The sequence below is a fragment of the Siphateles boraxobius genome, unplaced genomic scaffold, assembly GCF_051911475.1.
Source record: "Siphateles boraxobius isolate OS27281-9 unplaced genomic scaffold, OSU_SipBor_1 86, whole genome shotgun sequence".
Taxonomy (NCBI): Eukaryota; Metazoa; Chordata; class Actinopteri; order Cypriniformes; family Leuciscidae; genus Siphateles; species Siphateles boraxobius.
This window is the reverse complement of record NW_027509215.1, coordinates 6862158-7006336: the sequence shown is the minus strand read 5'-3', so window position 1 is coordinate 7006336 and position 144179 is coordinate 6862158. Positions and strand designations below refer to the sequence as shown.

The 144179-nt window shown below is 40.2% G+C and overlaps 7 protein-coding genes, 1 long non-coding RNA gene and 2 other non-coding genes across 22 annotated transcripts; 6 read left to right on the top strand and 4 right to left on the bottom strand.

Annotated features, from left to right (window-relative positions):
* Positions 1-8322: 8322 nt before the first annotated feature.
* Positions 8323-13669, top strand: LOC143731335 (CMRF-35-like molecule 4). Of its 3 annotated transcripts, none has more exons than XM_077222192.1 (10): positions 8364-8473; positions 8650-8958; positions 9060-9368; positions 9454-9484; positions 9950-10047; positions 10184-10236; positions 12498-12560; positions 12669-12710; positions 12796-12887; positions 13595-13669. In XM_077222192.1, exons 1-9 carry the CDS (start codon positions 8437-8439, stop codon positions 12841-12843), a joined length of 990 nt encoding a protein of 329 aa, XP_077078307.1. In that variant the 5' UTR covers positions 8364-8436; the 3' UTR covers positions 12844-12887; positions 13595-13669. The 3 variants fall into 3 exon arrangements, with proteins under 3 accessions (XP_077078306.1, XP_077078307.1, XP_077078308.1); XM_077222193.1 differs by having other exon boundaries at positions 8367-8473; positions 9060-9104; positions 9198-9368; positions 12796-13669; XM_077222191.1 differs by having other exon boundaries at positions 8323-8473; positions 12796-13669.
* A 34961-nt stretch (positions 13670-48630) lies between these two features.
* LOC143731356 (CMRF35-like molecule 7) lies at positions 48631-55320 on the top strand. The gene is made up of 7 exons (XM_077222232.1): positions 48631-48819; positions 52877-53173; positions 53772-53811; positions 53919-54052; positions 54282-54316; positions 54437-54508; positions 54717-55320. Exons 2-7 carry the CDS (start codon positions 52894-52896, stop codon positions 54768-54770), a joined length of 615 nt encoding a protein of 204 aa, XP_077078347.1. The 5' UTR covers positions 48631-48819; positions 52877-52893; the 3' UTR covers positions 54771-55320.
* Positions 55321-56677: 1357 nt separating this feature from the next.
* lrrc24 (leucine rich repeat containing 24) lies at positions 56678-86510 on the bottom strand. 3 transcript variants are annotated; one of them, XM_077221836.1, is made up of 6 exons: positions 86225-86510; positions 85893-86115; positions 72769-72988; positions 69142-69420; positions 61428-61596; positions 56678-61070 (listed from the first exon to the last, which is right to left on the bottom strand). In XM_077221836.1, exons 3-6 carry the CDS (start codon positions 72928-72930, stop codon positions 59914-59916), a joined length of 1767 nt encoding a protein of 588 aa, XP_077077951.1. In that variant the 5' UTR covers positions 72931-72988; positions 85893-86115; positions 86225-86510; the 3' UTR covers positions 56678-59913. The 3 variants fall into 3 exon arrangements, with proteins under 3 accessions (XP_077077951.1, XP_077077952.1, XP_077077953.1); XM_077221837.1 differs by having other exon boundaries at positions 72769-72943; XM_077221838.1 differs by having other exon boundaries at positions 72769-72943; positions 85893-86510.
* Positions 69138-93867, top strand: LOC143731174 (uncharacterized). Its single transcript, XR_013200712.1, has 3 exons — positions 69138-69339; positions 89880-90235; positions 93708-93867. It is a non-coding gene; the product is annotated as an uncharacterized LOC143731174 (long non-coding RNA).
* A 3589-nt stretch (positions 93868-97456) lies between these two features.
* On the top strand, positions 97457-103269 carry LOC143731088 (protein THEM6). 3 transcript variants are annotated; one of them, XM_077221750.1, is made up of 3 exons: positions 97457-97577; positions 100834-101338; positions 102330-103269. In XM_077221750.1, exons 1-3 carry the CDS (start codon positions 97489-97491, stop codon positions 102435-102437), a joined length of 702 nt encoding a protein of 233 aa, XP_077077865.1. In that variant the 5' UTR covers positions 97457-97488; the 3' UTR covers positions 102438-103269. The 3 variants fall into 3 exon arrangements, with proteins under 3 accessions (XP_077077865.1, XP_077077867.1, XP_077077866.1); XM_077221752.1 differs by lacking the exon at positions 97457-97577 and adding an exon at positions 100335-100388; XM_077221751.1 differs by lacking the exon at positions 97457-97577 and adding an exon at positions 100380-100528.
* Positions 103270-104191: 922 nt separating this feature from the next.
* On the top strand, positions 104192-112250 carry ftr67 (finTRIM family, member 67). The gene is made up of 7 exons (XM_077222026.1): positions 104192-104873; positions 104954-105049; positions 107486-107719; positions 109611-109764; positions 109888-109947; positions 110894-110980; positions 111151-112250. The coding sequence occupies exons 1-7, from the start codon at positions 104277-104279 to the stop codon at positions 111204-111206; spliced, it is 1284 nt and encodes a 427-aa protein (XP_077078141.1). The 5' UTR covers positions 104192-104276; the 3' UTR covers positions 111207-112250.
* Positions 112251-113121: 871 nt separating this feature from the next.
* Positions 113122-125120, top strand: ftr87 (finTRIM family, member 87). The gene is made up of 7 exons (XM_077222018.1): positions 113122-113741; positions 113825-113911; positions 116874-117107; positions 117328-117487; positions 117605-117664; positions 117781-117834; positions 124059-125120. The coding sequence occupies exons 1-7, from the start codon at positions 113166-113168 to the stop codon at positions 124607-124609; spliced, it is 1722 nt and encodes a 573-aa protein (XP_077078133.1). The 5' UTR covers positions 113122-113165; the 3' UTR covers positions 124610-125120.
* Positions 124936-137368, bottom strand: eef1da (eukaryotic translation elongation factor 1 delta a (guanine nucleotide exchange protein)). Of its 7 annotated transcripts, none has more exons than XM_077222023.1 (9): positions 137238-137368; positions 131629-131749; positions 131234-131305; positions 127451-127516; positions 126950-127034; positions 126502-126608; positions 126205-126396; positions 125911-126105; positions 124936-125063 (listed from the first exon to the last, which is right to left on the bottom strand). In XM_077222023.1, the coding sequence occupies exons 2-9, from the start codon at positions 131740-131742 to the stop codon at positions 125025-125027; spliced, it is 870 nt and encodes a 289-aa protein (XP_077078138.1). In that variant the 5' UTR covers positions 131743-131749; positions 137238-137368; the 3' UTR covers positions 124936-125024. The 7 variants fall into 7 exon arrangements, with proteins under 7 accessions (XP_077078138.1, XP_077078134.1, XP_077078139.1 ...); XM_077222019.1 differs by lacking the exon at positions 137238-137368 and adding an exon at positions 132817-134679; XM_077222024.1 differs by lacking the exon at positions 131234-131305.
* Positions 137369-140108: 2740 nt separating this feature from the next.
* On the bottom strand, positions 140109-140191 carry trnal-uaa (transfer RNA leucine (anticodon UAA)). Its single transcript has one exon. It is a non-coding gene; the product is annotated as a tRNA-Leu (tRNA).
* Positions 140192-141974: 1783 nt separating this feature from the next.
* Positions 141975-142057, bottom strand: trnal-uaa (transfer RNA leucine (anticodon UAA)). Its single transcript has one exon. It is a non-coding gene; the product is annotated as a tRNA-Leu (tRNA).
* Positions 142058-144179: the final 2122 nt, after the last annotated feature.

The following is a 144179-nucleotide window of genomic DNA, read 5'->3' as shown; positions in this document are numbered from 1 at the left end:
TAGCTTCTATTCTATTTCTGTATAATGTGCGTTACGATTTCACACATACAGGCACTTGAGGATTATGGCGACGTGGGTATTCCGTTCCCGCAACGCTTGACGCAGCGCGAGTTCCCTTGAAAGGGAACGTCTCAGGTTACGTATGTAACCATGGTTCCCTGAGAGGGAACGAGACGCTGCGACGCTTTGCCATACTCCCGGCATGCCTGTGACCAACTTGTTCGACCTATTAGAAGCTGACATTGTTTGGTTCAGGGGTGCTTTATACCTTCCTGGTCAATGACGTCACCCGCCTATGACGTCTCGTCACGCCATTGGACTGATTTCACGAGTACTTCATGACGCGTTCACGCAGGGGCGTTCCCGCAGCGCTTGACGCAGCGTCTCGTTCCCTCTCAGGGAACCATGGTTACATACGTAACCTGAGACGTTTTACACACCACTGCTGTCCTGATGGTTATACTACAACACTTATTTTGGTATAAAAGTATTTTTGCATAGTTTTTGTGATTTTTATTCATTGTTGCCAAATTCAGTTCACACATCACTGGTGTCCTGTTAGTTATACTACAACACTTATTTTGGAAAGTTTATTTTTGTATATTTTATTTTATTTTTATTATTAAAAATATTCAATGACGTCAGGTAACGTCTACGGTTACGTATGTAACCCTCGTTCCCTGAGTAGGGAACGGAGACGTTACGTCGGATGACGACGAATGGGGTTTCGCTTAGAAAGCCTATCAACTTCGAGTATTACAAAACGAGCCAATGGCAAAGAAATGCCATGGGTCTGCGGAATTTGCATGGCGTAACTCCGCCCCACCTCGTGGGTATATAAGGAGGAAGCCGGCAGCAAGCAGATATGTTTCTTCGCTGAGGAGCCAAGACTGAGCTCAGGCGATCCCCGCGGTACAGCGGAAAGTGGCAGGCAGACGTAACGTCTCCGTTCCCTACTCAGGGAACGAGGGTTACATACGTAACCGTAGACGTTCCCTTTCGTTGTCACTCCGAGTTACGTCGGATGACGACGAATGGGGTTACCAGTCTAATCACGCCACCTTCTCAGCTGTCTTCCAGTGCCCTGCGTAAATCGAGATCCCTGTCAGCCTGGACAAAGGACTCCATTTATCACAGGAATACCATGGTACACTGGGAAGCATATCCCAAGCTTAGGGGAAGTATGCAAATAATGCCAGCCCGGAGGGGGGGGGACTTAGAGAATACACATATGACCCGAAGGAAGCATATGGAAAACACTGGGGTGTCCAGCCGCAGGTGGAATATTTCAACCCCAGGGGTGGCAAGGTGGCTTGCCAAGGGAAAGACACACGCTCAGAGAGGCTTACAGTGGAAATACACATGTGGGGGTCGCTCAGAGGAGGGACCATGCACACGGGAGGCACCTAGCCGACGCGCAGGCAATAGACACTGGCGCCGACGTCAGGAGTGCTGGAGGAGCTCAGGGCTTTCGGAAAAGCTCACCTGAGGAAAATATCGCACGTATCCAGTCCGTGGAGTGGAATGGCGAGCAAGCGAAGACACCTGAGCGGGTCCGGTACTAGCTGGTTGAAGCGAGTACACGAGAGGACACAGGCTCCACTCGGAGATTATAGAATCTGGCGAATGTGTTAGGTGTCGCCCAGCCTGCAGCTCTGCAGATGTCTGTTAGCGAGGCGCCATGCGCTAGAGCCCAAGAGGACGCCACACTCCGGGTGGAGTGGGCAGTCACACCAAGGGGGCACGGTCGACCTTGCTGCTGGTAAGCCAAAGCAATGGTGTCCACTATCCAGTGAGACAACCTTGCTTGGAGAGAGCCTTTCCCTTCAGCTTCCCACCATAACAGACAAAGAGCTGGTCTGAGGTCCTGAAACACTGCGTTCTGTCTACATAGGCGCGGAGAGCGCGTACTGGACAGAGCAGTTCCAAGGCTGGGTCTGCCTCCTCCGAGGGCAGCGCTTGCAGGTTCACCACCTGGTCCCGAAAGGGAGTGGTAGGAACCTTGGGCACGTATCCAGGCCGGGGTCTCAGGATCACGTGAGAGGAAGCCGGCCCAAATTCCAGGCACGCTTCGTCAACGGAGAATGCGTGCAGGTCCCCAACCCTCTTGATGGAGGCCAGTGCAACCAGGAGCGCTGTCTTCATAGACAGGAACTTAAGCTCGACTGATTGCAGGGGCTCAAAGGGAGCACTCTTCAGGGCAGTTAGAACCACTGAGAGGTCCCAAGAGGGAACGAGAGGAGGACGAGGAGGATTTAGTCTCCTCGCTCCTCTCAGGAACCTGATGACCAGGTCGTGCTTCCCCACCGACTTACCTTCGATGAGGTCATGATGTGCGGCAATGGCGGCAACATAGACCTTCAGGGTGGAGGGAGACAGCCTTCGCTCCAGCCCCTGTTGAAGGAAGGAAAGCACAACACTGATCGAGCATCTCCGGGGGTCTTCTCGGTGAGAAGAGCACCAGTTGACGAAGAGGTTCCACTTCAACGCATAGACGTGTCTCGTGGACGACGCTCTAGCGGAAGTGATGGTAGCCACCACCGCTGGTGGTAGGCTACTCAAACCTGCCTCGTCCCATCCAGGAGCCACACGTGGAGGTTCCAAAGATCGGGACGAGGGTGCCATAGGGTGCCCCGTCCCTGAGAAAGAAGGTACTTCCTCAGAGGGATCGGCCAGGGAGGTGCTGTCGCGAGGAGTACTAGTTCGGGGAACCAGGTCCGGTTGCTAGTAAGGGGCAACCAGAATGACCTGCTCCTCGTCCTCCCTGACCTTGCGCAAAGTGTGCGCAAGAAGGCTCACTGGGGGATACTTGCGGCCCTGCGGCCAGCTGTGCGCCAGAGCATCCGTGCCGAGCGTGCCCTCGGTCAGGGAATAGAACTGGGCGCAATGGGTCGAGTCGTGAGAGGCAAACAGATCTATCTGCGCGTCCCCGAACTGGTCCCAAATCAGCTGAACCGACTGGGGATGGAGTCGCCATTCTCCAGGGAGGGGCTGAAGCCGTGAGAGCTCGTCGGCTGCACAGTTCAGCGCTCCGGGAATGAAGATGGCTCGAAGCGACCTCAGATGCTTCTGACTCCATAGGAGGAGGTGGCGAGCGAGTTGTGACATACGGCGGGAGCGTAGACCACCTTGATGGTTGATGTACGCCACAGTGGCGGTATTGTCTGAACGGACTAGTACGTGTTGACCCCTGAGCAACGCCCGGAAGCGGTGCAGGGCAAGGCGTACTGCCAACAACTCGAGGCAATTGACATGCCACAGCCGCTGGGGTCCTGTCCAGGAGCCCGCAGCAGCATGTCCATTGCACATGGCGCCCCAGCCCGTGGTGGAGGCATCTGTTGAGACAACAACATGCCGGGAAGCTCGTGCCAGGGGGACACCGGCCCTAAGAAAACCGAGGTTCGCCCACGGGGTGAAGAACTGACGGCAGGTCGGAGTAACTGGTACTCGGAACGTGCCGTGTTGCCATGCCCACCTCGGGACTCGGTCGCGAAGCCAAAGCTGAAGCGGTCTCATATGAAGCAATCCGATTGGCGTGACCGCGGCTGCAGATGCCATATGCCCCAGGAGCCTCTGAAAAAGTTTCAGTGGAACCGCACTCTTGCCCTCGAATTGTCTTAGGCAAGTCAGCAGGTACTGCGCGCGCTCGCTCGTAAGCTGCGCGGACATGGCGACCGAGTCGATGTCCATACCGAGAAAAGAGATCCTCTGCACGGGGCAAAGTTTGCTCTTCTCCCAGTTGACCCGAAGGCCCAGACGGGCTAGGTGCCGAAGCACTAGGTCCCTGTGTTCGCAAACCTGATCTCGAGAGTGAGCTAGGATCAGCCAGTCGTCGATATAACTCAGGATGCGAACCCCTTGTTCTCGAAGGGGAACAAGGGCCGCCTCGACGACCTTCATGAAGATGCGAGGAGACAGGGCTAGCCCGAAAGGGAGAACCGCGTACTGGTATGCCTGCCCCTCGAAAGCAAACCGGAGGAACGGTCTGTGTCGAGGAAGAATGGAGACATGAAAGTAGGCGTCCTTCAGGTCGATCGCTGCAAACCAATCCTGGGGCCGTATGCATTCGAAAACGCGTTTGGCGGTGAGCATCTTGAACGGCATCCGGTGAAGGGAGCGGTACAGCACGCGCAAGTCTAGGATTGGCCGTAACCCACCGGTCTTCTTGGGGACAATGAAGTAGGGGCTGTAGAAGCCGGACCTCATCTCGGCTGGAGGGACAGTCTCGATTGCACCCTTCGCCAGCAGGGTGGCAATCTCTGCTCTCATGATAGGGGCATTGCCACCAACCAAAGTGGAGCGGACTCCCCTGAAGCGGGGAGGAGACCGTGCGAACTGAATCGCATAGCCGAGCCTGACGGTACGCACGATCCAGTGGGACAGACGGGGAGCTCTAGCCAGGCTCCCAGGAACTGAACCAACGGGATCATGCGAGCCAAAGGCGTCCCCCCGGAGGGGCAGCGAAGCGGAGTAACTGGCCCAGATGTGGACGGCATAGCGGCCCGGAGAGGGGGCACAGTTAGCAACCGCGCCCTGGCAGAGGGGGCCAGGGGAGGACCAGGCTGGTCGTCCCGCGGGGGCCTGCTCTGCCAGGGGTCTGGCGACAGAGGGGGACAGCGGCGAAGCGGTCCGTGGACGGCACGCCATGTCAACCACCTCTGGGACAGAGGGGGACGAGGAGAGCACGGCCTGTGGGCGGCGCTCTGTGACGTCCGAGAACTCTGTGCTCAGAGACGGGAGAATCAGATCTTTGGAGAATAAGGATTCTTCCCCGGCCCTCCCCGGGGAAAGGAGTGGTCCTGCTACCAACTCCTGGAAAGAACTGAGTCCCATCTCTGAGGAGCCCAACTCAAGAGCGCCGCTTAACCCGGCGTGTAGCGGGGTGCGGGGCTGGAGAGGACTGTGGCGTCCGACCGCGGCCTCCAGTGCCGACCCGGGTGAACGGGCGGGGTGGGAGCCGCGGGGGGGCGCCCTCGGCAGTGGGCAGACCGAGGGATCTGAGCGGACGGCGAGGGCCGTCGGGACAGAATCAACCTCAGTCTGCTCCATCGCCGAGGTGCCCGTCTCACGAGCGCCGCTTAACCCGGCGTGTAGCGGGGGGCGGGGCTGGAGAGGGCTGTGGCGTCCGCCCGCGGCCCCCAGAGCCGACCCGTGAACGGGCGGGGTGGGAGCCGCGGGAGGGCGCCTTCGGCGGTGGGCAGACGAGGGATCTGAGCGGACGGCGGGGCCGTCGGGACAGAATCAACCTCACTCTGCTCATGGGCGGCTGAGAGCTGTTGGGCAAGCCCTCAACCGCCCGCCGAAGAGGCCGACCTGGGATATGGGAATGTCGGACAGACGGGTCCGCGCGACATCCAGCACATCAGACAGGTTCAGCCACAGACTGGTGAGCATCACCTGACCCAGGGAGCGTACGGCCACTTTCGTCGCTCAGAGAGCAAGGTCAGTGGCGGCGCGCAGCTCAGTGAAGAGCCCTGGGTCAGTCCCGCCCTCGTGCAGGTCCATGAGCATCTGGGTCAGGTGGACCAGCAGAATGACCATGGCATGCAGTGAGGCGGCTGCCAGTCCCGTGGCGCTATAGGATCTCGCCACAAGCGTAGACGAAAAACTACAGGCCACGGGCGGGTGCTTAGGATTGCGCCGAGAAGAAGCACTCTGAGGACACATAGCATCGCAACAGAGCGTTCAGCCGGGGGAACCCCAGTGTACCCATGGGCAGCGGCCCCATCGAGAGGAGGAAAGGCGGATGAGATCAGCGAGCGGTCCCGAGAAGACAAGGGGGTCTTCTTGGACTTCGAGATCTCATCATGCACGTCCGGGAAGAGAGGTATTGGGGTTTGCCGTGGACGAGGGTCGGCGGCCTTACCCAAAACCCATCGTCCCAGGAAAGCATGGTCGTCATCTCCGGATCAGACTCAGGCACAGCCGTATGCACACCGGAAGGTGGCAGCTGTGACGAGCCCTCACTTCCAGAAGACTCAAACCCACCTAGTGATGCTGCAACAGACATGGCATCTTCCTCTGTAGCTTCAACTGAAACACGCGGGCCACCAGAGGGTAGACTCGCGGGAATCAGCAGTTCACTAGCGGGCACCGTCATTGAAGAGGGGGGCTGGGGACACGGACACATAGTCGGCGCCTAGATCCAGACCGTAACCCTCAGGTCACCCTGGCCACCAGCCGAAGATCGGGGGGTGGATGAGGGGACTCTCACTCTTGCGAGTTCACCGAGTCTCGACCTATATATGACGCGATGATCACGTTCCCAGCGAGAACATGAGTCACCCACGACCGCTGTTCAAGCATGATCAAAGCCCAAACACACTAGACAGCGCTCGTGCCCATCAGAGTCCGATACCAGTCCGCTGCAACCAGAAATGCACGGGCGAGCCGTCTTTAAAAAGACGTGCCACGTGTAAGCTCTTTTAGTGAGAGAAAACTCAAGTGTTGAAGCACCCGGGGAGAAACGCACCGACTGGCAGACCACTGCAACAGATCAGCAGGAAGCACGCTCTCGCCGTAGATCGCCGTCACACCAACACTCGAGGTACTCGTTTGTAAAGCTGACAATTCAGAGATGGCTTGTGGAGAGAAGAATACACTTGGCTCCGAAGCGAAAACATATCTGCTTGCTGCCGGCTTCCTCCTTTTATACCCACGAGGTGGGGCGGAGTTACGCCATGCAAATTCCGCAGACCCATGGCATTTCTTTGCCATTGGCTCGTTTTGTAATACTCGAAGTTGATAGGCTTTCTAAGCGAAACCCCATTCGTCGTCATCCGACGTAACTCGGAGTGACAACGAAAGGGAACTGTAATTCACTGCATTGTTACAAAATTCAGTTCACACATCACTGCTGTCATGATGGTTATACTACAACACTTATTTTGGATAAATATATTTTTGCATAACTTTTATGATTTTTATTTATAAAAATATTCAATAACTTCACTGTAATGAATGAAATTCACTGATGGACAGTAACTTGATCTTTGTTGAAAAATATATTTTTCCAAAATAAATTGTAATATAACCAGCAGGACAGCAGTGATGTGTAAACTGAATTTGGTAACAATGCAGTATTACAGTAAAGTTATTGAATATTTTTTATAATAAAAATCATAATAAGTATACAAAAAGACATTTTTCCAAAAATAAGTGTTGTAGTATAACCATCAGGACAGCAGTGATTTATGAACTGAGTTTGGCAACAATGCAGTGTATTACAGTGAAGTTATTGAATATTTTCGATAATAAAAATCATCAAAATTATACATTTACAATTGTATTTACAATTAAAAATATATTTTTCCAAAATAAGTGTTGTAGTATAACCAATTTGAAATGAATCTGGCAAGTGAATCTTGCAGTTACATCATTGAATATTTTTCATAAATAATAATCATAAAAAATATGATTTAATTATGATTAAATAAGAAAGCAAAAATATATTTATCCAAAATAAGTGTTGTATAACCAGCAGGACAGCAGTGATAAGTGAACTGAATTTGACAACAATACAGTGAATTACAGTGAAGTTATTGAATATTTTTCATAAATAATAATCTTAAAAATTATGCAAAAGATATTTATCCAAAATAAGTGTTGTAGTATAACCATCAGGGCAGCAGTGATGTGTGAACTGAATTTGGCAACAATGCAGTGAATTACAGTAAAGTTATTGAATATTTTTGATATATAAAAATTATAAACATTATACAAAGACATTTATCCAAAATAAATGTTGTAGCATAACTAGCAGGACAGCATTGGTGTGTAAACTGAATTTGGTGACAATGCAGTGAATTACAGTTACGTCATTGAATACTTTTCATAATAAAAATCATAAAAAATATACTAAAAGACTTTTTTCCAAAATGAGTGTTGTAGTAACTAACAGGACAGCATTGATGTGTGAACTAATTTTGGTAACAATTCAGTGTATTACAGTGAAGTTAATAAATATGTTTCATAATAAAAATCATCAAAATTATACATTTGCAATTGTATATAGCTATAGCTACAATTAAAAATATATTTGTTTCCCAAAATAAGTGTTGTAGTACCATCAAGACAGCAGTGATGTGTGAACTGAATTTGGCAACAATGCAGTGTACAGTTAAGTTACTGAATATTTACCATAAATACAAATCATAAAAAATCATGCAAAAATACTTGTATACCAAAATAAGTGTTGTAGTATAACCAGCAGGACAGCAGTGATGTGTAAACTGAATTTGATCACACATGGTGTGTGACTGAATTATTGACTGTTTTTGTTGTAGCGCTTTTCGGGTTTTGCACTTTGCAGACGATCCCTTCAGATCTGTCTCTCAGACTGCGCATAGAGATCAGTGTATGAAGTGCAAAAGTTACAGTTAGACAACTCAAGATACAGGAAGAGGAACTTAGAGCCACATACGCAAAGGGAAAAAAATGATCTACATTTCAGTCGGTTTTTGGCTCATTTTAGGTGAGTTTTAAATGTTGTTTTACTTTCTAATGGATCCTGTTTATCATTTTGCTATAACAGATTTTATGCTCGGCTGTTCATGTTGCTTTTAATGTGATTTATGTGAAGATAGAACAAATCAAGGAGTGGGTTATTGTTAATCCTGGACATAATAACAGTGTGTGTTGTTTGTTTAGGGGTTGAATGCTTTGGTGGGTCAAATCACATCGTAACTATTAAGACTGGAGGATCTGTCACCATCCCATGTCATTATGATGAGAAAAACCCTCCGCAGAAGAAATACTGGTTCTCTGTAACTGATAATTACAGTATATCCATAAACACAACAGAGGAGAATCTGTCAGTAATTGATCATCCTGATCAGAGTCTCTTTACTGTGACTATGAGAAACCTGCAGAACAAACATAATGGGGAGTATTATTGTTCTGTGGAAACTGAAGGAAATCTGAATTTCACATATGAGCTTTATCTCAGTGTTCAGCCTGGTATGAGATTTTGTAATTTTAATCACTGTCAAATTCTCTGACTTCACACACATGTATTTTATAATCTTTTATAATCAGATGACTTGTGTCTGTGTGTTCAGCTCCTGATGTGTCTGTGATGAACAGCAGTGTATCTGGACATGAAGGTGATAATATCAGTGTCCAGTGTTTCTACAGTTCTGGATATCAGAATAAAAGCAAACAGTGGTGCAGATATAAAGATAAGGACTGTTACACAGTGGGGAGGACTGAAACATCCCAGAATTCATCAGTCCAGATCAGTGATGATGGGAGAAGCTCCTTCACTGTGTTGATGACTGGACTGAGACTCAGTGATTCTGGATGGTATTACTGCTGTGCTGGAGAGGCACTGAATCCTGTTCAACTCACTGTAACCGAAGCAGAACCAGGTACAAGTTTTCATTAATAAATATGTTTCTACTATATTTTTTAATAAAACACAACTAAAATTGCTTTGATTTCTACGTTTGACAGTAAACGGAGCCACAGACAATCCGAAAGACTCGTTAGTATTTAAATGTTTCTCTTTAAAATCTTCATAGAATTATTCTATATTTGGCTGTTTTGTCTTCAATGCTCAATTTCCTCAATTTCTTTGTTTTTAATGCTTACGTAATCATTTCCTTATTACCCTAGCCTTTCTTTCTTTCTTTCTTTCTTTCTTTCTTTCTTTCTTTCTTTCTTTTTCTATCTTTGCAAATGGGAAACAGAAAACCAGAATAGGCCTAATAATAAAGCTGAAGACATTGAAGAACAAAAGTAATACATCTGTATTGTTTAAAAAAAAGAAGAAGCTTAAACTAATTCTAAGACTATGAGCCTGAAATGCATTAAAGTTTAATAAAGGTCTGGTGGAAATTGAGTTCAGATGCCTTGTTCTCTGGTGCTTTTATTGAGCTGAATTAGTTCCAGAACTCTTTCTGAGCTTTTTGAATGAACCGATTTAAAAGTGTTTTCTTATTTCCCACAGAAATAAAGGTCTGACTGTGTGGCTTCCAGTTTCAGCTGCACTTCTGCTGCTGTTGATTCTGGTCGGTGTTTTCACCTGGAGATTGAAACGGAGACCCAGTCAGTTTCACCTGCACTCCCTTTTAAAGTTCATTTTATGCACTGCCATTTTATCATTTATTTCAACAGCACAGATTCTATAGATATATCCTCTGTTAATGTCATGTTATTGTTTCCCCCTTTAAAAAAAATAAAGAGCAAGATAAACACCAAAACAGAGAGAGAAACGACAGCAGGACCGTTGACGCAGTAAGTCCTTTAATTTATGAGCATCTTGTTATAAAAATGTTCATAACATGACAATACAAGTGTATACAGTTCTTCATTTTTGTTCAACTTTTTATTCTGTTGACACTCAATTCTTTCTATACTATGCAAGAATGTAATTTTTGTCTAGCTGGATGCTATTGTGTGTACACACTGAGCTGGATAGATACAGATAGTAAACAGTATATAGTTAAACGTTTAAACACTTGAACAAACTTGAACACAGAAAAAATATCCCAGCTATCAAGGAAAATTCTCAGAACTTTGGCTAATGTTCAGGCAAAGTTCACTCAAAGTTATAAACAAATGTTCTGACAGTATGTTAATAGAATATTAATATTCTTTAATAATCTCAAAACTTTTGTTCAAAAAACGTTATTTATACATCATTCATTGAATTCATTCAAATGTAATGTCCCCATAATGGACCCTATTCATATATTTCCGTGTTTCTCACAAGCAGAAGTTGTCATGGGAGATGACAGCAAATATATTTTTTTCTATTCAAATTTACTCTAATAGCAAAATTAAAAAAAAAAAATCACAATAGCATTTTCACGACTTTTCAAAAGAAGAACTTGAAACTTTTTAAAACTTAATATGAAATACATGACGGAAATGTGTGTAATAGCTATATCACAACAAAACAACTTGAATAATTCTGTTTTATACGTTAACTCTAACTCCCCCGCCATTTCTGGATTGAAAATGAATTGTGCACAAGGACACAGGTCCCCCTGGGTCACATGACCACTTCCTTGAAGTGAGCATCGCAACAGTTCCCTTTGCTAAGACTTGTGGAAGGGCCCTTCGTGAAGGGATTCATTCAGTTGTTCACTTTCGTTTGGAACGCTGCTACAAATGGCGTCCCCTTCCCGAAGTGCCCTTCAAGGGTGCAAAAAAGCAGTTTGTAGTTCATACAGCATGTGGGCTAAGTTTGGAATCCACCTTAAATGAATCTGCAGTGGTTAGGTGGTACAGCGGTCACATGGTTTAAGTAGGAGCTCTCAGACAATTCACATCTTACAAGCTGCAATTACGAGCTCTACGAGGATGTGAACGCTTGTTACACGTTTAAATTATGTAATTGTGGTAATTTCGACATGGTGTGAACGCACCTATTTATTTTCGTTCATGTAAACTGAAAAGGAATTTACATGTCTTTTTTAAACAAACGAAGTTCTTATATGGTAAACAGAAAATTGCCACAAAATGACATCTAGGACAGCTCCATATACAGTATGCTTCCAATCTTCACTGTTTGATTGGTAACACCCTGTGTCTACACCACTTGAAGCTGTCCATATAGAGCGGGACATCAGTTTAATGTCAGGGATTTGTCATGTCGTGTAGCGCCACATCCAGTATAGATTATATGTGTTCTATTTAGCTTTTTTCATGTTGTCTAGTGCAGTTTCTTTCTGGTTTAGACATGGTGTAAGACTGATTCCCATTTCATGTTGTTTAGAAGCTGCGAAGAGCACAAATTCATTGAGAATCAAGCAAGCCATATGCATTTAGTTATTGTCAAGTCACCTTTGTTTATATAGCGCTTTATATAAAACAGCTTTGCAGTGATAACAGGAAAATGCTGCATTTCGACTGTTATTCAGCTTAAGTCAGTTCAGTGTTGATTCAGTTCTGTTGTAAACTTAAAGATCATCAGTTGCTTAATTAGTTGTTTTCATCTATAGCCTAAAGCAGTTCCGCAGAAATGATGTCATCGTCCAACTCAGTTCAGTTCTCATCCAACAGCGTCAAACAGACAGATCAATAATATTGTTTAATATTAAGTTTCCCCAAGTAAGCCAGAGGCGGCAGTGGCAACGAACCCAAACTCAATCAGAAAATGTTTTATTATTGTGCAAATTGTAAACAATTTTAGGCCTACTTTTTCACACATCAAAACGGTAATTGTTCGGAGATCTGAACTTATTGTTTTGAGAGAGAAAAAATCTAATTTGAGAATTGAGCCAAAGCGATTGATACGTCAATCTTTGTTTCCCTCTTCTGGTTTACACGGGTTAACAAATGAAACAATCTACATAACACATCAATCTCCAGGCCAGTCAAAAACGAGTGAAATATGAGAAAAGAAAACATATTTTTTCGTTTCTATCCCCATACACCTCATATCATTGCATTAGGTTGGCCATGGAACCTGTTGTCCCGGGTTGAGTCACGGGTCATTTTCTTGATATTTCTTTTTCCTTATTGTTTTCTGTGGTTTGTGTGAAATGCAGATCTACTCTAAACCTGAAGAAGAAACTGTGATATACAACACTATAAATGATGAATGCCCAACAGTAAGTAAACCAGACATACCTCTAACACAATGGCTCAGAAATATGACATTTTAAGAGCAAGATTTCATGAGTATATATAATATTCAATTATGATCCCTTTCTCCACAGGATCCCAAGGACGTAACCTATAGTATTATTGATGATACTCCTGTGAGTGAAGCAAGTTTTACAGAAATATATTATTTAATGTATTTATTGAACTGCTGTTAGATTGAAAATGATCTTGCACTTCCAGAAGCCTCCAGTAGGGGGAACAATATACAGCACTGTGGCTCCACACTAACAGCGACAGTGAGGAACAGAAGAGGACTATTTATTTTGTAGTTTCTTATGCTTACTTTACATGAAAATCTAACAGGTCCACAGATACAAACTCATTAAAGTTAAATTTGCATTGGCTTGATCCCCCTCCTTCCCCCATTTTTTTAAAAGGACCCATATGAGCAGATGTGAGGGTCAAGAAAAAAGCGTTATACGGACCGTAAATGAATCCATTAGGCGAGTTCATAACTAGCCTTCTTTGTCTCTTAAAATGGGATTGTCTTTTAACAGTTATATATTTTGTACTTTTTTCACACGTCAAAACATGTTCAATGCTTAAATGAATAAGAATTTAAAATCTGGCATGGACAAAAAAGTAATTGTTTCAGAGATCTGAACTTATTGTTTTGAGGGGGAAAAAATTTAATTTGAGAATTTAGCCAAAGTGATTGATACGACACTCTCTTTGTTTCCCTCTTCTGCTTTACACGGGTTAACACATGACGATCCACATAGAGAGGTGTCATTAATCACTAAATGATGTTTTACTAACAAAGTTTGGGAGGAGCACGTTTAGATAATTAACATAATTAACGAGTGGAGAGCATTCAGTTAATTAACAATAAGAGGTATATATACAGCAGACGTGCCTCTGTTCATTTACAGTTTATCAGCATCCCTCCACCAACCCTTCTCCACACTTTTAGTGAGACAAATATGCATAAAGGTTTACTCAATATAATTATATGTATATGATTTTTTTGTAGTTTTTTTTTAGGCTTGCTTTACATGAACATCTAACAGATCCACAGATACAAACACATTAAATCAATTTTACGTTTGCTTGATCCCCGTCTCTGACCCATTTTTTCAAAAGGACCCATATACACAGCGTTATACGGACCGTAAATTAATCTATTAGTTGAGTTCATAACTAGCCTTCTTTGAAATGCGATTGTCTTTTTTAATGGTATTTATTTTGTAGTTATAGATTTGTTTCTATTTGCAGTTTTACAAACATGCACATTTTAAAATTAAAAAAATGAAATAAAAGTACAGGTCCTTCTCAAAAAATTAGCACATTGTGATAAATTTCATTATTTTCCATAATGTAATGATAAAAATTAAACTTTCATATATTTTAGATGTATTGCACACCAACTGAAATATTTCAGGTCTTTTATTGTTTTAATACTGATGATTTTGGCATACAGCTCATGAAAACCCAAAATTCCTATCTCAAAAAATTAGCATATCATGAAAAGGGTCTCTAAACAAGCTATTAACCTAATCATCTGAATCAACTAATTAACTCTAAACACCTGCAAAAGATTCCTGAGGCTTTTAAAAACTCCCAGCCTGTTTCATTACTCAAAACCGCAATCATGGGTAAGACTGCCGACCTGACTGCTGTCCAGAAGGCCATCATTGACACCCTCAAGCAAGAGGGTAAGACACAGAAAGAAATTTCTGAACAAATAGGCTGTTCCCAGAGTGCTGTATCAAGGCACCTGAGTGGGAAGTCTGTGGGAAAGAAAAAGTGTGGCAAAAAACACTGCACAACGAGAAGAGGTGACCGGACCCTGAGGAAGATTGTGGAGAAGGACCGATTCCAGACCTTGGGGGACTTGCGGAAGCAGTGGACTGAGTCTGGAGTAGAAACATCCAGAGCCACCGTGCACAGGCGTGTGCAGGAAATGGGCTACAGGTGCCGCATTCCCCAGGTCAAGCCACTTTTGAACCAGAAACAGCGGCAGAAGCGCCTGACCTGGGCTACAGAGAAGGACCACCAAATGTCCCCACAAAGATAGAAAATTGTGTAAAATTTTGACATTGATGATGTAAAAATGCAGAAAGTTTTCTGATATCTGAGGAGTTTAAGGCCACTCTCTCCTTCTCTCTTCTCTCTGTCTTCTGTTTGCTGTTCGAGTGTGATCTCACGCGGCCTCAGAGCTGGCACAGCACATCAAGACATGTGTAACTTCCTCAACCATTACAGAATCAAACTAACATCGCAAATTCATCATCATTTCTTCGTTTAACGTTGAAGAAATTGATTGTAAACTTAACACCATTGACTCACGGAAGCATCAAGACTTTATCCTGAGACTGCATCCACACACTTGTTCTACGGCTAAGGCATTGCAAATATCCATTAACAATTTAATAACTAAACAGAGGTTTATTACAAGCTGCAGACCTCAAGGTGCTTTCAAATCAGAAACTGATGGTTCTGTTCAGATGCTTAAAACTCTTTTCATTCCTTCATTCCCTGTTTCTGTTCCCAGTTTCAATCACTGTCACTAGCCCCATGTATGCGGGATTGTGTGTGTGTGTTTGTGATTTAGTTTAATTCTGGTCCCTGCTTTTAAATCTCTCTCACACACACACACGCACTCACGCACGCAAGCACGCACTCACGCACACACGCACACAAAGCCTGTGTTGAATAAAAAGCTTTTTAAAATCCATTTTTTGCAAAAAATCCTTATTTCCTAATGTTACACATATATGTTAGGTATGTTTCAACTAATCCAGACTATGTGTGTATTTTACTTGCTCAGAGGCTCAGCACACTCACTACAGGAACCACTGCAGCAACAACACATTTTAAAATGATACTTAAATACATTTTTAATACATACTTGAGAATTATTTTAAGGAAATATGAGACACTGCGGATGGTTGCAATACTTTAATTGTAATAATTTATCTCAAACTTTGATATAATTTCCCATATTCTTGAATTGTGTTTTGAAATATTTTGAGTTGTAATGTTTTAAAACATGGACAGTTTAGATTTTGTTCATGCATTTATTTTGTTATTCAAATTTGCTTGTTCAAACTTAAACCAACCCCTTATGAACCCCTTCCACCAACTCAAGCCATTTAAAAAACATTTTCTTGTATAACCGCAAAGTTATTGAAAACATGATTAGAAAACAAAAAAAGTAACAATTAAACAGTTTCACTTTCACAGTTTTGTCAAAATGGTGGCTTGAACAATGTAACATTTTGTTCAGTAATTATGGGTGAAGAAAGTGTTTTATCAAATTGATCAAGAAGATCTGCTGATTTATATTATAGGCTACATTTTACATGCTTTAACCAGTTCACAAATCAAATTAACAATTAGTAAAATGTTGATTGATGTTGTGTTGTGGCTAGTTTAAGGTTGCTGCTGCAAATTAGCCAATTTGCCAAAATTAGCCAAACTTTTCTCACTTGCTGACACTTATTTCATGTGGTTTCAGGCGATATTTCTGCTGTGAAATGGAAACGGAAACAGAGACAGTTCAAGAAGTGACCAGCTCCTCTCATTTACACACACTCCGCTATAGACATGATTTACCTTCTGATTCTCTCTGGGATTTTACTTTACATCTCAGGTTGAAAAACAACAACAAATAATTATAATTCTGTTTCAAAAGCATTACTCAACCATTGTACAGTAAATTGTTAAAATGGTTTAACTTGAATTATTTAAGTTATAATTCTATATACATTTACATCATGTGGAGTTTGTGAGTGTTTTATGTTCCCTTTCAAGGGAACTCGAGCTGCGTTTGAGACGCGGTGGGAACACTCTGCGTGATTACGTCATGAAGCACGTGTAAAATCAGTCCAATGGAAGCCCGCTACGACATAGGTGACGTCATAGACCAGGAAACTATAAAGCACCCCTGAATTCAGACCGTGACAGCTTCTGTACCTTCAGCAAGCGCTCTCTGTATATCTGTCCTTGTCTATTTATTGTTGTCTGTCAAGCCCCTTATATATATATATATATATATATATATCACTATGGCGAGCAGGCAAAGTTATAAGCGTTGTGTTGTGCCCTGCCCTCGTTATATCACGGGTGGGGACACACATCGTATGTGTATTGCTTGTTTGGGAGTGGAGCATGCCCAGTTAGTCCTCGAGGGGGCTGACTGCCAGCATTGCATGAGTTTATCCATGAAAACTCTCTGCTCTCGCCGGGCGTTCTTTGAGGAGGACGGTTCGGTTCGCACTCCCCGAGGTGCGGGTTCCGCTGCTGCCGAGGCACAGCGTCGGCTTTCATCTTGGGGTTCGCAGATGGATCTAGTAGCGGGGTTTGAGACGGGCCCCGCCCTTTCTCAGCCCTTACCTGCTGAATCCGGTGTCTTTGCCAAGGAAGGAGCCCGCTCTGCGGCTTCTCCTTCCCAGGCTGAGGCACCAAAATTGCAGCTATCCAGTTCTGAGGATCTGGATGTCCCTGGTATGGGGGATATTGAGTGTTCGCCAGCTCATACCCCTGCTGATGAGGATCTTTTGGAGGTTTTATCTCGTGCTGTTACTAAATTAAATATTAAGTGGCCAGCCGATGATATTGATGTTGAATCTAGAAAAAGTCTTTTAGACGAACGTTATTTACCATCTAGATCACGAAGTCCTCGTCGGGAACTCCCGTTTTTTCCCGATCTCCACACAGAGGTTTCAAGATCGTGGATTAAACCAGCGTCTTTCAGAGTGCATAACCCACAGACTAGTAATTATAGTAAGATTCAAGGGATTGATCACTATGGTTATTTGAATATGCCCCGTGCTGAAGACACGCTAGCGAGCTATCTCTCCCCCGAGTCTTCTTCTTCTCTATTCGGCAGCAGGTCAGGCCGCGGCATGCTTACATACTATGTCGATTCTCCAAGCATACCAGGCTGACCTGCTGAGGGACATGGACGATTGTGAGGAAGTTAGTGCTGATGCAATTCGAGAATTGTGTCGCACGACATATCTATCTCTCCGGGCCACCAAGGAGACGGCCAAATCTGTGGGCCGTTCTATGGCAGCCATGGTGGCCACGGAGCGCCATTTATGGTTAAATCTATCAGATATTAAAGATAAAGATAGGTCTGTTCTTCTGGACGCACCGCTTTCATCTACAAGTCTGTTCGGCGACGCTATAAATTGTGTTGTCGATAGATTTCAAGAAAACAAGAAACAAGCGGCTGCGTTTCAGAGGTTTCTTCCTCGCCGGTCCAGTGTCCCCGAGGCTGCTCGCAACATAAAGCCGCTCGGGCTCCTCCTCAATCTGGGATTCCTGAGTGGCGGTCGCAGTCCAAGCCTGTTAGAGGTAGACAAGATCTGAGGACTGTCATCACTAAGAGAGTTTGGTCTAAGAAGAAGTCCTGACGCCAAGGCTTTCAGGCTTATCAGGGTGGTCCCCTCCAGGGAGGAACAATTCCGAGGAACCGTCCCTCCTTGGCACCCTCCGGGGGGCGATTCTCCGAGGAGAGTCGCAGCGTTGCCACTTCGGTTGTTCCCTGCCGGTTCGCCGCTTCAGGGCGCCGAGGTGTCAGCGTCCCCGTGCAATCCTCTGAGGAGGGTTGTAGAACGGTCAGTTCGGTTGTTCCCTGCCGGTTCGCCGCTTCAGGGCACCGAGATGATTGTTCAATCAAATCCAGAGTCCAGTCTCGAGGGACTGGTTCCCCTATCGGAATTTCTGGCAGCGTGGAAACTTCTGCCAAATATTTCTACATGGGTCCAGCACATAATAGAAAAGGGTTACAGAATTCAGTTCGGTTCTCGTCCGCCCAGATTTCAAGGGGTCCCCTCTACGGTAGTGGACTCACAGCAGGCTCTGGTTATGGAGCAGGAAGTTCTGACACTTCTTCAAAAAGGAGCTATAGAAAGGGTTTCTCCTCCCAGCAGAGAGTCAGGGTTTTACCGCCGTTACTTCATTGTTCCAAAGAAGGATGGAGGGTTGCGTCCTATTCTAGATCTGCGCTATCTAAACAGCAGAGTTCAGAATGCTTACACTCAAACAGATTGTATCACAGATTCAGTCCAAGGACTGGATTGTCACAATAGACTTGAAGGACGCGTACTCCCATGTATCTATCCATCCTCATCACAGGAAGTTCCTGAGGTTCGCTTTCGGGGGCGAAGCGTACCAGTATCGGGTTCTTCCATTTGGCGTAGGTTTATCACCGCGCACCTTTACAAAATGCGTGGATGCAGCTCTGGCTCCGTTGAGACTCCAGGGCATCCGCGTATTAAATTACATCGACGATTGGTTGATTTTAGCACAGTCAGAGCAGTTGGCAGTTCAACATCGAGATGTTGTTCTGTCCCACATAAGGAGTTTGGGGTTGCGGCTCAATACCAAAAAGAGTGTGCTCCTCCCGGCTCCTCCCGGCTCACCACTTTTCTAGGTGTAATTTGGGATTCGACCACAATGCAGGCACGTCTGTCTCCTGCTGGTATATCTGCGATTCTCACAGCCGCACTGTAAAACAGTTCCAGAGACTGTTGGGTCTCATGGCAGCGGCGTCCAACGTTATTACTTTTGGCCTTCTGTACATGAGACACCTGCAGTGGTGGCTCAGGACCAAGGGGTTTTCTCTGAGGGGAAATCCGTTCCGCAAGATCAAGGTCACGCGGCTATGCCTTAGTGCCTTGGTCATGTGGAAGAAACCTTGGTTCCTCACCCAGGGCCCAGTGTTGGGGGCTCCTTGACGACGCGTCACGCTTTCGACGGATGCTTCCCTCACGGGTGTGGGCGCGGTCATGAGTGGCCGCTCGGCGCAAGGTCTTTGGCAGGACCATCAATGTTCCTTGCACATAAATCGTCTGGAGTTGATGGCGGTATTTCGAGCTCTCAAATATTTCCTGCCAGACCTGAGAGGCCATCATGTGTTGGTCCGCACAGACAACACTTCGGTGGTCTCCTATATCAACCATCAGGAGGGTCTGAGGTCACGTCATCTTTGCAAATTGGCCCATCAGATCCTCCTATGGGCCCAGAGGAAGTTATTGTCGCTCAGGGCGGTATATATCCCAGGGCGTCAGAATATGGGAGCAGATTTTCTGTCAAGACAGGGGTTAAGGCCCGGGGAGTGGAGACTTCACCCCGAAGTGGTGGAGCTCCTGTAGGAAGAGTTCGGTCGTGCTCAGGTAGACCTTTTCGCATCGTCAGATTCAACCCATTGTCCCATGTGGTTCTCTCTAACTCACCCAGCTCCTCTCGGTCTGGATGCTATGGTGCAGGTGTGGCCGAGGCTGCACCTGTACGCCTTTCCCCCGATATCTATGCTTCCGGGGGTTCTGGAGAGGGTTCGCCAAGAAGGGGCTCGTCTGCTACTAGTAGCCCCTTATTGGCCGACCCGAGTATGGTTCTCGGACTTGGTGTCTCTTCTGGACGGCTCCCCCTTGGAGATCCCACTCAGGGTGGATCTCCTGTCCCAGGCCGGGGGCACGATATTTCACCCTTGGCCGGAGTTGTGGAAACTCTGGGCCTGGCCTCTGAGGGGGCCAGGCTCAGGGGAACCGGTCTTTCGACCGATGTTGTAGAAACCATTCTTCAATCCAGAGCTCCTTCCACGAGAAGGCTGTATGCGCTAAAATGGAGACTTATCACCACGTGGTGTGTTGATCGTCAGTTAGATCCTGTTAACTGCCCTGTTGGTTCAGTTCTTGATTTTCTGCAAGACCGTTTCTCTGCCAGGTTATTTCCTTCCACCCTAAAGGTTTACGTGGCGGCTATATCTGCCTACCACACCCCTCCGGGGGGTGCTTCTATCGGGAGAAACCCTTTAATTACTCGCTTTCTCCGTGGTACATTGAGGTTGAGACCTGCACTGCACTCTAGAGCACTGGCTTGGGACTTGGCCATTGTACTCGAGGGTCTGGCTTTAGCTCCTTTCGAGCCCATCGAAGAGGTTTCAGAAAATTTCCTCACTCTTAAGACTTTATTTCTCCTTGCTATCTCATCTATCAAGAGAATTGGTGATTTACATGCTCTGTCGGTTGCTCCTTCATGTCTGGAATTTGCACCTATTACGGTGAAGGCATTTCTCTACCCCAGGCCGGGGTATATTCCTAAGGTCCCACTGAATGTTGGGGGCCCAATAGTGCTGCAGGCCTTTTTTCTTCCACCCTTTAATACCCCAGACCAGGAACAGCTTAACCTGTTATGTCCAGTACGGGCTTTAGATGCCTACGTTCACAGAGCTGCCCTGTGGCGTAAATCTGAGCAACTATTTGTTTGTTTTGGGTCACTCAAGAGAGGATGCCCTGCATCTAAACAGGTTATGAGTAAATGGATAGTCGAGGCTATTTCACTGGCTTATGAAGCGGCCGGACAGCCTTCACCTATGGCTGTGCGGGCCCATTCTACTCGGAGTATGGCGGCCTCTATGGCCTTAATTTCGGGTGTTTCCCTTACATTTACATTTGTCAGGTTTTATGACCTTGACCTCTCCACTCCTGGGGCGAGGTTGCTTGCTTCTTAAGTGTGCGCAGGACTTTCACACAGAACGGGCATTTGTTACTATGGCGTAGTGGGTATGGGGTTCCCACCGCGTCTCAAACGCAGCTCGAGTTCCCTTGAAAGGGAACGTCTCGGGTTACGTATGTAACACTGGTTCCCTGATAGGGAACGAGACGCTGCGTTTATATGCCATACTTCCTGCATGCCCTGATCGACTTGCTTCAGGCCTTTCAGAAGCTGTCGCGGTCTGAATTCAGGGGTGCTTTATAGTTTCCTGGTCTATGACGTCACCTATGTCGTAGCGGGCTTCCATTGGACTGATTTTACACGTGCTTCATGACGTAATCACGCAGAGCGTTCCCACCGCATCTCAAACGCAGCGTCTCGTTCCTTATCAGGGAACCAGGGTTACATACGTAACCCGAGACGTTTTCTCCCCTACGTTTATTCTTGACTACAGGTGGTGCTGGAGTTAATGCACTGAAACTTCATATAGCAGTGAAATCTGGATCACCTGGCATTATTCCATGTGTGTATAAAATAGAACATAAAGAAAACCGCAAATATTTGTGTTGGGGGACACCTTGGAGCTCTTGCAGTATATTGGTATATGCAGGAAAGACAGGAAAATATTCCATCACTGATTATCCAGACCAGAGTATTTTTACAGTGCGATGGGACAAACTACAGAAGTCAGACTCTGGATATTACTGGTGCGCTGTGGAGATTGGTGACTATGGCACCCAAGACGCCGGTTATTTGTATCTGACGGTACAATCAGGTAAAAAAAATGATTTCCAAATTTCGTTTTTTTTCTGACACAATTTATTAAAATAGAATATAAATATGAAATAATGAAACTATAAATAAATGTAAAAGGTAAGTGTTGCTAGGTTATATATTTATTATAAATATAAAAATGAAATAATGAAGCTTAAAATAACATTGTAAATAATGTAAAAGGTACGTTTTGTTGGGTTATAATATTTATTTCTGTACACACAAGTAAAAAGGAGAACATGTTAACTGGAAGAACCCATGTGACACCAACTATTTCGAATTGCTGATATTTCAATATTGTTTTTCATTTACTGTAGAACCAATGCTAATTCTGTTTCGGTAGTTCTCAGTTCAGTAAATGAATTAGATCAGAAACCGCTGGAATGTTTTTTTGATCCACTAAAGTAAGTTAAGTCAAGTCAGCTTTACAGTGATAATCGGAAATTAATGTAACAGAGATTGTTTTGGCTTTACAGCAGCTCTAGAATAAAGTTATTGTCCAGCTAAAGTCAGTTTTGATTGATTCACTTCCGTCGCAACGATCATTAGTTATTAACTTAGGGTCCGCTTACACGACACCGTTAGAACAGAAAATTCTTTAATGCAATCCGGCCACTCATTTGCATAAAACTGCCTGGTGGCTCTGAGAATTTTTTATCGCTTCTGCGTATTATCCCGACAACGTTTTATCTGTACAGAGGTAAAGGGAAGGAGGCCTTCACAGTGGAGAGACTAGTTGACACTTCAGGACTGCGTTGTCGTCGTGTCCAGGCGCAGGTCCTTCATCAGATCCGGATACGGCCTGGATCCGGTGGACTGCGGTAAACCTCGGGATAAACAGAGAGACTAATATAAGTGTAGACGCCATCCTTCTTATGATGTACAAAGTACATCAGGATTTTTGGGAAGTGTTCCCGGTTCCGACTGATCTAAACTATGCAGCCTAACATTGAATTATAGAAGTCTATAATGTGTTATGTGCATGCTAGGTTAAAGAGATGTGTTTTTAATCTAGATTTGAACAGACAGACTGTGTCTGCTTCCCAGACAATGTTAGGAAGATTGTTCCAAAGTTTTGGTGCTAAATAGGAAAAGGATCTACCGCCAGCAGTCGATTTTGATATTCTAGGTATTGATATTCTATGGTCGCCAAAAGCAGCAAAAAGAACCATTTGGGAATCGGACAACTTTGGTTCTGCTTATGTTTTAGCCTTAGACACAGACAGTGTATGACATCAAAGTATTGCAAGAGCGATTCAAAAGCATACAGTGTCTTCTGCCCTCTAATAGCTCTCTCTGTACATTCATGTCATACACCGTCTGTGCAGCGCCGCTTCTAAACGAACAAGCCTTTTAACTTAATAAAAAGAACCGACTCGTAAAGTCATAAGGCTCGTTTGGATGCGCCTCGCCTGAAATATAGGCAAGAGTAGGCGGCTACAATGAGGGGAGGAGTGAAAAAAGTGCAGGCGAGACGGACAGTTGTGGCAAATAAAAAATAAACAATTCTGAATAAGAGACAAATAGACTAATTGTCTTTGATGAGGTTTATTTTCTCTCAAGAAAAGGCCAGTAGTCATAGAGTCACACAGATTGGCTGCAGATTATGACAGTGAGGGGAGGGCATCCTTCCTCTTTTATAGTCTTAACTCTCAGAATGTTATTTCTCTTTAGGCCAATGATGGTATTTTCCACCATATGTGGAACATTTTTAGACTTGTTCATCATATTGGCCCTCATTTATCAAAAGTGCATACACCAAATTTCCAGCGTACACCTGGCGTACACCCAAAACCACGGTGACTTTGATATTTATCAATATGGACGTTGGCGTACGGCACGCTCAAATCCTACGCCAGGTCAGGAGGTGGTGTACATGTACGCACGTTTTGAGTTAGTGTGGAAATGCGCAGAAAAACTAATCCTAACACCACAAAACGCACTGACAAACTAAAAGATATGAGGAGCTCTTTTCCAAAACGCGATAAACGCCATTTTTAAAAATAAATTTGTATTTTATTTCTACTAATAAACTAGTGTTGTGTCTGCAAAGATGAAATTGATGATCACCATCTCCGTAGTGAACGTGCCTATAGAGAGAGTAGCCTATTTCTTTTCATTTATAATTGTTTAGTTTAAAGACATTTCAAGCTTTCTTTATAGATATATTTCTCATGTCTGTGAGGCATATACTGAGTTTCGGTTAATTTGTGATGAGATTCGCTCCAGTTCACGTGCAATGCAAGGGACCGCACCCGCGCCTCCATGTCATGACTCATGATTATATTGTCTGCTATTTGCTTCTTATTTATTAAATCCAGGCAATTGGTTGATGAAAAAAATATTAAAATTAAGATACAATTTATACAAAACGAAATTCACTTTAAAGAAAGGCTTTCTACAAAACAAAACTTAATTATGTGGCCAAAATCATGTCTGAGCATGTCTCCCGATATATTGCGCATCCTATCTTAGCCTATGTTCACTTTTCATAATCAACATAGATGGGGAAAAAATAACATTATTATTTTTTAACAAATATGAAACTAAATGCACTTAATGCAGTTAATGGCTACAACACGTAGCCTAATAGTAGGCCTGAATATTGTTATCATTACTTTTTTCAAGTTCGGCACGAATGACTATTAGCCTAAATGTGTTACTAAATGATTTCAATGTATTTTTAACATTGTTGTATTTAAGGACTGTATTTGTGTGTTATTTTTAAATTATTTGTTTTATGTGGTGGACAATATTGGAACGTGTCATTGGAAATATTTATTTTATTTTTACTATTTAATTTATTTTACTATTTATTTTGTTTGGCTTTTATTTATTTCATGCAGTTGCACTTATTTAATTTATATTAATTTATAGTATGAGTCCCTGATTATATGTTGCATGTTCTCTTGTAGTTGTTTTTGTTGTTGTTTTTTTAGACAAAAAATGGATGGATTTATAGCGTTTTGAAAAAAATGTGAAAAGATGAATTTATCATCAACAATATTATTGTTTGATTTAATAATAATTTTTCATGATGGTGATGGTCTCGATCTCCAGAGAAGTGTCTCCTCTTTGCCGTCTTCCGTGTGTCCATGGCGTTAAATGAGGATGTAGGGGAAGCGGATACTTGAATATATAGGGGCATGACGATCGTTTTCAGCCGCGGCATCTATCAAGGGCAGGTATTGCGTACACCTGGATTTCAAAGGTACGCACAGCTTCATAAATCAGGCGGTGAGAGGAGTGTAAGCATAATCTTACGCCAACATATACGCCCGTTTCTACGCAAGAATGATAAATGAGGGCCAATGACAGTAAACAAATTATTCATTACACGTTACATAGGCCTATTTTCAGTTCAAAATGGCGAAAATAGACACAACGATATTAGTTTCCCTGATTATTTTTTGTCATTCGTTTAACATTTATGAGCTAAAAAAAGTCAAATACAAAATGTTAAGTTTAGCTACTTACATCTTATCTCGCACTTGACCGTAGCCTACGCATCGAGTCGCGCTCAGCAGCGTCTGTGAAAATAAAGCCCTCCTACTTCGATTTGATTGGTCATCTCAAATATTCTGACATTGACGAGTAGTGAAAGAACAATGAGGCTCAGATGAACACACACACACACACACACCCTGTCCTCTCTGTTTCTGACGTGCTCTCTGCTCGGCGCCGCTGCGGATTGAAGATGAAGAACGCGCTTAATCTGATAATAACAAGACTGAAGCGAACACGAATTTGTGTAGCCTACATTAATCAAACATTTTTTGGGGGGCCAGGCAGCAGTTTAGGGGGGCTGAAACTGTACAATTTTTAAAACATTACAACTGAAAATATCCTGATTTAAGCCTACGGTGCGCTCGGGTTCAAACTGAAAAGGCTGAACGGCAGACGTGTTCATCTCACTACTGTCAAAACTTAGCTAGCTAGCCGGTACGTTGGAAAAACAATAAACGAAGATGCTACAACCGGCTACCACCTATACACGTCACTACCCAGAATGCATTGAGACGTAAATAACTGGCAGCCTACGAGTGAACGGATTTTCGGCTTTTTTCCCTGCTGGAAAAACCAGCATAGACCAGCTACCAGCAAGACCAGCATATGTTGTGTTTTGGTGCTGGTATGCTGGTGACCAGCATGGGATGCTGGTATGCTGGTGACCAGCATGGGATGCTGGTGTGCTGGTATGCAAGCTGTATGCATTTATCAAATGCATCCCATGCTGGTCACACCAGCACCAACATTGGATGCTGGTTATAAACATTGGAAACTATGCAGGTCAACAGTAATAGATGTTAAGGATGGTAGCCTGTTAACCAGGATGGAATGCTGGACAGCTTCTTTGAATTTTGGTATGATGAAAATCATGAAAATACAAGCTTAAATTAATACATGTAACAAGTTCATTTAATAATAACAAGTAAACATTAACAATAATAACAATTATTTAACAAAAAACAACACTCAGGACGACAGAACAAATTAACATAAACAAAGAACATACACATCAACATTTAGTAATTTATCTGAAAAAGTAGGATCAATACAGTAATGATGACAGAACAGAACGATATAAACAGAGCATACACATCAACATGTACTAATCTATCTGAAAAGGTAGGCAACTGTTAGCAGGTTACTGTTGACAAGGACAAATGTGTAGTACAAAGCACAAAGCAGTCGACTCATTTTTGTCTCAAATGGAACCACATAGTCAAATTTTAAAGTTTTTTTTTTTGTCTGTTAATGTCCATTATTTTTTCTGTAATAAACCGTCCGGCCTTTTCTTCGTCTGGCCTGCGACTCTGTCTCCTCCACATTCTTTTTGTCAAGCCACTCCTTGAAGCAGACTGAAAAGAAATGAACAGATAAATAGTGATGCTTGTGTCGCTCCAGAACAAATAAAAATGTATTACTCCATAACCCAGTACTTGGCATCCCACAATGACCTTGTGGCTACTGCTACCTTTTAATGTCTGAAGTTTCTGGGGGGTTAAGGGCTGCCTGCTGGTTTTGGTTGTGGGGCATTCCTTCCCTGTGAGACTCCTTTCCGCCAGAGTCTTAGTGCCCCAGATTGCCACTGCCAACTCCTTCACAAATAAGGAATCCCGCGTGCTGTTTTGAATCCTTGACCAGGCCTCTCTGCGCACTCGAACATCTCCCCCCAAATGAATCTGACAAAATTAAAAACAAAAATAATCAAGGTACTAGATTGTACAAATGTATACAAAATGTATTTTAAGTGTACTGTAGTTGGGGGTTCTTATATTAATCCATGCACACAGATGACGACCCTTACGAAAAATAAGTTTATTCAAGTGTTCCATTAGTATACTTCTTTTAAACTAAAAATAAGAAAATATACTTTCAGTCTACATTTTATATACTTCTCAAAAAATATACTTAAGTATACTTTATAAAATGCACTTGAAGTATGCTTCTTTTTCGTAAGGGGAGATGCTGTACCTCATCTCAAACAGTTCCACCTCATTCAAACAGCCAGACTCTGCACCTATATACAAAATAATGTCAATGTATTCAATATGTATATTTACCCTCTTGCATCAGGGCCTATAGTTTGGTAAATATATCTGTGACTGTGAGTGCTATATATATATATATATATATATATATATATATATATATATATATATATATATATATATATATATATATATATATATATATATATAAATACATACACACACACACACACACACACACACACACACACACACACACACACACACACACACACACACACACACACACACACACACACACACACACGTATATCCTTACTTTGTAAGGTCTCCTTTGGGCTTGGGGCTCCAGGGTCTTTGACAGTTAGAAAGAAAACAAACATATCACAAATATGACAGATGATGGAAAACATGACAGGGGGAGGGGGGGTCTCCTCCTTACCACTGCACTTTGCTGTTGATGAGGATTTCAGTGCCTTCAGCAATTGTTGCTGCAATTGCATGTTTAGAGAACGTAGTTCTTTATTCTCTGCCTCAATTTCTGTTCTGAGTTTCTCCTGCTCCTCTAACCTATAATAGATGGACATGTATGTCATGATTAGCTGACATTATAAGAAAAAAGAAACAAAAATCTATATATATCTATATCTTTCTATATATATCTGACAAGCAGATTAAATCAAACATTGGGCTAAAGATCAATTCTCTTGTCAGAACACATTAATTCAAAAACCACTAACTTGTTTTTAGTTTCCTGCAGTTGCAGGGACATATTGTTTATTTTTTTTATGTAGAGCTGTTGCTTCTTTTTAGCCTCCTCAAAAAGTTTTTCTGGTACAACCCCACCACCATCATCATCATCATCATCCTCTTCTGACAATGAGTCAGACAGGGTATGAGCTCTCATTATCTTGCTTGGAGTTGGGCAGAGTGGAGACTGTTTTCTTCTAATTTTTCTCTCTTTTAGCAAGGTTAAGAGATTATTTTGTTTGGCCTCTTCTGCAGCTTTTTTCTGATTTGTCTACATGGATAACATGGATAAAAGCATAATTAGGAAAAAGCACCTCAGTGTATTGCAAGACTCCCATCCAAACAAAACAAACAAAGCATTGTAAAAGCAATTACCCTATATGATTATTGAATAGATTAATGATTGGAGCCTAATATTATCACTTGATAATGGTGATAATTTGATAACCTGTATGTGGGCAGAGACACAAAAATACATTGCAGTACATACATGATTTATGTAGTACATGCCCTGTAGTTACATTCAAGTGCCACAAGATGGCAATAGCTTTAATTACAGTTGGCAATAGCTGTAATTACAGTTAACAGGAAAAACGGGAGCAGATCAGCAGCAGCCAATAACATTAATTTAACCATTTTAAACAACTATTAAGTATGGAAGCTTGTTTCCGCCACTAAATAAATAAATAATAATAATAATTGCGACTTTTTATCTCACAATTCTGACTTTTTTTTCTCACAATTGCGAGTTTACATCTCGTAATTCTCACTTTATTTCTCAGAATTGCGAGATATAAAGTCAGAATTGCGTGAAATAAAGTCCCAATTGCGTGTTATAAAGTCAGAATTGTGAGATATGAAGTCAGAATTGCGTGATATAAAGTCAGAATTGCGTGATATAAAGTCGCAATTGCGTGTTATCAAGTCATAATTGCGAGATATAAAGTCGCAATTGCGTGTTATAAAGTCAGAATTGTGAGATATAAAGTCAGAATTGCGTGATATAAAGTCAGAATTGCGTGATATAAAGTCGCAATTGCGTGTTATCAAGTCATAATTGCGAGATATAAAGTCGCAATTGCGTGTTATAAAGTCAGAATTGTGAGATATAAAGTCAGAATTGCGTGATATAAAGTCAGAATTGCGTGATATAAAGTCAGAAATACGTGATATAAAGTCGCAATTGCGTGTTATGAAGTCCAATTCTATGGGGGGAAAAAGACGGACTTTTTTCCTCTCAGAATAGTTTATATCTCACAATTCTGACTTCATAACACGCAATTGCGACTTTATATCACGCATTTCTGACTTTATAACACGCAATTGCGACTTTATATCACTCAATCCTGACTTTATATCTCGCAATTCTGACTTTATAACACGCAATTGTGACTTTATATCACGCAATTCTGACTTTATATCACGCAATTCTGACTTTATATCTCGCAATTCTGACTTTATATCACGCAATTCTGACTTTATATCTCGCAATTCTGACTTTATATCACGCAATTATGACTTTATATCTCGCAATTCTGATAAAGAAAGTCAGAATTGTGAGATAAAAAGTCGCAATTACCTTTTTTATTTTTCATTCTGTGGTGGAAACAAGCTTCCATAATTAAGTTAGGTAACATCGGACATAAAAAAGCAATATCAACTTTACATGTGTTGCTTTGGCGTCCTCCGCCTCAGAGCGCGACCGTGGAGGCGTGGTCTCCTTCAGAAGTCTCACACGGACCCGCTTACCCTTGGCCAGTTCCTCCTCGATCTCTTCTCTGGACTCTGGAATGTTAATAACACTGAATGTAAGTACTTGAAAGCATCTGCTATAACGTACTCGGTTACTAACGTAACCTCGGTTCTCTCTAGAGAGGGAACGAGTACTGCGTAATATCTTACGCTATGGGGAAAACCTCTTTTCCACGAGATATTGAAGCCAAAAATTATCCTTTAATTTTGATTAATGTAAAACGCTGTGCAGCAGCGTGCAAACATAGGCAAGACTGCTCGCGCGCCTATTGGCTGCCCTGCGGCAACAGCAGCAAGCCTATCGAGAGAGGCCCTGCGTGACGTGACATCCAATGGGGGTGCTTCGCGCCCATTTCGTCGCGTCCCGCCAGAATAGGCGTGGCCTTGGCCTATAAATACGCTCGACAGGCTGATACAAACTGGTTTTCAACGCTGAAGCGAACCAGCGCTGTTGTATGCACGGCAAGATACGCAGTACTCGTTCCCTCTCTAGAGAGAACCGAGGTTACGTTAGTAACCGAGTACGTTCTCTTACAAGAGTATCTCTCGTACTGCGTAATATCTTACGCTATGGGGAACACAATGTAAGACGCCGTGCGTACTGGGATCCGACACCAAAGTCCCAAGGGCAGTAGCCCGGGGCTCATATAGTGCATAATCACCGTAGACTCACAGAGAGTCGGAGAAGAGAGGCTACCAGCATCATTCCCCACGAAATAGCATCCCATAGGAGCTAGTTATGTCAACAGTATATCCCGCAGACAGGGTGAACGCGTTCAGCCTGAACTGGGCAAAAATACGGGCTATTCAACACCCATGGAGCTGTTCCATCGATCAGTGAGCGATACTCAATCAAAACTCAGCATTCTGCGCCGGCGCAGCGGGACAGATAGTACTGAATTCTAGACCGACAGCAGCTTGGCCTGTAAGGCGGGAACTTCTAGGTTATAGAACCTTATAAATGTAGACGGCGAGGCCCAGCCCGCCGCCATACAGATATCATGCAAGGAAATCCCACTAGACCACGCCCACGAAGAGGCCACGCCTCTCGTGGAGTGCGCTCTGACACCCAAAGGACACTGCAGGCCCTTAGAAGTGTAAGCCAGCGCTATGGCATCGACTATCCATCTGGATAGGCTCTGTTTTGATGCGGCCAGTCCCTTGGAGCGTCCGCCAAACAAAACAAAGAGCTGCTCGGTCTGCCTGAAGACAGACGAGCGGGACACATAAGCCCTCAGCGGCCTGACGGGGCAAAAGAGATTAGCATCCGCTTCCTCATTGTTCACCGGGAGGGCGCACAGGGAAATAACCTGGGCCCTGAACGGTGTGTTGAGGGATTTTGGCACGTACCCGTGCCTTGGTTTGAGTATGACCTTTGAGTCATTAGGCCCAAACTCAATACAGGACGCGCTTACTGAAAGCGCTTGCAAGTCCCCCACGCGCTTCATTGAAGCAAGAGCCACAAGAAATACCGTTTTGAAAGACAGGTGCTTCATGTCTGACAAATGGATTGGCTCGAATGGGGCACCTTTCAGGGCTTCCAGAACCGTAGAAAGGTCCCACATAGGGACTGAGGGAGGTCTGGAAGGATTCAGCCTCCGAGCTCCCCTGAGGAATCGCACGACGAGGTCGTTCTTCCCCAGTGACTGGCCACACGTCGGTTTTGCAAACGCCGCTATGGCCGCCACGTATACTTTGAGCGTGGACGGGGTTCTACCCTTATCCAGCAGCTCCTGAAGGAAGGAGAGCACTTCCGTAACCCCGCAGTCTACGGGTGAAAAGCCCTGAGCTTGACACCAGGTAGAGAACACTGACCATTTCGAGGAGTAGAGCCGTCTAGTAGACGGGGCCCTAGCCTGCGTGATCGTGTTTAACACTCCCTCCGGGAGGTTAGCGGGTACCCGTTGATGGCCCACACATGTAGGGACCATAACTCCGGGCGAGGATGCCAAATCGAGCCCTTTGCCTGAGAGAGGTATCGGCCACGGGGCAGTGCTGGCCAGCTGCATCAGGACTGGGAACCAGGTTTGGTTCGTCCATAGCGGAGCCACGAGCAGCACTGGGCATCCATTTTCCCTGATTCGTTCCAGCACTTGAGGCAGGAGCGAGACGGGGGAAAAAGCATAGAGGGGGCGTCGGGGCCATACGTGGGCCAGCGCGTCCCTGCTCTTGGAGAAAAAGTTCGGACAGTGAGCGTTTTCCTGGGACGCGAACAGGTCCACCTGCACTCTGCCGAATGTCTCCCACAGCAGTTGGATCGTCTGCGGGTGCAGCGACCATTCCCCTACTGGGACATTGTTTCTGGACAGTCTGTCTGGTCCCAGATTCAGGTGACCAGGCACATGCGCTGCTTTCAGTGAAAGCAGGTTGTGCTGAGCCCAGCCCAGGGAAGCGTTTCGTCAGCCTGTAAAGGCTTCGGGACCTGACGCCGCCCTGGTGATTTATGTACGCCACCACTGACATGTTGTCCGACCGGACTAAGACGTGGCGGCCTTTTATCTGGGGACAAAAAACGCCTTAGCGCGTTGTCTACTGCCAGCATTTCTAGACAGTATATGTGTAGGAGCTTCTCCCGTTCTGACCACTGGCCAAAGAACGGTCTGCCCTCGAGCAGCGCTCCCCACCCCGAGGTGGAGGCGTCCGTGGACACCACCATCACACTCGAGGGAGTCCCCAGACTCACGCCTGACTGGTACCAGTCGGCTTTTTTCAAGGTTTCAGAGCCTGAGACGCATTTCCTGTCGACCCTGAGGCGAAACAGACCAGCGGCCCAAGCCCCGGGCGGAACTCGTGCTTTCAGCCATAACTGCAGTGGGCGCATGCGAAGCAGGCCCAGCTGAAGTACTGAAGATGCTGAGGCCATGAGGCCCAGCATTTTCTGAAACCGTTTGAGCTGGACTATAGAGCCGCGGCGGAAGGATTTCACGGCGCACTGAATGTTCAGTCCTCGCTCCGGCGACAGACGTGCTGTCATAGACAGCGAGTCCATCACTGTTCCCAGAAAGGAGATTTTCTGGCTGGGAGACAGCGAACTCTTCGCCCAATTGACTGTGAGACCCAAATTCTCGAGATGCTCGAGTAATGCGGTCTTGTGTTCTATGTTCTATGAGCTCTGATCGTGATCGAGCTAGAATCAACCAGTCGTCCAAGTAGTTCAAAATTCGCATGCCCTGAAGTCTCAGGGGTGCGAGAGCCGCGTCCATGCACTTCGTGAATATACGGGGTGCTGGAGCCAGGCCGAACGGTAGGACTGTGTATTGATATGCCTGGCCCTCGAAGGCGAATCTCAAGAATCGCCTGTGACGTGACGCAATCTGTATTTGGAAATAGGCGTCTTTCAGATCTATTGACATGACCAGTCTCCCTGGCGCACGTGTGCGAGGATTTTGCTGGTTGTCAGCATTTTGAACTTGCGTTTCAGAAGCGCTTTGTTCAATTGTCGCAGATCTAGAATGGGTCTGAGACCCCCGTCTTTTTTCGGTACCAGAAAATATCTGCTGTATACACCCCCTTCGCTCTGAGCCTGAGATAAAGGTTCTATGGCCCCTTTGCTCAGTAGTTTCGCTATTTCGGTTCGAAGTAGATGAGATACTTCATTGTCCACCGTGGTTTCGACACGCGCCGTGCAACGGCGGGGACGTCGAGCGAACTGTAGCGAATCTTTATAGTGTTCAACACCCATTCTGATACCCCGGGAAGCATTGCCCATGCATTCGCGTGGATAGCTAGAGGCAGAATGATATCCGGACTCTGGCCGCGGCACAGCGGCGGCTGCAGAGCTTCGGTGTGCTGAGACATGAACACTGTGTTTAAAGTGCGCGAGGCGGGGGGCGCGCCGATCACGGCGGGCAGCCTGTTCGCACTCGCTTTCTCTATGACAAATTGTGGAGAGAGAACGAGCGGGACAAACCCCGTAGGGTTCAGCGTGTCTGTGAGTGAATGTGGGCGCGGGACAGCGGGCACATTTACTGCACTGAAAACACCGTCGGCTTGCGCTGACTGAATATGTGTTGGTTTCGTTTTTACAGAAACCGTGGGACACGCACTGTGTAGTGTTTGTGGGCACTGTGTCGTGGGCACATTCACTACGTTTGCACAATCGACATGAGTCGATTTTATTTGTGCTAGCCCTGAACTGTGGCGGGCTGTGTCTGTGTGTGGGAATGGGCACTGTGACGTGGGCATTCTTACAACACTCATAACACCATCGGCTATGGCCGGGACACCAGAAAATACACTCTTTATTGGATTTATCTGGGTCGCCGTAAAAATGGCGTTAATGTGCAGGCAAGCGGGCTGTGGTACCGGCTTGTTTACTGCGAAATACACTGGAACAGTCACATTGTTTGGAACTGAACGAGCGAGAGGTTTCGGTGGAGTCTGGCCGCGGCGAGACTTAAACACCGTGGGTCTTAGCTGACTGTATGTGTGTTGGTTTCGTTTTACAGAAAACGTGGCACATGCAGTGTGTAGTGTTTGTGGGCACTGGGTTGTGGGCACATTCACTACATTTAATGCACAATTGACATGAGTCGATTTCATATGTGCGAGCCCTGCACTGTGGCGGGCTGTGTTTGTGTGTAGAAATGAACACTGGGCTGTGGGCATTTTTTATTACACTCAAAACACCATCGGCTGTGGCCGGAATACCAGACAATACATTGCTTATATGATTTTTCTTCAAAAAGACGCTTGCTCTTTTAGAACAGATACAAAACAGAGATAGAGTGTGAGTCGCAGCGGTGAACACACACTCAGTGAAAAGGATATGAACGCCGGAAAGCGTAGCAGGTACGGCGGCTGAAGGCGGCGAGGTGAAGGCCAGCGACTTCAGGCTCGAAGGCTCGTCCCGCAGAAGGCTTACAATCAGACGGCGCGGCTTCTCACTCCGGATCCAGCGATGCAGAAGTGCTTCGCTGAAGAGTTGAAAATCAGTTTGTATCAGCCTGTCGAGCGTATTTATAGGCCAAGGCCACGCCTATTCTGGCGGGACGCGACGAAATGGGCGCGAAGCACCCCCATTGGATGTCACGTCACGCAGGGCCTCTCTCGATAGGCTTGCTGCTGTTGCCGCAGGGCAGCCAATAGGCGCGCGAGCCGTCTTGCCTATGTCTGCACGCTGCTGCACAGCGTTTTACATTAATCAAAATTAAAGGATAATTTTTGGCTTCAATATCTCGTGGAAAAGAGGTTTTCCCCATAGCGTAAGATATTACGCAGTACGAGAGATACTCTCGTAAGAGAACGTTATATTCTGTCATGCAATACTAACACCGGTAGCATTGCGTCCTCTGTCCTAAGCGCTTACTAGCTTTGCTAGCGCAGTAGCCAATACTCGCATCCCAGTTAGCTAATACACGTTAGTAAGTATATTAAAGTTAAAGTATTTCCAAGTTGGACATTTATGTTATTGATGAACTATTGGAGATAAATTACGACTCACCCTTTAGGAACAATATTTGTCCTTTGAAAAACTTCTCTTGCCAGCGCACCCAGTAAGTTTTAGTGAGGTCACTAACGTTAAGGTCAAAGTCCTTAATGTAGGATATGGGGACGATTTCTTTACACCCGTCCTCTATATATTTCACATAGGCGAACATATTTAATTTTTTATTCTATTTTATAGTTTAAAGTAGATTTGTTGAGTGAAGTGGTCTGTAAAATGTCAAGTAACGGTTACCTCACGAGCGAATTTAACTCTAACGGCGGGAAGCGCGAGATGCACTGTTGCCTTGGTTACAGACTACCGTACAGTCTGTATAGTGTATCTTAGCTCCCACTATAGAATGATAAAGTTAAAGGGTTTATTAAACACGTCTGTATAACACAACACAGTTCCACAATGATTATAATGTTGAATCAACAACTCTCTAAAGTAGTTTCAACAATAGCAGTATAAAGCAGTCTTATAATCTTCATGGAGGAAGATTTATTACAGAACTGTTGAGTTGAGGCTGCATCAGTTGTAATAAATAATCTGGCAGAGTCACACCTTTTAGTGCAGTAATATTACTTGGATATTAATATATTAATATTACTTGAAGACACATGCACTCAGGAATGTTTTCTCTTTCAATTTTTTGTAGATGTCTTCATCTGGTCACTTTCTGCTTACATCTGAGCTGCAACCAAGTGACATGGCCCAGCAGTTTAGTTGTGATTCATCATCTGAAGGCAGTGTTTCTGAAGTTGATTCGGAAATTCCAGATATTCCAGAAGATGATCCATTCAGACAGATTGGTTTTGATACAGACATGGATTCAGTACTAATGTCAGCAGGTACAACGACAAAGGCTGAGGCACTGCTCATGGTGATGAGTCATGCAGCCAGACATAATATAACAGGGACACAACTTCATGACTTATTACAGCTCATAAATACTCTGTTTGGCAAAGAGGTGTTACCCAGATCAAAATATTTGTTCAATAAGGTCTTTAAAAACAACTCCGACATTGTGGAGTTCCACTTCTACTGCAAAACCTGTAAAGTATACATTGGCACAAAAGAAGACATACAAGACAAAAACATTGCACAGTGTGCAATCTGTAGTGCTTCAATTGAAATCAGTTCCTTGAACAGTGCAAGCTTTTTTATCAACATACCAATTGCACCTCAAATCCAGACGCTGCTTGAAAATCCTCAGATTCAAAACAGCATGAGCTACAGACACCAAAGGCCACATAATGAGCATGTTATCTCGGACATATATGATGGTGAAATGTATCGAAACTTGTCCAGACCTGGTGGAATTCTGTCAGATCCAAACAATTTGTCATATAATTTTAATTCTGATGGCTCGCCTGTGTACAAGTCTTCCAGATTTTCAATATGGCCCATACACCTGCATTTAAACGAGCTCCCTCCCAAAATGAGATTTCAGAATGTAGTGCTTGCAGGTCTTTGGTTTGGTACTCAAGAGCCAGTTATGTCTATTTTTCTCAGACCCTTTGTTGATCAGGCCAAAACACTGGCATCCAGAGGTATGTCTTGGAGAAAAAATGGAACGTGTGTGCACAGCAAAATTGTTGGGTTATGTTGTTGTGTAGACTCAAAGGCAAGACCAGCCATGCAAAACACCACACAGTTTAATGGGTACTTTGGTTGTGGCTTCTGTTTACATCCTGGTACTCTAGTAGAGAAACAGGTGAAGTACACTGTGACTGACACAGAATATCCTGACAGAGAAGCGAAGAAAATGCTGGCAGATATGGAGCAAGCAGTAGCACAAAACAGAAGTGTCAGAGGAGTGAAAGGTCCATCACCACTCATAAACATGCCCTATTTTGATATAGTGTGGGGCTTTGTTCCAGACTATATGCATGCTGTCTTACTGGGTGTCATTAGACAGCTCACAGAGCTTCTTTTGAACAACAGTGATCAACCCTATTACACTGGGAGTCCCAACACTATGAGGGTGCTAGAAAACAGGATCAAGGACATAAAGCCACCACACCTGATAACACGACTACCCAGACCCCTTGCAGAATGCAAGTACTGGAAAGCCTCAGAGTGGCGAGCATGGCTCCTGTTTTACAGCTTGCCAGTCCTGAATGGTGTACTTCAACCACGTTATGTGAAGCACCTAGGCCTTCTGGTATCAGCAGTATTTCTACTTCTGAATGAGAACATTACCTTCCAAGAAGTCAACAAAGCAGATAACATGCTTTTTGAGTTTGTGGCAAGGTTTCAGTTGCTGTATGGCGAGACATCTATGACATTTAATGTACACCTGCTAACTCACCTTGCAAAATCAGTGAAATTGTGGGGGCCACTCTGGGCACACTCAGCATTTGTGTTTGAAAATGCAAATGGTGGTCTGTTGAAACTAGTGCATGGAACAAAGTGTGTAGCTCTGCAGATTGTGAACAAATTCCTATTGCACAGAGCAATACCACTCTTTACCACAAGGTATGCAGTTAGTGAGCAAGTTAAGGAGTTCTGTTTGGAAATGACAAATGACCGAAGAGTAAAGAGTTTCACAAAATGTCAAGACACAACTGTTCTGGATAGTGGCAGAGTGACAGAGACTACTGATGCTGAAAAAAGAGCCTTCATTTCTGCACAGAAACATCCACCAGACGAAATGGTAGTGCACAGGAGAATGGTGCATAAAGGACTAGTATATACCAGCAAAAGCTATAGCCTAAGTAAGAGACGCAAAGACTTTTTTGCAAAGATGAGTGATGGTGTTTATGGAGAAATCCAGAATATTGTATCCTTTCCTTCAGAAGGGGGTACAGAAATTGCTCTCCTTTTCAAAAAGCTTTATACAAATACCTTCTTTCCTTTATCACAAGGTTATGGGTTTGTCTCACATATCCGACTTGTAAGTGGAAGCCTTTTTTCGCCAGTCTGTCTGATTTCAGTAGACCGGTTAGAGCAGAAATGCATGGTTTTAAAAATGGGTGATCAGACGTACATTTGCGACTTTCCAAATGCATATGAGAGAGACTAGTCTTAATCATAGATGGTCATTCTGTTAGTTGTTGGTGGTGATAATATAAGCCCTTTCTGTTTAATATGATTTCTTGCCTTGAGTGCGAAGACCTTTCCATGAATGGAACTGGTTAAGGTGTCATTAGACAGCCTAAATGTGAACTTGGGTCATGTGATAACAGGAAGTGGTTTTTATATGTGAGTCTGATACTGCTTCGACATTTCTGTTCGACTATTTTATATTTGAGTCTTATACTGCCTTGCTACTCCTGTTTTAATAATTCTTCTCAGCTTTGCGGTTTCTGTTGTGTGTTGCTATGTAGGTACTATTTATATACATTTATTTATTTATTTATTTATTTATTTATTTATTTATTTATTTATTTATTTATTTGTATCTGGTTGTTCAGCCAAAGCACTGTAAAGCACTTTGGTCAGCCGAGTGGCTGTTTTAAACGTGCTAAACAAATAAAGTGACCTTGACCAAGCCCTGAAAAAAACAGAAAAGAAAAAACAGACAGGGCTTATCATTACTATCAAACAGAGATTGGTGACCACTGGGCTAGTGAGTGGACCTAGGCCTATACATTTAGATTATTATGTGACAATACTGATCCCTAAGGTCTAAGGAACAGTGAACTTCCATGCTGAAACTATAATCACCATGTTTGACAGATGAGGTGGTCTTTCAAGGGTCATTATTTCTCCAACAAACTGGTTTATAAAGTTACTGCAATGTAATTTTTGATTAAACATCCTCCACAATACAGTGACACCGGATGCTTGTAGGAACATTGGTTAAAGAAACATGTATTCATCCAAACATCAAGTATTAAGGGCGATTAAAGGAGAACTTATTGAAAATTATAAGAATTTTATATAAGAATTAAAAATTCCCCGGAGTTCTCCTTTAAGCATTCTAATTTATTAATGTGAATACTGAATGCACTGTATATATTGTCATGGTAGTAATGGTATCAAATAATTCCTATAAATGTGAATGTAACGTGCAAATATTCTGTTGCAATAATAAACTTATTTCGAACAGATGTTAATGTTCAAGAATCTTTAGTTTATTTATTGTAATGAATTTGTATAAGAAAAATAGTGGTATGTGTTGGCCAAGTATTTATGTACTGCCCTTAAAGAACTTCTTGACATTGCAAGCCTAATTTCTATTTAACTTTCTTCTTTTTCAGTACTTTAAACAAGTAACTTATTAAATGGACCGTGTAAGTACTGGCTGCATAAATGTGTACAAAATAATGAGCTAAACTATATCACACAAGACCATGCTGGTAAACCAGCATCACCAACAAGACCATGCTGGTAGACCAGCATCATTAATGAGACCTTGCTGGTAGACCAGCATCACCACCAAGACCATGCTGGTAGACCAGCATCATTATAATGAGACCTTGCTGGTAGACCAGCATCACCAGCAAGACCATGCTGCTAGACCAGCATCATTAATGAGACCTTGCTGGTAGACCAGCATCACCACCAAGACCATGCTGGTAGACCAGCATCATTATAATGAGACCTTGCTGGTAGACCAGCATCACCAGCAAGACCATGCTGGTAGACCAGCATCACCAGCAAGACCATGCTGGTAGACCAGCATCATTATAATGAGACCTTGCTGGTTGACCAGCATCACCAGCAAGACCATGCTGGTAGACCAGCATCATTATAATGAGACCTTGCTGGTTGACCAGCATCACCAGCAAGACCATGCTGGTAGACCAGCATTGTCTTGCTGGTCCACCAGCATCCACCAGCATAAACCAGCATAGACCAGCATGGAAATTATGCTGGTCTATGCTGGTTTTTCCAGCAGGGTTAAATAAAAACAAAAACATTTGGAGTGTTTTTTTATCACCTTTTTATAGCTGACGCCTTCACTTAATCTTATAAGGCCAACATACCGCCCTAGTCGGGGTTCCCTTTAAACAGATACTAGTTGGTCCTGCCGAGCGGATTTATTTGTCTTTCCTAATAAGGCGTCTCCTATTATTTTGCGAATTTTTTGGTCATCCAGCTTTGATTGATCAAGTTCGCTTTGGCTCCTAATTCATTCCGTGGACGAGCCCCCATACGATGGATTATCACGGTTAATACCGTTCCCAATTATCTTATATATCCCCATCTAGAATATTTAGATAACCTCACGGTAACTAAAGAGCCTATACTTTACTCGTATCCTCAAGAGTTAGGTGATCAGTCTAAATTTGTGTTCTATTATAACGGTAATAATAGATTTCCCCCTTGTATTATAAGTCTACATTTCGTGGTACTCTTCAACCGTGTTTGCAATATAACACCCTGTCATATGCTGCCTCTTTGGCTAGGCTATTTGATCAATCAAATCTCACAGTGATTATTCTTATCTCAAAAGAGGATGCTCACCCTTCAACGTCATTTTCCCAAGAGCGGATCCTTCCTGATCCAGGTTGAAGAAGACTCGTACTCAATAACCCAAGGTCCAGTCAGATGATTATAATAAATGTATTAACAAAATGTATTAAAAAAATCAAATGAAAGAAATACTTTTTACAGGTTATATATGAGTACTAACTAACAGATGAATTCTAGCTAGGCTTTAATGCTTCTCGCGGCTAATAACTGCTGGCGTATTAGCTTGATTATTGCGAGGAAGAGCAAAGAATCTTCTCCAGCTCTATTCCTTTATAGTCTCTCCTCAGCTCATGAGCATTAGTAAGCATTTAGGGTTAGCAAGCTTCCCACAAGCATGTGGTTCTTAATGCAATAAGTCAGCACAAAATAATAGCTTTGTATATTAATATATGAGCTTCTGGTTTTCCTGTGGCGGATACCATATGAGTGTACACTTTCACATACCCTGCAACTAAGGAGCTTTTCTCTTAGCAAGAGAGTCTGTCACGCTTATATTTTTTATTAATCCAGTGAGTTCATGGACACTGGTTGTGACTTCTCGAACAGTAGGTCTTTTGTTGTGACCCTTTCTTTTTTGACTGTGAGTGAGGGAAATACCATTCTCAGATGGGTCTTTTTATATCAACTGTATAGGCTATGTGTATACTAATTTATATTTTGTGTGTGTGTGTGTGCGTGCGTGCGTGCGTGTGTGTGTGTGTGAGTGAAAAATCCCATAACATTACATTGAATGAGAGCCATAACAATATATGTGTTTCAATTAGCATTAGCTTATAGCTTAATCCCTATTTTACATGTAATCGTGTCTTATGTGTGTCTTTACAGGTATGTTTGGACTTTCTTTTAAGTCCATATATGTTTAATTGTATAAATAAAAATAAAAGAACTACACATACATTTTTTTTTTGTTCCATGGGTGTAAAGGAATAAGGATGTCACTCTTATTGTATATGTTTATTCATATTTTAGTTAATGATTTGTAAGTGCATCATTGTGTCATGACTTTACTTGAGGAGGCACATCATAATTAATTCATTATTAACTAACCGTAAACTAACATCAACTAATGGCTTGTTAATGCATCATGTCATGACTTTAATTGAGGGGGCACATCATTTTCTAACTCATCATTAATTACTTATAAAGTAACATGAATTTATGACTTGTTAATGTATCATATTTTCATGACTTTACTTGGGGGGGGGGGGGGGCACATTATTGGTAACTCATCATTAATTACTTATAAAGTAACATGAATTCATGACTTTATTTCTTTTTTTCTTATAATTTCTTGTCTTGGTACTTCAAGAGTACATCTTTAAAAAGTTATCAATTGTTCTATTCATATTCAGCTCTTCTAAATCAGATATCATTTGGTGGTTTGTAAAGAAGTGGAAGAGCCGAGGTGCTGTGCCCGAATTTGGATGGAGAAGGAACTGAACGGTAGGAGGAAAGTGGACACATTTTGAAGGGGCAAGAAAACAAGACAAACATCCGACTGCATTATTATATAAAGGCAGTAAACCAATCCACAAAATAACCACAGAAATAACCATCATCTGTGCTAACACTGATTTTAATTTTGAAAATAGCATCTGTTTAATGGATATGTTAGTGTAGGTATTTCCATGGCAGCAGTGGAATCACTTAAAACGGAATGAGATTAAATTGTTTTTAATGATGACTGCATCATTGTGTGTTCAATGAGTAAGGTTAAATGTAAATATTGCAAGACATCTAGTGTCATTCAATGATGTTTGTGACAATTGCTGGTGGCAAATTTATGAGCAATTTTACATTGTGCCCTTTTAATACATATTTCTTCTAATCTAGAGCATGTTTGATTTAGTGTACCCCAAAGTGTTAATTAATAGATTAATTAACAAGCATGTACTAACGTGTAGTTAAGATGGTATATTCATGCAGGAATTCATATGACTCATGTCCTAGTTAAGGTTAGTTCTTCATTAGTACATGTCTTAACTCATCAGTAGTTCATAGTAAAGTAATTATTAATTCAGGTATTAGTACATGATTATTCATGTACTCTTATTGTAAGTTCTAAGTGTTCTAAGTGTAACCACATTTTCTTGTAAAACCTAAAAGTTATTGAACACGATTAAAAAACAAGAAAGGTAACAATTAAACATCAGTTTCACTTTTACAGTTTTGTCAAAATGCTGACTTGAACAATGTAACATTTTGTTCAGTAATTGTGGGTGAAGAAAGGGTTTTAGTATTTTTGAGTAACACAAATCAAATTAGCCATTAGTAAAATGTTGATTGTTGTTGTGTTGTGGCTAGTGTGAGGTTGCTGCTGTAAATTGGCTACTTTTATCACTTCCTGACACTTTTGTGGTTTCAGGCGATATTTCTGCTGTGAAATGGAAACAGGAAACAGAGACAGTTCAAGAAGTGACCAGCTCCTCTCATGCACACACCCTCCGCTATAGATATGATTTACCTTCTGATTCTCTGTGGGATTTTAATTTACACCTCAGGTAAAAAATAAAATAACATTAATTATAATTCTTCTTCAAAAGCATTACTAAACCATTGTACAGTCTGTTGTTAAATTGTTAAAATGGTTAACTTGAATTCTCTAAGTTATAATTCTACTACCGGTATATACATTTACATCATGTGCAGTTTGTGAGTGTTTTATGTTTTCTCTCCTACGTTTATTCTTGACTACAGGTGGTGCTGGAGTTAATGCACTGAAACTTAATATAGCAGTGAAATCTGGATCACCTGGCATTATTCCATGTGTGTATAAAATAGAACATAAAGAAAACCGCAAATATTTGTGTTGGGGGACAACTTGGAGCTCTTGCAGTATATTGGTATATGCAGGAAAGACAGGAAAATATTCCATCACTGATTATCCGGACCAGAGTATTTTTACAGTGCGATGGGACAAACTTCAGAAGTCAGACTCTGGATATTACTGGTGCGCTGTGGAGATTGGTAATTATGGCACCCAAGACGCTGGTTATTATTTGTATCTGACGGTACAATCAGGTAAAAAAAAATTTATTTCCATTTTTTTCTGATGCAATTTATTAAAAACAGAATATAAATATGAAATAATGAAGCTATAAATAATGTTATAAATATTGTAAAAGGTGTTGTTGGGTTATAATATTTATTTCTGTACACACAAGTAAACTTGTATTCTGTTTATTAAGTAAACTTGTGTGAAGAGAACATGTTAATTGAAGAACCCATGTGACACCAACTATTTTGAATTACTGATATTTCAAAATTGTTTTTAATTTACTGTAGAATCAATGCTAATTCTATGGGGGTAGAATTGTTGCATTATTCCAAATAAATAGATTATGATCCACAAATAAATGTAAAGAGATTCACAAAAATATATCAAATTCACAAATAAATAGATTAAGATCCACAAATAATTGTAAAGAGTTTCACAAAGAATTATAAAACTCACAAATAAATAGAATGAGATTTGCAAATAAAAAATATATTTACAAATGTTGTTTATACTAGCCTACCACAAACACAACTCTGCCTGCCATTTATTTGTGAACCGTTTGTTGTGCATTTGTAAACCCCCTCACGCATTTGTGAATCGGTTCCTGTGCATTTGTAAATCCCCTCAGGCATTTGTGGATTTTGAAACACTTCTAGCGTCGACATGGAGACTAATCCACAAATAAGTGGACCCCACCCATCCTTTACCTGAGCCAATCCTTTACTTTAGCACGTTCTCGCTACAACCAATCACGTTAGGCTTTTACAATCAGAGTGGACTTGAAATAACTTTGCTCGTTCATCTGCATTGGCTCAAATAGGAAGTAAGGCTATAAGGCCCATAATATTGCTTCAGTAAAATATGTTTAAAATTTGGATTTCGTTAGAGTTAGACCATTAGACTGTGTATCAAGCCAAGACACATTTTTATGAGCCTTTGAAATGGCAAAGAAACAGTGCTTACGTTATGGGAACAACGCGTTATGGAAGCGTCACGTTATTCATGATAAAACCATAGACTGTAAAAAAATATGGACGTAGTATCCATGACGTCACCCGTAGGTTTCTGAAGAGCGTTTTTGAAGCCTAAAGTGGGCGGAGTCACTCGTCGCCATCTTGGAAGCGCGTCACAGTGCGTCACTCCCGGATAAGCGAAAATGGGCAAAAAGGCGGGACGTGGGTGGAGTTGAGGTGCCTGGATGCTGAAACTACGCCCGCCTAGCTCGACGTGATCGAGTTTGCTCAGGCTAAGCTAATGTGCTACTGGCCTCGCGCTAAAGTGACAGCTGACTTGAAGTAGACCTAAAGCCAATAGTTAAAGTTTATGTTTTTGCCCTTGGAAATACTATAATAGTTAAAAGACATAACTAACCATGAGACTAACGTGTATTGTGATGCATTATTATTCTCATGCAGTAACTTACAATATTTGCTCTGAGTGTGTGTGTGTGTGTGTGTGTGTGTGTGTGTGTGTGTGTGTGTGTGTGTGTGACAGTGATAAATGCGCATACATGTCAGTCAGCGCGGCAATGCACGTCAAGTTCGTAGAGAGCTTTATTCAGTCCATTTTAAATTCTGATAGATATTACCTAAGAAGTTCAAGTAATGCACTAGAAATCCGCGCTCATTTAAGGGACGAAAAGAAAGCACTGACACCTGCAGGATTTAATCTGACGGTAACGTTACTTTTTATTGAACACTAAAAGCATATTATAACATAGTCTATCTGCTCCGTAAGATCAACGGTAAGTTACAGCAGAACGAGTGTGGCCTCTATACCTTAGACGTTTTTAAATCTGAACTCCAAAAAGCAACGATATTGTCAGACATCCATGAGTGCATGTTCACAGAGGAAAACAACTGAAGAACAGCGCTGGTTGTTCTCTCGATACTCGACAACGACGGAATCCAACGGCGTGGGCGAAGGTATAAGGGCGGCGTGTAATAAACTGTATGAAATAATCCCGAAAAGAGTACAAACACGGCAGAGATGACAAGTTCAGCAGCTGGAATCAGCTGAGGTGACATGATGGCTAACAGAGAGCAGACAAACGGCTAGTAATAACAGCAGCGGCAATCCACCTGTCACTCAAGTGGCCACGCCCTTGATTATGCAGGAATTTAATGCTTAATATAATTTAAACGGATGAGTTATAAAAAAATTCACCCCCCTCACAGTTGTCATGAAGGGCAAAATTAGCTGTATAGACCAAAACAACTTAAGGCACCAGGCTGTAAACATAATTTTTTCGGCTGTAAAGTTGGGCATTTTAACATGGGGGAGATACAGATTTGGCTCACTTTTGCAGTCAGCCTCAAGCGGCCAGTCGATGAATTGCAGTTTAATTCACTTCCGTGTTGGTTTCAAGAGAGAGACAGGGAGGTTGCCGCTTGGATAAAACAGAAAAGCATCAATGCGTTGCTGACTAATGAATAACTGGATTCAACCTTGTGATAAATACGCGAGTTTGTGTAACATTGGGGAAATTACTGTCACAACAGCTTTTCCCACTTCTTCATTCAAGTTTTAAATAGCAGGTCCGTGGATCTAATGATTAAATATATATGCATTTAAAAGTGAAATGCCAAGCAGACAAGCGATTTTAATTTATCCGCTAAAACGCTTGATCACACAAATCATATTTCATATGAATCAGACTTAATAATATTGCATTGTAAAAGTTACTTACAGCATCCAAAATAAATGCAAATATGTATTTTTTCAGCATTGCATTATCCACTCAAAACCCCAGTAGCCTACACGCTGTTACATCTTCAATGATGGTCATTTGGGCTGATATTTTGTATTCTACATAATATTTATGTCCTATAGCTAGCTATTCGTCACAACGATTGTGCTTTAAAAGACAAAATCATCCGTTTTGTAATTTATTACATCGTGTCTACCCCGAGCGAGGCTTTCTACATTGGACAAAGGAGCAAATGATGTCCTCCGTAGTTGCGTGTAGTAGCCGCTACTTCAGAAGAAGAACGGGCATCCGTTTACTATCAATGAATCATCGTGTCGCGCTGCGCCGCGTACAGTAGACACTATCACGAATTATGAATTTTCATGTAGCAGCATTGTCAATAAAGAAGATTTTACGTCATATATCTTCAGGTAAGAAAACAGACGTCATGGGGAAAATGTGTTAACATTGCAAACATGTTAGTTTTACATGATTTGAAACTGCTACGGCAGGGAAGATAATCGGCTATTTGCTTTTGACGCGCTGCTTGATTCCGGTAGAGAGGGTGTTATGATGCTCGGGATCTGTGACTTTGATGATCATTTGTGTGTAATCCTGAGTTAATAATAAAGAATAATAAATATAAAGAAGCCTTAAACTCCAAAAATCTTTTGGAAACGGGGTGTTTTAAACCACACAAACAGCTAATTTTAATGAAGCTCCCATTACAGCTGCTTTCAGGGGTGCAAATATCTGCTAAATTAAAGGGTAACTAAACCCTAAACCAACTTTTTTTAGTTAATGATCTGTAAGAATGGGGCTTTATTAGTAGCCTACTGTTCATTGATTCGAGTAACTTTTTTGACATTTGTGTATAAAGTGTTTTAATTCTACAATATATGGTGTAAAAACGTCTGAGTGCTGCCCTCTTCAGGTTGAACGGTGGCTACCGCAGTTGAATTTTCCTATTGGATGTTTGGGGTGGTTCGTGACATAAGGGGTTGTTGGTGAGGTAGGCAAGTTCCATACACAGTTCCATACACAGTTGCCAACTCTCGCGAGACAAATAAGCAACTGTAGCTTCAAAAACAAGCCCAAAACAAGCCCAATATTATTAGATTATTTAGTTTCAACATTATCATTTTTTTTAATTACCAATAAATGAGCCTGCAACATATTAAACTGAAACCACTCTTTTATTAGAAAAGGATAAACGGATTAGGAAAAAAAGGATTTAAAAAGGTTTGGAGAGATGGAAAAGGACAAAAAGACAATCAAGAAAAGACGGGGATATGTAACACACACACACACACACACACACACACACACACACACACACACACACACACACACTCACACACACACACACACACACACACACACACACACACACACTATATATATATATATATATATAAAAAATATAATATATATATATATATATATATATATATATTAATAAAATAAATTTGACCCATATGTATTTTATGTTAGTATAGACTAGTTTTTTTATTTTTCATTAAAGCCCGTGATAATTAATATATTACAAAAACATTGTAAAAATTACAAATTTACATTACAAAAGAAGGTCATCCCTCTTCTCCCCTGCACTGTCCATCATCTCCCCAACGTCTATCATTGGATTACAGCAGGGGTGGGGAACCTTTTTCCTATCAAGGGCCATTTACAATTTTTTTAACATTCTTTAAGGGCCATTGTAATGAGGTTCAGTGTTTGGAAGGAAGAAGACAGGGTCGGTGTGACTGGGACTCTTACGTTTTATTGGAAACTCAAAACTATAAACAAAACATAAGGCGCGCAGGCAGGGCATTCACCATAGCCTCGTTACAGCACAAAAACAGTCACACAATAAAACTTCAAAAAAAAAAATTTATTTGTCCATTTTTCTTGAAAAGCGCGACATTCTGAATCTACCTTTCTTTTTTTGACAGGCGCCATGATGCATATCAGAGATGCGAACCATAGACATCATGTAGAGACTATATGATGTCTATGATGCCAACCGCCACGTGTCTGTTGCGTTCATTCTGACTGTGACCCGGACACAGTCGGAAGCGACCACCCGGACCACCCGGAAACTTGACTCTCTTATGTTATTTTATAATAAATTATGTTATTTTATAATATTGTATATTATCTACTATATTAAATGTAACGTGGTTAGTTAGTTCAGGGAAGAAGGAGGCGGGAACCGGCAAAACCACTTTAATACATAATACGCAAATGACAAAACGAAAGTAAAAGCAGTAGCTCCTCGTGGACGACGACCACACACACATGAAGTAAAGTCTATGCCTGGTCCTCCGCTGTCTTCGTTCCGATCCTTTTATGCGCCCCGAAGCTGATCAGTGAGAAACTTGAAACCGGTGCGGCGCGCGGGCCCCCGAAGCTCATCCGTGAGAAACTTGAAACCGGTGCACAGGTGACTCATTAACACTCGCGCTACTGGCCTCGCCCTGCTTGCCACTTTGCCTATTTTGTATTTTCTGTCACAGGAAAAGTAGTTGCTGAGAATTTTTGGTTCTGAAGTTTTTTTTGTTGTTGTTTTTTTTTGGGGGGGGGGGGGGGGGATTCGGACACAGTCGTCGTTAGCCAACTATGGTCGCAAGTTCTATGGCACCAAAGGCAGCAAAAAGAACCGTTTGGGAATCAGACAACTTCAGTTCTGCCGTATATGTTTTAGGCTTGTTTGACTTGAAGCGGCGCTGCACAGACGGTGTATGACATCAAAGTACCGTGAGAGCGATTCAAAAGCATACAGTGATTTCTAGCTCTCTCTGTACATTCATGTCAAGGTGCGTTCACACCGCCGCCGACTTGAGCTTCCAAAGCGGCCGGAAGTCATTCATTTTCAATGGAAGCTGGCTTCTCTCAGCTGCAAGGAGCGTCAAATCCCTCGGCGTCGCGTTTTGGGCGTTTTGAGCGTTTTGAGCGTCAATCAGAAAGTTGAAAGAAGCTCAACTTTATGGTAATGAGCTATGACGCGGTTCAGCGGCAAGCAGCGGCAAAACGCCAGAAACTATGGCAAGCCATTTTAACATTTAACAGCTAGACTGGATATGTGTTGCAGATATCTGTAATTCAGTTTTGCCTAGTCAAAAAGAACATTTCAGATATCCGCAACTACATTCTTCCTATCCATAATTGTCATTTCAGATATCCACAAAGACATTCTTCCTAGGACAAATGACGTCACTTTTGCCATTCATTTGTATGGGGTTTATCATTACAGATATCTACAATTAATTTGAAGATATCCACTATGTGAATTACGGATATCTGCAACTGAATTGTAGATATCTGTAATTCCAGTTTGAGATATCTACAATTTGATTCTGACTAGTCATAACTCCAGTTCAAGATATCTTTAATTCACCTCAATTCAAGATATCTACATGTTCCTTTTCAGATATCTTAAATTAAGTTTTGACTAGGTGAAATTATGTTGTAGATATCTGTAACTGGAATTATGACTAGTCAAAATTACATTGTAGATATCTCAAACTGGAGCTAGGGATAGTCATAATTTAGTTGTAGATATCTATTATCAATTTATAGATATCTTAAAATTAATTTTGATTAGAGACATCTGAAATTTGAGATATCTGTAACTTTCATTCTGCCTAGTCAAAATGTAATTACAGATATCTTGAATTAGAGTTCTGACTAGGCGAAATGACGTTGCAGATATCTGTATGTAAATTAGGCCTGCATCCCACTTTAGGTGGGAGCAGAGCGTGTTGTTTAAATCATCAAATCACATAGCACCTGTTAACTGTTAACTTTTAATTAGCACTGATTAGCACCATGTCGGAGCAGCCAGAGGGCGAAGGAGTTTTTAATCATCTTTTTAATGCTGTTAGCTCATCATGGCTTTTTACTGTGGGAAAAAACCTAATCTGAACTAAGAACTGTTTTTTCTCATCTAAGGAAGTTAATGTTATTGCACTTCCATGGCAAGAATTGCATGCATGTAAGCATCTTTATTAAAGTGAATTAGTGTGAATCTCTCTCACGCATAAATCTTTCGTCAACAATAACCTACTAATTTTAAGCATGATCATAAACATAGAAATGCATGGCAAACATTGCATGTTGCCAATATTTTTGAGAGACCCCCAGGCTAATGCTAATGAATACAATTTGTGTCATGCTGGAAACATGGAAACATTTTCTGGTGTTTTTTTCGATTACAGCCAACGCCATGACAGCTTCTCTCTTCTTCTATTCATAGAAATAAGGAAATGAACCCACTTCTTTTTCGATTATGGCGGGGAGGGGAAATTACACAACGTCATGCACAATAATTTGCACTAGTTATAATGACGTTTGAGATATCTTTAACTTTCATTCTGCCTAGTCAAAACTGAATTACAGATATCTGCAATTGTCATTTAAGATGTGTGACGAGTTGAATGTCGTTTTCAATGACGTCATTGCAGATATCTGTAATTCAGTTTTGCCTAGTCAAAATTGAATTACAGATATCTCTATCTGTCGTTCCGACTAGTCACAATTACGTTACAGATATCTTGAATGACAATTCCAACTATCCAAAATGTAATTACGACTAGTCAGAAAGACGTTGTTGATATCTACAATGTTAATTCCGGATAGTCAAACTTAGCTTTTAAATGCTAAAATGGCTTGCCATAAGAAACCAATAAGAATAAAGACGTCCTTCACTCTGGCTGATTCCGGAGAAACATACGATGTGAACTTTCGTTCCTACCAAAACATTAGTTCCGAGAAAATGGAGGAGAAGCTGATAATCGCTGTTGCTGGGTTTCCTAACATATATGATATGACGTTGTTTGCTTACAGGGACCAGTTACAAAAGAACGAGGCATGGGAATGCAATTCATTTGCTCACGGTGACAAAGATTTGACCAATTGCACTAATGCAAATAATAGCCTAATGCAAATAATAATAATAATAATAGCTAATTATTATTTTTTTCCCCGACCAAAAGTGACCAAAACAGTTATACAAATGCTGTCATTATAAAAGGTTTCTTCAATGTATTGCTTGTTTTTTTCTGTTTATTACATTTCATGTTGTGACACTTCTCTTCTCCCTGCTACGTCAGAGCGTCCAAAGCGTCAACCAGCTTCCCCGTGCTTTTTGACAAGCGTCCTTGACAGAGCGGCCAGAGCTTCTTTGACGCTCAAGTCGGCGGCGGTGTGAACGTACAGTCATACACCGTCTGTTCAGCGCTGCTTCTAGACGAACAAGCCTTTTAACTTAATAAAAAGAACCGACTCGTAAAGTCATAAGGCTCGTTTGGATGCGCCTCGCCTGAAATATAGGCAAGAGTAGGCGGCTACAATGAGGGGAGGAGTGAAAAAAGTGCAGGCGAGACGGACAGTTGTGGCAAATAAAAAATAAACAATTCTGAATAAGAGACAAATAGACTAATTGTCTTTGATGAGGTTTATTTTCTCTCAAGAAAAGGCCAGTAGTCATAGAGTCACACAGATTGGCTGCAGATCGTGACAGTGAGGGGAGGGCATCCTTCCTCTTTTATAGTCTTAACTCTCAGAATGTTATTTCTCTTTAGGCCAATGATGGTATTTTCAACCATATATGGAACATTTTTAGACTTGTTCATCATATTGAGTGGAGGCCCTACGGTGGCCGAGAGAGATCAACGCGCAGCAACTGAAGAACACACATGCAAATAGAAAAAACAGCCACAAATTAATAAAATGTCTTCATCAGTTTTACAACACACGTGTGCTCCATTTAATCACAACACAACCAAATACAAAAACACACTGCAAAAGTTCACAACACAACCAAATACAGAAACGTGCTGCAAATAAGTTACGAACCCGGCTGGGACATGGTTATTGCTCAAAGTATACTCTTTTTTGTTTTGCAAAACATACAGAGACAACAAGTTTATGACATACAACTTTGTATACAATATACAAAATGTATTAACAATACGTCAGTGTCACTCGGACACGTTTCTAACCGGCATGCATTTTGTGTGATCACCGGTGATTGCTTCTGCGCAGATTTTGCTCTTCTCAAACAAGCTTGTTCATTCTGGAGTTGGACTGGATGCTCTGTAGCCTATTGTTTTAATGCACTGAAAAGAAACGTCTCATAATTCGTTCTGGATCACATTACTCGCTGAATGTAGTTTAAAAAAAGCTTTTTTTATATATATACAGAAACAGAAATTATGTTATTTTTTGTTAATTTTGAGTATTTTAGTTCAGCGTTCCTGCATATCGGTGGAAGAATGATCTTTCTATAGCACAGGAACCAAACTTCCACATTTTTCGGTTCTGCTGTAACTGTTTAAAAATAAAACCAGTTTTGAATAAAGTGTGTTTCCAACGGTATCATAAACACTTCCAAATATCAAATAAATCAATATCAAGGGAATTTAGATAGGCCTATTTACATTTTATAGCCTATAAGACAATTGACGGACAAATATTATTGTCTTTTTGACTGATTTCAGCTCCTGATGTGTCTGTGATGAACAGCAGTGTATCTGGACATGAAGGTGATAATATCAGTGTCCAGTGTTTCTACAGTTCTGGATATCAGAATAAAAGCAAACAGTGGTGCAGATATAAAGATAAGGACTGTTACACATTGGGGAGGACTGACACATCCCAGCATTCATCAGTCCAGATCAGTGATGATGGGAGAAGCTCCTTCACTGTGTTGATGACTGGACTGAGACTCAGTGATTCTGGATGGTATTTCTGCTCTGCTGGAGATCTGCAGGCTATTGTTCAACTCACGGTCACTGGTAAACCCCATTCACTATTTAGACCTACACAATATTACACTTTTTTTATGTACGCAGAGCACATACTCTCTTTCTCCGGCTCAAACACACACATACGGTACGGACACACACTCGCCCAGAAACTTGTTGTCAGTTAAATAGTTTAACAACTTAAAAGCTACATGACACTAGTGAGGTAATGACCCCGCTGTTCTTGAAGCAGATACACTTGCAGTTTCAGACAATTCAATGTGATTAAATGTGTAAGCAATTAGTTCTACAAGAGCGTTTTAGGGACAAAAACCTGACAAACGTCTTTGTACAACATTTGAACAATATTTTGAGGTGTGGTAACCGTAGCATAAGCAGAATCATTTACTCCAAGCCATTGAATTATTAAAATTCCGACAGGTGTGCATTATTTTTAACAATTCAATGACTCTTCTGCAATTATTCCTTACATAGGCTAATTCACTAATTATAGAATGTAATTTCATATTTATAAATATTATTTTATTTTGATATAATAAAACATAATTGCAATAAACTAGAATCATTTTTTAACATTACTTTTTTTAGTATCCTATGTAATATTTTGTTTTTTGTCCTCCAAAATCAGCTGAAAGTAATACAAGCTCTGTTGAAGCTGGTCCGTCTTCGTAAGTAAATCCTTGAACCTTAAAATAATCAAGTACCTGATTTAAAAGTGGACTTTTCTTAAATATGTCATTGACATTTTAGACCCATAAAATGATACTATTTATAGTAACAGCAAAATAGCAAGAAATGACCCAGAGGACGCCTGGTCTGACCACAGGAACAGGATTTTTCTGCTGCTCTGGACCGCTGTGCCGCTACTGACGCTGGTTTTGCTGATCTGGAGGATTATACAAAAACACAGTCAGTTCTAACACAGCTTTATATTCAATTCAAAGCAATATTGCACTGCTAATGCCTCAAATCCAATTTCGCAGGATTTATTGCACTGCTACATTACATTACCTTGGTGAAAACTCACATTTGAGTCTCCATGAATAACACCTATCTTTTTTCATTTGTATAGTATTTTGTATAGAAGTTTTTTTTTAATGTGCATGTGGTTTTATGATGTGATTCTTCCTGTTTTAAGATTTGCCCACACAAGGACGAGACGTCTGTTCTGAGGTATGCGTAGGTCTTGAAATATCTACACATCACACATACAAATCTAACACTACAGCAAGACTTTAGATTCATACCATCTGAATAATCTTTTGAAAAAAGTTTTTTTGTGTTCTTATACAGACAGAAGGTCTCGTGATGTATGTGGTGGTCTTCAAGAAAGGAAAGAACAATGAACAAAACCAGGTCTCCATTGTAAGCATTAGTAGCCTACATTGCTGGTACCATTAATGCGTAATATACTGTTTGAAATACTATAATATCATTTATTTATGGCCAAGTAGGCGATCTATCTCATGATTTTTTTTTCTGTGAAAATCCATAATGTATCATGATCTTAATGCTTTTCACTGGCTCACTGAAATTCATCTCACTCTGTCTTGTTTTATTAAATGATTCTCAGATCCGTCCTCCTGACCAAGAAGAAGTGATTTACAGCGCTGTGAAACTTCACTAATAACAGATTATCTCTGACACATTATGCATATTAAAATCTGAAGTAATGGAATATTCGTCTGTTTTACATCATGTAAAGTTTCCTTTAAAGCCACGAAGGAGGTGAGGAAGAAAAATAGGAAATTCCAGCACATTTGAATGTGTTGTTTGCAGATTGAGAGGTCATGTTTGTGTCAGATTATCATATTAGTATTAAATAGTTTTGCCACAACTGCAAAATGCAAGTATGAAAGTGTCACCTATTTATTAGCATGGTTTAAATCTAATTTTAAATCTAATTACTCAATATTTGGCTTTGCAATTAAATGATTTTTTTTGAGCTGCTAAATAGCATAATTATTGTTGATGGTGTAAAAACATGTAAAAACATTTTCCCCAGATTACTATTTGCTGTAAACCATTTGTAGTTTGATTTCCTCAAAAGCTTTTATGTGAAATGCATGGGAAGTATTTCAATCTGTACATCAATAAATATTTTGCTTAAGAAATCATGTATGTATCATAAATATTAATACATTAAAAATAAATATGCTGTTATGGCTCTCATTCAATGTAATGTTATGGGATTTTTCACAAACACACACACACACACACACACACACACACACACACACACACACACACACACACACACACACACACACACACGATATAAAAAGTTTACACACCTTCAAATATTACATTTAAAAGTAGGCAACACTAAAAAAAGTAGGCCTACAACATTTTTGTTCAAAATTAAAAACATTTAAATGAGTCAATACATCATCAATCCTTCTTCCAAAACGTGTATTTGTCTTACATTGATTCACTGTGGCTAAGCCTTTTACAAGTGTTTATATTTTAGACCTGTGGTTTTCACAGGAAACTGCGTACATACGTCACTCGCCCGTGCGTGTCTGGTGACTCTCATATCTGTAAATAGGGAAAAGTTGTTCCAGTCTGGTGTGGTAGTGGCACAGCTTAGTTGTCACAAATAGCGAGAAAGATTGACATGGAGCAGCTAAATATCCGATCTCAGGGCAAAATTACCCGTTTTAAACAAACGCAGAGAGTCTGCTGGCAAAAAGAGAACACCACATAGAGCTCGTAATAAAACAAGAATCAACATTGGCTTGGCTTTTTTGAGATGGTGAGAACTGAGGGGTTTGAAATGTTGTTGTAAAAGCGACGCGGAGATGCCGTGTTTATTAACAGAAGGTAAGTAAGTTAATGTGTTTATTGAACAGATTAATTGCCATATGTAACATTAACTCTATTTTATTGTTAAGCATTATTGTGAAGTGAAGGGTCATTTCATCATGAGTTGTTGTAGTGCTGTGCTGGTATTTATTTACAAGGAAGTACCATGTCTATAAAAGGGTAAAGCTAAACTGGGACAACCATATTCATCTGCAGTGTCAAGAGCCGAAGCACAACCAAAGCAATGTTCTTCCGCGAAATGCATGCCGGTTTTTAACCGCTAGAGGGCCAAAATTACAGTCTACATTTAGTAAAATATAGATTTTATATATTGTATGTATAACAATCTGAATTTAATATAGGCTTTAGTCCAATAGGAGAAAAAAAATAATTTACAAAATTACATCCTTAGTACAAATCTGCATAATGAGTGTTAGGAGGCTAATAATAATTAGTGTTAAGAATTTGTTTACTTAATTAACCTTAATAAAGTTTGAGAACCATAAAGAATGTAATGTTTCTGATTCAGAACGTCATCAGGTTCTGGTATTTGTATCAATTTTATTTCATTTTTTTTTTAAAATCAAACTGCTTCCAACTGTAACCGTAATAGTGATGCATTTTAATGCCACTAAATATAAAAAGTTTATAGTTAATGTAAAGCAGCTTACCTTTGAGTCCTGGTGACTGTCAAACTTCCAATATTTTCCTTTGACACACAGTAGCAAATCTCAAATAAATGCATCATTTATTAGGATAAAATAGGTTGATATTTGTTAGACATTTGACAGAAATACACAAACTATCTGTTGAGCAGAAGCGTAACACCTTGAGATGTTCCCACAAGCTGTAATGAATGCTTTTATACAATATACCCTGATGTGATCATCACTAAATTGTCCGTGTAATGCTGGAGAAGAAAATGGCAAAGAGGGAAAAATACCCACACTCTCAAAAACAATACTGTCATATATGAAAGAAACTGGCATATCTAATAACTTACAAAAGCTAGCTGTGAATGTAGAGTCCTGTTTGTTTATTCACAGTGTTATTCCAACAGAGGTCAAGACAAGAGTATGAGAGCAAACGAGCCTCAGTTGTGTATGCCGCCTGTAGTAAACACTAACACACCACCCACCCGCATTTGATCCTTGTTTAAAGCAGGTTTCTTTCTCTTCTGCTGCCTGCCGTTCACAAATAAATACACACAGGAATGCATGTGAAAATAAAGAATACTTGAAATATGTAGACAGCATTTGCAAGAAAAAGGACATCAAGCTTTTCACACTGCCTGGCACAGGGACGTCACGGCACAGATGTCCTCACAGTCCCTGTCCAAGACCCTGTGATTGACCTCAGCCTGGATCACTTCATTTCACAGTAACACGACAAAAAATATCCAGTTTTTTGGTAGTTTTATGTAACCTCTTCTTTTAAGGGTAGGTAGCGGCTCTCATTCTACAAAAAATTAGCTTTTAGCAAAAAACAGCACTGTCCTCTTGAAGGAATAGTTCATCCAAAAGTGAAAATGTATTCATTTATTCATTAATTTATTCCGAAGAGGCTGTGATATAAATGATCATTATCTGTAATAGGGAGTTGGGATACTGGGTTGCTAAAACATTTTTAACTGTTTATTTTTTAATTTTTTAAATGACATTAAAATTACAGGAACGTCTGTGATGATGAGCATTTTTAGTTTTATTAAGTGCTGTTGCAGTTTGGCCTTTTTTTTTCTGCCCTCGCCAAGTGAAAAACACGCCAGCATTTAATTAACAACAATACCATTAAAAAGTTTGTGGGATGTTTTTTTAAGTTTCTTATGCTCACTGAGGCTGCATTTATTTTATGATCATAATAGTAAAAACAGTACTGCGAAATATTATTACAGTTTAAAATAACTGTTTTCTATATGAATGTATTTTAAAATGTAATTTATTCCAGTGATCAAAGCTGAATTTTCAGCATCATTACTTCAGTCTTCAGTGTCACATGATCCTTCAGAAACATTCTAATGATGATTTGATGCTCAAGAAACTTTTCTGATTATTATCAATGTTGAAATCAGTTATGCTGCTTAATATTTTGTGGAAAAGTATTTTTCAGGATTCTTTCATGAATATAAAGTTTAAAATAGCCACATTTATTTGAAATAGAAATCTTTGTAACATTATAAATGTCTTAATCGTCAATTTTCATCAATTTAATGCATCCGTGCTGAATAAATCGTATGAATTTCTTTAAAAATTAATTATACCAAATGGACTACACTACACTTGTAAACTCTATTTTCTTTCCCCCTAAATATTCTTCTGCATTTTCTTCCACATCTATTTTTCATTAAATGTGTAGCCTGTTTTTTTTTTTGTAGCCTCCACCTTTATTCACTTCTAATACAAACTGTATTTAGCAACTGTAGGAATGTTTCTAACCTAGATAAATGCAATCTTTTTTTTTATCGGTCTAAACTTTTATCTAAAATTCATCACATGACAAAAATTGATATCACTTTTCAAACCAAAATGCTGTTATTTTTTTATATGTGAAACAAACAGGAACTTGTTTAATATGCACAATACAGAGTGTTTTTGGAAATAACACCTTTAAGTTTCCATTTGTGATTCTACCAAAATCAACCCTGCATAAACAATGCAAATGATAACCGATTTCATTTTTGGATGAATTATTCCTTAAAAGCTGCTGTGTGCAATCCCAGTTTAATGTACAGAGGCGATTATGTAGCCGTTCAATTAAACCAATAGTCACCCAAAATGAAATTTACTCGCTCTCAAGCCATCCTAGGTGTATATGACTTTCTACTTTCAGCCGAACACAATCTGAGTTATATTAACAAATATCCTGGCTCTTCCCAGCTTTGTAAGGGCATTGAATTGCCTGAGTTTTTGAAGCTCCAAAAAGTGCATCCATCAATCATAAAAGTAATCCATACGGCTCCAGGGGGTTAATAAATACCTTCTGAAGCAAAGGGATTTGTTTTTTGTAAGAAGAATATCCATGTGTAAAACTTTATAACCTATAAGCAGTGGCTTCCGACAACGGTCGTACGTATGTTCATGAGAGAGTCAAACAAAACGCCCGTCACAAATTGAAAAGTCTAAAACGAGAAGTTTTGGAAAGAGAATAGGGATATTTCTCTTACAAAAACGCATCGCTTCACTTACGAAAGCATTTATTAACCACTTGGACTCGTGTGGATTACTTATATGAAGGATGGATGCGCTTTTTGGAGTTTCAAAAACTTGGACACTATTCAATGCCATTTCAAAGCTGGGAAGAGCCAGGATATTATTTAATAGAACTCAGATTGTGTTCGGCTGAATGAAGAATGTCATACACCTGTGGCTTGAGGGAGAGTAAATTATGGGATAAATGTTCATTTTTGGGTGAACTATTTCTTTAAGTTGCCCTTTTGAGGGTTGATTTCCCCCACGAGAGTAAACACTGATGTTTTTAACATTTCTCTGCTTGTTTGAGCAGCTCAGTCTTAAAAATAAAGGTTTTAGCAGTGCAGTAGAAGAACCATTTTTAGTCCCCAAAGAACCTTTCAGTGAACAGTTATTAAAACAACCTTTTTATTCTAAGTGTGAAGAACATTAAAAAAAATCTAAAGAACTTATTACACTATAATCAACCTTTTGTGGAATGGAAAGGTTCTATGGATGTTAAAGATTCTTCATGGGAACGATAGATGCCAATAAGAATTTTTTAAGAGTGTAGCAAGACTGACTCAATGGTGTGAGTTTAGAACCGGTACAACTTGCTAACACGGGAAGTCAGACAATAATTTTGCAAATATATTTGATGGCACTGAAATCGCACAACGCAGCTTGAAAGCCTGTTATTCCCTTAATGCTTTAAAAAAACATTTGTGCTCTCAGAACGAAAGGAAATACAGCAGGATAACATCCACTGGCAAAAACCCGAAGTCTTTCCAGCAATACAGTTCAGCAGTGGATCTCATAAGCGATCTGCGTGTCAAACAGCAAGCTCTGGTTCATGAACAACCCTTCGGGATCGAGCGGAGGTCCTTCCCCTCCTTCTGCGGGAGCTCTGCGGGGTCCGATCCCTGTGGCCCGGCCTGGAGTCAGACACTCACTGGCCTTTAGCAATGACCCCTGTTGGATGCATGTCGGTGGTGAGGGCAACACCGGTTTGGCGCGGTTTAAAACGTACATCTCGTGGCCGCGTTCGTCCCGGTACTCTTCGAGCTGAGCGAACGTGGTGGGACCGTCGGAGTAGTCATTGACGTAAAGGATGCTTTCCTCTTTGCTGGCACCGTACCCGCCTTCCTCTTTCTGCCGCTGGCGATGACGACTGTAAATCATGCAGAGCAGCATCAGCGCCGTCAAGGCAAGCAGCGAGATTCCCACCGCGATGGCCGTCTGCGTGGCGGTTCCCAGTGCGTTGAAGTCCATGCTTTCCAGTTCATACAGCGGCTCCTGGCTCACGTCCACAGAGGAAGGATGATAGTAAGACGAGGAATGCAACCGAGGCCAGATTTCCGAGCGGGACGAAGACATGTTCACAGAGAGGTGAAAAGTCACACGAGCCACACCGCCGGGATTCCAGGCCTCACATTCATAACGTCCGGCATGCGCCACCGTGACATTGCTGAGAAACAACATCCCGCTTCCTGTATCAGGATCGAAGTTTTCCCGGTCGCTTCCCTCCTCGGCTACTCCTCGGACTGGCCCGCGACTCGACGGTCCTCCTTTTCCGCCAGGTCTGGCCGTCACCAACCTCCCGCTGGTCCTTGCGTCTCCGTCCATCCCGACCTCCTGCACCAGACCTCTGGGAGACAGCTGGGCTTTTCCGTGAGACGCTTTCCTCCAGGTTACTTGGGGCTGCGGGTATCCGGACGCCTGGCAGGACACGCGTAGACTCTCCCCCAAACGCACAGTCAAGTGGCTGGGCTCCAGTTGCACTACAGGCGGGATGCAAACAAGGCTGTTTGGGGGAACCTCCACCAGACTGAGGTGGGACAGCCGTGGAGGTTCGGCACACAGCATCCGGCGCTCGGCTGAGCTCAACAGCCTCTGACCCTCTTCGTTTATCCAGCCGCGCAGCCAGTGCAGAGCGCAGTCGCAGCGCCACGGGTTATCTGTCAGAGCAAACGCAATATAAGCCTCTCAAAATACAGCATTATTAAAAATGTATCCAAACGGCATGTTGTGCAAAAATACTTAAGCAAACATAAGCTTGGCTGACATCTAAATGCCATGTCAATGTGATGAGTTTGCAGGTCGTGCAACTCATACAACAGCACATCACTGAATCATAGTGAACGCTTGGATCATGAATATTAATTAGTTTACGTTAATGAGAAGAGCTACCAATGGAAACATGACTTAATTAATATTCATGAGATAATCTCACATTTGCTTTCTAAGGAGAAAAAAATCTAAACCGTAGAAGACTTAAAAAGAGATATTCTGATTATTGTGGCAGAAGCTCTTACCCGTGACTCTCAGCACCTGCAGGCTGACGAGGGGTTTCAGTGACGCGGGACTCAGGGTCCTCAGGTTGTTCCTGCTCAGATCCAAAAGAGCCAGAGAGGATAGACCCACCAGAGCTTGATCTCCCAGCACCTCCACCGCATTCTCCTGCAGATGCAGCTCCTGCAACCGCTGGAATACATTCATCAACATTGAGCAATCAATCATCATGATTATTGCAACGAGCATGATCGGTACGATCATAAAACACACTTTGTAAAGCAACCTTGAGTCATGCAGTGTCATCTATTTTCAGTTCAGTCCCTCCATCCAATAGACCTTATTCAGAGCAGCACCCTGACAGGAATGAAAGTGAGGTTGTGAGAGATAGACTTACTGTGTTTTCAATGGCATCCGCTGTAAAAACCTGTATAAAGCTCCTAGATCACTTCTAATTTTCCACAGCTCATGGTGTCTGAGGTTTTTTGTCTACTGAAATTTCTCAGAAAGATATTCTTGCAGTGTTTCGTCAGCAGAACAATCCAAAAACACACAAAATAATTGTACAACCCCCTGAAGAGATGTACCTATATCTATTCCCTCACAGCCTCACGTTCAAAGATGGGGCTGCTGTGAATCTCTTTTACCATATTGCTGAAAAAGTCCCAATTCATTTAGGTTTTGTACTGCTTTTCTGTGATTTCTGCTTCTAAACTCTGAGCATTTCAAAACTTGCAAACTTTTAAAAGGTAAGAACATGTAAAGGAAAGCAAATGTGTGGAGCTTTCTAAAAATCGTTATTTGAACAGCCATATGATGGAAATAGTATTTCATAAATGTTAGGATAAAACGTTGAACCAGGTTTGCTATTATAACTGATTCTAAAACTAAAACCATAAAAAACACTTTCGCTACTTGAAATTAAATCGGTGTCATAGTCAAATAAAATAAAATACCGGTATATCGGTTATATAATTTTTCAGCTAGTTGCCAAGGCAACATTTCCCTGTTTCATTTAATTTAACTAATAAACTAATAAAAAAAATTATAGACCTATTTAAAAACAAAAACAAATGCACAACACACAAAAATATTACCAAAACTTAAAACTGAAATGAAAATGGAAAATATAAACATAAAATCTAATTCAAAATATTAATAACTATAATAGAATCGTCTCGGTTAGATATGGTAACCCTCGTTCCCTGAGGGAGGGAACGGAGACGTAGGTCATGACTGACCAATAGGAATCTCGCTAGAGAGGCCAATCTACTTCGAGTGAAACTAAAACAAGCCAATACACATTGGCGTGCAATCATTTGCATCAGCTGCGCGCCCTCGTTAGCGCGGGTATAAACGAGCAGCTGGTGCGATTGCACACTAGTTTTTTGCTGAGGAGCCAAGCCTGAGAAGCTGGCCGCCCCGGCGGGCGGCAGCGGATGTGGCGACGGGACCTACGTCTCCGTTCCCTCCCTCAGGGAACGAGGGTTACCATATGTAACCGAGACGTTCCCTATCGGTCAGTCACTACAACGTAGGTCATGACTGACCAATAGGAATCCCTACCAAAGCGCCACAGCCGCTGCACCCCATCCAGCGCCCCCGTGCAAGCCTATACACCTTCTTGCCTGGAAGGACGATAGGCGGAGGCTTACACAGAGTGAGTCTGACACTGTTGTTCCGTAATAACCCATACAGTGAGATATTGGATAACACTGGGAAAGCGTGCCCTTTCTGTTTAGGAAGGAACGCTGCGGAAGCCACTTCTTCAAAGAGTTATGTGGAAATGCATATGGACTAGCCGAAGGCTGTACTGCATATGAAATAAAGGGTGACTTAGCCCAAGGGAAAGACACGGGCTTCCGATAGGAGCAGCCGTGGAATATACACATATGGGATCCCCGTAGGGTCACACAAATGGAACCCAGCCCAGATCCGGTTCTCAAGGATTCAGCGGATAAGGGCCTGGCGCCGGACGCTCCGCCAAGTCCGGGCCGAGGGGTTTTGGAGGACTCAACAGGTTTTACTCTGGAGCAATAAGGGTGCACAGTAGGGTGCAGCAAGCCGACAGAGCCAGACCTCTCAGTGCTTCTACCCGTCTAGGGTGAGAACACGGGAGGACACCGGCTCTACACGTAGGCTATAGTATCTAGCGAACGTGTTAGGTGTCGCCCAGCCCGCAGCTCTACAGATATCTGTTAGCGAGGAGCCACGTGCCAGCGCCCAGGAGGATGCAACGCCTCTCGTGGAGTGTGCATGCAGCCTGAGCGGGCAGGGCACGCCTTGTGCTTGGTAAGCCAAGGCGATGGCATCCACTATCCAGTGGGCCATCCTCTGCTTGGAGACAGCCTTTCCCTTCTGCTGGCCTCCGTAACAGACAAAGAGCTGGTCTGAGGTCCTGACGCTTTGAGTTCTGTCCACGTACATACGCAGAGCGCGAACGGGACAGAGCAAAGCCAGGGCTGGGTCTGCCTCCTCCAAAGGCAGCGCTTGCAGGTTCACTATCTGGTCTTTGAAGGGAGTGGTAGGAACCTTGGGCACATAGCCAGGCCGGGGTTTAGTACCACGTGGCTGCCACCCGGCCCGAACTCTAGGCACGATTCGTCGACCCGAAAATGCGTGCAGGTCTCCTACCCTCTTGACAGAGGCCAGTGCAACCAGCAGCAAAGTCTTCATGGAAAGAAGCTTTAAGTCTACTGACTGCAGAGGCTCAAAGGGAACATCCTGAAGTGCTCGAAGCACCAGGGAAAGATCCCAAGAGGGTATGGAGGGGGGTCGAGGAGGATTTAATCGTCTCGCCCCCCTAAGAAACCTGACGACCAGGTCGTGCTTTCCCACTGCTTTGCCATCTATGTGGTCGTGATAAGCTGAAATAGCGGCAGCATGTACTTTGAGGGTGGAGGGAGACAGTCTACGCTCCAACCCCTGCTGCATGTCTGCAAACACGTCTCGTGGACGGCGCCCGTGCTGAAGTGATGGTGTTAAGTACCTCAGGGGGTAAGTCACCTAAAACCTCCGCGTCCCGTCCAGGGACCAGACATGGAGTTTCCAGAGGTCTGGACGCGGGTGCCATAGGGTGCCCCGTCTCTGAGTCAGAAGGTCCTTCCTCAGAGGAATGGGCCAGGGAGGGACTGTCACAAGGAGCATGAGTTCTGGGAACCAAGTCCGGGTGGGCCAATAGGGAGCCACCAGAAGGACCTGCTCCCCGTCCTCCCTGACTTTGCACAGTGTCTGCGCAAGTAGGCTCACTGGGGGAAACGCATATTTGCGAAGGCCCCGGGGCCAGCTGTGTGCCAGTGCGTCCGTGCCGAGTGTTCCCTCGGTCAGGGAGTAAAACAGCTGGCAGTGGGAGGTCTCTGAGGAGGCAAACAGGTCTACCTGAGCCTCCCCGAACTCTCTCCAGATCAGCTGAACCGCCTGGGGGTGGAGTCGCCATTCTCCCGGGAGCACAGCTCGTGATAGCTCGTCGGCCACACGGTTGAGCAAGCCGGGGACATACATGGCTCGAAGCGACCTCAGATGCTTCTGACTCCAGAGGAGGAGATGGCGGGCGAGTTGCGACATGCGACGGGAGCGTAGACCACCTTGTCGGTTGATGTACGCAACGGTCGCAGTGTTGTCCGTACGGACCAGCACGTCCCTGCCCTGTAGCCGTCTTTTCAAGCGGGTCAGGGCGAGATGTACTGCTAGCAACTCGAGGCAGTTGATGTGCCAACGCAGTTGAGGGTCCGTCCACACCCCTGACACTGCATGCCCGTTGTACGTGGCACCCCAGCCGGTGGCAGAGGCATCTGTGAATACCACAGCATGCCTGGACACCTGTTCCAAGGGGACTCCTGCCCGCAGGAACGAGGGGTCTTACCACGGGCTGAAGGTCTGGCGGCACGCCGGTGTGATTGCCACCCGGTGAGTGCCATGACGCCACGCCCATCTCGGGACTCGGCCGTGAAGCCAGTGCTGAAGCGGTCTCATATGTAGCAGGCCGAGCGGGGTTACCGCTGATGCTGCTGCCATATGCCCCAGGAGCCTCTGAAAGAGTTTCAGTGGGACCGCTGTCCTGCCCTTGAACGTGTTCAAGCAGTTCAGCACCGACTGAGCACGCTGCTCTGTGAGGCGCGCTGTCTGGGCGACCGAATCCAACTCCATACCGAGAAAAGAGATCCTCTGCACAGGGGAGAGTTTACTCTTTTCCCAGTTGACCTGAAGACCCAACTGGCTGAGGTGCCTGAGCACTAGGTCCCTGTGTTCGCATAGCTGATCTCGAGAGTGTGCTAGTATGAGCCAGTCGTCGAGATAGTTGAGGATGCGAACGCCCTGTTCTCTCATGGGAACAAGGGCCCCCTCCGTGACTTTCGTGAAGACACGGGGGGACAGGGACAGCCCGAAGGGTAGGACTTTGTACTGATATGCTCGACCCTCGAACGCAAAGCGCAGAAATGGCCTGTGTCGAGGAAGAATCGAGACATGAAAGTACGCATCCTTCAGGTCGATCGCTGCAAACCAATCTTGGGGACGGATACATTCGAAAATGCGTCTCTGCGTGAGCATTTTGAACGGTAGCTTGTGGAGGCTCCGATTCAAAACTCGCAGATCCAAGATCGGTCGTAACCCACCACCTTTCCTGGGTACAATGAAGTAGGGACTGTAGTGCCCTGACCTCATATCGGCTGGAGGGACCGGCTCTATCGCATCCTTCGCCAGTAGGACTGCGATCTCCGCACGCAAGACATGGGCATCGGCTGCTCTCACTGTAGTGGAGTGGATGGCCCGAAACTTGGGGGGACGCCGGGCGAACTGAATCGCATAGCCGAGCCTGATGGTTCGAATGAGCCAGCGAGACGGCCTGGGGAGCGCTAACCAGGCTCGCAGAGACCGTACAAGCGGGACCAAAGGGACCGTAGGCGTACCCGGAGTGGGACAGCGAGGTGGAACACAGGGACGCAGCTCGGGAGGCTCTCTCTGGGAGGCGGCCCGTAGCGGGGTCTGAGTGTGCTGTGCAGCACTTACCTGGTTCCACGGGGCAGGAGGTGCGGGAGGCGGCTCGATGGCGTTCTCGGACCGTACGCAGCTGCCGGCTGGCGATAGAAGAGGCGGATGAGAGTGGCGAGGATTCTGACCCCCCACTACTCTCCGGGCCCTCTTCGGACCCAGAGATGATAGAAACTGCTCTTTTATTGAAAATTTGGGTACCGCTGGTTTTAAGGCCAGCGGCGGAACACAAACAAAACGAAACAAAGGATTTTCCACCCGGCCCTCTTCCGGGGGAGGGAGCGATGCAGTCATCGTCTCCTGGAGAGCAGTCCCTTCCACCTCTGGGTCGCCCGTCCTAGGGCCGCTTACCTTTGGCTTTGCCGCCCCTCTTGGCGGGGGCCTGGACGGGCGGGGCGCCCTGCCTGCGACTGGCTCCACGGTGCCGCTTGGATGGAGGCTGCTGCTGCGGCGCGGGGGCAGGGGCAGACGCAGGCGGACACCCACGGCGACGAGCAGACCGAGGAGCCGCGGGCGGTGGGGTGGAGGCAGCAGCTGACCGCCGCGGCAAGATGTGTCTAATGGCCTCAGTCTGCTTCTGTACAGCCGAGAACTGCTGGGCGAAGTTCTCGACCGCGTCGCCGAAGAGGCCGGTCTGGGACACGGGGGAGTTAAGGAACCTGATCTTGTCGGTCTCCCGCATGTCAGCCAGACACAGCCAGAGGTGGCGTTCCTGGACCACCAGTGTGGACATTGCACGACCCACTGACCGCGCAGTGACCTTCGTCGCACGGAGCGCGAGGTCAGTTGCGGCACGAAGTTCTTGGAGAACTTGTGGATCATGACCACCCTCGTGCAGGTCCTTCAGTGCCTTGGCCTGATGAACCTGCAACAACGCCATGGCGTGCATGGCAGAGGCAGCTTCCCCACAGGCCTTGTAAGCCTTGCCGGTCAGGTCCGACGAGTACTTACAAGCCCGGGAAGGAAGACACGGTTCTCCACGCCAAGTAGAGTTAGGGCACAGTTGCATAGCAACGGCCCGTTCCACTGGCGGGATACGCGTGTATCCCTTAGCTGCCCCGCCATCAAGGGTGGTGAGGGAGGAGGATCCACCGAGACGGTTTCTGGCAGTAAAAGGTGCCGTTCACGTCCCTGTGAGCTCCTCATGCACCTCCGGGAAGAAAGGCACTGGGGTGGGTTGCTGAGAACCAGCGCGCGCCACCCCGAGATACCAATCGTCCAACCTCGAGGGCTCGGGACACGGTGGAGGGTTCCACACGAGCCCGATCCTGTTGGCGGCCCGGGAAAGCATGGCCATCATCTCCGGGTCCGACTCGGGCACCGCTGGCACACCTGAAGGAGGCAGCGGCTCCGAGCCGTCGTCCGCGGAGAGGTCTGACCCACCCTCCGATGCAGCGATCGACATCTGGTCGTTGCAGGGAGCGCCGAACGAAACGTCCGGTACACATCTCGAGGACGGTCCAGAACGTTCCGTTGGCAGCTCAACTGGTTGCGGAGCATGAGAGGAGTGAGGGTTCCTAGGGGGTTGGTTCCCCGAAGGAAGCGCGCTCACTGTAATCCTCAGGTCACCCGTGTCACTGCCCGAAGCAACCCGCGAAGGGGGGTTGGAACGAGGTGCAGGCACGGGGACTCCGCCCCTTTGCAGGAACGTGAGTCTCGACCTCAGCTCCGAGATGGTCATCTTCCCACAATGGGTACATGACTCATCCACGAACGCTGCCTGTGCGTGTTCGAGGCCCAGACACACAAGGCAGCGATCGTGACCATCCCGCGACCCCAGGTAACGACCGCATCCAGAAACACACAGATAGAATGTCATCTTGAAAAAGACGCAAACTATCTGTGTAAGCTCTTTTAGAGACTGCTCTCCTTGGTGCTGAAGCACGCAGGGGAACGGTCACAGCGAACACAGACAGGAATGTGCACCTGTCTGTGCGCGATTCTCTTCGCTGGTCTTACCAGCCGTAAAAACGGCCGTTGAGCGCTTTAATAGCGCACCTTACCAGCCGTAAAAACGGCCGTTGAGCGCTTTAACCGCGCACCTTAAAAGCCGTGAAAACAGCTTTTTTGTTTGCTCAGTTTTAAAACAACAAACAAAGAAGAGAGAGAGAGAAGAGAAAAAGAGCGCTCGCGCTGTTGTGCCGTCACGCCCGCACCAAAGTGGAGAGATCCAGAAGAGGCTTGCTTTCAAATTCACTCTGTTCAGCATACGAAGTGCTTGGCTCCGAAGCAAAAAGCTAGTGTGCAATCGCACCAGCTGCTCGTTTATACCCGCGCTAACGAGGGCGCGCAGCTGATGCAAATGATTGCACGCCAATGTGTATTGGCTTGTTTTAGTTTCACTCGAAGTAGATTGGCCTCTCTAGCGAGATTCCTATTGGTCAGTCATGACCTACGTTGTAGTGACTGACCGATAGGGAACTCAATGATACTAAAATATAACACTGGTTTCCCCAAAATGTTGTCAAAAAAGTGCAAAAAGGATCTCGTTTTAATAGGCACAATAGTATAGAGGAATACTTGTACTCAGTCAATTATATTTCCAATGCAAAAAAAAAAATCAGTTTCTGAGTATTGTTTTCAGCAAATCATGATCTCTTGCATTCTCTTTTTTGGATCTTACAAGCCTAAACATTACAGTCCTAGCTAAACTTTTATCTTTAAATAATGTTTTAGTCACATTTATACTGTAAATGAATGTTCTCAAATCCCACAACATACTGTAAATGTACATTTCCGTCGTCTCACCTGCAGTCCACGGAAAGTGTAGTCCTCGAGTCTGGTGATCTGGTTTCCTGCGAGGTAGAGGATGCGCAGGTGGTCCAGGCCACGGAAGACGTCCGCTGTGATCAGGTGGATGCGGTTTCCATTGAGCGCGAGCTCCAGTAGCAGACCCAGGTTCCTGAAGGCCCCGGGCTCCAGCGTGGAGATGCTGTTATTCTGCAGGTAGAGGTAGTGCAGCTGGCCGAGGTCAGAGAGATCCCGCTGACGGATGTGTCCAATGGCATTGTCCTGTAGAAAGATGGTCTGAAGCGGACACAAATCCCATGGGAGTAACATTAGTACATAACACCGTTTTAAAAGAAAAGAGAGAGTGAGTGATGTGTGATGGGTGCTTTATTTTATAAACCACCATAAAAACTGAAGCAGTGAGAACTAGAGATAATTGTTTTGACCAGTATTTCTTACTAATATACACACTTGTCAGCTTTAAATAGCAGGTCTATGAATAAACACAATTCTGTTCTCTGAAAAACATAATAATAAATTGGATTAATAATGAAATGATTGAGATGATTATTGTTATCATTATTGTTAATATAATTATTGTTAGTATTATTGTCATTAATAATAATGGATATTATAATATTATATTAATACTATTTGAATATGGAACATTTTATATGGATATAATGGAATTGGTATTATTAATATAATCATTGTAAGTATTGTTGCTGTAATTATTAATAATTATATTAATAATGACAACAATATTATATTAATAATGGATATAATAATAAGAATAATATATGAATAATATTAATACAATGTGAAAATTATTATCTATGAATAATGGAATAATTATTATTAATGAGTATTATTATTATCAAAACTTATTATTTTTGTTATTGTTGTCATTTTTAATTACAACGATATTAGTAATACATTTAATTAATAATGAAATTATTATTATGTTTTCTTTTCTTAGTCTAATGATCATTTAGTTGAAAACGGAAATTAAACTAATTAAAATTGGTTCTGCATATTATTATTATTATTATTATTACTGTTATTGTTAATATAAGTTGTCGTCATTAATAATAACAACATTATTAATAAGTTAGGCTATATTCATAATTAAATTATTAGTATTATGCATGTTTTAATGCTAATTTTCAATAAATTTCGCTCTGCATATCAGTGTTCAGATAAAAAATGGTCTGTATCGTATCAGTCATTAAAAGGCAATATCGATCAAACTCTAATGAGAATCTGTTTCGCTTGCAGTATAAGCTTCATTGATTTTTCACGCTAGCCTACATCCATCTCATCCATGTCGACCTGAGTTTCTGTCCTAATCACTGAGAGCAGCGAGAGACAAAACACACTCACGCAGAAATATTTCTCTCTTGCTGTTCATCTTTGCTCTGTTCCAGGTGAATTCAGAGTCAAAGAAGGTTTCCTTTAACTTAAAATGGATCAATACAAAGTTCTGAGTGTTGAACAGTTTTGGGTCGGCTATCAGTGAAACGCACAAATGAATCAATTACCAGCGTCAGGAACGGCATAAATGGGCTTTCAAAGAGTAGGACTGAGTGGCCTGTCTTCTACTATAACTCTATTAATGATGAAACATATTACGCTAATTAATTTTCTAATTGATTTCTATCAAGCTATTGTCTGTAATCAAACACAGGCCGAGCTGAAGCAAATTTCTTTTGCAGCGTAGGTTACACGGGTCAATTGAGCAATTTATGCAAGCCGGCTCATGAATATTCACGAGCTGCAGAAATGTTAGTGACGTGACTGGAGCAGATACATAGACATGCAAATAAGATCGACGGGGTGAAACTGGCCACGGGAGTCGCTGATGTAACGAATGATTCCCAGCACTATCTGGAGTTATGATCTATGGTTTTAATCTCATCTTTGCTGTATTGTGGGTCAAGGTGTAGACAGTACAAAAGAAGGCAGTATCTTATCGTTTAGGTTGATCAGAATAAACATTTGTGACAGGATGCTGAGTAGACCTGATGTCAAATGCAGCTTGGTGTTATTAATGTACATGTTTTTGTTTTCATTCACAAAAGTTTGTAAAGAGCAGGATGGAAACCTTGGTTATTTGTGTGTACAATGGCAAAACCATTCACAATAAGAACAAAAATATTTACTCCAGTAAACTTTAATTTTATGTCGACTTTATGACTGCTAACGAATCAATCGTTACCCAGGTCATTCTCTAAATGTGTTGATTTTCAGTAACTTGAAAGTTGTTGAAGTTTGGAATAATGGAAAGTACGGTTTTTAGAAACATCTTGACAATATTACTGATCATACACTGAGCAAACATTTGGTGTAGAAACAATTTTCTCTCAGAAATTGCAAGTAAATTTCACAAATATATGGCAAGTAACACATTGCATTAAACATGACATTTTGAAGTGGAGAGTCTGAAACTTTTTTCTTTTAAAACACTCCAATAGTCTTTGTTGTATTTAAAACTTATTTTTTTTACAGTGTACTGCTCAAATTATAACATTAAATTATTTTAATTTTTAAAATAAACTTTTAGACAAATATTAAACGTAACACCAAATGCAGATTTAAATTAACTTTATATGACTAAAATTGTTAATTTACAAACTGTGTAAATGAACTTTTTAGCACACATATGAGCATCTTCTTGTTACTCTAAACCTTAATGTTGGAAGTATTTTTCCATATTTTCTCCATATTGTTTTTAACATCAAAACACACACATTCTTATGATTTGAATATTTATATCAAAAGATTTAATTAATTAAAAAAAACTGTAAATGTAAAAAAGAAAAGAAAAAAAGTGTACCAGAAGAAAGAGAGCTTTTCAAGCTTTTGACAAATTCAAATACCTTTCTTTTTAAATGTGCAAAGCAAAATTCCTTTAATAAATGGTTAGGTTATAAAATTATGCTTTACATTCTTAAAAAAATAAAGTTTCCAAAGGGTGTTTTCGCAGCGATGCCATTGAAGAGCCATTTTGGGGTTCTCAAAGAACCTTTTAATGAACAGATCTTAAAATAATTTTTTTTTCTTATAGTGAAAAACATTTTAATAACCTAAAGTACCCTTTGAATCTTTTGCAGAATGGAAAGGTTCCATGGATGTTAAAGGCTCTTCATGGAACCATCAATTCCATTTAAGAACCTTTATTTTAAAGAGATATTTCACCTTAAAATTAAAATTTCTATTCACTCTTTTTGTTCTAATGCCATATGCTCTACTTTCTTTCATGTACCACCTTCTCTGAGGTGAATATATCCATTGTGTTTGTCGTAAGTTATCGCGTTCACATCTGTTAACTGTCATTCTGACTGTCATCAGACAAGCGAGTTCCGGTCCGGTCATATCTAACTGAGTGAAGGAAGTACACGGATACTTTTTTGGGGATTTCTAGGTGTTTTATTTCATGTCGTGCTTTTGTTAATCTTTAGAGAGAAGGGCATACGGCATTACAACAACACCAGGGTGAGTAAATAATGACTTAATTTTCATTTTAGGGCGAACTCTTCCTTTAAGGGTTTTTCTGGAGTTTCTTGACTGTCTAAAATCGCTTTTCAAGTCATTCTCAAAATGTGACCCCACCAACAGATCCACAGGCTTATTGTGATCGCTGACCTGTGTCCCGTGAGTAATGCCTTGCGGGATCTCTTTGAGTCCAGTGGATCCACATTCCACGGTCAAACTGTAGCAGCGACACCCAGAAGGACAACCAAGAGAAGATGCGCACAGCTGGGCCAACATCAGCACCAACACCACCGAGAGCTGAGGAGGATTCATCTCAGAGGAAAAACTGCAAAAACAGGAAAGACGGAATGATAGAAAAGAGGCGGCAGAACTAGGGCAAAAGAGAGAAAAGAGAAAAGAAGAGAGAGAGATGGATTAAACCAGTTAAACCAGCGGAATAATTGCCCAAAAGAGAGAGAGAGACAGACACAGAAAAAAAACACGGTTTGTTGTTAAAGAGTGCATGCACGTGTGAACTAATCGGATCCGTAACGCATGAGAATCCCGCTTAAGTGGATCGGAAAATTGAATCCTGCGGTGCAGAAAGGGAAGAAAGTGTAGAGTCAACATAAGGAGGAAAAAAAAAACCCAGCTGAAAGACGGATATCGCTCACTCCTGCCTGCAGGTCCCAACAGAACCGTCTCTTAGGAGGAATCTGTGCTGGGCTTTGGTTAATTAATCATGAGGCTTGAGGTCCACATGCTCTGCTTCCAGGATCTCTCTTCTGTTTTGAGAGAATATGAAATACAACGCCAAACACTGCCCAGCGCACACTACACGCTTCTTCTCCCAGGAGACCAGATCAAACCCTCAGCCTGATCCACTCGCATCCTCCATCTCAAATCCCCAGCTTTTTATTAAGACATGCATTAGAAGAGTAATTGAACAAAGACATGTGCGTTTCGGCCCCCTGGCCCCAGATTTACAGCTTACTCGATCTACGGCTGGACAGTATGGCAGTTCATAAGTCTGAGATTATATAACACCTAGCGTTGGGTTTATAATAAAAGGATAAAATTGCATTACAAATAAAGATATGGATATTTAAAGGGGTGATGAACTGAGAATTCAAATTTTCCTTGAGCTTTTGACATACAGGAGGTCTTCATACTATAAGAATATCCTGTAAGTTTCAGAACTGAAAACTTCCTTGTTAGTCCAATAAAAGTTTTTATTGACACCAGGCTCAGCGAACGACAGGTTTTTCAAAGTGGGGATCTATGACGTCAAAGAGGATAAAACCCCTCCTCTGCAAAAGAAGATCAACGCCTACTTCAACACGGCCTGTTTAGCCCCGCCCACCGACTCGCGCATTACATGCTATAACATAGGCCTACAACAAGGTAATTTTGCTAAACTGGATCGAGCTACCAAGCAATAAACATTTACGAAATATTGTGCAGTACCTGGTTGTGGAAGAAGACAGTTGCTGCATAAGCTTCCTTCGGATTCCAATATTAGGAATGCGTGGTTAAGCTTTAGTTTATTAAATGAACTGAAAATCAGTCACAATTTCCAACACAGGCTCTGCAAACAGACTTTTACGACACGGATCTGCCCGAAACGCCACAAACATGTAAGTAACCATGTTTATTTTAATGCCTGATCTGTGAGCAGTGATTTCTGATGTGTAATTATTCAAGTTCAGTATCATCTTTCTCTCAAAATCATTCAATACTGTTTATGCATCAGTGACTAAACGATCAACTTCACATCGTTTCTCTTAAGATGAAATAATGTTAAAACTGTGATTAAGTTATAGAAAGAAAGCGACCAAAGAACGCTCCCTTTCCAATCGCCCAAGCTGTCAGTCAATCAATCACACAGCGCGCAAATCTCGTTATGAAATCAATGATGCTGTTACACTGCACAACGAAGCTCTACCTGTATTTACGTCGTGTTTGCATTGTTATTGTGAAAAATCATTCGTGAGTGTGCAAAAACTGCGTTGCAATAATGAGATCTTTATTCACGCGATCACCAGACTGTATGTCATCTGCTCAGCTCATCACTGCAACCTTTCATGTGATGGAATAGATTTAAATATAATGCAATAAACAATACATTTAAAGATTTGTTAATCTTCACGATAGCTGTAATAGTAAAAACGTAGTAGTTTCCGAGAGTTTCACATGTAATACTAGCTATTTTATATGCAAACATGTCAGCCAATCACAGCAGTGGGCGTTTACACTGAAGTCTCACAGCAGACACGCCCCTTCAAACAGAGCGTTCAAATCAGAGGCTAAAATCAGGCTAGGAAAAAAAATCGTCAGTACGATTTTTTCAAAAGTACTTTGTTCACCAAGGCTGCTTTTATTGGATCAAAAATACAGTAAAAACAGTAATATTATGACATATTTTTCTATTTAAATTTATTTTAAAATGTAATTTATTTCTGTGATTCAAAGTTGAATTTGCAGCATCATTACTCCAGTCTTCGGTGTCACATGATCCTTCAGAAATCATTCTGATATGCTGATTTGCTGCTTAAGAAACCTTATTATTATTATTGTATGTTGAAAATGCTGCTCGATAACTTTGTGGAAAACGTGTTGGGAAATTTTTTTCAGGATTCTTTGATGAATAATAATAATAATAATACATTTTATTTGTAATGCGCTTTTCTTAAACTCAAAGCGCTAAAGTAAAATAAACAGAAACAACATGGGCAATACAACAAAGAAAGAAAAACACCCTTAAATAAATGTGTCTTAATCAGCTTTTTAAAGTGTCCCAGTGTTGGTGCATTTCTGATGGTAGGAGGAAGCACATTCAATAGCTTGAGGGCTTTGTATGAAAAGGCTCTTTCCCTCATGGTCTTAAGCTTACATGAAGGCTGATGTAGTAAAAGAGAATTAAAAGAACGGAGACAACCTTGTGGAGTATAAGGGCCAATGAGATCAAAAGGTGATCTGGTACCTGAATAGAACGCTTTTAAATGTATTTGAAGTAGATTATTTTTAATAAATAACCATTTTAAATAATTAAATATATACATATTTATTTAGAAATATATATATATATATATATATTACAAAATATATATTTTGTATATAAAGTACATGAATGAGTGAATGAATGAATGACATCTGGACATCAAATATGCTCTGACTGACTGTGATGTTGTGGTTGTGTCAAACATGTTCACTTTTGACAGTCAAATTACTTGTTGCTGGAAACTCGAGGCACCTGCTAAAGACGCAGTGAAACGTGCTTTCATAGAACAACAAGGAAAAACCTGACAAGAAAACACTAAATCTCTCTGTACCTGCCAGCAAAAGCATCCTTTGTGCTTTTGTGTTTGTCGCCTTTATTTCTGTAGCGATTTACACAATACAGATGGTTTCAAAGCGATACAGAAAAATGCTGCATTTTCGACTGTCAGTTCAGTCTTGATGCAGTTCAGTGTTGATGCAGTTCTGTTGTAAATATAATCAATTATTAAATTAGTTCATAAAGCAGTTCTGCAAAGAAAAATCTCATTGTCCTGTTCAGTTCTCATTCAACGGCATCAGTACAGTCCGATCAATAATATTGCTCAATATTAAGTGTCCCCAACTAAGCAAGCCAGAAGCGACAGTGTGAGGCCTTCACAGGGGATTGTAGTAGAAACGGTTTCTGCTGACATTCAGGGTTATGTCCCAAAACTACAACTCTTTCTTTCTGTAGCTAATCTTTTCTAGATCAAATTCAGAGTGAAAGAGAGTTTGCTGAGAACCAGAGCATTCATCAAAGCCCAGACAAGTCTAACGAAATGGATCAATACAAAGTTCTGTATGCATTTAACTGGGTCTGCTGTCTCTGAGCTCAGAGCCCGAAACATGGTAGTGACTGAAAAAGATCAGCGCTGAAAGATTCAGAGGTCCTGGCCACGTGGATCAAAAGCGACATGAAGCGATTTGGAAACGCAGATTTGAGATACCAGCTCTGAAATGAATGCATCAAGAGCTCCAAAATAGTCTTCAAATCCTTAAATATAAAAATAACATCTCATTTTTCAAAAATAAAGATATAATATGGCGAAAAGAAAAACGATAGTCTCTGTGAGAGCAGTTTTGCTTCACTGTTGATGTGATACATTTGAGCTGTTCTTCACTTAAATGTGTCATTGAATGATGAACCATGAGCAAATGTGAATATTTTATGCCGGTTGCTTAATTTAGAGAGTATTTGAGAGGACAGCGAGCTCGATTAATGCAACATGACCCACATAAGCCTTTTTATCTGCTCAAAGCATGAAGGAGAAAGACATGATAAACATCAGTGGAGAAATGGCAGCCTATTCAAGTCCACTGTCCTGCACTCAAACACTATTCTCCTGTCGCTGGAGAAAGAGAATGGAAATCACAAAGATGGAATAAAGGGGGGGAAATGGGAGTTTTGCCTTCAGCGCCTTTTTTTTTGCTACGTGTGCCGCCTCACAAACACCGGCAAGTCAAAAGAAGGCGCTGTGAAGTGTTGAAAAGGCGATGTTCTGTGAGATATGGCGCTCCCTTACATGTGCGTCTGGGTTCTGAAGTGATTCTGCCAGATGAGATCCTTTAAACGCAGCAGGAACATCTACGGGATTTTATATTTTGCGGCTTCGCATCATGAGACCTCGTGTTTTGAATTCACTGCATTCTCCCTCCAAGAACAGCAGAGTGTGTTGAGAGTGGAAAACAGAGGCATGATGGGTGGATGTTGAAGTCTCAACAGATGATATCTCAGATGGATGGATATCAGACAGACAGAAGAAAGTGTAGCCAGGGAATTCATTAAGCCATCTAATGTTGATTGAATGAAAAGTGGGAATTGGAATTTGGAGAAATAACAGATTTGCAACATTGAAGTTTGACTGTCGGTAGATGCTAAAACCAGGGTTATCATCGTTAACTAAAACTAAAACCATAAAAAAAACACTTTCATTACTTTAAATAAAATAAAAATAGAATTAAAAAACTTTAATTAAAAAACTTAAACTTAATTTCAGCTAGTTGCCAAGGCACCATTTCGTTAAGTTTAACTACTAAAATAACAACAACAACAACAACAACAACTATATAGGCATATTTAAAAAATATATACGGTGTATAATAATAAAAATGACAAAACACAACAAAATTACTAAAACTAATCAACTAAATAGAAAAAAAATCTAATTCTTAATCTAATATCAAAGACTATAATAGTATTAATTTGGCCCTTTTTTATGCAAGAATGTGTTTCTTGACAAAAATAAAAATATAACTATAAAATTAATATCTCCATTGATGGCCAAATTAATTTGTTTTTGTCAAGATTAAGAAACATGCTTGCGATATTATTTGCCCATCAATGGAAAGATGTATCTTGTCTACTAAATCTTGCTTTTAGTAGAGGATTTATAAATAAATAAATAAAAATAATATGTAAATAAATAAATAAATTGTCCTGACCCCAAAAAAAAAAAGACTTCTGTCATTACATACTGTATGTTCATGTCATTCCAAACTTTATTTCTTTTGTAAAACACAAGTGGAGAAATAAGGTCTGAGGCTTTCTATCTTCATAAAAGACACAAAAGTATCATAAGTCCAAATGATTTATCTGCTATATTCCAAGTCTTCTGAAGACATGATTCATGATTCTTTGAGAAACAGACTGGAACTTAAGTCACTATTCAGTATTTACTGATAATCATTACCTCCAGTGAGTGGTTTACTTGCTTCATAAATTACTTTCCTGTTTTTCGACTCTGAGCATTATGTTGAACTCACACAGAAAAAATAAGAACAAACACTCAATTCGTTGTAGTGAAAAAGCACATCTGTAATTCAAACTGTTTTGCAACAAATTCAGCTCATCCGTTTCTTAAACAACTACAAAAAAAGAAAACAAAAAGCTTAATTTTTCACTGGTGGAAAGCTTTAGTGGGTTTTCTAGATGAATGTCAGTTTGCCTGCGAGATATTTTCTGCTGTCATGAGCCTGGTTATAATTCTGAGCTATAAGGGCTGTTCATTTCTGACAAGCTAATAGACTCATGTTTATAGTTTGTACCAGTTCTGAATGCAGTAAGGCTGAATCGCTTTGCTTGCTCTTGTCTGAGAGCAGCCTGGAGGCTTTAATATCTACAGTGTCGTATGTAACTGGGTGTTTCGTGAAATGCCCCTTTATTCAGGATCCTGCCCCTGAGCGAGACAGTGTAGACAGCAGACTGTCCTTGTACTGGGAAAACTGTACTTGAAATGTGCTATGTGTTCCTCTGGATAAGAAAATATGAACTCAGTGGAGGACAATTTAAGGTCAACTGTATATTTAACATCCGTTCACAACATGCCTATTTGCTTCCTTCATCTAGTTTTATCCGTCCGGCTGCTGGAATGAGACTTAATATGTGCACAATACATTATTCCATGATGTCAGTCATTTTCACTTTTGGGTGAGCCTTCGATTTAATGGTCATATCAGTCAGATTAGCTTGATATTGGCAATTTCAAAATAACCACTCTGTTATTTGTATTTTCTATGCAAATCAATGTATTGTAGGAAATCTAAGAATTAATGTAAAAAACACTGTCAAATCTCATTCCAACACTAAATAAAAAAAGAAATTAAGAAATAATATTTTGCATAAAGAAAATAAAGTCTGTTTTATTTTAGGACCAATAATACTTCATTTTAATGAATATTAAAGGGGTCATGACATGAGAAATCAAATTTGCCTTGATCTTTTGACATTTACTGTAAGAGATTTTTGTACCTTTAAAACTTTTCTGCAAGTTTCAGAGCTTAAAACAGCCTCCTCATTATAAACAAAGCACGTATTTAATCAAGCTCCAAAACAGCATGTTTGGATATTGTGGGATTTGTGACGTCACACGGGTAAATACATTCGCATATGACTTTTTCTAGAGCCAGACATTGACAAATAGTGCTACATCATCGCATCATAGGCTCCGCCCACTGGTGTTCAGTCACTTAACGGCTGACATTTGCCTTCAGTGGATGTGAGCGTCGGGTCACATCAAAAAGAATAGAGAAGCCATTATAATCACTGACACTGTCTACACTTGATACAGTATACAGATGCGCATTCAGTTTCTGACATACTCCACGTGCTCGAGTCTGTCAACAACAGGACAAACGAAAGAGTGAAAGAACGTTCGCCTTGATGCGTCCAGTTTAAACAGCTCTGTACAGACTTGAGAAGAATCCCAGTGTCGGAAACAAATGGATGGTTTATTTTAATTGCGTCCTAGATCGCGTCTGAGGATTATATGTTTGATCGGAGCATTTGGTTTTGTAAATGAGGCACAGTGTAATGGAGAGTTCGCAAAGAAACTTTTATTAACAGATGAGATCTGACAGCAGCTGCATGGCAAACTGTATTTAAATTATTTCATAATGTTTTGTCTGTATATGATGGTTTTATATGGATGATGTTTTTAAAACACTTGCTCGCGTGCAATATCGAGTGGTCGTTAATACTGTTTCCTATGCAATGACGTTAGCCAATCATGAGTGGCTGTTTCCTGACAAGCCTTAAAGAAGCCGCCCCTTAAAAACAAATCATTTCAGACAGAGGCTCAGAATGAGGGTTGAAAATAGTTGTTTTTCCATATACATATTTGAATTTCCCTCTGAAATTCTCATTTTGAAACTATTTTGCGATAATGATTCCCATTTTGTAATACAGTACACAAAAATATTATCAACACATTTTTTAAACTTTTTTCTCATGTTATCTCCACGAACACACATCATGCTTTTGTGGTCGTTGTCACATTTTGATCTAGCCTGTTGAGTGTGTCATTATTTCAGTGAATAAACTCTCTGCGCTTGCACCTGATGCTCTCAAATAACATCACATTCAAACCTAATGTGTTCCCAGGAGTGCTCTCTTAATGGCCAGAGATGCAAAGAGGCAAATGGCCAGAGCTTAAAAGCTTCGAGGGTCTCCTAACCCTTATCATCAACACAAATCTCACCTATTGCGTCATCTGACATGAGCATTCATCAGCGACTCTCTGCGGTCGAGTCAAATGCACATCTCTAATTTGAAACTAAGGATCTAAATAAGAACACTTGAAGTGATCAAATTCACTGTGTCAGGAAGAGATAAAAGAGAGAAATTGTGAGGGAGAGTGCAAATACACAGCGATGCCCTCTGGCCATGCCTCCCATGTTGTCATGGAAACAATAGCACAGGGCTTGTATTCTGAAGGCAAGGCCTGCAGGCACTATTTCGACCGAGAACTGTGTTCAGCAACGAGCAGAGACTGAAGAATAAGACCGAGACAAAGAAAAAGAGGGCGAGGGAGATTAACAATGTGAACAGGGAGAAAGAAAGAAATACATTCACTAATTGCTTGCAATGAAGCACTTATCATGCGCCTTGAGTCAAGTATGCTGCAAGCATCACTAATAATAGAGCTCATACTTAAGGTTAGGTAGGGCCCTACCATTTCATGGATGAAGAATTTCAACATTCATTTGATAAAAAATATATCATAACATAACCTAAAGGTCTTCACGACAATCCAATGTTCGGTTTCACTTGAAGAAAGGGGTGTAACAATACCCTCATGTCACGATTCGATACATATCACGATACTGAACTCACGATACGATATTATTGCGATACTTCAAGACATATGATAAAAGGTTAACAAAAAAATGACTGTTACTTAAAATGGTAAATTTGGTATTGTGGGTGTAAATGAATAGGCTTAGACTTGATGCTGATAACCCAACGCACAGGACAATGGAGACATCAGAATAAAAATATTCATGATTCGGAAGCTGAAAATACAGAATTATTTTAGGCGAAGATGCTAGCACTCTTTCACTGACTGGATATATTTAAAATAATGTAGGCTTTTTACTGGTAACATCAGACATTTGGTATTATTAGGACCCACAAATATTCTCCCATTGCATAATTATACATTATATTCAACATCATATATAGTAGTATGTAGTACTGACACTAAAACACAGTAAACTTGAATTTTGTTTTTGTGAAATAGACAATACATATTGTCACTATCCACGTTACATATTGTTGATATATTGTGACACGATATATTGTTACACCCCTACTTAAAGAAATATATAATAGAGAAGTAGAATGCAGAATATATAAAGAAATGCTTGAGCAGCGGCCACGTACAAACTGCAAAGTTTCAGGAGTGACAGCTAAATTAATGACTTTTTTGCACTTTTTATCTTCTGCTAGGTTAAAACAGTAAGATGCATCTGCGTGTGTTTGTGTGCTCAACTAAGAGATAAGATAATATATAAATTGTTCTGCTCTGCGATGTGTTTTCCATTCAGCTCATGGTAATCACAGAACATGAGGGTAGTAATCAGAGATGCAAACACACTTCTAGCCCGTTGTCTTTTATCATTTCTCATCAAAAATAAACTCTCACACACTCCACAATACAAGCAAGCATCCACCTACTGTCGGCGAATCAATGCGAGGCCTGTGAATGTCTGTCGCGTGTGCTGGCGGGTCACCAATTTACCCAGAGAGTCTGAATTTGGGATGGTCCAAATGCTTGTTGATAGACACATCTGCTTGTTATTTAATCGCAGTACCGTGTCCAGATGCGGTTTGCTGTGATTGATTTTTCTGGTTGCTAAGCACAGATCAATATGTGTATGTGTTTGCCAGAGGAGCAACACTGTCCACTGATTTTAAAACTTTTAAAGGGGTAGTTCACCCAAAAATACAAAGCGATGTCTCTTCAGAAAACTTTTCATATGGATTAGTTTGATCTCTTAATGAACTGTTTGAAGCGTCAACATGTCAGTTGTGTGGCTGTCAACAGAGGGACAGAAATCGCTCAGATTTCTTTAAAAAGATCATCTGTTGTCTGAAGATGAACGAACGTCTTACGGGTTTGGAACGACATGAGTGAGTATTTAATGACAGAACTTTCATTTTTGGGTGAATTAACCCTTTAAGATGCAAACCAATGTATTGTGGGAAACCTGAGAACGAATCTCACGAAAACATGTCCAAGTTGCAGTTGCACCCCAAAGTCATAAGAAATTAAATTTTCTATAAAGCAAATAAAGCCTATCTATATGGCATTGTTGAATTATGTTCATGAATATTAAATTAAGCACATTTCCCCTGAATTTCTCATTACCATAATGCACCCAGACGTTGTTGTTTTTTTTAATTCTCATTATTTTCTATAATGATTCTCATTAGATGCTCATTACTGTAATACAGTATTGTGTGTAGTGTAACACAAATTGCAGATGTTTTTATTTAAATCAGCACAAATTAAAGGCAGTGCAAAAATAACACCATAATGTATTTACATAATAATAATGTTATTATTATTGTTTATTTAATTGTTTATCATTATTTGATCACTATATATTTTATTTTATTGCAAAACAATTATGAGACTCATTTTCATTACAATAACGATAACTGGGAGAGGGAATGAACTTAATTGTCAAGAAAATAATGTCATAATGCAGTAATGGTCCTAAAATGAGCTTGATTTTATTTAAGCAAAGTATATTTAATAACTTTAAGCAAAATATTTGCATGGCTGATCAAACACCCACTATATTTGACTGCCAATCACAGACAAACCTCCATTTTTCTTTACAAACGTTGTTGGGTGTTGTAACATTACAGGATCCACACGTGTGCAGAGAGCCTTGCTGGCTGGTTTGTATCGATCACTGCTCTGTTATTCTCTGCACGCTCATTGTGCGTGTGACACTGTGCTCTTGTGCTTCTACGCTGGACTTCCAGCCGATACAGTCAGATAAAGCCTGGAAAATAAACCAGCATCATCACTACATCACCTGTAGATCAACTTCCAGCTCTGTGTGCTCAGTGCCATTCATGTGCCTTTCTGAGCGCCTTTATTAAGAATCGGAGGAAATTGAGTCTCAAATCCACAAGTAATATGTTTTTTAACCAATAACAGCGGATTCATTCTGAGAAAAGCTTGTAAAAATAGGACCCAATGTACCCTGTTGGTATGCAGAAAGTATTCCATATTGGTGTTTATCTGTATTTTGAATTTCACATTGCATTGTCGTGCTTTAGGGTTAACGGAAAAGTCAATAAAACTTAACAGATAATGTGCAGGCAGAAAACTACTAGTAGTTTTTCTGTTTTTATATGGATTTTTCTCTTACAGTGTATGATTCACTACTTCTTTTTTAAACAACTGCTCAGTAGATTCAGTATAAAAATATGGTTAACCAATATGGCTGATGCTGATACTGATCTAAATCCATGTAATATATAATAATAATAATAATAATGCAAAATTATGTATTATTATTATTTATTTAGTATAATGTATAGTTCAGTCATGAGACTATAGAGGTCCTATACATGCAATATGCAAAGCAATCACATCATTACACATATGGCACAAGCTGATTGGCCTCTGCTGATCCTGCTGCCACTGAGATTGCCTCATCAAAATGTACAGTAATAGTTGGGTTCATTGTTTGCTGTAAGCTGGTCGTGTGCCGCGCTGTCAGAGTTTCTCTGAACCTTCCACCTCCCCCAGCTCCACCTGCCTAGATCTGCTACTGGTTTTATGGATGTTTACATGCTCACAGCAGTGTGTCTGTTGTCCTGTTTACACCTGGTATTAAGATAAGTTTTGGTCTATCGGATCACAAGTGGACGACGCTAAATACAGGTGTTAAACGTTTTGAGCTTGTCTACTTTTGACCACTTCCAGAGGTAGTCGAAAATGGATTTCGTATAGTGTAGGTTGAATGTGTTCGAACAGCAACAAAAGACTTTTCGTCTACTGACCTAACACTTAACATTATGGGAAGTGTGCTAGACAGATGGGATTTAAACTTTGTCAGCTAAAGACCCAAGTTTGGTTTGAAGACAAAAAACGCACCAAGCAATATGTCCGTCATCTCCAGGCACGTTCATATGTAAATTAGGTGAGTTTATTTTGTCCATTCGATTGAAAGATCTGAAAAAGTCCATACATTTAGCCACCTAAAGACCCTTTCCTCGAAGAAATCAGAACAGAAGTGGTTGAAAGTGGACAAAAGAGACGGATTAAAAGACCAGGTGTAAACGGGTATGTGTCTCCCCAGTCTACTTGTGATCCGATCGAACAAAACACATCTAGGTGTAAACGGCCAAATCTACTAGCAGTAGTAAGTCCATACTTGGTCTGCAACATCAGCCATATTAGACAACCACAATTTAATGACAAATCTGCTATATTTTCACTCATTTAAAATATTGTCACTTATTTACAAAATATCACCTCAAAATTCACTAAATACATCTGAAATCATAAAATGTGCTCCATGCTTTGGCAAAGCTGTCAGTGATATGACCATTTTCAACCGTTTTTTTGAGATGCCAGATTCTCAAAAATCTACTACTACTAAAAATAACTGGCTTGACAGATGAATCAGTCTATCACTAAACGAGACAGTTTGTAATATTTTCATATTTCCAGTTCTATTCCAAGAATGTCTTGTATGTTTGCCATATTCAGGCTCTGACATTCAGCGTCTGTTGCACAACACCTGACATATTACATCGCATGCAATCAAACTGTTGTTGAACTGTTGTTGTCTCTGTGTTAGTGAGTAGTGTGTTAGTAAACGTGCATTAACTATGCTATAGTAACCAGCCTTCATGAATAATAGTAATTGGGTAGTAACATCAAAATACACAATAAAAAAACACTTTAATATCTTTTTGTTGTTGATAACGGTTTAATTAATATGTTGCTCTTTTGCTACTTTGTATATTTGTCAAATAGTACAAGATTATTCTTAAGTGAGACATCAAATAAAAAAAGTTATATCTGAAGAAATAGGATTAGAAATGTTACATTACCTGAAATGACAGTCATATAATGTGTAATCAGTGCCAAATTACATTTCAAACATAATAACCCTGAGCACATCTACTCTCTGTCACAGTGACAGCTCAGAACAAAATATCCTTCTCCATGTGGTCCAGTTCAGTTTTTAATGGCCTTAATGATACTGATTTTACAGTATTGCACATCATATTACAATGCTGAATAGCCGAGACATATTTAAAGTCAAAACAATAAGCACACGAGTGCATTACTACTTCCTTCAGTTTGTTGCAGGCAGAAAGACACTGTTGTGAAAGCATGAGGAGAAACAGCAGTGCACGTGTTGTGCATTCAATTAGACAAAGTGTTTTAAAAGTCACAGGATGCACGAGTATCTATCGGAGTAGTGCAGACAGAGGATCTTACCTCCTGTAACGTTGCGTGGTCTCGGTGCAGTGCTGAGTGTGTGCGGTGTTGAAGAGCTACGCTGTTGGTCTTTATACGGACTGAATTCAGATGCACATGAATGAAATATCAATCCACGTCTGGACGGCGAACAAAGCGGCATTTGAGCTGCGATCCGAAAAGGCCACCGCTCCGTCCTGCCATCCTCAAAGCAGCGAAGCTGGAATATTCCTCTGTGACATCCCTTACAAACAAAATACCAAATCAATATCGGCCGAGTCGTGAATCTCTTACCGATAAGAGATTAACAAATCAAAATGACGTTCAGCATCCCTGTAAAATAGGTTAAGAACCTTTCTCCAATTCCCTGCTTCCCTATGAGCTCAGCTGGGTCGCCTACATCTCTCTCTCTCTCTCTCTCTCTCTCTCTCTCTCTCTCTCTCTATTGTTCACTCTGATTCGTAACGTAAGACTCGCATCAGTGCTTGAATCGTTCATTCAGAGCGTGTTTCCTTTTGACTCAGATTTGTACACCGTAAAAATCTAAATGTAGGCTGTAACATGAGAAGAATAAAATACTGTTCTTGATTATTAAATGACTGCTAAAATATATAAATACGTGAAATACCCATTTTAATTTGATGTATTTGCGTATTAAAGATTAAAGCCTCTGCTAAGAAAAACAGTAGCGTACTACGTTCCAACATTAGGCTACAGAAAATCGGCATACATTACGATATTATTATTATTATCACTATACTACAATTATTATTATTAATCTGCAATTCACTTCCTCTTTTTAAGTTCTTTGTCAAAGTTCTTTGTCTTGATCTGCTGGACTTTCGATGTCTTTCTGTAAGACTTGAACCGTTGACTGACACCTATTTCCGGTCACATGATTTCAGCACCAAGGATAGCGACACGTGACCAAAATACACAGGCTTCTACAACAAAGGAAAACATAAATGAACTATATATGAGTAGGCCTATCTTTAAGCAACATCACAAAAGCATGAGTGCAGTTGTTCAGAATATCTATTCATAACAGCACAATTGCAAGTATGAAATTGCTTTTACACAACAGTGCAATAAGCAAGAAGTTGATTGGTAACTTACATATTAGACAATATTGGCAGTATTTTTGTTTTCTTTTATTTTCTATTTTTGTTCCGCCAATGAAAACAGTTTCAAAAAAAGTCAAAGCAGCAATGACTCACTCATAAAGACCGTCACTTTACGCGTACTACTGGTGTATTGATTTAACCTGCAGAGAAGGCCAATGGGGGATAAAAAAATGCCTAACATATTTATGTATCATTATGGTACATAAATACGGTATGTAGTTCAAAAGTACATGCATACAAACATTGTAATACTATGCAATTTTTTGTTTGTTCAATCAACACGAACAACTGGGATTTTTGCTATTCTGAAGTTATTCTGTACTTTATAACAAATCCATCAATAAAAAAAACCACTGAGTTGTTGTTGTATTTAAGTTTATTGTCATATCAGCATCACCGGCTATTACATGGCAAATACAAATTAAACATTTAACAACATATTATCATAAACAGAATATAAAAAAAGTTTTTCTGGACCCATAAATAAGTCTTTAAAAGTTTGTCCTGATTGTCCTGTTTCATAACAAAAAATTGGGCAGTGCAAAAATATATGACAAGTTGGTACTACCGTATTGATATCTGACATCTAGTATGGCCTATCCAACATATACAACTTGGTCTTATCTTGATTTAAAAGGGTAGACACATCTATTCTTAACCACAGAATATATTTTAATTAATTTGTTATTTTACCCTCCTCTGAGAGGCTTAAAACTACATTAAACCTCTTCGTGAGCAGACAGGTGCAGTACAGTACACCAATGCACTAACTCACGGTCCATTACTGTCTTTCAGTGTTCAATTACAAGAAATAACACTTATATGTGATGTGGAGTTGGTGATCGCTCTGCTGTAACTGTCGTTTTCATGCATGTGTGTATATTTACGTCTGTGTTTATTTCATAAAGATAAAGTCATTGTATAAAAGAATATGTTGGTATGTGTGTCGAATAACAGATTTGTTCTTTGCTCCTGGGGCGACTCTCATCCCAATAGCAACGACGAATTAAGTGTCACCCTACTTTAATAATGCATGTCTCCCAGACGGATAATAACACCATTTATTTCAGAACCAATCCGTGCTTGTAATGAATGTTTCGACAGAAACAAGCTCTTCATAAATGATAGCCGCCCAGGTGTCGACGGCATAACCCAGATCTCAATAATGTGTGTCCTCAGCTGCCGCACTTTGTCATAAAACAAGGGATTGGTGATATCATTTCCGCCCTTGTGTTAAATCCATAAAACTAGGTGCACGGCACACAATGGAAGGTTGAGTTTTCAGCAAACAGGAATGGCACACTGTCACCATGGTGATGTGATCCTGGGATGACATTAATATTGGTTTACGAGAAGGAAGAGAAACTCTGCATTTTCCCCTCTGTTTGCTCTCCTGCCTGGCGAATGCAGTTGCTTATCTGTGCACATAATCCCTGTCGTGTTCTTTTGACGGCTGCATTATTGTTTATATATGGGTCGTATTAACCTCTGGGATGGAGCAGGGTAGAGGGGGATCAAGGCAAGCTGACCCACATTCAAATACATTTGGATCGGTGTGCATCTGTGCTGATGCATGTATTCAAACACGTTTTGAGCAGTGAGAATGTATTGTGGTGTTTGTTTGCATTTACTGTGCGTGTAAATACCCTCAGGGCTGTGCAGGTCCATGTCGACCCAGATCTGAGTAATTACACATCAGAGACCAGCGTCTGGAGTAGATGAGAGATTTAGTACACCACATACAAAAACAAACACACATTAGTTCATACAGCTTCATTTTCTTCAAAGGGTCTTCAGATAAAACCAAAACCAATTGAGCAGCTTACCTCAATTTTTTTATTTTTAAGATATGAAACACACGTTCTCAGGTAACTTGTTTTGACCAAATCCTGCATTCCATACTTTATTGGACATTCCAATTGATATCTCTGACCTCTGCAACAACAGCATTCCATTGCATAATGCATGGAAGATGAGTTTTGGAAATTGGAAATTCTGAGTTACCAGCACAAGGTAGAATCAAATGTGTATTTCACAGATGAGACAATCCCAGAATATACTGCAAGAAAAACAGATATAATTTTACATAATTAAATGTATGCCGTTCAAATGCCTTTTTATGTTTTTAAAGTCTTTATTTGATTAAAAAAAGCAATATTTGTCAGGTTTCTGGTGCGTTCTATTCAAAACACACGAGGAAGTATTTAAAGTCTTTAATAAGAAAACCAAAATGCAGGATATCACAGGAGAATACAAATTAGCATACTCTACATAAAGACGACACAGAACAATGGATTGAGGAAACTGAGGGCTTAAATACACAGTGAGTAATGAGGTAACTAAGACCCGGTTTACAACTGGTATAAAGATGCATTTTGATCGACTGGATCACAAGTAGACAAGGAAGACACTTACATCGAGGGGAGGGGTAAATGTATGTTTTTCTTTGCAGATCTTTCAATCTAATGGATGAAATAAGCTCACACAATTTACATTTGAACGCGACCGGAGAAAACATACGGAGACAGCCGCAAGACCATCCGAATGCTGTGAGTGTGTGTCAGAAATCAGGAATGATTTTTTCGTCTTAGTTCAAACCAAACTTGGGTCTCCAGCCATACTTTATTTCCTGTCTGGCTAGCGCGCTTCCCATAATGTTTACGCATTAAGTCAGTAGGTGGAGAATAGACAATCTTTTGTGGCTGTTCGAACACATTCGATAACATGAACGTTTGCACTACGAAAGCAATCCGGTCTAATGTGTTTTCGACTGCCTCTGGATGTGGTAAAAAAAAACGACAAACTCAAAATGTTTTAGATCCCGTTTACACCTGTATTTAGCATCGTCCATTGTAATCCTATTGTGATCCTATCTTAATACCAGGTCTAAACAGGGTCCAAATGAACAACAGGTAGGAAACTAGGTCAAATACTATGACAGGGCAAACAGGAACAGGGAGAACATGCTGACGAAAACCAGGTGGATGATGGACAGAGATGGAGCCGATGGACGTGGAGACCTGGGCCCAGAAGGAAAGCCAGTAAGACCTGGCAACACCGATGGTCCTGGAGGCCGACTCGGAGCCACAGTTACGATTGTCTGAGGTTGAGCCGGAGGAACGAGGGAGCCCCGTGGAGCCGTAAGACCAATGGTTCCAAGGGAGGGAGGAGCCAATACTGCTGGAGGCGGAGCCAGGGGATCCTCTTGACTAGGCGGAGCTGGAAACCAGAAGACCAGAGGTAAATCCACACAGTAGAGTGGTGGCAGAGGAGGAGCCGAGAGGCTAAAGGGGACCAGATGGGGTCAATGGACTGGCTGATTTTGAAAGAGATCCATGCAAATCTTCCAAAGCAGTTCTACAGGTCTCATTTGAGTTAGCGTGCTGCCTTAGTGGGCAGTTGACAGCAAGGATCCACTAGGTTCACTAGGTTTTGGAACAGAGCAACTGTCTCTGTGAATTACGAAACAGTAGCTATACGAACTCTGAATGTGTAAGTGTGCATGTAAGATTATACATTTGTTTGTGTCCAAGCATAGGCAGAGTGCTTTGTAGGAATTATTGTAACACTGAATTGAGAAACCGAACACGTTTTACCCTGGAGAAAGAGGTGGGCCATGACTAAAACAGCTTTGAAGGATTACAGCATTGAAAAAAAAGTCATATTTTGGAAAGAAAACATGAGCAGTGGTGTATAGACAGATGTTTTCTTTTTTGCTAATCTTCGGGGGTTTTGGGGAGGGATGAAAACAAGGGCTTTAGCACAAACAGCAGAAGAGAAAGGCTCAAACACACACACACACACACACACACACACACACACACACATTCAGACATCTGTCTCTATACTCTCTGCTCGAGGTAAAAAAATAAGCAGATTTGACTGATTAATGTTGTGCACTTTTATCTGTGTGTGTGTGTGTGTGTGTGTGTGTGTGTGTGTGTGTGTGTGTGTGTGTGTGTGTGTGTGTGTGTGTGTGTGTGTGTGTGTGTGTGCGCGTGTGTAAAGGCCCGTTCACACCAAGAAAGGATAAAGATAATGCTAATGTTCTGTTTATAGGCCTTTATTACACTTCCATGTTCGAAAAGCTTAAGCTTCAATAATAGCGTAAAATAACTTCCGCTGTAGTCTGTATCAATGGCTGTGTACATAGCATGAGATTGTTGTGATTTATTGATTTATGTCAGGATGAAACAAAGAAAGATAGTGTAATGTTATTCTGATACATATTTCATGATTTATAGGGGAGCGCAAAAGCCTACTGTATGTGTATGCGCAATACTTCAGAGTACTTTTTTTTATTAAAGAGATGCAATTATAGAATCCAAACAACATATCACATTTAAGATCAATATAGACAAGGTTATACATCTCATGAAACATTAATTACGAGTAAAGACTGTACAAATTAAACAATAATAATGTTAGCATTACTTTCACTTACTTTTACTTTCGCGGTATTAGAACAGATTGAAATCGTTCAAATTTAGGAATATTTTTTTAGCCCAGAGACGATTATTTAAAAATAACTGATTTGATCATCATAAACGTGTCATATCCTCCAGGTTTGAGTGCAATAATTGGATAGCATTATATTGTAGACAGTAGCGTATTGGAGATTAATCATAATAAACATGCCACAATAATAAAATCAACACTATTAAAAATGAAATCAAAACAGTGTATATATTCCGATTATTCCTCCAGCAGTAACTTGAGCAGCCGTGCAGATCCTCATTTATGCCATGACTGTGGCGACACCGGAAACGCTGACAATCGCCTCACTTACATAATGCTGCACATTAAAATGGAAGATTACACAAATGGTAGGTTAGCATTTATGAACTGCTTGAAATACTGATGTTTATTGACAAGTTCAACCAAGTTAGTTACATTTTCTTGTCAAAATTGTGGACCGTCTATTGACAATAATGCAGGCGGAAACGATAATAATCGAAGCCGGTGTGACGACATGCAGACTGTGATAAAGGTCTATTAGCGCACAGAGCATTAAAGGTGACAAATTATGCCCGTTTTCACAAGATGTAATATAAATCTATGGTGTCCCCAGAATGTGTGGGTGAAATTTCAGCTCAAAATATCCCTCAGATCATTTATTATAGCTTTCCGGTGTGCTCCCTGACCCTGATCAGAAGATGGCAGCTTCGGGTACACGCGAATCTCACTCATCCAGAAATCTACGAAATAACCAGTAATGGAGTGCAGCCTTACAGAGAGACTCAGGAAGAGGTTGCAACTTTTAGACGCACCTGGACGTTTCTAAATGGTTAGTTAGTGGATACATTTATGTAGTTGTTGTGGAGTTACATTGATTCATCTGTTTCTGGGGGATTTCCATTGAAAATAAAATGCTCAGTAGTGTCCTGTGCTCGTCTGCCAACGACAGAACAGTTTGCATGCTTTGTTCGAACATTTGCCATTAGCCAATGTTAGAACTGGTTACATTGTCGTTACTTGCGAAAACCAAATGGTGGCGGCAGGTGGAAACGTGCAGATTAAGGGGCTTGTAATAATAAGATCCCCTACCTACGTCAGAAGGGGAGCGAAATCTGATCGGCTGATTTTATGACATGCTTTCAGAGAAAGGCTTAGCCTAAAAAAATAAACCCAGCAAGCAATAGCTGTCATTTCACCGTCTTGGTTAACTATAGACCCGATATAGTCCGGCTATGAGTAACCCATCTTAGCCAAAATAACCTTGAATTTGGTTACATGTTGTTTTTGCCTAAATAACTTGCGAGATGTATGCTATTCCATCATTTAAGCAAAGTAAACAGTGATTACAAGATGTTTGGTTTCATTTCATCTGTTATCTAATTGATGACATAGTCTATTCTTGGGCTATGGTTTAGACGTCTATTAAATGTTAACTGACAGCCCAAATTTTGCCTTGTTTTACCCTAGACGTCTGGGCTGTGTTTGAACGGCTATTAGACGTCTTGTAAATGCAAAATTGCTTGCTGGGAAGTTACTGGGTTGTCACTATTCACGTTTTCTGGGTTGGTAGATTTTTATGATATGCCACCTTTAAAGTCGACTAGTAGATTATCGTAGTTTGTGCAACCCCTAGTCCATACCTCATCATGCGACATGACTTTATATGAATAACCAAGGACCACAGTTTCTGCTAAAAATCTTCTTTACTGTTCTACTGAAGAAGAAAAAGACACCTACATCTTGGATGGTCTGTGGGTTAGTAAATTAACAGCAAACTTTCATTTTTTGGTGATCTATCCCTTTAATCTGCCTATCTATCTGAAAGTCCAAGCCACTAATTCCAACTCACACACGCAAACACTCACAGCCCCATCAACACCGTCGTCTGTAAATACTCCTCAATGCTTTTCAGCAGCTACCCCTCAATATGCTCATTACGATTTCAGAAACACATTGCAGCACAATCGATACATTTCCATTAACGTGATGGACGACTGTTTTTCAAATGCTCTCCTGTCTCAACAGAATCACAGGATGCCGTTTATGAGACAGAAGTGTCATGACTAATGCTCGCTCCTCAGTCAACGTCTGTCTTCTTGGAATTTCAGCCCATTTAACTTCAGCCGATTATTCACATTCAGACACACTGCAGAGCTATTATTTTCACGTTAAAGCTTTGATGAATTCATGTAGTAATGCCTTTTGTGAAAGGAAAATGGGGGAAGATGGCTACAGTATTTTCCGTTTCTTTCAGACGTTGCGAAGGCCTGTTCATCCCTCTCAGTCACTGACAATGCCAGACTCAATCTCCTATAATTCATCATTCATATTGACTTACAGGACTTCACAGAGGACACAAACTGCAGCCAAAGCAAGAACGAATCCAGCCGATATGAATACCTGAATTCATAAAATGACAAAAATGTAAATTTATGCATCCCACATGCTCATTAATTTAAAAAAGAAATGGAAACACATTAGCAGACTGGATGTGCTATCGTTTTTAAATAAACAGTCATTCACCACATGAATTCTGTGAGAATTTTCTCAAACAAATGCAAATCTGCTCATTCTAGGATTTTTTTTAGAAAGTCAGAAATTTGAGTTTCTGAGATTCATAGCCTACTTAACGTAATGTAAGCAATAAAACAGAATGGTTGTATTAGTTACCGCATAGATCTACTGCTACTACTTTCACACACTGTGTACAGTATGCATATTTTCTGTAAGAATGGAAAACCTACAACATTTGCCAAAATGTAGCCATTATAAACAGCATCCCACAATGACAAGAATGTTGCAATGGAACCAGCCACAATACATACCACAATCTATTTGATTCATTATCTGAAAAAGCATGAAATAAAAATAGAATAAAATAGATTTCTGAGACTGAAAATACTCGGATAAATACATTGAAAATAGTTCAGATCATTTCTACCATTATTTTTTTTATAAATAAATCTATTACAAATTTAAAGAAAATCAATGAAAAAGAAAATACATAATACAGTTAAATTAAATTTAAAAAAAATATTAATGCTTGAATAACAACAACATAAGAATGTTGCCAAGGGAATACACACACACACACACACACACACACACACACACACACACACACACACACACACACACACACACACACACACACACACACACACACACACACAAAATAAAGAAATTATTTCTACATGATTAACACATGACCAAACACATCTTACAACAAATTGAAAATAATTACAATTTAGCCTATCAAATAAATTAATAAAATAATTTTTCAATTTCAATTTCAAATGTTTATTTCAAACCTGCATTCAAGTTTTCTCACAAATCAACATAACAGGCTACATAACAGACAAATTATACAAGTGCATGGTTTGAAAAGGAGGTGGATGAAGCAAATGCTTATATGATTCCAAACCCCCTCACATTCAACACAAAATGCCATACAAAAACAATATACAAACAAAATAATTCAAGAGCAAAAGTATTCCTGTACAGTACATACAGAATAATAATTGTTACTATACAATTGGTATAAGACAAACAAAACAAAACAACGCAGACACACCACACACCCTTACAAAAGACACTGGCCCAAAGACTCTCTGCCTCTCTGCCTGAAATAAATTCTAAAAGTTATACAAACAACATAACCAAAACGTTGCAAAACAACATGACAGGGACACATACACTACAATTGTATTAATGCATACAGACACTGATACAAAGCTTCTAAATACATAGATTTTCTTTGAACATTTCTTCATAATCTTAGGGTTTTAAGGAGATTTAAGAAGTGAGTTTAATTCCATTTCAAAGTGGGGATAGGATGGAATACCATTTGCAAACTTCTGCTTATGAATGAAGAATTTGGCATCTAAACTAAAAAAATAACAATATACTCCAGGGGTCTATTTTTATTATTATCATTATGTCTTTTAAACTGAAACGGAGTGTAACATTGGAAGAATCAAATATGTGAGAACCTGTCAGACCAAAATTGTTTATTGCTTTTGTCCAAATATTTAAATTATTACAAATATTTTATGTACAATTTTAAAATGTATTTCCTATGCCTTATCGGAAATACAATATGTTCCAGGTAAAAAGCCAGGCCCTTTTCCAATCTACCAATCATCTACCAAACTCCTTCCGAACAGTTTCACGTTACGTCATATTTAGGGGGCGTGTCATCGAGCGTTCAGTCCGGAGACGTAAAGAACGTAAAGCAGCAGCTGGTGTAACAGCGTGGACATGTAAGTGCTGTGTTTGACACTTTCGCTACTGTTCATTTACTTCCAACGAGTAGTTTTATGGTTGTAAATGTGTAATCGATTGCGCAAAGGTTTACACAGTGCACAAAGTTGACAGTTTCTTTACCAGTTTCTATTCAAATGACAACTGATCCTTCAACTTTGTAAATAATGTGAACGTGCTGCATACTAGGCTAGTTCATACAATAAATGAAATAATGAATGCATGAAATACAATGAGCAATATGTGTTACAGTATTATTTAACCTTTGTTAACGTTAGTTATAAAAATAGAGCTTTTCTTTGTTAATTCATGTTAGCTCAGGTCTATTGTTAACAGGTACAACTTTTGATCTTAACTAAGACATTAACTAAGATTAATAAACCTTTTAGAGCTATGTTTTATTGTTAGTTCATGTTAACTAATGAAGTTAATTAAATGTAATGGCTTATTGTAAAATGTTACCACAAAAGCACAAGTATTCTGGCAAATAAATAGATGTAGTTTCTTTCAAACAAAACACCTATGTTAAAGTGTTAGGGTTAAATTTAAATTGAAGTGGCAATGTGGATTTTAATCAGTTTCTCTCACCAATGCATTACTCAAAATATTATTATTTTTTACGACAAATACATTCTCTGGTGTCTGATACTGGAAATGCGTTTAAAAAGCAAATAAAAATTTCGTTAAAACATTTTCACAAACCAGCCTAACTAGTTCTACTTGAATGAGGCTTATAGCAAAAAATCTCAGAATCTTAAAGGGATAGTTCACACAAAAATAAAAATTCTGTCAGAATTTACTCACCATCAGGTTGTTCCAAACCTGTATAAAAAAATTTGTTTCTGTTGAACACAAAAGATGGTATTTTGAAGAATGTTAGTATTAACCAGACAGTTGACGGGAGCCATTGACTTCCATTGTATTTTTTTTTCCTACTATGGAAGTCAGTGGTTACCGTCAACTGCTTACAAACATTCTTCAAGTTAGAAATATCATCTTTTGTGTTCAACAGAAGAAAGGTACTCGTACAGGTTTGGAACAACTTGACGGCGAGTAAATGATGACAGAATTTACATTTTTGGCTGCACTGTCCCTTTAAGATGAGTGCAAACAGTCTTAAATGCAGCATAGAAAGAAATGTACTGACATCTCAGTGGGATGCTGACAAATAACATGCAACTTTTTAATAACAAAATACAATTGTAATAAAAAAATAGAATAATTTTAATGCTAAAATAAATTAAAATTGTTGTTTAAAATAGGTTAGATCACTGATATGGCATGTCAGTTGCCCACGCATATGTTTAATATGTCTCTTGTGTATTCTGTCCTCAATTTGACTTCTGTCTATGGCAGGGAGGACACACTGCTGTGGATTCTGTGTGTGTTGCTTCTCCTATTCTGCAGTGTGGATGTGTGGTATTATATACGGGCAGTGGTTGTGGTGGTCAGGGCCTGGTTCCTCTCACCTGTATTTGACATCACAGGAGAGCAGACCGCTGGCGGACGAGTCCTTCTCCATGATGTTGACCTTTGCCATATGAACAACGCCCGCTACCTCCGTGAGTGTGACTTCGCCCGTTTGTCTTTATACACCCGCAATGGGGTGTTCAAGGCAGTAAGAGCTCTAGGGGCCACCATGGTTGTTGGGGCAAGTACGATCCGCTACAGACGCCCACTGTGTGTCGGTGAGGCGTTTGAGCTGCGCAGTCGAATCATCACCTGGGACGACAAGTCATTTTACCTGGAGCAGCGCTTTGTGTCTTGTAAAGATGGGATGGTCTCAGCTGTTATTTTCTGCAAACAGAATGTCCTGCGCAGCAGCCCGGACAAGATCCTGCAGTACCTGTGCAAAAGAAAGGTGAGCAGCAGATTTATTAAACCTTTTAACCCTCTGTTGGTCATCGGTGAATGTGATTTCACCAAGTACAACATGTTCCTGGATCAACATTTCATTCATCCAATCAGATTTTAGGGACAGGTTTACAGTTCATGTCAAGTTTAGACTAATAACCAGGTTTTGGTGCTTCTACATCAGTGTTATTCATCTACCATTTCCCTCTGATGTTAGAGATAAGTTATGGGTAAGGATAGGGTTAGCAGTGGCGGACTTAACCATTAGGCAAAGGTAGGTGACCCCTTGGGCCCCCAAGAACCAAAGGCCCCCTGACATGCTTTTTATATACGAGATGCGTGTTCATCCATGTTGACCGTGCTTCTTGTGTATCCTGCTTGTAGCAAATGAAAATATCATGCATCTGAATCTAAATACTGTGCAAAATTGCGTATTATATTTTTATTGTTTAAAAAATGACACTCACTCGTTTCTGTGAAGGACCCAAGTAGAGGATCCATGCGCATTTACTTTGCACACCTCTGACATTTGTCCTTAATTTTTGGTTGAAAGTGTTTAAATGTATAATATCCTTTTCATTATTTTTTCAGTTTCATTTAAATTGGTAGTTAAAATAAAAATAAATGTGTTTTAAAGTTTAGAATTACAATGAAAATAACACCAAAACACCACCTAGTGTCCAACCTACTTTAATACTGCTTTAACGTGAATACTGTAACTGCACTGGGGTGAAAATTATAGGGCCCCATTCCTATATTTCTTTTTCTGGGGCCCCCAAATCACTATATCCTGAGGGATAGGACTACATTTTTGGACAGGAATGTTGTTCCTTAGACAGGAACATGTCTTTCTTGGGAAAATCATGGTGACTATTTTAGACTAAATTATTTCATGCTTTGTATTTTGACCTTCATTGGGATCATTTAAAACTTTTTGACTTTTGTGGCACTTGGTACTGTATATAAACACACAAAAACTTTCATTAGAAAAAGTTAAATGGTCTTAAATAATACAGAGCAATTTTTGGGGTACAATCTACAAATCGGCCTTGATGAAATAGGCTTTGTTAATATCTAAAATATATGCAAAACTTAATAAAAATAAGTAATTATATTTGCAAATACTCTTTGTAAATACAGCCTTATATATACATTGTATTAATTGAAAATATGAACTGTTTTTATATAGAAATAAATGGTGCATAATTAGAGGTGAATATTATCTAGTACCATGAAATCCACCCCAAAAAAATTGCACTATTAAAGAATAAATATTATTGAAACAAAAAAAGTACATTAATTTTATTAAAAAAGATACACTTCTATCTTTTTTTTGAGTGTGACTCACCCCTAATTGAGGAATACCAGAGAATTGTTTACTTCATGTTGTTCCAATCGAATATGAATTCCCGCATTTTGAAAACATTGAAGCCTGACATTTATAATCTGACTTTCTAGGTTGAAGTGCCAGAATTTCCTGAAGACCTGCAGCACTGGATCAATTTCATCTCGGCCAGCAGTAAAGCCCTCAGGGGGGAATGTCAGCTCGATAATAAAAAGAACGAATGATGGCTCACTGCCTTAAATGAACTCTTACTCAGTGGTTTACAAAAACACAAGAACGTTCTGATGCACATACATTAATGTCTCCGGTGTTTGGATACTCCTATGCTAAATAAAAATGTGAGTTCTTCTGTAATCTAAAAGCCTCATTGTGCCACATTTTGTCTCATGCAAGCCGGAAGATTGTGAATATCTAAAAAATAAATTCTTAAAAACAATGGATGAATAATATTTTCTGGTGTATTTCACGGTCTATTAACGCCACCAACTGGACTGGAGTGGAAACAAATACTATTTAAGGTGAGACACAAAAGCACTTTTTTTCATGCCTATGTTCATTTTGAGGTTTTGGGCTTTTTAGCTTTTCAAAAAGTTTTTTTTTTTCAGATTAGTGGAAAGAAAACATTGAAAATACAATATTAAGTGTATATTTTATAGCACTTTATCTATTTGCGTCTGTAGTTTTGAATTACAGTTTCAATAATAGCCGCTTTTTCTCAAAATGTGTTTTTCTCCTGTATTAAGCCAGAAGTCTCCACTTTAGCAGCACTTACATACACCAGACTTTAGTTTTATTCATATCCTGAAGTTTTTTACAGAGTGGATTGTTCATATGTAATTTGCGTAATTTTATACATTTAATTCCTAAACAAATGGTGAAAATTACAGTATTGGTAAAAGGAGAAATCCAAAATCCCTTTTGTAAAAACCTAATATGTCAAAAAATTAAACGAATTTTGAACCTGACTTCATCCATGTATGCAAAAAATTATTGCATATTTAATTAGATAATGCCTCATTTGCATATTTAAACGGAACTTTTCAGAAATCTTGTAATACAAAACATGTTTGCAATGCTTAATGTATTCAATCAACTAGGGAAGTGTGCTAATATCTAGAAGTCTTTTTTACCCTATTCACCTGGGGTGTCTTTCCTTAAAAATAATTAAAATGTAATAAATAAAACCAACTATTTCATAAATATGTTCTAATCCTGTTACTCTGAGATAATTATTTCTCTATGTATTTTAACTGTCTTAATACACATTTCAGTGTGAAACTATTTTAATTATCTTTTATGATTATCTATTTTAATATTTTAGTTTTGTCTTGGAAATCTATTTTCTAGTGGGCTGATAGAAATCTGGCGTCATGTAGTGCGGCCTATTGCGTAGTCACGTTATCTCAATAAACCAATCAGCGAAGTATCTGTCATTGCGGAAGTGCGTGAAGCCGGTTTTTTGGTGTCCATCGCGTGAGTATCAAGAATATCATCTTTGACAAGATTATGCTTATAAACATTGATAAATGCACCTTATTCATCAATGTATATGTATTTAAACGCAAGCCAGTAGACCTGGGATAGGTTTCGTTGCACGATATGGTCAATATTCTGTATGTACGTTTTGATATTTAATCTAAATGTAGATTTTTCATTCATTTCCGAAATGAATGAGTGAATGTTACATATATTCTAACAGGAACTATTACATTAACATTTGAATAATGACCTAATAATGTCTTGCGTCGTATTTTGTAGCATCTGAAGCATGTCAGTATCGCTTTTTCTTTACTATCAGAGTAACGTTAGCCTAAATGTAAAAAAAAAAAAAAAATTAATTAACCCAGTTCCGTATCTCCATCTGACGTTAGTGAATTATTCATGATGTGAATAATTAATAATCTTCACTGTGTAACAGAATCATGCTGCTGTGGATTCTGTCCGGGTCTCTGGTTCTGTTCGGCAGTTTTGATGTGTGGTACTTCCTGAGAGGCTCGTGGATGGCGATCAAGTGCTGGTTCCAGGGTCCGGTTCGAGATGTTCTGGCCGAGCAGGTCGTTCACGGACGGGTTCTGCCTCACGACCTGGACTTCATGTGTCACATGAATAACGCCCGCTATCTGCGCGAGTGCGACTTCGCCCGCTTTGCGCACTGCACCCGGAACGGGCTCTTCGGGGCCGCACGCGCACTCAACGCCACCATGGTGGTCGGGGCCACAACCATCCGCTACAGACGCTCGCTGGCCCTCGGCGAGGCGTTCGAGCTGCGCACCCGCATCGTGTCGTGGGACGAGAAGTCCTTCTACATAGAGCAGAGATTCGTGTCCAAGTCAGACGGGTTTATTTCTGCGGTCATGCTGTGCCGACAGAACGTGATTCGCGGAAATCCACAGAAGATCTTGGATTTCCTTTGCAAGAGGGGGGTATGCATTTTTCTAACATTGTTGTGCATTAAAGCAGTTGTTTTTGATCTTTTAAAAGACACTGGACCTGTTTTCGGGTTAGGGACCCCATCCTTCCATTTAAAAGACAGTTATATGTTTTTATGTATAAAGACCCAATTTATACCTTAATAGAATAACATTATGGTTACACTTTATTTGGTAGCACTTTAGTTTAGGGTTGAATTCTCACTATTATCTAGTTGATTATTAGCATAGGATATTGGCTGTTTATTAGTACGTATAAAGCACATATTAATGCCTTATTCTGCATGACCATGACCTAACCAAAACCAACAAACAAACAAACAAAAATAAAAAACGGTAAGCTTTTCAGTAAGGTTCATTAGTTAACATTAGCTAACTACCTTATTTAACATGAACTAAAAAGGAACAATACTTCTTCAGCATTTATTAATCTTAGTTAATATTAATTTCAACATTTATTAATATGTTATTAAAACCAACTGTTGTATTTGTTAACATTAGTTAACACACTGTGGACTAACACAAACAAACAATGAACAGCTGTTTTTTTATTAACTAATTTTAACAAAGATTAATAAATACTGTAACAAATGTATTGCTCCTTGTTAGTTCATGTTAGTTAATACATTTACTAATGAACCTTATTGTAAAGTGTTACCTTTTTTGTTACCGTTTTACCTTATCCCTATAGTACTGTACTGTTAGTTGTTTATTTCAAATGTATATTTTTTTTTACTTTATTATTATTACTTGTAAAAAATAATGTTTATTTAGTTGATATACAATTATTTTATTTTAATAAAATGTTTTATTTCTCAACTTTTTCACGGATCCCTAGCGGCCCCCTGGCGGTCCCAGTCCCAGTTTGAAATTAGAGCATACAGTAATGTTGGACATATACAGTACCGTGGTAATACCATGTTAATTTTCTTTGAAGTATGTTCCTGTTTGACTAACCTAGAACGCATATGTCTCTAATTTTAAGGTGGACTGCCCTGACATTTCAGAGGATCTTCAGCACTGGATTAGATTCATCTCTGCTAGCAGTCAGGCTCTGAGAGCTGAGAGTGGACTAGATGAGAAGACCAAATGATCATATCTAAAACTCTTACCGTAAGCCTTCCTTGTGCATGTAAGTTTCCCGTGATGCTAACCTTGAATCATGTAGCTTATCTTTAAATGTCAGTTTTAAAATTACAAAAGGGTTTTCTGGTCCAGAACCTGTGTTGGAAGCTTCAGTGTTTACTCTATCATACCAGCCCTTTGTAGAGTTTATTTTAGTTCAGAAGTATTGTACTCTCATTATTGTATTTACAAAATCCACTCCAGAAGCTGCAAGGAATGAAACGTACAAAACGCAAAGCATGTTTCTCTGTTGACAAAGAGAACGCATGAACGAATGTTGAAAAAACTTGAATGCTTGGAGCTATTGAACGCTCCCATGACCAAATACGCACATGAACGTAACGAAAATCACTTTAAAAGGATTTGCACTGAATATTTTAATAGTCGAAAGGGTAAATGAGATCTGAGCGTGTTGTTTTATCATATCACGATTTGTTGTGCCGGTCAGATATGTTAATATAGTTTATCTATTTGAAACTGAAATGGTTTATTATTATTATTTGTGAAAAGGGAACATGTATTTATTCAAGTAAAAAAATCTGAGATTTGCATAATTTATTTAAGAAGAGTCTTTATGTAAAGTTATTTAACCACCTGTAATGAAACCTGAAGACTTGCAATATGAAATAAAATACTGCATCATAAATATTGTTTGTATATGTTTCTAAGTTTTTGGAAGCATTTGCTTATAAACACTGTTCATGTATCTGTATCAAGTGAAAGCAGCACTGCTGCCATCTAGTGTCGTGTTACACTCTCAAAGTGGAAAGTTGAATTAAAAATGTACATGAATTTCAGAATGTCTCAGCATTTGCTTATTTTTCACCTATTTTGACGGAATGGCAGCAGCACTAGAGCTAATATGAATAAAGCCTGATGATCATGTTCTCCAGTATGATTTGAGATGTTCCAGAGAGCATCTTATGCTTCAGTGTAAGCAAGAAAACTTGACAAATTGTGTATAAGGAGTTTTTCTAATCAGTGTTACTTATTTAGTTTTATCTGACCAGAGAACTCTGAACAATCGGAAATATTTTGTATTAGTTTTACGATGCACTGTAACTATATGATGTTTCTTTGTTTTACTTCAACATTTTTAATAATTTAGTTTTTCCAAATTTAAATTATATTATTTTCTTTGTGGACCTTGCATTGTATATTAAATAAAAATATAAGATATTAAATTTTAATATATGATCCTAAAAGCAGGCTTTTAAAATAGTTTTTTATATTTTTAAAATGTTTTTATACCTTTTTATTTATTTGTGTTACCTTCTTTTTCTCATATATATATATATATATATATATATATATATATTGGAATAATTATATATAATTTAATTAATTTACTTTTTAAATAGTTAATACATTTTTGGAGGTAATTACATTTTTTACCTTTTTCTCTTTATATATATGAAAGAAAAAAAGGGTAAAATAAATAGAAAGGTGTAAAACATTTTATAAATGTTTTTATATAATCATAACATATTTATATTTTGTATTATAAATACAATTATATCTGAATATAAAATATATATTAAAATGTATTTTATGTTCAGATATAAATGCATAAATAATTTTTATATTTGCTGATTTGTAGGGTGGCATTATGACCGTGACTCATTTTTGTGAGATTCACCTAATTCGTAACAGAGCTGAACACTGTGTTTTCTGACATGCTCAGTTGTTGTGAGAGCAGCTGTTCCGTCCCTCCCCCTCCTGTCAGACTCTGGTCACATGACTCACTTCCTGCATAAACAAAGCTTGCCTTCTGCTACTGGAGCTGGACGGCAAGGATCCTTTCAAAATGGCGCAAGCTGGGGTTTTCCTGGAGCATGACCAGTTCAACTGTTCTATATGCCTGGATGTCTTAAAGGATCCTGTGACTATTCCATGTGGACACAGCTATTGTAAAGGCTGCATTAAAGGCTACTGGGACCAGGACGACTATCTGGGGATCTATGGCTGTCCTCAATGCAGGCAGAGCTTCGCTCCCAGACCTTTGCTGGGCAGGAACACAATGCTGGCTGATGTGGTGGAGAAACTGAAGAAGACAGGACTGCATGCTGGGCCGACCCCGACTGATCCCACCCAAGCTGAAGCTGGAGATGTTGAGTGTGATGTGTGCTCTGGGAAGAAAAACAAAGCCTTTAAATCCTGCCTGGTCTGTCTGGCGTCTTACTGCGAGACTCACCTTCAACCTCACTTCGAGTCTCCTGCCTTTCAGAAACACAAGCTGGTTTCTCCTTCAAAGAAGATACAAGAACAGCTCTGCTCTCGGCATGATAAACTACTAGAGGTGTTTTGCCGCACAGATCAGCAATGTATTTGTTACCTTTGTTTGACGGATGAACACAAAGGACACGACACTGTTCTAGCTACAGCAGAGATGAATGAGAAAAAGGTAAAATCATAGAGAATTTCTAGAGTGGGATTTTTACGAGTCAGAACAAACTATTATGTAACCTGTGTTTTTCTTCCCAGAATGCTCTGGCGGAGATGCAGATGATTTCCCAGCAGAGGATTCAGGAGAGAGAGAAGGAGCTGTCAGACCTGAGACAGGCTACACAGACGCTCACGGTGAGTGCTTTCTGTTTTCCCAACACAAACTTCACTGAAGGAGCTCAATCCGTGGAAACCGCTAGCTTTTTAAATATAGTTGATTCATTAGGGGCAAATAACACAACTGTCTAGTTTATTTTATATATTAAATTTTCATTGTGAGAGGAAAGTCTAATGTATTTTATAGTTCATTTTATAGCTTTATGTACACTACCGTTTGGGATCAGTAAGATTATTTTATTAAAGAAATGAATACAGCAAGGATGCATTAAACTGATAAAAAATGACAATGTTACAAACGATTTCTAGTTCAAATAAATGATGTTCTTTTGAACTTCCTATTCATCGAGGAATCTTGGGAAAAAATCCCAATTTCAACAAAAATATAAAGCAGCACAAATCTCAACAGCACACGTTTTCAATATTGATGATAATCAGAAATGTTTCTTGAGCAGCAAATCAGCATATAAGAATGATTTCTGAAGGATCATGTGACAGCAAAGACTGGAGTAATGATGCTGAAAATACACCAGTTGTATTTATAATATATTATAGAAATATTCATAATATATAGTTATTTTAAATTGTAACAATATTAACTGTATTTTTGGTAAGACATGTATATTATTGCTCAAGTACAAAAATAAACCTATATCGAGGCAAAATAAAACAAAATGATTATTACTTTTTCACAAAAAGTGGACACAATTTGTTTTATACTTTATTATTTTAAAGCTCTTGCAAATAATTTAAATCACAGTAATGTCAATATCTCAAATGAAAGAACAAATGAAAATAAGATGAACATATTTTTCTTAAACCCTGTCATGGAAACTAGCTTAATTTTAATAAAAACATTTTAATAATCTATTAAAAAGGAATTTACGCTGTAGCCACATTGGAGAGCGGTTTGGAAAATGGATGGATGAATGTTTCAGTTGCAGCCGCCATCTTCTGGTCAGACGTGGGAATTCACTCAGCGCTCCACTCTCACAGTGCATTATGGGTATTCTCTAGCTGTTGAGCGTACATTGGTTGTATTCGTTATTGTGGTGCATTATGGGATTGAATGAGTGCACTTCGATAATGTCCACTATGGTTTCAGACACCACTACAAATGGCTGTCCCCTCACATGGTGCCCTATTTAAGGGTATAGGGGTCGATTTCAGACACAGCCCTAGACTAGACTGCCTAAGACTTAACTAAAAGATTCAGATCCAGAGGAAACCCCTTTAATCCGCAGATCCAGACCAAGACCCATTAGCCCATGAACCAGGCAGTCCATGACTGAAACAAATAAAATGCTGAATGTATTAAAATATACATTTAACACGCTCAAATTGTTTTCAACTTGTTTTTATTAGTTCTGTTTTTTCACAAAAATGTCAATACACTCATCCTCCGAGTATCTGTTACGTCTTTGACTATGACACAGGCCTCAAATCCAAGGCCGTATAAAGACGAATAAAGTTTTCTGAATTTTTTGCTCTTAAAGAGATAGTTCACCCAAAAATTTAAATTAGCCCATGATTTACTCACCCTCAAGTCATCCTAGATGTATATGACATTCTTCAGACGAATACAATCGGAGGAGTTATATTAAAAAATGTTCTGGCTTTTTTTGTGGCATTTTTGACATTTTTTTCTGGATTAAAAAAAGATAAGTCCAAGCTTTATAATGGCAGTGAATGGCTGTGCATTTTTTGAAGTCCATAAAAGTGCATCCATCCATCATAAAAGTGCTCCGCGTGGCTCTGGCGAGTTAATAAAGGCCTTCTAAAGTGTAGCGATGCGTTAGTCTAAGAAAAATATTCATATTTAACATGTTACAAAGTAAAATTCTAGCTTCTGGCCAAACGAACAAATGCAGTGTTATGCCTAAAGCGCAACTTACTCAACTCATGACGTCAAAAGTAGCGCAGTATGTCATGGCGTAGAGTAAATATCAGCATTACGTCTCATTACTCACAGAAGTTGCGCTTTAGACTTAAGTGAAATCCAGGTTCGTTTGGCCGGAAGGTAGTTATTTTACTTTTATTAAAAAGTTTTAAATATGGATTTCACTTCAGAAGGCCTTTATTATCCCGCCAGAGCCGTGTGGAGCACTTTTGTGGATGGATGCACTTTTATGGACTTCAAAACAGAAACAGCCATTCACTGCCATTATAAAGCTTGGAAGAGCCAGGACATTTTTTAATATAACTCCGATTGTATTCGTCTGAAAGAAGAAGGTCATATACGCCTAGGATGACTTGAGGGTGAGTAAATCATGGACTAATTTTTGGGTGAACTATCCCTTTAAGTTTCAGTGACTGTTCTGGTTGGAAGGAGTTCTGAAAGTAACAGTATGTCTACATAGTACATCAAACTCTCACTTCAAAAGAGCAATAAAAATCCTGTGTTCCACGGCTTGACGTTAAAGCCGTTCTGATTTTGCTTTTGTCTCCCGTCAGCTCTCCGCACAGTCAGCCCTCGAGGAGAGCGAGCGCATCTTCACAGAGCTGGTGTGCTCTATAGAGCGACGGCGCGCTGAAGTGAAGGAGCTGATCCGGGGTCAGGAGAGGGCGGCAGTGAGCCAGGCTGAAGCGCTTCTTCAACAACTGGAGCAGGAGATAACAGAGCTGAAGAAAAGACACCGTGAATTAGGAGAGCTCTCGCAAACAGAGGACCATATCGCCTTCCTTCAGGTAATGCTGCTGGTTATTCACAAATTGCTTTCTTATCCAAAGTTAAGTGCCTTATCCAAGCACACAATGGTGGTTAGTTCATGAAGCACATTTTCAAACTAATCAGTGTCTTTAACCACTAAGCAACACTCACTTACTACTCCATAGTAAAGTTTTATTGTTTTGATTTGATTTTTCAGGTTCTGATTTTTCACGTTCTCATGAACAGTTCACCAAAAGATGAAAATTGGAATTTTCTTCACCTGTATGTTGTTTCAAGCCTGTGTGAGTTGATGCAACAAAAGAAGATATTTGGCAGAATATATGAGCTGCTTTTTCCTTATAATGAAAGCATATAGTAGCCGGAAGCTTTTTAAAGTCAAAAAGGCACCATAAAAGTATGCCGTCTGAATCATTTTGTGTTCCATATTAATCTGTAGCTCCTAAATCTATTTTGTATGGAAGCCTGTTTCTGCCTCAGAATAAAAACATAAACAAACGTAATTGTGACTTTTTTATTTTCAGATTTCAGACTTTTTTTTCTTATTTTAGAAAAATACTCAGTTTACTCAAAGTTGGGTCTTTATTTCTCACAAAAAAACTCGGAATTGTGATAAAATAAAGTCATTAACTTAACTCGCAATTCTGAGAAAAAAAGTTGAATTAGATGTTACCCTTAAATTTGCGATGTATAAACTCATATATATGTGGTGTCATATATATTGTGAGAAATAAAGTCAAAATTGTGAGATGAAAAGTCGCAATTATCTTGAACTTGTATTATTCCGTGGCAGGAACAAGCTTCCATACTTTTGCACTTCCAAATACTGTTTTCTTTAGGATTGAAGTTGTCATGAAACAGTTGCAATTAGTCTTGTCTTCCTTTTTGTGACCAGGGCCAGATTTACCTTATATAATGACATAGGCAAAATAAAAAATAAATAAAATTTTTTACTAAATAGAAAGTCCCAAAATGTACACAACATAAAAAAATCACATAATATAAATAAGTTGTCACAGAATACTTGTTCAAAGAACCAGTTCTTTATTTACCCTTGCATTGCAAACAAGCAGAGTCTGACCAAACTGCGTGCGACACTTCATTCACTTTTGAGGGGGGTGGAGTTATGAGGTTTGACTGACAGTTAGAGGAGCCAATGGAGGTACGAGATTTTGTCACAAGTTCTTTTTAATACTTTTCATTGGTTAAATATTTGCAAAAACAACAGACAGACAATGGGAGACCAGTAATGATTTCTGAAAAAATAAAATTAAAATGGAGATATGAGGTTTCTCCCCGACATCGACAATATTATTTTTTTTATTAATTGATAAAGTAATTGTCTTACAGAGATTTAGCATTACAGTGAAATAATAATATTAATAATTAAAATATATATTATTTCGCCTCATTGTAACCCCCCCCCCCCCCCACCTTTAATTTAAAATACTATGAAATATCATATATGGGGGAAAAAACACCTACAAAAAAGTGCACGGATATGTAATTTACAATAAGCACTGAAACATAAATAAACAAAAGAGATAATTGACAATTTGGATTTCATGGTGACTGAAATTTGGGTGACCAATTCCATCAAATGTGAGCATACGGAATTGTCCTTTGGACTGTTTGGTATTCCTGGTTTTCATTGAGTTTCAGATGGTGAACCTTTATTGAAAACTTCAAAGGACTCAAAGAGAGACACAGGATTGAGATTGCATCAGTCTGTGCTTTAATCTGTCATGGTGTGCTGAGATGAAAACTAGCCTTTTTGAACTGAAATCCATGTCAGGAATTGGATTTGGGTTGCGTACAGTTTTTGATTCCCACTAGCTTAAAGTCAAACCGCTGCCTATGGCTAACATAGTTGCCATCTTTTTTTCTTTTTCTTCCATTGTTCTTATTCAGAACTGCAAGTCTCTGTGTGCTCAGCCTGTTCCTGTTGACTTGCCAAACATTACCTGTGACCCAAACTTTGGAACAGTGATGGCGGTGGTGACAGAGTTTCAGGCTCTCCTCGAGGACGTCTGCCAGGGGGGATTTGTCAATATCTCAGAGAAAGGTAAACAGCCTTGCATTGTGTTTTAAATGCTACATTTCAAGCCGTTTAGAACTAAATCAATATTTCACTGTATTGTGAAATTATTCTTAATGCTCAATCTAACACTCCTGTTCCGGTTTGCAGTGAGTGATGTTACTGTTATTCAGAGCACTAAAAAAAAGACCGATTCAGAGCCAAATGAAGGTAAGAGTCCATACAATTAAACAATTGCCTTAAATGAAGTCTAGACAAAAGCTTCTGCTTATAGAATCTGTACTAAAACCTAGTGAGCTGCTTTGATGCCTGCTGTTTACTATTTTTCCACTATGAAGAACCTTTTGGTTCCTGAAAACATCAATACCAATTAAGAACATTTATTTTTATATAAAGAACTATCAATTGATTCCAACAGAATCGGGCATTAGCTCGTTGTTAAACTACTAATGTAAAATTGTAATATGCATAAAAAATACAAATACAATAGTACAATCTAATTAAAATATACAGTAAGTCAAAGTTCTTATTGTATATTTTAATTAGATTTTATTATTGTTATCTATACTTTTTAGATTTCAATTAAATAAAAATAGAACAGTAAAAACAGTAATATTGTGAAATATTATTACAATTTAAAATAACAGCTTTCTATTTGAATATATTGTCAAATGTAATTTATGTACTGAATTTTGAGCATTATTACTCCAGTTTTTTAGTGTCACATGTTCCTTCAGAAATCATTTTAATATGCTGATTTGCTGCTCAAGAAACATTTCTTATAATTATCAATGTTGAAAACAGTTCTTTTTTGGTAACCGTGATGCATGGATTCTTTGATAAATAAAAATATATAATTTGTTGTTACATTATAACTGTCATTTTTGATCAATTTAATGCATCTTTGCTTAAAAAAAGTATCATTGTTTCTTTAAAACAAAACAAAAAACTTCAGTGATGCCAAACTTTTACTTGGTAGTGTACATTATGACTTACAATGCTAATGGTATGCAGCTCAGTAGGGTTTGGAACAGAGCTTAATAATCAAAAACTTTAGAGGATGTTTCATTTTAATATAATTAAATATTGTAAATACTTCATTAATTTCATGTGTCAACTACATGTGAAAAATCTTACCGTGCTTTTTATTTCATAGCTTCAGCACCGTTGTTTGGCCAGCCTATACAGATCCCTTTTACCGTCAGTGTCCCGACAATGGGTGTGTTTCCATTCTCTTCATTCGGTGAGTATCAGGAATATATTTTTTACTAGTGTTGACCTGAGACATGAAGAGATTAAGCTGTGAGCATGGTATCATCTTTGACCTGTTTGTTTCTGTGTACGGTAAATCAAGACCTCGTTTTTTCTGTGTACGGTAAGTCATTGTCTTCTCATCTTCTCTTTCCTCTTCAGGATCGAGAACACAAGGTCCTCGTCAGAGACTACAGCCACGTAGGAGACGAAGGTAGCCTTAAGTGCAGCCTGAGAAACGCCTGAGTAGAAGTTAAAGAGGCCAAAGTTGGTTTGTCATAGTGGTTTGGAATATGTACATTTTCATGGTAAAAAATGAAACCACAAACTCTTATTACTAAATAAGATGGAAATGTAAATGCAGATGCGTTTCAGTGTCTACTGTCCAAGTCTAAATGGTATAAACTTTTAACTTACAGAATGTTAAACTGTATATCTTATAATTACAGATGTCCTTGGAGTGAAAGTTTGAATATTGTGTGTTCCAAACTTTTATTGAGGCCATATTATGCTCTTTTACAAAGTCTTGTTTCTGACGTTTTCATGCTTGAATGTTAAAAAAACGTAATTTTCACATATTTGATATTGTTGCAGCTCCTTTCTTCCCAGTCTGTGAGTAACGCTCTGTTTAGTTCCTGTCTGTATGAAGCCCCTTCTTCTGAAAAGCACACTGTGCTCTGATTGGTTGGCTTGACCAGTGTGTTGTGATTGGTCAAGCACTTTGAGCGTGTTTCGGAAATGTCCCGCCCCTTACCAAAACCGTGAGTTTTAACACACTAATAACTAACTAAACGAGGCCTCGTCCCTTTATCCTGTGTATGCCTTGGGTGGGAATTATGTAAATGAGGAATATAGTGACGTGTTCGTTCCCTGAGGCGTTTCAGGGAGTTCAGAAACAGTGACACTGATATAGAGAATAACTGTGCTTTGTAACTTTGCAGACCATTTTCATGCTCAAACAGCAACATTACAGATCAAAGAAAGTTGAACATGTAAAAGAGCATAATAGGTCCACTTTAAACTAATTACCTGTTGACTAAGCTATGATTATAGTATTTTCTTAAGTATTAATCATACACATTATATAGAGTGCTTTATTGGTGTAATTTATCAGTGTTTATCAACTGATGTCGTCTATATTCATAGAAGTGTTATTTTAGCTTCATACGTCTGTATTTCTGTGTATTAAACACGGTTTAATTGCAAGTATTTTTAAAATTATGGTAAAAACAAATCATAAAAAATAAAGTTTCTTACAAGTAGTTTGATGGCTCTGGGATTTTAGTGTGGAACCAATTGAAAATCTCTCTCTCTCTCTCTCTCTCGCTCTCTCTCTCTCTCTAAAATAATAAATTCTAATAAATTCAAGGAACCCATTATCTGAACATCTGGATTGGCAAACAGAGTTGCAAAATCTGCATTAAAAGGAAGATAAATCTGCTCGTGAAAAAGAGACTGCCTGTAATTATGAAGCTGGATTTTATAATCTAGGTCTGTCACATGAGCTTTGCATTTGCTTTAAAATGAACAGCTTCTATTGTAAATAAACTTGTTTTATATGTAAAACGTAGTAATCTCTATATTGATGATACGCGTTTAACACATTATCCTGAAGATCTTTTAAACATAATACTTATTTTTAAATGCTTAAAATTAGAAACTAAGAATCTAAAATGTTTTTGGTGGGTCTTAGCATGAAAATGTTTGGGAACAATGAAACTGCAGACTGAAGAAGATATGTTTAGAAATTTATGGAATCCTTTCTCGCAAACGTGTTTTATGACAATCACTGTTTAAATAATGAGAAACAATACTTATATCAATAGAAAGCAGGGACTTTCCTCTTTTTTTCCCTAAATGCTTAAAACCCACAATGTGTTTCTCAAAATGATGGAGGAGATCACAAAATATAATGTATGTGTGTTGCATGTAAAGCAAGTTTACCCACCTGGAACCTCGATTTGCATAAAAGCAAAGAAGTGTCCCTTTCCTGTGCTTGTGTGTGATTGGCCGCTTCAGGCTGTTTCGGACTGAAACCTGATAAGCTTCTACTGTACCTGCATTATGTTCACGCCCAGTTTATACACAAACAATCATTGTTTCGTCCTCTCTGTCCTTGGCGACCAGTTTACTGCCTTTCATTTCACTCTCCTCTGACTGTACACATGTAGGAGAAAATGGCAGGAACAAATATCTCTGTCGATAAGGACCAATTCTGTTGTTCAGTGTGCTTGGAAGTGCTGTGGGAGCCGGTCACTATTCCCTGTGGACATAGTTACTGTATGGAGTGTATTAAAGGTTACTGGAGAAAATGCGAATTAAAAGAGGAATACAGCTGCCCTCAGTGTCGACGCACCTTTAGCCCCAGACCTGCGCTGTCGAAAAACACCATGCTGGCTGATATAGTGGAAAAACTGAGGAGAACCGGCGTTCAAGATCCTGGTGCAAAGGTAGAGGATGTGGAGTGTGACGTTTGCACCGGGAAGAAACACAGAGCTGTTAAGTTTTGTGTGAAATGTCAGACGTTATACTGCGAAATTCACTTGAAGCTTCACAATGAAAGGAATCGCGGTAGAATACATCCACTTATTGAAGTTACAAAACAAGCGCAGAAAAGAATCTGTTCACGGCACAATAAATTGCGGGATGTTTACTGTCGCACAGACCAACAATGCATTTGTAGTTCGTGCTTAAAAGACGGACATAAGGGGCACATCGTGGTGACGGTGATGGAGGAAAGGATGGAAAAACAGGTAACAAAACAAAGAAAATCTTTGAATTGCACAAAATAGAGTTTAAAGATGGCAAAATTCTCACGCTCATAGTTTTCAAACAGAAACATCTTGAGGAAGCGTGGAAGAAGTCAAAACAGAGGTGCAAGGAACGAGAAAAGGAACTCAGAGACATTGTGAAATACGTCAAGGTAGGTCTACTGTCATTGTGCTGAAAATTTCAGATAATGACAGATTGCTTATTTTTGTGTGGAACACATCTGTGATTTTGCTTTATTAACCCCTGGTCCTGTTCGAGGAAATAAAAATTAAAAAAAACTTCAGATGAATGGAACAAAACTTGGTGGTGAACACCATATTAATGAGAAATATGAAAACAGAGCAATTTTTGTTGGATACAATACTACAAATCAGCCACAATTTAGGGAAAAAATTAAGCAATGAATGTGTTAAACTCTCTAAAACATCTAGGTCTGGATTCACAAACAGGGCTTTAATTAGGCCAGGATTAGGTTTTGGTTAAATTAGGAAATTTAAGTAGCTTTTATAAACGTGCCTTAGAAAAAAAAAAATACTGGTGTGCATCTTAAGAAAACAATGGCTCAGATATATTTTAAGATTTTTCAATGCAAGTGGCTTTCAATTAAAATGGCTCAAACATTTTAGTCTGGGACTAAGCTTAAACCTTGTCTGTGAAAATGGACACTAGAGAGCAAAATAGACTGTCTCACACACACACACACTTATGAACTGCATATATATCAAAATGCAGTATCAATAATTATGTCTGAAAACACTAACTAGGGATTACACAACCCCATTATATATTTATAGGGTTATACACAAGCGTTTCTTGTCTTTAATAAGTAGGCTGCATCAAAAAGTGTCCGAATTGATAATCTGTTTTGTATATATGAATATTATATATGAATTTTACAATTGCTAGGACATTTCTTAATACTAGGGTCACTTTTTCAAAGCTCCTCCCACAGTGAGCACAACAGCAGTCTATGTGCGCTGAACTGTGGATCATTTATCATTGCTTTGAACAAAAGGCATTCAGTGACTACTTTCAAATGGTATGAATTCATTTCTTAGAAACAAACACCACCAAAACTACAGGCCAATTTGCACATTTACAGTACATACTGTACTCTTTTCAAAACTTTTCAAAACCCAATAAGACATTAATTTGCCTATTTTCTACCATATCAAAATATGTTTCAAATGTAGATATTAGATGTAGCTGTACACCTACGCGGGTGTTTGAAAAAGGGAAACTTAATTTTGTACTATAATGTAAACATGGACCTTGTAAAAGTAGAGTGTGTCATTCTTGTTTTGTAAGAAATTTAACAAAACAAAACATTGTGTAATGCTAACTGTTGTTAGTGTTTTAATGTCATTGTTTTTATGAATAATAAAGTCTATTTGTTGCATTATGGATGTGAAATTGAAAGCTGAAAGTTAGTTAGAACTATGTGAAGAAAATTGATCTATGTATAGAGAAATGTATCCTAAAGTTTGTACATATAAATTGAATAAATGGGGCATAATTTAGATAAATATTGTTTAGTAGCTTACCATGAAATGCTCTCAAAACACAAAATATGAATGAAAATATAGCACATTCTTTTTGTTTAAAAACGATACATGGTATTCGTTCTGTTAGACCAGCGAACAGTACGAGTGTGACCTGTAAGTGAACAGTGCGAGTGTGACCTGTAAGCGAACAGTGCGAGTGTGACCTGTAAGTGAACAGTGTGAGTGTGACCTGTAAGTGAACAGTGTGAGTGTGACCTGTAAGTGAACAGTGTGAGTGTGACCTGTATTTGAACAGTGCGAGTGTGACCTGTAAGCGAACAGTGCGAGTGTGACGTGTAAGTGAACACAGCGAGTGTGACCTGTAAGTGAACAGTGTGAGTGTGACCTGTAAGTGAACAGTGCGAGTGTGACCTGTAAGCGAACAGTGCGAGTGTGACCTGTAAGTGAACAGTGCGAGTGTGACCTGTAAGCGAACAGTGCGAGTGTGACCTGTAAGTGAACAGTGCGAGTGTGACCTGTAAGTGAACAGTGCGAGTGTGACCTGTAAGCGAACAGTGCGAGTGTGACGTGTAAGTGAACAGTGCGAGTGTGACGTGTAAGTGAACAGTGCGAGTGTGACGTGTAAGCGAACAGTGCGAGTGTGACCTGTAAGCGAACAGTGCGAGTGTGACCTGTAAGCGAACAGTGTGAGTGTGACCTGTAAGTGAACAGTGCGAGTGTGACCTGTAAGCGAACAGTGCGAGTGTGACCTGTAAGTGAACAGTGTGAGTGTGACCTGTAAGCGAACAGTGCGAGTGTGACGTGTAAGTGAACAGTGTGAGTGTGACCTGTAAGTGAACAGTGCGAGTGTGACCTGTAAGTGAACAGTGTGAGTGTGACCTGTAAGCGAACAGTGCGAGTGTGACCTGTAAGTGAACAGTGTGAGTGTGACCTGTAAGTGAACAGTGCGAGTGTGATCTGTAAGCGAACAGTGCGAGTGTGACCTGTAAGTGAACCGTGTGAGTGTGACCTGTAAGTGAACAGTGCGAGTGTGACCTGTAAGTGAACAGTGTGAGTGTGACCTGTAAGTGAACAGTGCGAGTGTGACCTGTAAGCGAACAGTGCGAGTGTGACCTGTAAGTGAACAGTGTGAGTGTGACCTGTAATTGAACAGTGTGAGTGTGACCTGTAAGTGAACAGTGCGAGTGTGACCTGTAAGCGAACAGTGCGAGTGTGACCTGTAAGTGAACAGTGTGAGTGTGACCTGTAAGTGAACAGTGCGAGTGTGACCTGTAAGCGAACAGTGCAAGTGTGACCTGTAAGTGAACAGTGCAAGTGTGACCTGTAAGTGAACAGTGCAAGTGTGACCTGTAAGTGAACAGTGCGAGTGTGACCTGTAAGTGAACAGTGTGAGTGTGACCTGTAAGTGAACAGTGTGAGTGTGACCTGTAAGTGAACAGTGTGAGTGTGACCTGTAAGTGAACAGTGCAAGTGTGACCTGTAAGTGAACAGTGCAAGTGTGACCTGTAAGTGAACAGTGCAAGTGTGACCTGTAAGTGAACAGTGCAAGTGTGACCTGTAAGTGAACAGGGCCAGAGGTTTAAAGAACACTTTCTGTCATTGCAATAGCGTTCCGCACAAGCATTTGAGGAGGACAGTGAAAAGATCTTCATCAGACTGCTGCGCACCGTTGAGAAGAAGCATTCGGAGGTGAAAGAGCTGATCAGAGGTGAGGAGAGAACAGCTCTCAGCCAGACGGAGAAGCTTCTTGAACGACTGAGTCAACAGATAGTTGATCAAAGAAGAGGAGAAGCCGAGCTAGAGGCGCTCAAAAACACTGAGGATCATATCCATTTCCTACAGGTGAAGTCTGAAATATGAACTCAATTTGTTTGTTTGTGCTGGAGGTTACGATACTCCGCAAGAATCAATATGTGAACAGTTGAAGAAAAGAAGATGCATTCATTCTTTTTGTTTATACTTTATAGTCTGTAGGGGAATATGGGCCATGCAGCAAATAAAAAGGTGTGTGTTTGCTTGTACATTAACACACTAACTTTACCTGTCTGACTCACCTGTGCAGAACTATAAGATGCTCTGTGCTCCACCTGACACTGGAGGTCGGCCCAGCATTGATGTCCATCCGTACTTTCCTTTGCTGATATTGAGAAAAGCTCTCACAGAGCTGAGAGATAAAGTCAGCGAGGTCTGTGACAGAGAATCGACAAAGATCTCAGAATTAGGCGAGTATATAAACACAGATCCACAAGATCTAGTCCTCCAGAGCCGAATCTGCTTTGAATTGTCTCATCTGCTGATGCACAAATGGCTGTTGAAAGCGAACACTGTTTTATTTACAGTTGATGAGCACGATCAGTCAGCTGAAAACTCCTTGAGTTGTCCGTTGAACACTGAAACAGGTACGGACACTCACATCCCCCCCAGCAAGTGAGTCATCAAACCACATCAACTCCCCCATGTTTACCGGTGTAAGTTAAATGCATCTGACGTAATTCAACTCTCTGACCTTTTCCAGCCCATAGACATTTACGACAGACTGAGGCGAGGACCAGAGGAGATTTCTTACAATGTGAGTTCTGATTTAGCACACATTGGTTATCATGTACAAGGTAATGTACATCCAGCTGGTTGTTATCGTAAAATAAACCCTGACAGGGTGTTCAGAACCCCCGACACGAAGCTGAATAAACATTATCCCGCTTATTACACAGCTACTTTGCACATAAGTAATTTTGAGTTTAAATATTTGATTAGCTCATACAATGTTCTGTCTGAATACTGGATTTTATTGATAGGAAGGTGCGCATTAAAACTGTTTAATGCCCAGGTAGTTCCAGTCAGTTTAATCCCCATTCTATATTAATGTGCTGCTTTAATTGAACACAAACACCCTTTAAATTATGCATCTTTAACTTATTTACTTGTATCAAAAATAAGTACAATATACTTACTGTGTTCATTTTGCATTGCAAAACACCTTTTCTGCTCCTGAGGTGGGAAACATGCAAGGTTAGGGACAGATTTAGTGATATGGGTTTAAGATGGGTTAAAAGGGTAACTATAACAGTGTAATAACAGTGTAGTTATAGCTGTAATTACATAAATTAATTACAGAAGTAATTACATGCAGGTAAGTATAATAAGTGCAATATAAAACATGTATGTACATAAGTCCATTGTATAAAATGATTAATTTAATGTTTGTACACAGTTAAAAGACACCTAAAGTGGGACCCTTGATTTTGATTGGCTGGAAGGTGTGCATTAAAACGGTTTTGCACATGTACTTCCAGTCAGTTTAAACACCGTTCTATATTAAAGCGCTGATTTCATTGAAGCGTGCAGAGATCACACAAAAAACATTCCAGAGCACAGAAACTTGATATCAATGCTGCCCTGTAACTTTTATTATTAAATTAGCTTCGCTACTAATGTTACATTATATTTCTCAGTGAGGTGGTAACATCGCTGTTTTTGAAGTTATTAACCTCACAGCTTAAGACGCTGCACAGATGCAGGTAATTCACACACGCATCTCTGTCTCGATAATTAATTCAAACAAGTGCTATAATCTATTTAAATAAATTTAATCTTACTGCACTACCTGTGTCTTCAAAGCAGGCAGAATAGATCTGACAAGCTGTAACTGATGAAAGTAACCATCATTTTTACTTTTCCAATCAAATATTGCACTGCAAACATCAATGTCAGTTTTAAAATACCTGGCAAATGTGCATTTTAGGAATAATGTACAGTCGTATCACATACGCCTATTATACAGCTTTTCACCACATAAAGGGACAGGATATTGATTTGAAAAGAAATAGTTTTTAAGTCTTACCTGTTTTTTATCTTACAATCCATTTCATTGTACAATCGTTCAAGCAACAAGACTAACACTCCAAAAATATTTCCGTAGGCCTAATATTAATACTGAAGCCATCGGTTACATTTTGACAGTAAATACTAGGGTTGGGAGAAAAAAATCGATTCACCTTGCTATTGCGATTTTTTTTTTTTTACGATACTAAAATCGATTTTTTTAAATTCCAGAATCGATATTGATTCAAATGAATTTGCTTTATTTTTGTCCTTGCTTGTAGATGAGGTTGACAGAAGTTAACCACTTTCGTTCCAACAGAGGATGAAACGTGTCGTTATCTATGAGTGTTGAGTGACGTAATATCCCAAGTGGACGCTTGGAAGAGACGTGAGACTGAAAGCATTTATTTCAAGAGAATGTAGTATTTTATGATGCTTCTGAAATAAAAGTCGTGAGACTTTTCAAATCACAAAGAAAGATGTGATTTGTTTTTGTAAAAATGACTCATATATCATGTAGGCTATATAAGTATATGATTTAACTTTTCCCAAGTATAGTGTAAAAAAATTGCAATATCGAATCGCATATAGTACTTTTTTAGCAAATTGAAGAAAAAAAAAATTCGCTATACATATCGTATCGGCATCCAAGTATCGTGATAGTATCGAAACAGTAGTTCCCTTTCGAACGGTCACTTCGTATTGCGTAGCTATACGCAGTGGGGAAACTCCTTTTCCTCGATTTACTGAAGCCTTTATGTAAAGCCCATTTGCAGCTGCACAGCTAGAACATGAGCGTCTGGCTCGCTCATAGGCTGCGCTGCGGCAACTGCACATCCAATGGCGCGGGCGCCTCTGACGTGCGACCAATGAGATCACTCTGCGTCATACACGTCAGAGCCCGCAAAGGGGGCGTGACCTCAGTCTATAATAGTCCCCGAATTCGCCATTATAGCAGATTTTACTCCTTCAGCGACAAACTTCACGTCTCTGACCATTTATTGAGCCTTCGCCGTCGAACAAGCCTTCAGCCTGAGCGAGCTACAGTTCAGCAGATACACATCTCAACCGTCTCCTGAAGCCGTCTATCCTGTGGCTATCCGGCGATATCCTTTTCAATATCTGTTTATTATGTGTTTATTATGTGTTTATATCTGTATCAGCGCTGTTCCATATGCCTCGTGTTAAGCGAGGCCTACGAACACGCGAGCTGCATTTCATGCCTGGGACTCTACCACGCAGAGAATGCACTCTCTGTCGGCGGATGTGCGGCCTGCACGTGCATGCCTATCTCCGTGCTGCGAACTCGGCTAACGTTAGCTCTCTCTCGAGACGGCGGCGCCGCGTCACCCGCGCTTCCTTCTCCGGCCCTACTTCAGCCGAGGAAGAAGAAGTGCCGCAGCCAACGGCATCCAGAGAGCACGGACGTTTGTGAATTCACGCCGGCCACGTCCCCGCGTGTTTCACTCACTCCAGCTCAGTCATCTCCGGTCCCGTTCGAGGGAGATCAGCGCCCTTCACTAGGCGGCCCCTCCCCTGTTGTAACACTGACTTCCCCACACGCAAATGCTTGTGCAGTCAGTCCAACATTCAATGTGTGCACAAATCACAATATATGGGTTCACGGTCCCCCTTCACTAGGCGGCCCCTCCCCTGTTTTAACACTGACTTCCCCACACGCAAATGCTTGTACAGTCAGTCCAACACTCAATGCGTGCAAAAATTACAATATAAGGGCATCAGGTCCCCCTATGTTAGGCGGCCCGTTCCAATCAGTGTGTCAAGCCCTAGCCACACGGGTTATAGCCTAGGCAAGCTATCCCCGATGTGTCGAGTTGGGTTATGAACACTATAAAGCGAGGCTACTCGCTCCAATTTGCTCGCGGACCCCCAAAGTTTCAGGCGGTTCTCGAGACTTCGGTGAGAAGCAACGTGGGTCACATGCTTCGCACCGATGTACAGAATTCATTAGCAAAAGGGGCGATAGAATTAGTCCCCCCTGTGCTAAAACATACAGGTTTTTACAGCCGCTATTTTCGAATTCCGAAAAATGACGGCGGCCTCAGACCCACTCTATCTGAGACATTTGAACAAAGCTCTCATGAGACGGCCGTTCAAAATGTTAGCTATCAGTTTCACAAGCACAACACATGGGTTCACGGTCCCCCTTTATCAGGCGGCCCCTCCCCCGTTGTAACTGACTTCCCCACACGCAAATGCTTGTACAGTCAGTCCAATACTCAAAGTGTGCACAAATCACAATATATGGGTTCACGGTCCCCCTTCACTAGGCGGCCCCTCCCCTGTTGTAACACTGATTCCCCACACGTAAATGCTTGTGCAGTCAGTCCAACATTCAATGTGTGCACAAATCACAATATATGGGTTCACGGTCCCCCTTCACTAGGCGGCCCCTCCCCCGTTGTAACACTGACTTCCCCATACGCAAATGCTTGTACAGTCAGTCCAATACTCAATGTGTGCCGCTATTTTCTGATTCCGAAAAAAGACGGCGGTCTCAGACCCGTTCTAGATTTGAGACATTTGAACAAAGCTCTCATGAGACGGCCGTTCAAATTCTTAACTATAAAACATATCCTCGCGTAAGTGCGCCCGGGGGATTGGTTTGTCACAATGGATCTGAAAGATGCTTACTTTCACATTCAAATAAATCCTCGTCACAGGCCATTCTTGAGATTTGCCTTCGAGGGCCGGGCTTATCAATACACCGTTCTGCCGTTCGGTCTATCGTTGGCACCCCGTACATTGACGAAGTGTGTGGATGCAGCGCTTTCTCCTCTGAGATTTCAGGGAGTGCGCGTGTTAAATTATCTCGACGACTGGCTTGTGCGGGCACAGTCGAGAATCGAGCTATCAGCTCACAGGGATTTGATTCTCGGCCATCTAAAATGCCTGGGTTTCACAATCAATGTTTCAAAAAGCAAACTAACCCCCAGCCAGAGCATGATCTTTCTGGGCACAGTTTTAGACTCGAGCTATGACAGCGCGACACACACAGAGCGCGCAATCTCGGTGCGAGCGCTTGCAGGCACTTTCAGATTGCAAGAGCGCGCGCCACTGAACAAATTACAGAAACTGCTTGGTCTCATGGCAGCAGCATCGCCAGTACTCCGCATGGGATTACTGCGCATGCACCCGATGCAGCATTGGCTGAAACGCCGTGTGCCAACTCATGCATGGCAGTCAGGCAGCTTGCGTGTTATGGTGAATCACGGTTGTTTAAGAACCCTGATTCCCTGGGGGGCTCAGAACTGGCACCACGAGGGGGTGACAATGGCAACAATTTCCAGGAGGAAAGTGGTTCTTACAGATGCGTCCAACCTGGGTTGGGGAGCGCTGCACGAGGACGTGCCTGCATCCGGCCTCTGGTCGAGCACGGAGCAGAGCTTACATATCAACTGTCTGGAGATGAAAGCAGTTGGGTTGGCCCTGAAGGCATTTCTGTCGAACCTCAGAGGTCACCACGTCTTAGTCCGCACAGACAATACGTCAGTGGTGGCATCAGGTCAGGGAACCTGCATGCGATGGCGAGAGACCTCCTCTATATGGGCACAAACCAACCTGAGCTCTCTGAGAGCAGCGCATATCCCGGGCGTCCAGAATGTGGGCGCGGATATGCTTTCACGGGGCAACACTCCCCTCGGCGAGTGGTCCCTGAACCCACAGACGGTCAGTCTAATATGGAAGGTGTTTGGCGAGGCCGAAATCGACCTTTTCGCCTCGAGAATCAACACCCACTGCAAATTGTTCTTCTCGAAGAACAGGGACGCGCTGGCCCATGTCTGGCCCAATCGTCCCCTTTTTGCCTTTCCCCCCCGTCTCGATGATTCCACAAGTCATCAAACGGGTCAGAGAGGGGGGGGGGGGCAGTCCTTCTGGTGGCCCCTCTCTGGAAAACCAGACCGTGGTTCCCGGAACTGGTTCAGTTATCGGACACAATCCCATGGCCTGTCCCACTGAGGAAAGACCTCCTCACACAGGGGAATGGGACATTGTGGCATCCGAGACCCAATTTATGGGCCCTCCATGTTTGGCCCCTCAACGGGTACCCAAGGACCTTCCTGGGAAGATTTTAAGCACTATATCTGAAGCCAGGGCCCCGTCGACTCTGCGCCTGTATGCTTCAAAATGGTCAGGTTTTTCCAGCTGGTGCTCGAAAAATCAGGCTGACCCAGAGTCATGTGTGATATCTGTGGTTCGCTCATTCTTACAGGAGCTGCTGGACGCGGGTTGCTCCCAGTCCACGCTCAAAGTGTATGTGGCACATCATGTTCTGATGGCTGGCCAGTCACTGGGAAGAAACGACCTGGTCGTAAGATGCCCTGCCCTTTCTGAGTGCTGAGAATTTATCGGGAGCGTTCTGCGTCTTTTAGACAATCAGAACAGCTTTTTGTCTGCTTTGGTGGTAGATCCAAGGGGGGTCCAGTCACTAAGCAAAGACTGTCTAGATGGATAGTGGATGCTATTTCTATGGCTTATACCGCAGCCCGCGCCATTGGATGTGCAGTTGCCGCAGCGCAGCCTATGAACGATCCAGACGCTCATGTTCTAGCTGTGCAGCTGCAACTGCGCTTTACATAAAGGCTTCAATAAATCGAGGAAAAGGAGTTTCACCACTGCGTATAACAACGCAATACTCGTTCCCTAACTCAGGGAACTGAGGTTACGCGAGTAACCGAGTAGATATGTGTATCGTCCCAGCCCTAGTAAATACAGTCGATAATTCAGGTGCAAGATGGCACCAGCACCCATCTGTGGTGTAAACATGATAAAGAAGCGCTGGCCTCAGATGAGCAGTTATTACACAGCATTGCTATTGATGACGGACAGTCATTATCAGGGAATAACTGACCGCAGAATGTTGCAACAGACCAATAAGACTTCAGAGAGCCATGTAATAATGTAAATTATTAGATGAGACTTAATAGCAAAGTACGTTTCTTCTTTCAGACTGCTGTGATTTGACGTTAGACCCAAACACCGCCAACTTTTTCCTCCGTCTTTCTGGAGATCACACAGAGGTAACGACGGTCCACGAGCCTCAGCCATACCCTGATCACTCGGAGCGCTTCAGCAGCTGGGCTCAGGTCCTGTGCACTGAAGCCCTGTCTGGATGCGGATACTGGGAGGTGGAGTGGGGAGGTGCTGGAGGAGTTTCTATTGGAGTTTCCTACAAATCAATTCCCAGGACTGGAGGGAATATGGACCGAAAACTGGGATGCAACTCAAAATCGTGGAGTTTAGATTTCTCCGATTCTCATTGTTTGTTCCGGCACAGTAAGTTTAGCGTAGAAATACACACTCCAACACCAGACAGAGTCGGCGTGTATCTTGATCACGGCGCTGGAACTCTTGCGTTTTATAGCGTTTCTCTGGCAGACGATAGCATGTTTTTGCTGCATCGAGAGCAGAGCACTTTTGCCCAACCTCTCTACCCTGGTTTCTGGGTTGGACTGGGGTCCACTTTGAAACTCTGTCGAACTTTCAGCTTCTCAGCTTAGTAATGCATTCTGTGTTCTCATTTTGTTTAACAGACAGTTCACCCAGAAATCAAAAGTATGTCATTGTTCAATCACATTCATTTTGTTTGTTTTCTTCCAGTGGCTTGTTATTTTAGAGGCAAAACCACGCACGCAACCATTATGAAAAGGAGCACTCTGACCACAGTATATCTTTGTGTTACATTTTTCATTTTCATTTCATTTTTGGGTGAACTAACCCTTTAAATAAAGTATAATAGTTGAAATATAATGAATGAATATAATAGAAACCTGTAAAACCAAGACAGGAATAAAAGCGCATACAAATAAAGAGTCAATACAGTGAGTTTGTTCACGTGGCTGAACAGTTTATTGGAAACCGTGTGATATAAAAGCAGCATAACCCAGTGTGAGGTGGTTCTTCATGGTGAGAGGCTCAGATCTTGTTGAAGGCAGCAATATCAACACTCTGGACCTACAACAAAATGAGGATGGAATGTAGTTTTGGTCAATAAAACTTGATTTTTTAAAACCTTTTAATATTCTTATCAAAGAGTAAAAATGTCACAAACATATCTGTTCATATTTCACCATAAATAATTGAAGACCAATATGGTTTTTGTCAGTCATAAATGTACTGATACACACATCACATACACACACACATATACAGTATATATAACAATTACAACTTATTTCTTTTTTCATTAAAATCAAGTAAATTTTTCCTCAACTTTTCCTGAATTATTTTATTAAAATTACTTTAATGCAATATACGCACATTTATAAATTGTTTATACATAAATATAAAATCATCAGTATTCCGCTGCAATCCACAAAATTACAAAAAAAATTATATTTGCTTTTAAATAATGCATATTAAGCTTAAGACTAAAATATGTTTTTTTGTCATTGTGATATGCACTTGTGACTAATATGGTTCTTGTCAATGCGATGTTTTTTCATTAATTTTTTAAAATAATTTATATAGGTCATATAAATTATATAATTTTATTTAGAGTTATTTTCATAATCAAGTTAACGTTTTCCTTCGTTTTATAAAAATTACTGTAATGCAATAAATAAACATTTGTAAAATATAAATAATTATAATATAATCAGTATTGTTCTAAAGCATATAAAACAATTACTATAATAAAGTAAATAAAATGTAAAAATGCTAAAGTACAATGTCTGGACATTACAGTAATGGAAATTGTATGAGAAAATGTGAAGACTTTTTTTTTTTTTTTAAGTTTAATTGAAGATGAAAGTGACCAGAATTTTTTTTTATCATTCAACCAAAAACATTGTGCACTTACGTAGTCCTCATATTTGGTGATCTCCTCTTCCAGAATGTCTGTTCCTACTTTATCGTCTTCTACCACACAGTTGATCTGCAGCTTTTTGATGCCGTAGCCGACAGGAACCAGCTTCGAAGCTCCCCACAGGAGCCCGTCCATCTGTATGGAGCGCACACACCCTTCCAGCTTGGACATATCAGTCTCATCGTCCCACTGATCAGTGAAAGAAACATGAGAAATTCCAAACTAGAACTCAGCAGGAAGAAATTATACTTGATAGGTGAAAGATTGTGTGTGCTGAAGGTCTCGTACAGGTTTGACGTCCAGCAGGATGGATGATTTGGCGATGAGGGCTGGTTTTTTGGCTTTCCTCTGAGAGTACTCCTTCACCCTCTCTGCTTTGATACGCTCTGCCTCCTCATCTTCCTCATCACTGCCAAACAGGTCAATGTCGTCATCATCGTCAGCACCGTTATGTTTCTCAACCTTCTGGATAGGAGCAGCCTTCAGATAAAACAATATACATGGTATGTAAAGAATTACGGTTGCATTGGCTTAATGCACAAAGGCGGCCTTGTTATTATTGACATCAAGATGGCAGTATCTCACAACTACCTTGGTGACGGTAACAGACTTTGAAGCCGGCGATTGGCCTTTCTCCAGCGTGGCCATTCTGGACTCCAGTTTGGACAGCGTGGCTCTTAGATCATCCACCACTGATAAACCAAAAGCACCATTAATCTCACACTGATCACAATATGCTCAAACTGTGTCAATCTGTTCCAAATCCTAGTGTGTTGCATCACTGTCCACATAGGCATTTTATGTTGGTCTTAGTGGGTAGAAAAGCCTGTGGGAATTGTGCATTTATGGACATTCCCACATTGCATCACTAACAATCACTGTGTCTTGACTTCAAGTCACTCCAGATCGCTGTTGTGCACGAACGATCCTTAAGGCAGCATCCAACAGCCTTCAGGAACTAGAAAACTGCTTTCTAGGTAGGAAACTTGCTAGGTTTTGGAACAGCCATATCTCAGTCTTTTCTCGTATGTACCTTTGTGCAGATTCTTGTTGTCAAGTTCTAGACTCTTGAAGCGAGAGACCAGCTCACTCTGATCCTCAGACTTGGCATTCTGACTCTGCAAATCAGATGGAGGAGAACTGAACATTAGTGAATTACATCTCATAAAGAGCTGACTGTTAAAATCACACCATGCAGGGCTGCGACTAACCAATTAAAAAAACAAATTAAGAAACCAGATGAATGCATTTATAGCAGGATATGATGTTTGAAACATTGAAATAAAAAAAAATTCCCACTTGATTTGCATGCAATTTAATTTGGTGAAGGCTAAAACTTTAAACCAATGCATGAAAACAGTCATGCATGACGTCTGTGCCCTTAACGTGTAAAAACCTCCCATAAAAACACGAGTCACACAGTAAACAGGCTGTTTTGGATGAGTCAAGCAGAATGTGTGTGTGATCGCTGCTCCAGGCTCCATTCACATGCTTTTCACACAGATGAGCAACTGAACCGCCCCATAGCACTTACGGTCTTCCTCTCCCGTGGTTTTTGAGAGCGGGTGTGCCCTTTACTACCCTGTAGAGAAGTCTTCACCTGAGAGATTCACATTTAACCACCACAACCAGAAAACAATCAGAAGAGAGACAGATAAACTGCTATAACAGAAACTGAGTTTTAATCTATTAAAATTCAAAGAGAGAAAAACATCAGAGTATGGAAGCTTGTTTCCACCAGGGAATAAAACAATTTAAAAAATAATTGCTAAAACTTTCTCACAATTCTGACTTTTTTCTCAGAATTGAGGAAATAAACTTGCATTTGGAGCTATAAAGTCAGAATTACAAGATATAAACTTGCATCTTTGGCTTTCTCGCAATTCTGTTTTCTTTTCTCAGATATAAACTCGCAGTTGCGAGTTATACAGCCCAATTCTGATGGGGAAAAAAAGACTGACTTTATTCTCAGAATTGCGCATTTATCCTTCACAATTCTGACTTTATAACACACAATTCTTAGAAAAAATAACCTTTTCTTTTTTTTATTCAGTGGAGGAAACAAGCTTTCATAGAAGAGATGCATGCATTTACCGTGTTTATTGCTTATGTTTACTGTGTTTATTGCCATTCAGTTTTTGCAAAGGGTACATGAAATGATTTTTTCCTTGAGGTTCACTTTTTTGCACACAAAAAAAATCCGATTTTAAGGGGCGGCTCCTTTAAGGCTTGTCAGGAAACAGCCACTTATGATTGGCTTAGGTCATTTCATAGGAAACAGTATTAACGCTTATTCGCTATTGCGCACAAGTGTCTTGAAAACATTATCCATATAAAACCGTAATTTACAGACAAAGTATTATTAAATCATTTACATGCGGTTTGTAATGCAGCTGCTGTCAGATCAAAATTTTATTTGCGAACTCTCCATTACACTATGCTTCATTTACAAAAGAAAATGCTCCGAACAAACATAACTCTCTGATGCAATCCAGGACAGCATTAAAAAAAATCATCCACTTGTTTCCGACGCTGGGATTCTTCTGAAGTCTGTGTAGAGACGCAAAAGAGCTGTTTAAACTGGACGCGTCAAAGCAAACACTCTTTCATTTGTCCTGTTGTACGTCAGAAACTGAATGCGAATCTGTATCCATTGTAGTCAGCGATTATAATGGGTTAAGCGACCAGAGGGCGGAGCCAATGATAGGATGATGTATACCTATTAATCAATGTCTTGCTATGGAGGCAGGTATATGCAAATGTATTTGCCCGCATGATGTCGCAAATCCCACAATATCCAAACAAGCCATTTTTTGGAGCTTGATTAAATAAGTGCTTTGTTTATAATGGTACCTCATGTCAAAAGTAAGGCAAATATTATTTCTCATGTCACGATCCCTTTAGAGGTAAATAGTTGCACAAATATATTTGTTTAAGCAACATGTGCATAGCTCTTTTAATAAAATTAGTAGCACACATATCTTTGCAGTTTTTCAAGAAGCAAATAAAACATGCAAGCATATGTTTGCAGTGTATTTGTGAGGTCTGCTCGCTTGAATCTGAGTCAGACCAAGAACATGTCATAAAAGCAGAAACCACAAACACACACTAACATCTTCAGGCAACTGCAAAGCAACCTGCTTTCTTTTATAATATGAATGATGACAGATGAACAAGACTGAGAACGACAGAGCACAGCAAATGAATTGCAAAATGAACAGGCACAAACACAAATAAAGATGTCATGTTGTGAACGGAAGGAGATCAAGCTAGACCCACTTGCATGACAGAACAGTTTGCTATAAATACATGCTTTTAGGTGCATACAGTTGGATTATATAAAATCTTTGAGGTGTCAATCTTAGCTGATGTATTTGTGGAATTTTCTGAAGTGTCTACAACCCATATGCTTTGATGATGCGGGAGGTGTAAAGTAACCGCTGACAGAGGAATCAAATACTGCAGAATCAGTGAGAAGAGACCGTGGGAGATTCTGTCTGTTTTGGGAAAATTATGGAGCCTTTTAAGTATTGAAGTAATTCAGTTTAGAATCTGTGCAACATAGTTTAATTAATATTATATATATATATATATATATATAATTCTTTTTTAGGGGTGTAACAAAACACATTTGTATTGAACCGTTCGGTACGAGGCTTTCGGTTCGGTACGCATTACAAACCGAATGATTTGTTGGACCATTTTCCCTCAATTTCCTTCCGACCAAAATTTCATTAGCAGTCTCGCGACCACCACAACGTTGCCCAACATCATTTGTGCTTAACTTTTGCGAGTCTGGACCAATGTCAGTGCAGCGCGAGCCGATCTTGATCAAGCAACACTGTTACTACACAGCGCTAAGATCCAGGAAAGAAAGCATTTGAATTCGCCACAGAAGTAATAACATAGCTGCGAGATTAAGAAGCATTCAAATTTCTCAGTTATTAATCGTAGAGATCTATTAGATCAAACAGCGCTTGACGTGGAAACCAGGAGAAACATTGTGCCATGAATGAACTAGTTAAAGGCTTTAAATCCACAAATCAACAACATTCACCATATATTTAATGTAGTAACACTAACTGTAACCATGGAAGTCTGGCAGGAATAGTAAAATGCATAAAAGTATGACAAACATCTTTTTCCAGCACTTTAAAATCATATTTAAATGTTATTTTTAATGTAATGACCGAAATATTATTTGTTCATCCTTCAAAGATTACCCCCATTTATAAAACTAAAAGTTTCAAGATGTAGGAAAACTCACACTTTTAAATTACCATTAAATTACCATTGTAACCAGTAGGTGGCTGCCATTTCCACTCCCAAATATTTTTTTTTTTTATCGTTTTGCTTTTGAGTTATTTCGACATTATGAACAAAATTGCTGCCCTCAAATGTTAATCTAGAGCCTTGCAAACTTAAAATAAAATAAACCTTTTTATAACTACTACAATATTATATATATATATTTTTTTTAAGGAGCGGTTTGTTTTATATGCTGCTAAGACACCCCAGAAATAGATCAAGTATAGCTCCATCATTGTTTAAAGTAAAAAAAAAATCATACTTTATGATGTTAGTTTAAATAAATATATTTTTTTTAAATCAAGGAAATTTGTCTATCATTTATTTAAAAAAAGAAGAAAACGTACCGAACCGTGACACCACTGTGTCGTATCGAACCGAACCGTGAATTCTGTGAACCGTTACACCCCTTTATATATATATATATATATATATATATATATATATATATATATATATATATACACACACACACACACACACACACACAATATATATACACACACAATTAAATAATAAATAAATAATTTCAGCTTAAGTTTAAAAAAAGAATTATAATCCTGGCACTCCAAATCAGTTTACAGGTCACAAAACTGTGTACACGAGTTAGTAATCTGCATGTACAGTTTCCTAATCCATATCTACAGCTGATTTTGTTCTCCCTGCCAAAGGCACAGAGGGGGCTCCGTAAACATGCTAAAATAGCACAGGGATATTTTGGGAGGGCGAGTGTTTGTACTGTAGCTCCAGTCTTGTGGGTGATCAGCAGCTGAATGAAAAACTGTCCTGTTCATTTCACCTCCAACTTGGTTAAGGTTTCATGACGTAGATTTAAATCAGCCCTTCAAAGTGGTCCCATGCAGGACGACAGTTACAGAGCGTCAGTAATCACTCTAGTTAAATGCTGTTCACAAGAAGATTACAGTACAAATTCAGTATGCTCCAAAAAATGATTAATACCAAGAGTTGAGATTATGATGAGTTCTTTCATTTTGGGGGCAGTACTCACTCCGGCTAGGGATTGCTGGATATTCTGTCGGGCTTTAGCAATGTCCTGCAGGATGGCACTAGAATCTCTCTCCTGGAAGGGTACAGCGGGGTAAAAAGGCCCATGTCAAACAAACCAGCAAGAGGCAGAGAGTGAGCATGCAAGCAAGCAAACATACACAGGTGAGGTACATAATGAAGCGCTGTCAGTGCAGTGAAAAGAAAAAGCAGACACCTGGACATACAGCAGCTGAGTAAACATGTATTCATGCATGCCTCACCATTAGCCTCATTCATTGGGACAACTACAGCCTTATACCGGTTTGTATGACAACCCAAATGAGGACGTTTTAGACCCTCAGATTGTGCTGTTGAAACTGCTTTTTCGACAGCATCCTGATCTCTAGTGGTCAGTACCTGAGATGTCTGAGGTACGCCGTTTCTGCCCTCGTAGAAGCATCTCTCGGCCTCGTCGTATCTGGACTTGTCAAACCAGATGTTCTCCTGGGCGAGTCCCTGAAGTCCACTCATTGTGATGCTAAGAACATGAAAAAAGTAGACGTGGAAGTTAGAATTATAGTTTGTGTCAAAGAGCAAACATACAGCTTTAGAAAGAGACTTAAAAAGTAAAAAAAGAAAAAAAGTAAGAATTCATTCATAATGCAAGTCTTCAATGCATTTTTAAAGCAATTCATTCATGAGAAATTATGCATCACAAATGCAAAACATAAGCAAATATAACTCAAGCAGAACAAGCCGAGCGCCACGTGCCACATTTCAACTCCTGTTTACACACATTGACAGCTTACAAATTCTCTAGAGATTGGATCTTAAATTAAACACACAATTAATCATTAGAGATTTTTGTTGCATTCAAGCTAAATTCTTGGCAGCCAATACAACCGAATACATTTTTTTTATTCAATTTTAATTGGTATTTTTCTATTAAAAAAATTTCCGAATCTCCTAAAGTTGGAGAAAAACAAAACTCGTTGAGCAAGATAAATCTTTTAGTGACCATGAAGGACTAGCTAACTGCTGGTTTAAATCAGGCAGCCATGACTGACAATAACTAGCTATTATATTGTTGCTCACTGAGAATAAGGAACATAACAATAAACAAACAGGCAATGAAAAGAAGTTATGAACAATATAATATGCTGACAAAATAGGAATGTTTGGCAATATATAACTGTACCAACCAATAAACGTGTACATTCTGTAAACACCCACTTTATGCCTGGCTAACTTTATGACAACGAAAAAACTATATCGTCCAGGCCTTGCATTCACGTTGATTTTGTAGAAATGGTTAGTTGAAATGATTGTCCAAAGCCCTTCAACCACTAAAACTCCTTTCATTTATTTTTTGCTGACACTGGCTTCAGACAATAGGACAGACTTTGCGTGCTAAAGCCCTCAGATTAGTTTCACACTGATCAACTTTCACCCAGCAGCCAATGGTGACATAAACCAGGTTGAGGCTTTAGAAAAGACAAAAATTATCTAATACGGTCCACAAACAACCCAAAACACACCGTTCAATAAGTCAGAAGAAGAAAAAGTAAAAAAGTAAATTGTCCCATGCCCCTAAACTAGCCATACTTGTCCCTTTTATGAGGGGCGCGCTCGGTCTCGGAGAAGACCCTCTTCCTGTTACTTTTAGGGAAATGCTGATCCCTCTGGGGTTCAGACGATGAGCGCTGGTGGGTCGAACCTCGCTGCTGTGGATGTGACGCATAGGAACGGGTGTACGTTTGGTTCTCCTTCTCTTGGGATTGTTGTGCACCGTTTCGTTTAGCCCTGAAGACCAGGGTGCGGGGAATTCGGTCTTTGGAAGACGAAACTGGAGGGGTCCCGTTCCCAGCGCTCAACAGGGTCTGATAGGCATCGTTGGCCTGCTCGTATAGGCTGCTGTTGAACCAAACCTTCTCTCCTCTAATGCCCTGAGAGGTCAGATCATGATGGAAACGACCTTCTTCAGAACCTTGATTTTCAGACCTGGAAGAACGAGTGCGGTTTCTCTTTCCGTCTTTTGAATGTGGCAGATTACTTGTCTGTTCGTGTCTAGTATCTTCTTTGGCTCGAGACCCCAACTGGTTCTCCATCCTCGAGCTCAATTACAGAATATAAGGGAAAACAAATAAGGTACATGCTAAAGAATTAGTTTGAGCTGATGTTAGACAGTAAACGAAGGCAGAGATGGAAACAACCAAGTGCATCCAGAAGCCTTGCAGAGCAGCCGGTTTACACCAGCACAAGTCAGTTCATGAGGGAAATGTTTTCACAGGGATTCATCAAGGGAACCAATTCATTACTGGATGTTTTTGCATTCAGACAGTGTGAAGTGTGATCTTATTCAAATTTCAAATGAGATTGTGCAGTCTGGCCAAAGATGACAGAATTAGCTAAATTGTTGTGGTCCCTTTGATGAATAAATGTAAAAAAGAATATTTCACTTTTTTTTTTAAAACCATGCAAGTAGAGTAAAATAAAATGTACAAAACGAACGAACAGAAAAAAAAGAAAAAAAAAACTTTGCTTTTGCCCATATCCAACAAGTTGCACAATATTACAGCCAAATGCCTCAATAATGGTGCGTTCACGTGCTATGGAAAAACTATATCGTCCAGGCCTTGCATTCACGTTGATTTTGTAGAAATGGTTAGTTGAAATGATTGTCCAAAGCCCTTCAACCACTAAAACTCCTTTCATTTATTTTTTGCTGACACTGGCTTCAGACAATAGGACAGACTTTGCGTGCTAAAGCCCTCAGATTAGTTTCACACTGATCAACTTTCACCCAGCAGCCAATGGTGACATAAACCAGGTTGAGGCTTTAGAAAAGACAAAAATTATCTAATACGGTCCACAAACAACCCAAAACACACCGTTCAATAAGTCAGAAGAAGAAAAAGTAAAAAAGTAAATTGTCCCATGCCCCTAAACTAGCCATACTTGTCCCTTTTATGAGGGGCGCGCTCGGTCTCGGAGAAGACCCTCTTCCTGTTACTTTTAGGGAAATGCTGATCCCTCTGGGGTTCAGACGATGAGCGCTGGTGGGTCGAACCTCGCTGCTGTGGATGTGACGCATAGGAACGGGTGTACGTTTGGTTCTCCTTCTCTTGGGATTGTTGTGCACCGTTTCGTTTAGCCCTGAAGACCAGGGTGCGGGGAATTCGGTCTTTGGAAGACGAAACTGGAGGGGTCCCGTTCCCAGCGCTCAACAGGGTCTGATAGGCATCGTTGGCCTGCTCGTATAGGCTGCTGTTGAACCAAACCTTCTCTCCTCTAATGCCCTGAGAGGTCAGATCATGATGGAAACGACCTTCTTCAGAACCTTGATTTTCAGACCTGGAAGAACGAGTGCGGTTTCTCTTTCCGTCTTTTGAATGTGGCAGATTACTTGTCTGTTCGTGTCTAGTATCTTCTTTGGCTCGAGACCCCAACTGGTTCTCCATCCTCGAGCTCAATTACAGAATATAAGGGAAAACAAATAAGGTACATGCTAAAGAATTAGTTTGAGCTGATGTTAGACAGTAAACGAAGGCAGAGATGGAAACAACCAAGTGCATCCAGAAGCCTTGCAGAGCAGCCGGTTTACACCAGCACAAGTCAGTTCATGAGGGAAATGTTTTCACAGGGATTCATCAAGGGAACCAATTCATTACTGGATGTTTTTGCATTCAGACAGTGTGAAGTGTGATCTTATTCAAATTTCAAATGAGATTGTGCAGTCTGGCCAAAGATGACAGAATTAGCTAAATTGTTGTGGTCCCTTTGATGAATAAATGTAAAAAAGAATATTTCACTTTTTTTTTTAAAACCATGCAAGTAGAGTAAAATAAAATGTACAAAACGAACGAACAGAAAAAAAAGAAAAAAAAAACTTTGCTTTTGCCCATATCCAACAAGTTGCACAATATTACAGCCAAATGCCTCAATAATGGTGCGTTCACGTGCTATGGAAAATATTATATTTTCCACCTGTGAACTGGTATTTACCAGTGTGTTGCGTTCAAGTGCTTTTGTTGTCGTAATGTGGTAAAAAGATAGAGATCCAGACCTGTTATTTAACTAAAACTATTTTAGATTGCTTAAGTCATCTGCCTGTTCATTATGCTGCGTTCACACCAAACGCGAATAGAGCGAAATTTATCGCTATTTAGTTTTATTTATTTTTATACTGTGTAAATTCATGCACCGAACCGTGACGTCCGTACCATTTCGGTTCAATACGAATGTACCGTTCCATCCCTAGCTAACAGTAGCAAAAAACGTTTTGTTGTGTACAATGCTTACCATTCAACACTCTCGCATTGCTCACCGCGATTTTGAAAAGGTCAAAGGTCATCTCATCTCGTGCATCAAAATATTCTACGAGCTGCCCAGTGGAAAATACCACATTGAGGGGGTGTTCATGTGCATTTTCCATGTCGGCTTTTGGTATTTACCAGAATTACCATAGCACGTGAACGCACCATAAATTCTGGCGTATTTTCAACTTGATATCAACTATTACATGTGTGGCATACTGTTGATTACAACACATGTTTTAAGCTAGAATCATTCTAGTAATAAAAGCCATCTGACAAGTAATTGGAGCCACAGGAAAAACAACAACAGAAACATGCACACAATCCCAACGCCTTTCACTAGAAATTAACCTCAGCTGTGATGTGAAAAACAAAAGTGCAGAGAACTCTAATAACAATTAAGAGGTATAAATATTTAAAGTATTTTGACAGTTTTGCACAAATAAATTGTGTACGGTAAATGGCAACAATCAAGTTGAAAATAGACTGGAATATTACATTACTATGTTTTTAAGGTTGGGAGGAGGATTACAGAAAAAAGTCTCCACCTTATAATGGTGAAAATGTGGTCATGCCAAAATTTCAAACAAAAAAAAATCCAACTTCCAAAACTATGGACAACCCATCATTCAGGTTACAAACACACCATGCATTTCCATTACAACAAACTATTTAGCAAATAACAAGGTTTTATGCTAAGTTAGTGTACTTAGTTATTAGTGTGATGACCAAATGTCATCACAGAGCATGTTTGCTATGACATATGGAGTTAATTGAACATTTTATTGTTTATCATCTCCAATCAAGTTTTATTATTTGTAACACTTAACAATTTGGTCCCATTAATTAATGCATTAACTAACAATAACTACAAATAAGCAATACATAATTTATTAATCTTTGTTAACGTTTCTTAATAAAAACACAACTGTTCATTGTTAGTTTGTGTTAACTCAGGTACAAGTTGATTTTAATAATGTATTAGTAAATGCTGGAATTCACATTAATAAATGCTTTAGAAGTATTTTTTGGATTTCATTATTAGATCATGTAGTTTACTAATGTTAACAAATGGAACCTTACAATGTAACCGGTATTTTAAATTAATATTTTTAATTGTATTTCAGATATATAAATTATGAAATTTGCATTAGCCCTTGAGATGAAAAGAACGAGAAAGAGATGTTGAAAAGAAAGCTGAAGAAACTCATTGCAAGTTACCATGTGACATAACGTTAGATGTCCGTTTTATTTATGCAAAATAAAAAAGGGGAGTCACTGAGACTGACTTTGGTTTGAAGGACAAGAAAAGCAAATAAACCAGAGTAACAACAACACGTCTAACCCAGATTTAAACCAGCAGAGACCTGTAGGTCAGGATTAGATGACACACAGATCCGTTACAGATGCTTCATATGACCCACCCTGTTTATGAACATACAAACTTCAACGTCATGTGTGCTGTCTGTCAGTATAAACTCCAGATGCTTCATGGAAGCTTTGTAAACTCATGACATGAGCTAAGATACTGTATGATGTGTATGGAGTGGTATCAAGTTCAAGGAGTTTTAAATTCTGCAGCGGATTAAACTCATGAGTTTCATTCGCAACCACGTGGCGCGACACGCACAGCGGAACACTTCAGCAATAACACGATACAAGTGTAACATTTACAACTATCGTGTTAGTGGAAACTAAAGTTTTACTTACTTTCGAAGAGTTCGATAAGTGACAAGCGTTTCGAGTTGAACTTCTCCGCCGGACTCCCTATTACAGAAAGAGACCGAGGAAGTCGGGTAACACGAACTTATAGCTGACAGAGGGGCTTCCTGCTAAATGTCATTGTTCATATGGAACGATGCGATGCATGTTATACGATTTTAGCATTATAATATAGGTCTTTATTACTAAAGAGTTGATTCTAATCTATACAATATGTACAAATATGTAAATATTTATTAAAGTGCCAGTATTTTATGAATATCGCCCCCCAGAGCAGAAATGGTACATTCAGTTACGTTGCACCGAAAGATTACGTCCTCGTGCCCCTAACTAACAGCGCTGCACATAACTCAACAAATATTTGGATTTATTTTTTAATTCTCTTGACTCAAACGCCATAATTCAGTGTGAATCTCCTATTCAAATTAAAGATATTTCTGAGCCTATCGATTGGCTGAAACTAAATAAATCTCCTGGAAATGATGGTCTGACTGACCACTGAGTTTTACACGAAATTCTCAAATGTTCTTTCTCCATTTCTCCAAATCTGTTTTTCTCCAAGGGTATTTAGAGAGTCTTCATAAAGGAACTCTCTCACCCCACTCAGGACATCATAAATTTGATCCCAAAACCTTGAAAGAACCTTGCTCAACTTGAAAATTGGCGACCAATAACCTGTTAAATGATGATTATTACAAAATATTAGTCATGCTTTTTGCTAAAAGTAATAAATGTGTTCTAGATAATATAGGCTTACCTAATTGATGACTATCAGTCAGTTTACTCTTTGTATGATAATGGCAATGCTTCAATAAAACTACATGGTAGATTTAATAGATGGAGGCATCCATCAAGGCTGCCCAATATTGCCTTATCTTTTTCTGCTTCCTATGCAATTAGCCATTCACTTTCAAAATAGTCATTTGGAAGGTATCTTTGTTGCAAACCCATAAAAATTAATATGTCAATTGGTTGATGACACAACTCTGTTTTTTGAAAAATAAAGATCAAGTTTCTTTAGCCTTAAATATAATTCATCTCTTTTCATCTGCTTTTTAGTTCTTATCCACAAATGTGAGCTTTTATTGAATAAACATTCCACTGATGTTAAATGTGACATTCCAATCAAGTCCGAAGTGTTGGTATAATTATATGTAAAGATAAAAAATATATATAAAAACTTAACTTTGAACCTCTTATCCTTTGCTGTTCGACGTAAATGAAAGCCCATCATGATGTGTCTATAACGGGTAGAGTTTTGCCTTCCGAAGCAGATATGGTTTATCTCGAGTTATCTATCCCGCAATGGCTCGGATGTTTCTGTGGAGATTTGTAGAACGCAGGACAAAATTATTTGAATGTTAATGGACATTTCCACTCTTAATAATTCTTTCAAGGTTAAATGGATAAAGTCTTTGTTAAACAATCTTCATATTATAACGTCATATTTTCAGTTCAGTTGGACGTTTTATTTTTTTGTTGGGCTGCAACTATGACATCTCTAAAATACCCTTAACTGTTTCTAGTTTTCATAAACAGGCTTTATTATGCTGGTCCCTAATATATAATTATAATTTTTCTCCACATAGCTGTTTTATCTGAAACATCCAACATATTAGACGTAAAAATAAATCTCTTATTTTTAATAATTGGTTTGATAAAAATATTTTAGTCAGTCAACTTTTAAATGATATAGCGTCTTGCTCTCTTATGAACACTTTATGTCAGAATTCTCCAAGAGAGTTTTGTTTTCGGTGCAATTCCTGATAGTTTCAAACCTTTAGTCAAACCTGCCCTTAAGGTATTTTATGCTCTCCTTCTATTATTGACAGGGCTAATCTATTTGTTTATCAATGTCCTTTCAGCAGCTTGTCAAACTAAAAAAATTTGCTTTACCTGCTTGTGTAAGCTTTTGGAATAACAAATTTAATGATATAAGATGGGAGGAGTTCTTGCTTCTTCCGAGAATTTGTTTTGTCTAATAAAGTTGTTGAAGTCTAATTAAAATTATTTGCATTTGCTACCCAGTTAAATATAAACGTGCTAAATTTAATAATAATATATTCCCCATGTGCTCCTTTTGTCATCAGTTTGAAAAGACAATTAATCATTTGTTTTGGGACTGTGTATTGCAAATAAGGTTGACTTTTCAAACTTTGTTAAAAGGTATCTCTTCAAAACATGTATAAGCCAAAAAATGTAGTTTTTTCGTGACTCTCTGAAATTAGACCCTTCTCATTTTAAATGTGTACTTAATTTACAAATTTTCAAGCCACATTTTATATTCACAAATGTAAATTTTCAAAGAAAACTCTTTTATTTTCACATTAAGAGTTTGATGTGTATATCTAAAAACTCTATTCTGCATGTGAGACTCTGTTATGGTGTAAAACATTTAAGCTAGTTTAATTTTTTGGTTTTGTTTTGTAACCCTCATTATTGTTTTTTATTGTTTATTATACTGTCTTGTTTTTTTTATTGTTGCATAATAATAAAAACAGCTGCACATCAAAGATTCAAATAAAAACGTTCTATTAACATATGACGCCTTATTTTTTATTTGATTATAATACTATTCTCACTTTTCTGTCACTTTTCTGTATTTGCCAACAAAGGAAAGATATACGTTTTTTGATCAATAAAATTCTTTAAAATTTTCAAGTGTTCTGTTGAGCATTTTGCCAACAGTTAGAAAACAGTTAGTTGCCTGAAATAAAGAAACATTGACTGTAATGAATATTGTTATATATGAGGATGACACCAAGACACCGTATTATTGTCACGACAATACTTTATGCATTTAAAGCAATGGTAACACACATAGATGTCTTTCTTTCAGGTTTCTTAAAGAATCGATTGTACCAGGAGTGGGGTTCGAACCCACGAGAACATTTGTTCATTGGATCTTAAGTCCAACGCCTTAACCACTCGGCCATCCTGGTGTACAACAATATTCTCCTTATTTATTTAATTCTAAAATAATATTGACAGTTTATAATAGTAAACTGTAAACCCCCTCAGTATCCTCAATATCACTTCCAAATCTAAAAGCTAAACCTAAGTCTAATAGTCCAAATAGGTGATTTCAAAAATGGTTAAAACATCAAAATTAATATTAATATCATGTAAGCTATTGCTCAGTATGAGTAACAATTTTAGTTCGGCCTATTTATATAGGCCTATATTGAAATACTTAAATTACAACAAGGTGCAGAACAGGAATGTCCCAGCACTGAGTAATGTAAGGACACAAATTCACTGTAACATGTGCTTGAGTCCAAGTGCAGTGCTTTGTCTGGATACAGCATCTTGTGGCCTTTAGTGACTTGAATTTGAGACCATCTGAAACGCCTCTGGTGTTGTTCAGTCCAATAAACAATTAATTACTCCATTAAAATGACAGTAATCGATACTACCTCAATTACCAATTTACTAATACAAAATCAATAGTACTTAAACTTTAGAGTATAAAGTGACTGTTAGCATCAACAGACAATCATATCAATATCAATTATAATATATAATATGGCAACATGTTACAGATACGGTCTGCCAGGAATAAACATTTAATAATTAGAAATGCATAGCAGTTTTAAATCTCTCATAAGCAGTCTTGTGTAATTTCTTCCAATCACAAATAAAGGCAAGAGGCATTTTATATCATCTGATTGGTTGTTGATTTTCAAGAATCTCTCATCTTTAAGTATGCAGTCCTCCAAGGGCCTGTACCATGATGTTAGTTGAACAAACTCAGGGTTACAGGATTAGTTTAGAGTTGACAAAACCAAAACATTCCAAACAGGCTTTGTTGGTACCATGATGCTGATCATCAACTTTCTCTGTCAACTCAGGCTTTGATCCTGAGTTTAGGAGTTTAAGTGTGACATCAGTAGCAAACGGCCAATCACATGTTGAGAAAGAGTGAAACTGAGATTAATTTCTCGCGAGAGAAGCAGCGCAATTCACTTATTAAATAAAAGTATTAAAATAGTAAGACTTTAAACAAATTTACACAGCAAGAAGAAAACAGCTGTCTATGAAAGAGGACAACTAAAAGAAAAAGTCTTGCTACTGTATATCAGTGCAAGTAAAAGTTGTGAAGTTATTTTATACAGCTGATAAAGGTATAGAGAGAATTGAACATTTAAGCTCACATGTAGTTATTTTATAGCTTCATCAATTGATGCTAAAGTGTATTTATATTACCTTAATATATTTATTCATTTAAACTGCGTAATAATAATTGATGAACTAAAATTGTACATCTGTGATTGATTAAGGGTATAATAATTACATAGGCCTAAATATTATCTAAATCATACAAATGTATTATTCTAAATAAGCATCACTAAAAACTAGACGATTTTGTCTTTAAAAATCATTTGCTATGTAGTGACCTTTAATTCGGAGTAGAAACAGGTGTAGTGACTTTATCGCATCAGGCATGTGTCACTTTGCTCACAGCTGATTGGTCCAAGTTCAGTTTGCAACCTCTTACCTAGAACATAACCTGCCCCAGACCAGGTTAGCTGTGGAGCATAAGTTACTATGGCGATGAACACTGCTAAAAGACAAACCACTTTCATGGTCCCTAAAACCCAGGGTTGACGCAAACTAAACTGAAACATAGCTGGCTAGCCACCTAAACCGGCTTCATGGTATAGGCCCCAAGATTGCTGTTATTGTCACTTAATCTCTCAGTTTAGAGAGCTTTTCTGCTAAAGTTACCAGGAGTGGGGTTCGAACCCACGAGGACATTTGTCCATTGGATCTTAAGTCCAACGCCTTAACCACTCGGCCATCCTGGTGTACGCAGTGTGCTCAAACATAGATCTATAGATGGGGAAATAATTAACTAAAGTGTTCTTACAGTTTTTCTCGATTGTTTACACACATTTTCTGAAAGAATGCCTCATATTCTCAGAACTCTACACACAAATCAAAAAACACACACACAATTGGCAAAACCCCTCAATTCTCCTGCAAAATGAAACTTTACATTCAAAACAATGTTATTTCTTCTCAAAATGGTATTTTGTTTTCAAATGACACACACAAACCATCATATGAATAGACATTAATAAGAACCATTTGAACACTGATGTGCTCAATGTAAAACACTATGATGAATGGAAAACACTTCTCCATTCATCATAATGATTTAGGCCTTTTTTTTTGTTCAGTGTTACACTTACTACAGACAGTACATACATAACTGTGTTGTAAAATATTAGAGAATATTGTTTTTATACTCAGAACACACAAATACACACTAACAAATATATTTTATTTTCCCCACAAAAACAATGTACTGTTCATCCCATTCCCAACCAACACAAAGTTGCACATACACTACATACAAAACAACAGAAGAATTTACTGTACACAGTTACAGTAAAAAAAAAAAAACTAACAAAAAACTATGCTGCATCCTCTCTTCTGTTGCGGTCTGGCCACAGCACCTCATCCACATCACAAGCAATGTTTTCCCTGGCCAAGCAGCAGGGGAAATATCAACTAGCATGGCGATTCCAGCCATGAAAAGCATCAGCTGCTATATCTCCACATGCGTCCTCCATAGCTTGGAGAAGAGGTATACGCGTTTGTGGATTACGGTCATACACTTTCCATCTCCAGGCAGAAAAAAATTTCTCAATAGGATTGAGGAATGGAGAATATGGAGGGAGATAAACAACTAAAAAGCGTGGGTGGGCAGTGAACCAATTACGAACCAGAGCAGCCCTGTGGAAACTTACGTTGTCCCAAATGACAACGTACCTGAGCTGCTCTGGGCCATCTACCTGATCTGGTGGAATGAGTGTGTTGTGTAGGGTGTCCAGGAATGTGATCAGATGGGCGGTGTTGTAGGGGCCAAGGGTAGCGTGGTGATGGATGACGCCGTGGTGGGTAATTGCTGCACACATTGTGATGTTCCCTCCGCGCTGGCCAGGGACTTCAACAATGGCACGCTAGCCGATGATATTCCTTCCCCTCTTTCGTCTCTTTGTGAGGTTGAACCCAACCTCATCAATGAAGATGAACTGGTGCTCCACTGCAGCCACCTCTAGCTCAAGGACTCTCTGAAACACAGTATGACAATATCAGAAATAGACATGGAGTTGTCACTATTGTGAAGCACAATCATTATGATTACAATATTGAAATATGTATAATTTACTGTATACAATGTTGAGAGTATGCATCAATTGTGGGACTCACTTGCACATAATTATATCGCAATTCTTTGACTCTTTCTGAATTGCGTTCAAATGGCACCCTGTAGACCTGCTTCATCCTGAGATGATTTCTGCACAAGACACGGTCCAGTGTTGATAAGCTTACCCTATCAATATTTTGAAATATGTCATTGTTTTCTATTATTTTTCTTTGTATTTGCTGTAATGTTATGGCGTTGTTTTCTAGGACCATGTTTATGATTTCAGTTTCCTGTTCAGGAGATAGAACACGTTCCCGACCACCTTGTGTTGGTAATCTTTCAGTTCTGCCAAACAAATAGTAAAATATGTAAATACAAAGTAGGTATACATTTCCTAAATACTTGAAACATACTTTACAGTATTTTTACAGTCCTACAGAACAGTCCACATACAATACTGTACTCATTGAGTACTGTATTGATATGCAGTACTGCAATTTTCTAGTGGGAGTAGATTTCTTACCAATTCTCATTTCGGAAAGTCCGGATGATGGATGCTACAGTGTACCTGCTCAGATTTGGCTGTACTCTTTGCCCAGCTTCCTTCATTGTTAGACCATGGTTGACCACATGATCAACCAAAGTGACTCGGATCTCATCAGAGATTACGGTCCTCGTCCTCCTCCTCTTACGTAACTGGGATCTGAGATCTCCATTTCTGATCTGATTGATCTGGTCAAAGCGTCTTTTTGGAGTGGAGTAAAACTGTGATG

Coding starts and splice junctions, on each gene's coding strand:
- LOC143731335 (XM_077222191.1), top strand. CDS start 8,437: ATGATCTACATTTCAGTCGGTTTTTGGCTCATTTTAG. Junction 9,485..9,949: donor ACAGACAATCCGAAAGACTC/GTTAGTATTTAA, acceptor TATTTCCCACAG/AAATAAAGGTCTGACTGTGT. Junction 10,048..10,183: donor GAGATTGAAACGGAGACCCA/GTCAGTTTCACC, acceptor AAAAAAATAAAG/AGCAAGATAAACACCAAAAC.
- LOC143731356 (XM_077222232.1), top strand. CDS start 52,894: ATGAACAGCAGTGTATCTGGACATGAAGGTGATAATATCAGTGTCCAG. Junction 53,812..53,918: donor GTTGAAGCTGGTCCGTCTTC/GTAAGTAAATCC, acceptor TACTATTTATAG/TAACAGCAAAATAGCAAGAA. Junction 54,317..54,436: donor GACGAGACGTCTGTTCTGAG/GTATGCGTAGGT, acceptor GTTCTTATACAG/ACAGAAGGTCTCGTGATGTA.
- lrrc24 (XM_077221838.1), bottom strand. CDS start 72,930: ATGAATCCTCCTCAGCTCTCGGTGGTGTTGGTGCTGATGTTGGCCCAG. Junction 69,421..72,768: donor GCATTACTCACGGGACACAG/GTCAGCGATCAC, acceptor TGTCCGCTTCAG/ACCATCTTTCTACAGGACAA. Junction 61,597..69,141: donor ACACTTTCCGTGGACTGCAG/GTGAGACGACGG, acceptor AATGTATTCCAG/CGGTTGCAGGAGCTGCATCT.
- LOC143731088 (XM_077221750.1), top strand. CDS start 97,489: ATGGGATGGTCTCAGCTGTTATTTTCTGCAAACAGAATGTCCTGCGCA. Junction 97,578..100,833: donor AGTACCTGTGCAAAAGAAAG/GTGAGCAGCAGA, acceptor ACTGTGTAACAG/AATCATGCTGCTGTGGATTC. Junction 101,339..102,329: donor ATTTCCTTTGCAAGAGGGGG/GTATGCATTTTT, acceptor TCTAATTTTAAG/GTGGACTGCCCTGACATTTC.
- ftr67 (XM_077222026.1), top strand. CDS start 104,277: ATGGCGCAAGCTGGGGTTTTCCTGGAGCATGACCAGTTCAACTGTTCT. Junction 104,874..104,953: donor CAGAGATGAATGAGAAAAAG/GTAAAATCATAG, acceptor TTTTCTTCCCAG/AATGCTCTGGCGGAGATGCA. Junction 105,050..107,485: donor AGGCTACACAGACGCTCACG/GTGAGTGCTTTC, acceptor GTCTCCCGTCAG/CTCTCCGCACAGTCAGCCCT.
- ftr87 (XM_077222018.1), top strand. CDS start 113,166: ATGGCAGGAACAAATATCTCTGTCGATAAGGACCAATTCTGTTGTTCA. Junction 113,912..116,873: donor ACATTGTGAAATACGTCAAG/GTAGGTCTACTG, acceptor TCATTGCAATAG/CGTTCCGCACAAGCATTTGA. Junction 117,488..117,604: donor GACAAAGATCTCAGAATTAG/GCGAGTATATAA, acceptor TTTTATTTACAG/TTGATGAGCACGATCAGTCA.
- eef1da (XM_077222019.1), bottom strand. CDS start 133,319: ATGGAGAACCAGTTGGGGTCTCGAGCCAAAGAAGATACTAGACACGAA. Junction 131,306..131,628: donor GCGTACCTCAGACATCTCAG/GTACTGACCACT, acceptor GTACCCTTCCAG/GAGAGAGATTCTAGTGCCAT. Junction 126,397..126,501: donor TTACCGTCACCAAGGTAGTT/GTGAGATACTGC, acceptor TTTTATCTGAAG/GCTGCTCCTATCCAGAAGGT.